The 121382-nt window shown below is 42.4% G+C and overlaps 1 protein-coding gene across 3 annotated transcripts; it reads left to right on the forward strand.

Annotated features, from left to right (window-relative positions):
* The first annotated feature begins 24553 nt into the window (after positions 1 to 24553).
* Positions 24554 to 115139, forward strand: ITPRID2 (ITPR interacting domain containing 2). 3 transcript variants are annotated; one of them, XM_056534701.1, is made up of 19 exons: positions 24554 to 25022; positions 25145 to 25362; positions 43433 to 43478; positions 56730 to 56785; positions 58691 to 58747; positions 61437 to 61479; positions 61576 to 61674; positions 62911 to 63119; positions 64062 to 64750; positions 86331 to 86403; positions 89801 to 89889; positions 92287 to 93483; positions 94497 to 94571; positions 94649 to 94776; positions 96145 to 96295; positions 97482 to 97550; positions 97907 to 98338; positions 102247 to 102361; positions 113393 to 115139. In XM_056534701.1, exons 2-18 carry the CDS (start codon positions 25188 to 25190, stop codon positions 102355 to 102357), a joined length of 3699 nt encoding a protein of 1232 aa, XP_056390676.1. In that variant the 5' UTR covers positions 24554 to 25022; positions 25145 to 25187; the 3' UTR covers positions 102358 to 102361; positions 113393 to 115139. The 3 variants fall into 3 exon arrangements, with proteins under 3 accessions (XP_056390676.1, XP_056390678.1, XP_056390677.1); XM_056534702.1 differs by lacking the exon at positions 24554 to 25022 and adding an exon at positions 43580 to 43653 and having other exon boundaries at positions 25271 to 25362; XM_056534703.1 differs by lacking the exons at positions 24554 to 25022; positions 43433 to 43478 and having other exon boundaries at positions 25244 to 25362.
* The last annotated feature ends 6243 nt before the right edge of the window (positions 115140 to 121382 follow it).

The raw sequence follows: 121382 nt of genomic DNA on the forward strand, positions 1-121382 counted from the left end.
GAGGGTTGTGGTCCTGAAGAGAGATCCTGGGAACCTGAGGACAACATCCTAGACAAAAGTCTGCTCCTCAGGTTCTCAGGCTCCAAGAAGAGGGGGAGACCCAAGGGGGGGGGTACTGTTACGCCGAGCGCTCCGGGTCCCCGCTCCTCCCCGGAGCGCTCGCTTCACTCTCCCCGCGGCAGCGCTCCGGTCACGTCCTCTGACCCGGGGCGCTGCGATTCCGCTGCCAGCCGGGATGCGATTCGCGATGCGGGTAGCGCCCGCTCGCGATGCGCACCCCGGCTCCCCTACCTGACTCGCTCTCCGTCTGTTCTGTCCCGGCGCGCGCGGCCCCGCTCCCTAGGGCGCGCGCGCGCCGGGTCTCTGCGATTTAAAGGGCCACTGCGCCGCTGATTGGCGCAGTGGTCCCAATTAGTGTGTTCACCTGTGCACTTCCCTATATCACCTCACTTCCCCTGCACTCCCTTGCCGGATCTTGTTGCCTTAGTGCCAGTGAAAGCGTTCCTTGTGTGTTCCTTGCCTGTGTTTCCAGACCTTCTGCCGTTGCCCCTGACTACGATCCTTGCTGCCTGCCCCGACCTTCTGCTACGTCCGACCTTGCTTTTGCCTACTCCCTTGTACCGCGCCTATCTTCAGCAGCCAGAGAGGTGAGCCGTTGCTAGTGGATACGACCTGGTCACTACCGCCGCAGCAAGACCATCCCGCTTTGCGGCGGGCTCTGGTGAAAACCAGTAGTGGCTTAGAACCGGTCCACTAGCACGGTCCACGCCAATCCCTCTCTGGCACAGAGGATCCACTACCTGCCAGCCGGCATCGTGACAATCCCCTTGTCGCTCCTTCCCTTCTGAGCCCTCTACTGCGCCCGCCGAACACTTTACATGGACATATGAGGCATGTGCTTACTTGAGAGAAATTGGGCTACAAATATAAGTATAAATTTTCTCCTTCTACCCCTTGTAAAAATAAAAAAATTGGGTCTACAAGAACATGCGAGTGTAAAAAATGAAGATTGTGAATTTTCTCCTTCACTTTGCTGCTATTCCTGTGAAACACCTAAAGGGTTAAAACGCTGACTGAATGTCATTTTGAATACTTTGGGGGGTGTTTTTATAATGGGGTCATTTGTGGGGTATTTCTAATATGAAGACCCTTCAAATCCACTTCAAACCTGAACTGGTCCCTGAAAAATAGTGAGTTTGAAAATGTTGTGAAAAATTGGAAAATTGCTGCTGAACTTTGAAGCCCTCTGATGTCTTCCAAAAGTAAAAACACGCCAATTTTATGATGCAAACATAAAGTGGACATATTGTATTTGTGAATAAAAATTTTTTTTATTTGGAATATCCATTTTCCTTACAAGCAGAGAGCTTCAAAGTTAGAAAAATGCAAAATTTTCAATTTTTTCATCAAATTTTGGAATTTTTCACTAAGAAACGATGCAAGTATCGACAAAATTTTACCAATAACATAAAGTAGAATATGTCACGAAAAAACAATCTCTGAATCAGAATGATAGGTAAAAGCATCCCAGAGTTATTAATGTTTAAAGTGACAGTGGTCAGATGTTCAAAAAACGCTCTGGTCCTAAGGTGTAAAATGGCCTGGTCCTTAAGGGGTTAAACCCCTGACACCTATCATTATTTAGATGCCGGACAATGGCATGTCTGCCATTGGCTGTGAAGTGTTGGCTGCTGATGGCAGCCGTCACTCACAAATGAGCAGTGTTCTGTGGGGGAGTGCATTAAATATAATTTTTTTTAAATAGAGCCTCCTGTGACTAGCTCCTCCTTCCAAATTTTCTAAATAATCAAAAAAGGCAAAATCTTGAAAAGTAATCCAAAAAGTGAAATGTTTTATCTTCTATGTTTTATCTTTTATAAAGTTAATGGTAAAGTGGCATGAACACAATTTGCTATGCTTGAGATCTACTTTACACCATTTAGGAGTTAACACTGCCCTTAGTTTTTGTTTGTGTGGTTAGAAATGTTAGGATCTGGCAAGGAATAAGCATAAACAGAATCTCAGACTGTGTTCCTCTGCTATAAACAGTGGCTCCAGGTGCTCGGGACATGTTTACTACATGAGAAACACAGAAAGATCGGCAAACCCAGAACAGTTACAGCCTGGAGACTATGCAGAGATGGTATGTCAGTCATGGGTCTTGCTATACAAAGGTTATTGTTTCATGAACTTGCTGCGGGATAAAAGGGATAGTAGCACATATAAAGTTGTGACCGACAGCTCCACTTGGTGACTAAAATATGGAGTTGTATTGTAGGAAACCACAACATCAAATAACGGCATCTGTGCAATATGCTGGCGACATTACAGAACAGGAAACACACAAAGCAGTTGGCCTAGGACTGATATACTGTCCAAAGTCATGAAGCCTGTATCTGACGTAAGCAGAAGTTCATCTGACACTCGGATAATGCAAGAAGTAAGGATATCCTGAAGTATAGAGCTCAGTATAAAGTTACTGTCATATTCAACAGTTTGATGTAAATAAAAATAATACACAAACCATGCACCAAAGACAGAAAAGGCTACAAAAACTGTAATAAAGTATACTGTATGTTTAGAAATTTGAAAACAACAAGAAAAAAATGCAAATAGTTTTTGCAAGTTAGGCTGGGTTCACACTACGTTTTGTCCCATACGGGACCGCATACGGCAGGGGGAGCTGAAAACTCGTATGCCTTTGAATGCGTCCCGTATGTAATTCATTTCAATGAGCTGACCGGAGTGAAACGCTGACTCCGGTCGGCTCATTTTTGCCCCGTATGCGGTTTTCGTGGTTGACTATGATTTTAGGTCCAGTGGAAAACCGCATGCGGGGCAAAAATGAGCCGACCGGAGTCAGCGATTCACTCCGGTCAGCTCATTGAAATGAATTACATACGGGACCGCATACGAAGGCATACGGGAGCGCAAGTTTTCAGCTCCCCCTGCCGTATGCGGTCCTGTATGGGACAAAACGTAGTGTGAACCCAGCCTAAGGTAGTCAATATGTTTCAACTGTAGGCCTAGAAAATCTAGTAACTTGCTAGGAAAATATATTACACCCTGTAGTTTCTTTCCCTTAGTGTTGCATACTTTTTTTTCCTTTCTTTTCTGTATTAGTTTACTTATACATGGGTCTGAAAACATGGCTTTGTATGTAAAAATACCATATTGTATCACAGTACCAATGATGTACCAATGGTGATCCAAACCGTGTTAAAATAACCTACTTAGTGACTGACAGTTATCTGTATATAGGTGTACATCTAAAGAGAGCTGTCAGTTACTGAGTAGGACCGTCCACATGACTACTAAGCCCAGAATAAGCAGAGATTTCCATGAATAAATGACCTGGAACAAACTTTTTCCACAAAACTATCAGTCTGCTCAGCTCCTTAGCTGCCCTATAACATGATGCCTACAGCTTGGATTGCATTTTAAGTCACATAAATGATGTATACCCATTGCTAAACTAATTTGGTGATGTTTGGGGCAACATCAAACATTTTGCTATGGAACCCCAAAATAGCTTGCTACAACACTGTAAAGAGACAATTAGAATAGTTATTATTGACAAGTATATAAGTCACCAGTGAGAAAAAGATGATCATCAGATGACTCCCACACATTAACTTCAAAGGGATACATACATGTGTTGTATAAAAATTTCCTAGAACTTCTACACCTACAGGATATTGGACCTGTGAATGGATGGTCAGTTTATCCAATATACAGTGATCCCTCAACTTACAATGGCCTCAACATACAATAGTTTCAACAAACAATGGTCTTTTCTGGACCATTGTAACTTGAAACCTGACTTAACATACAATTGTCATGACCGACTGGGGGGACAGGGAGAGTGAGCCCTAAACTGACCCTAAAAACACTCTCCCTGCCTGCTTGCCTAAACACCCTAACATGGAGACGGTCCCTCCCTGCACTACAGTGCAGTGACGTGAAAACCAATAATATACATAGTCGGTCACAGGCCAGAAACAGAACTGGAATACAAAAACCATAAGAGATAACCCAGACAGGATACAAATGCTAACAGGGCAGAATATAGTGTATTACCAAACAGTTCCCAAACCGGAATCCAGATAAATGGCAGACATGATAAAATGAACAAGACTAGGTATGGAACAGGAATACAGAATCCAGGAAATGCAGGGGATGGATGGAGGAACTAAGAGCTAAAACACTATACTGATCAGGTAACATCGGACACTGTTCACACTGGGACACAGAACAAACAAACTGGACACCCCACTCCATAAAAGGAGTAGCCATTATAATAAAGCCAAATAGACTACTGGCCAGCAGGCACACTCCACCGTGTGATGAATTGTTTGATGCATGTGTCTTTACAGAGGAAGAGGTTCTACGTTTGCTATCTAAAGTGAAGACAATTAAGTCACAGGGGCCTGATGGGATACACCCAAAATTATTGAAAAAGCTTAGCAAAACCGTTTGCTTTTTTTAACCAATCATTGGTAACAGGAGTCGTCCCGGAAGATTGAAAATTGGCCCATGTCGTGCCCATTCACAAAAAAGGTAGTAGTGAGGAATCGAGCAACTATAGGCCAGAAAGTCTGACATCAATAGTGGGGAAATTAATGGAAACCCTACTAAAGGATAGGATTGTGGAACATCTAAAATTCCATGGATTGCAAGATGAAAAACAACATGGGTTTACTTCAGGGAGATCATGTCAAACAAATCTTTTTGATTTTTTTTGACTGGGTGACAAAAATAATAGATGGTGGTTAAGAGGAATCGTAATAAAACCTTAGTGGCACTTGAAGCTAAGTTACATAGACTGACGATTGCCCATCAACAGTCCCCTTCCCTATACTTATATAAGGCACTGTGCGACACCCGGACGCAAATTGATGCTATACTCTCTTGTGCGGTTGGACGAACTCTACTTACTATCGCTTTGCGAATAAGCCGGACCGTCTGTTGGCATCTATGTTGCGTAACACGGCTTCTTTTTATAAAGTACATGCTCTACAGTTGCGCCCGGGTGTCCGTACATCAAACCCCGACAAAATCTATGAGGCTTTTCATGTATACTATTCTTTGCTTTACTCTGGCCCTGTTTCTTCTTCTTCTGATGTTCCTACTCTTGCATCCTTCCTCTCTGATGTTTCTCTTCCCTCTATAGAGCCCGACGCCCTGGAGACGCTCAATGCTCCATTCACGCTAGAAGAAGTTACTGATGCCATTTGCAGACTTAAGAATGGTAAGTCGCCGGGACCGGATGGTTTCACGGCTGCTTACTACAAAAAATTTTCCACCGTCCTGGCTCCCTATCTCACAGCTTTATTTAACTCCCTACGTAAAAATGATCCCATCTCCCATGATTTTTTAGAAGCCCATATCACGGTGCTCCCGAAGCCCCATAGAGATCACCTTCAGGTCTCTAACTATAGGCCGATCACATTATTGAATTTAGATACCAAATTGTTAACTTCCATATTGGCTCGGAGGGTGAACCGATTTCTTCCATCATTAGTACAAGCTGACCAGGTGGGCTTTGTCCCGGGCCGTCAAGCCCCGGACAATGTTCGCAAGATAGTGAACTTATTGCACTGGTCTCATACCACATCTACACCGCTAGTGGCCCTAGCACTGGACATAGAGAAGGCCTTCGACAGTGTAGCTTGGTCATATATGTTTATGGTATTGGGTAAGTTTGGTTTCCAGGGATCTTTCATCACTATACTCCGACACATATATTCCAATCCCATAGCCTATCTTAAATTGCCTTCCACCAGGCCTACCCCTATAAATATTTGTAGAGGCACTAGACAGGGGTGTCCTTTGTCGCCTGCCCTGTTCGCTCTAATGATGGAACCCTTGGCGGCACACATAAGGCAACTGGAGGATATTCGGGGGGTGAGGGTGGGGGGGGGGAATATAAATGCAGTCTGTTTGCTGATGATTTTTTGCTTACAGTCACTAATCCACTAGTGTCCTTGCCTAATTTGATGAGGATATTGGATATATTTGCCTCTGTATCGGGTCTGCGCATTAATGTGACCAAATCTGAAGCGTTGTATTGTAATGTCCCCACTCAAGTCAGACACCTCATCTCACTGAACTTTGGATTTAGAGACGCCGTTGGTGGCTTGCAGTATTTGGGGATAAAATTTACAGAAAAGTTTGCGTCGCTTTACGAGGCAAACTATGTTCCATTGTATAACTCACTTAAGGCTGACATGAAGAGATGGGATTATCCTTATATCTCCTGGGTGGGTAGGATAAATGTGGTCAGAATGGTGGTTTTGCCCAGGATACTGTATCTTTTTCGCGCACTGCCCATCCCTGTTCCCAAAACTGACCTAATGGCATTACAGAAGGAAATTATGACTTACGTTTGGTCCCATAAAAGACCTAGGATATGTAAACCTATAATGCATTACCATAAACGTTTAGGTGGCTTGTCAGTACCCAATTTAATTAAATATTACTACGCAGCACGCATAGCTCAGCTGGCTCAGGTTAATATAGTAACGGGCGCTCCACGGTGGGTGGAATTGGAGGGGGCCCTGGTGCTACCATACTCCCTGACTGCGCTTATGTGGCCAAGCCAGGCGATTTCAGTGTACTTACCTTCTTCAGCTCTTGTAACTCTACATGCATTGTCTCTTTGGCGTCGGGTTCGCTTTAAGTTTTTACTGCAATCTTCTCCCTCCCCTTTACTTCCATTTCTCTCGCACCCTCTCTTCCCTCCTGGCCTTTCACCAACTGCATTTCAATGGTGGACGGACAGGAACCTTACTCACCTTTCTAGATTTCTGATAGGTCGCACCTTCCCGACTTTGACACAGCTACACCAACAGTTCAGTGTGCCAGCCTCAGAACAATTTAGGGCACGACAAATAGTATCTTTCTACGGATCTCATAATGTATCTGGTAGATTAATTGATCCTACCTCATTTGAAAGACACATGCTGTACACTCCTGATAGAACTGGGCTTCTCTCCATATTATACGCACATTTTAATGCCCCACCGGCAGAAGCTAAGCTTAAATACATGGCGCAATGGGAGGAGGACTTAGGGATATCTCTTACCTTGTCACAGTGGAGGGAGTGTTGTACCGTGATTAGCAAAGGGAGCTGGCAGGTTTCCCTGTCCGAGACTTCCATCAAACTAATGCACCGGACGTACAGGGTTCCTACGGTACTTCACGCTATTTTCCCAGAGGTATCTCCATTGTGTTTTAGAGGATGCACTGTCAGGGGAACGCTATATCATACTTGGTGGAGCTGCCCTAAGGTAACAGATCTATGGTCAGAGGTCTTGGGCATTCTTTCCAATATCCTCCCTGATAGAGTCCCGAGGGACCCGGTATACTGTCTGCTGGGTCATAAACCCGCAAGGATGCCGTTTCGTACGTTTAAGTTGTTCCAATTCGTACTCTTGGCTACCCGTATTTACATAGCTTCCCAGTGGAGAAGGACGGACCTCTTGGTGGCAGGGGTAATTAACAGGATTAATACCATTATGCTTAATGAGAAACTGACAGCTATCAGGGAAGACTCGGTGGACCTGTTCACTAGAATGTGGGAGCCTTGGCTCTCTTCTACCTATTGCCCAGATATGACTCATACCTTCACGCTGTACTGATGCGGCATTGGGGGGGAATATCGGGTTTTATATTCTCTATTACCTGTAGTTGTGTTCGGGGCCAGCGGGAGAGTGTAGTGTCATATGCCTATATAACTTTCATTGTGTACTCCAATCTTCTATTGTAATTTTACCTTTTGTACCTGACTATTGTTATTTGTTTCCGGGTCTACGGACCTATTGTTATTTTTTTTCTTTTATTTCTTTTCACTGTATTTTAATATGTTCTTATGCATATCATCAATAAAGCTTCATTGTTTGATGGTTAAAAATAATAGATGGTGGAGGGGCAGTAGACATTGCATATCTAGATTTTAGTAAGGCTTTTGACACTTACCCACATAGAAGACTTATCAATAAACTACAGTCATTGAGCTTGGACTCCCATATTGTTGAGTGGATTAGACAGTGGCTGAATGACAGACAACAGAGGGTTGTAGTCAATGGAGAATATTCAGAGCAAGGTCTTGTTACCAGTGGGGTACCTCAGGGATCTCTACTGGGACCAATATTATTTAATATCTTCATTAGTGATATCGCAAAAGGTCTTGATGGTAAGGTATGTCTTTTTGCTGATGACACAAAGATATGTAACAGGGTTGATCTTCCTGGAGGTATATGCCAAATAAAAAAGAATTTAGGAAAACTAGAAGAATGGTCAGAACTCTGGCAACTTAAATTTAATGTGGACAAGTGCAAGATAATGCACCTAGGCCGTAAAAACCCTCAGGCAGAATATAGAATATTTGACACAGTCCTGACCTCAGTATCTAAGGATAGGGATTTAGGAGTAATTATTTTAGAAGACTTAAAGGGGTGTTTTCCAGGCAAAAACATCTTATCCCCTATCGAATGGATCGAAATGATAGGGGATAAGATGTCTGATCATGGGGGGCCCACCGCTGGGACCCCCCACGATCTCCCTGCAGCAGCCCGCATTCTATGCGTAGCTGCGTCTGAAGTTTCGGAAACCCCAGGGCTTCCTAGACGGGGACGTACAATAAACAAGACTATTTAACCATGGCTAAAACTCAGTTAATATCACAAGATAAATACAAGGTAATTGCTCAAGCAGACATAGTCAGAGTATTGAACAAACAGACATCATAGTAGCATTATTGCACAAACAGACATCATAGGAGCATTATTGCACAAAATAACCAGCAGCTAGAATGCAGGAGAACTCTGGTTAACACCTTCCCGCTATAGGACGTATGCATATGTCCAATCATCCGACATGTTCGCTCATTTGGATGTATGCATACGTCGGAGATTGGCGACGGGACCCGGCTGTTAAAAAAACTTTTTTTTATATACCGTATTTATCGGGGTATACCACGCACCAGCCTATAACATGCACCCTCATTTTACCAAGGATACTAAGGAAAGTTTTTTACCCAAATATCCTTGATAAAATGAGGGTGCGTGTGTGTGCATGCGTATACCCCGATACACCCCCAGGAAATGCAGGGGGAGAGAGGCCGTCGCTGCCCGCTTCTCTCCCCCTGCCTTTCCTGGGGTCTAGAGCCCTGCTGCCGCCGTTTCTCTCCCCCTGGCTATTGGTGCTGCTGCCCGTTCTCTCCCCCTGACTATCAGTGCCGGCACCCCATTGCCGGCACCGATAGCCAGGGGAGAGAAGCGGCGCCGGCAATGGGGCAGCGGCGCCGATAGCCAGGGGGAGAGAAGGGGCAGCGGCACCCATTGCCGGCACCGCTGTCCCGTTGCCTCCCCCATCCCCGGTTGTATAATTACCTGTTGCCGGGTTAGGGTCCGCGCTGCTTCAGGCCTCCGGTGTGCATCCCCTACGTCGTTGCTATGCGCTGCACGGCACGGCACATTGAACATCATTGAACTGCAGCGGCTTATCGGCATATAACACGCAGATAGACTTTAGGCAAAAAAATTTAGCCTAAAAAGTGCGTGTTATACGCCGATAAATACGGTATCAACTGGCTCCAGAAAGTTAAACAGATTTGTAAATTACTTCTATTAAAAAAATCTTAATCCTTTCAGTACTTATGAGCTTCTGAAGTTAAGGTTGTTCTTTTCTGTCTAAGTGCTCTCTGATGACACATGTCTCGGGAAGCGCCCAGTTTAGAAGCAAATCCCCATAGCAAACTTCTTCTAAACTGGGTGGTTCCCGAGACAGTGTCATCAGAGAGCACTTAGACAGAAAAGAACAACCTTAACTTCAGAAGCTCATAAGTACTGAAATGATTAAGATTTTTTAATAGAAGTAATTTACAAATCTGTTTAAAGGGCCCGTCGTGACGCCTGGCCCCTCGTGACGTCTCGTCCGCCCCCTCAACCAAAGTCTATGGGAAGGGGGTGCAACCGCTGTAATGCCCCCTTCCCATAGACTTTGGTAGAGGGGGGCGGGCGTGATGTCACGAGGGTGACGCCCGGTGGCCGTGAACACGGAAGCCCGCACACAGCGTTCGGAGTAATGACCTTCCGGATGCTGTGAGCGGAGCTCCGAAAGTCAGGGCAGCTCACAACCCCTTTAACTTTCTGGAGCCAGTTGATATATAAAAAAAAGTTTTTTTCCTGGATAACCCCTGTAACCTATGCCACAGTTAGCTGCTCCTTTGGACACCAAGTAAGGGCGGCTCCATTTAAATTTTTTACGACATTGCGTGTACTGTACAAGACCATGAAGAAGTTCCTGTCCTCCACATAGACAGTGATTTACAGCTCCCAGCAGCTTTTTTTTTTTACTTTTATATGTAAGGACTTACTTTACCTATATTAATTATCTACTTATTTTGGTTTAATTCTCGCTTTTTCCTATTTTTGGATAAAATTTTGTTGGCTTTAGAACCAATTACCAGGTCTCCATAAAGTTATGGTCTCAACATACAATGGTTTCAACATACAATGGTGGTCCTGGAACCAATTAATATTGTAACTTGAGGGACCACTGTATATATGATAGACCACCAATGTCGATACTATAACCAAAGATTTCCCATCCACTAGAAACTAATTAAACATAACTTTATTATACACCTTTTAAACATTTTTGTGTTTACACTGTATTCCAGCATGTCAATTCTGGCGCAAATTCTGGTGCAGACAGAATTTCTGGTGCAATGTGCCAGAATCTGGCGCACAACCTGACAAGACAGATGGGGTTTACAATAATTAATCAGGGCCAATGTAAATCTCGTCGCTTTATTTTAAAGGAGTACTCCGATGCACACTTTTTTCATGTTATCCCGTCCGGCTGCAAAATAAAAGAAAACGCACTTTATCTTACCTGCCAACGAGCCCCCAGAGCTCCGGTACAGGTGTTCGGTCCCCGGGCTGTATTCTTCTTACTTCCGGTTAGCCTGGCACACGGAGCTTCAGCCTATCACTGGCCGAGGCGGGACATCGCTGCGACCAGTGATAGGCTGAAGCTCCGTGTGACGTGCCGGGCTAACCGGAAGTAAGAAGAATACAGCCCGGGGACCGAACACCTGTACCGGAGCTCCGGGGGCTCGTTGGCAGGTAAGATAAAGTGCGTTTTCTTTTATTTTGCCGCCCGGACAGGATGACATGAAAAAAGTGTGCACCGGAGTACTCCTTTAATGGAAGACTCAGGTCCCTTTTTTAAAATATCAAGGGACCCCAGCAGTTGGACCACCTGTGATCAGACAACTCCTTCAAAAGGTCTCTCATAGATCTTGTCTTGTTTCTCTGTTGTCTTATGATTTTATATGGATATGTTTAACCTGTCTGAATTAGTATGATTCATACTAGGAAGCCATTTCACATACAAGCTCCATGCACGTGGTTCTACTGTGTGAATGAACATTTATTTATCCTAGCTGTGCGGTCAATTTTAAACATTAAAATACAGAAAAAATACATTGGTATGGGATTGGGGTAATAATGCATGTGAACCTTTATTGGACATTCTTATAGATCAGGTAACAAAGACCTTTATTTGGCATGCGCAGTGTACTTCCACAACAGGGACAATGCTGTACGCTGTATATAGAGGCTTACAGAAGAAAGACCCAGACATGCTGCTGCTGCAACTACTTACTCACTCAAAGTCAATTTGGCAGACTTAATGTGAACAGATCTTTAAGCTGGATCTGGAAATGTTAATTTTCCATTTAAGTACAAATTAAATTGACTTTATATTGTTTCCATATACTGTATGTTTTACTGTAGCAAAAAAATTCAAGAAATTCATTCTGTACGTCAAAACCCCATTTAGTATTTTAAAACCTTAGTTACAAATATTTGGTGCAAAAAGTTATTGCATTCCTCCACATTACACCAGGTTTCCATATGTTTATAGTGAATACACTGTTAATACCTTCAAGTGTATATTCTCTATACACTTAGTTTAACATACACTGTAAATCAGACTCTGACTTTGGTTTTGTTAAGGATTGTTTAAACTGATGGTTTAGTCTCTGGACACATAAGATAGTGAAATGTCCCAGTACTGGATGTGGCTCCGTACTGTACTTCTACCCTGTCAGGCAGAGTCCCTGCATGTTCTTGGGGCTCTCCTGCAGCAAATCCCATAATATCTACAAGTTATGTGTGTCTACAAGTTATGTGTAGATATACCTTTAAATCTTTGTGCCACAACTTTGTACCACATGATTGTATTGTTACCCAGAGAACCCCAGTGACCAGGTGACCTCCCAAGTGACCTATGGGCTCCTTGCACAGCCCCCCTATATAATCTCTCTCTTAGCCCTTCTGCTGTATGTTGAGGTCCAGTGCAGTCAAGTCATCTTAGTGTGTGTGTCCAGAGCATTGGAAGCCTCAAACCTAAAGTCTGCAGCCACCTGTGAATTGCAAGTAAGCCAAAGTCATCTAATTGTCAGTCATCAAGTCAGTCAAGACAAGTCTACTGTTTAGTCACCGTGGCCTGCACTAAAGTCTGTCTAGGTACTGCAAGTCCCAGTAAGCCTGTGAGGTCCCCCTGTGTCACTGGCCACCTCTCTGGGATATTGGCTGAATTGCATAGACTGTACCATCTGTCTTACCTCAGTAAAGCTATCGTTACCCTTAACCTGGCCTTGGACTCTTTATTGCCTCTGCCTAACCTAGGATTAGTGGTACTACCTTTGGGTGGTTATCAGGCCAAACCATGCCCTGGCATCACGACAAGAAGGGGTTAATACCATCTACTTCTTGGGCCATAACATCTGCCCCGCATCTACCTCACACTACACCCGTGGCACACCACAATAGCATAGACATATAGTTGAATAGGTAAAGGAAGCAGTCACATGTGGGGGGGGGGGGGCTTACGGACTGCTCTGCCTCATATAAAGGCAGAGTATAAGGCAGTTCTTTGCCTCATATAAATGGCACATGATAGGTAAGGGTATTGTGCTACAGCCCCCAAGCTTTAAGGAGTTATATCTTCCAGCCACCTGTCCCCCACTTCTTGTTAAAGGGTACCTTTCATCAAAAAAACTTTTGATATATTATAGATTAATGTATGCAGAATAACTTTCCAATTGCATGTTATTAAAAAATATGCTTCTTTCTATTTAATTTTCCACTTTGAAAAAATGACCATTAGAGGTCTCCCTACCAGTCCTTTTTTTTTTTATAGATTTCAGACTCATGCTGGAGTCCTAAATCTCAGACTGCAGCCAGGACACAGACAAGCTCAGCACTGCTCCCTGCCTGTCATTCAGACAGGCAGGAGCCAGCACTGTGTTCATAGCACAGCAGGGCATACTCCTGACTCTGACTTACTGCATGCCCTCATTCATTTTACTGAGCTCCGATCTTTCTTCTCTCTGCACATGCAGTTGTAAACAGAGAGGAGAAGATTCAGAGCTGCCAGCTGAGCTTGTCTGTGTCCCGGCTGCAGTGTGAGATTTAGGACTCCATTTTTTCAAAGTGGAAAATTAAAAAGAAAGAAGTATATTTTTTAATAACATGCAATTGGAAAGTTATTCTGCATACATTAATCTATAATATATCAAAAGTTTTTTTGATGAAAGGTACCCTTTAACATACTGTATATTTGGAAGTGAGTGAAAAGCAGGGGATCGATTAACAGGACATTGGTTTAGTTCCGCTGGACATTTTTTATGTACACATAACATATAATCATTTTATGGGAACTTCTACAGTCTTTGTTAGCGCTGCTAATCTTTTCTATCACATTTAAGCAAATAGTTTACTTCCTGGTATAAGTTCCCTTTTTACATAACAGATATTAAGATTATAACTTTTTCCCCTTTTCAATTTACAAGTTTTGGGCTTTTATTTTTTTTTTTTGTAGAAAAAAGGTAGGAAGCTAAGGAAATGTTCATACCCCATATCCTTGTGTTCTCAGGTGGTATAAGCCAAAAGGTGGCCAGCACTAGTCTCCATTTAACTATTTGATGGGCAGAATGATGCTTGATATGAGCATCGAATGTTAAAAGGAGCCTTTACCCATTTAAAGAGATTATCCAGGAATAGAAGATCAGAGGTATTTTTTTTCCCAAAAACAGCACCTCACCTGTCCTGAGGTTGTGTGTGGTATTACAACTTGGCTCCATTCACTTCAGTAGAATTAAGCTGCAATACCCCACACAACCTGAAAACAGGTGTGGTGCAGTTTAAAAAAAAAAAACAGATTAATGCTGTTTTTCTTTCCCTGGAAATCCCCTTTAATATCAATAATGGGATGTATGAATGATCACTGGATTATTTTCAGGGGATACGATGTCTGATCGCGGGGGTCGGGACAATGGTAACCTGCCCCCCACCCATCGTTATACAAATCTTAGACCTTCTTTATGAAAAAGGCATAGAGAAGGGCATTTCACATAGTGGACAGGAATCTTGCAAAAAGAGTTTCTGCGGGTGTATTGTAAAGGAGAACCAATTTAAAACATTTTCTAAAACAAATCAGCCCCGAGTGATTGTACCCTGACCCTGCAGCTTCAGGCACTCATCCACAAGTATAACTCAGCTACATGTCTTAATCTATTATCTTTTTATAAATGGACTTGTGGATACAATACAAAGTATCAGTTTTTGCTGATAACACAAAATTGTGCAATATTCTCAAAACTTAGCTTGGCTGTAAAATATTACAGTAAGCCTTAGATCAGTGTTTCCCAACCACGTTGCCTCCAGCTGTTGCAAAACTACAACTCCCAGCATGCCCGGACAGCCTTTGGCTGTCTGGGCATGCTGGGAGTTGTAGTTTTGCAACAGCTTGAGGCACACTGGTTGGAAATCACTGCCTTAGATATACAGGCAGCCTGGGCAGATACATGGCAGACTATATTTATTGGAGATATTTGCAGTGGAAAGGTTCAAATAGAGCAATGGAAGGACTTTGGGTATTGTAGTTACCAGTAAACTGAAAGGGTTTTCCAGGCTAGAATGATTGATGGCATATTGTTAGCTGATCAGTGGGGTACTGACACCCGGTACCCCCTCTGATCAGCTGTTCAGCACCCTCACTAGACAGTCAATGGGGCCAACTGCTTCCAGCCCTGTTTTTCATTACAAGGACTGCAGGGGGGAGGGAGGTCCAATTTTTCATGTGAAAAAAAAAATGGTTTCAAACACCAATATTGGAAAGGATTCTTTACAGTTAGAGTAGTCAGATTGTAGAATGCTTTATCAAAAGAGGAAATGAAAAGAAATACACTGACAAAAAAAAAGGCTAAACATAGGGAAAGAAGTCAATCCCATTCTATAGCATCTATACACTATTAGAAGGCAAATGGAAAGTAGGTTGCTGTGATGACCCATGGATTTATGGCGGGACATCGGGTGTAGCGGTGTGAGTGGTGGGATCAGATGGTATTAATCCCGGGGGCAATATGTTGTTAACCCCTAGTGTTCGTGATGCCAGTGTGGTTTTAGGGTTCCGGAACACCACACGCCCGGTTTCTCCGCTATCCCAGTTGCTAGTAGTGAAATGAGAGTCCAAAACCAGTTATGGTCAAACGGAGGCTTTACTGAGTATAAGACAGATGGAATTATCTTCACAGCTAAGGCCAGATTTCCCAGAGAGGTGGCCAGGACCCAGAAGGACCTCGCAGCTTGCTGGACCAATATACTTGTAATTAACTTGACTTGAGATTGGACTTGACTTGACTATATGCAGGACTTGACTAGTTTCAGTGACAGTAGACATAGGTTTGAGACTTACTGGGATGACTGTAGCTTTTGGGGTCTTCCAGATGCTGATCACTTGCACTGAGATCTCTGGTGGTTGCTGTGCTCAGTCAAATAGCAGGTGGTAAGAGCTAAGAGCGTGAATTGTCCTGGCCGCCCCTTAATATAGTGGGGGGCTGGACTAAAGCCCATTGGTCAAGCTGTGGGTCATAGGTTAAACTGGTGCTCTCCAGTTGTTTCAACACTACAACTCCCAGCATGCTTGGATAATCAAAGGCTGTTTTGGCATGCTGTGAGTTGTAGTTTTACACCTTCTGGTGGGACACAGTTTGGAGACCATTGATCTAGATGAAAGAGCTGGGTCTGGTAGAGGTTAAAGTTGATGGACATGTGTCTTTTTAAGTAGCTCTGAAGCTTTCCTAGCAAGGCCGCATACTCTCCGTATTTTAATAATGTGAAACATTAACTTTCATTAATACTAAATTGTAACACAGTAACATTAATTGACCGATTTATTTGAAAATCAATATTACCTGGAAGTGTTGTGGTATAGTGTATTTACATTGTACCTGGACTTGTACCATATGTACACATATAACAGTCTGTAAATGTATCTTCTATTGATTGTAAAGTAGAATTGTGAAGCCTTTATCTCTCCTGAACCAATTTCTGTAATCGTCATTTCTGTTTCTCCATTTCTCCAAAGAGAATCTGTATGACCTTCCTGAAAATGAACAATGATTCTAAAAAGTATTTCCATGTAGAATTAAAGGGGTACTCCAGTGAAAACCTTTTTTCTTTTAAATCAACTGGTGGGAGAAAGTTAAACATATTTGTAAATTACTTCTATTAAAAAATCTTAATCCTTTCAGTACTTATTAGCTGCTGAAAGCCACAGAGGAAATTCCTTTCTTTTTGGAACACTGATGACATCCCGAGCACAGTGCTCTCTGCTGACATCTCTGTCCATTTTAGCAACCGTGCATAGCAGATGTATGCTAAGGGCAGCATGGTGGCTCAGTGTTTAGCACTGCTGCCTTGCAGTGCTGGGGACTTGGGTTCTAATCCCACTAAGGACAGCAATAAATAAAGTGTTATTATTATTATAATAACGTCAGCAGGGAAAACTGTGCTCGTGATGTCATCAGAGAGCATTCCAAAAAGAAAATAATTTCCTCTGTAATATTCAGCAGCTAATAAGTACAGGAAGGATTAAGATTTTTTAATAGAAGTAATTTACAAATATGTTTAACTTTCTGCCACCAGTTGATTTAAAAGAAAAAAGGTTTTCACCGGAGTACCCCTTTAAGAAGTTGCAAGATAAGGCAAATAGACTGCCAGAATTAACATACGTATCACACATTATAGATGTCAACGGTAGAGGACCCAGCTTGACCCATTGATATTTGACTTTTAATGAGCATTTTGAAAGCCAAAAAAAAAATTGCAGCATTTTTAGGTTTTTATAAGACGCACCCAATTTTTAGGGGCAAAATCTAAAAAAATTAAGATTTTGAACCCAATAGTGATCTCCAACCTGCGGACCTCCAGATGTTGCAAAACTACAACTCCCAGCATGCCCGGACAGCCGTTGGCTGTCCGGGCATGCTGGGAGTTGTAGTTTTGCAACATCGGGAGGTCCGCAGATTGAAGACCACTGCATAGGAGGTAATACTCACGTGTCCCCGCCGCTCCGGACCCGTCACCGCTGCCCTGGATGTCGCTCCATCGCTGTCGCCGTGTCCCCGTCACTCCGGAACGTCTCTGCGGCCGGGTATCCTCGCTCTCCGTCGCCGTCATCACGTCGTTACGCACGCCGACGCACGTACGCGACAACGTGATGACGAGGAAGGAGAGCGCCGGCCATACAGGGGATCCCTGAACGGAGAAGACAACGAGGAGGCAGGTAAGGTCCCCCCCGGTGTCCTGTAAGCACTAACCCGGCTATTCAGTCGGGCTGTTCGGGACCGCCGCGGTGAAATCGCGGCGGTCCCGAACAGCCCGACTGAACAGCCGGGTCAGTGTCACTTTCCCTTCAGACGCGGCGGTCAGCTTTGATCGCCGCGTCTGAAGGGTTAATACAGGGCATCACCGCGATCGGTGATGTCCTGTATTAGCCGCGGGTCCCGGCCGTTGATGGCCGCAGAGACCGCCACGCTAGGGGTGTATTCGCCGTATAAGACGCACCGACTTTTCCCCCCCAGTTTTGGGGAAGAAAAAGTGCGTCTTATACGGCGAAAAATACGGTAAGTTTTCACTTGTTTTTTTTTTCTGGCAGTTTGTGGAAAACTGCCAGTACAGTTTTTGATCCAAACTCACAAAGTCAGAAGTGGATCCAAAAGGGAAGAGAAGTATAAGTCCTTCCTTTATATAGTCATGGCTGTAAATGTTGGCACCCCTGAAATTTTTCAAGAAAATAAAGTATTTCTCACGGAAAAGGATTGCAGTAACACATTTTTTGCTATACACATGTTTATTTCCTTTGTGTGTATTGGAACTAAATCAAAAAAGTGAGGAAAAAAAGCAAATTGGACATAATGTCACACCAAACTCCAAAAATGGTCTGGACAAAATTATTGGCACCCTTTCAAAATTGTGGAAAAATAAGATTGTTTCAAGCATGTGATGCTCCTTTAAACTCACATGGGGCAAGTAACAGGTGTGGGCAATATAAAAATCACACCTGAAAGCAGATAAAAATGAGAGAAGTTCACTTAGTCTTTGCATTGTGTGTCTGTGTGTGCCACACTAAGCATGGACAACAGAAAGAGGAGAAGAGAACTGTCTGAGGACTTGAGTACCAAAATTGTGGAAAAATATCAACAATCTCAAGGTTACAAGTCCATCTCCAGAGATCTAGATTTGCCTTTGTCCACAGTCCGCAACATTATCAAAAAGTTTGCAACCCATGGCACTGTAGCTAATCTCCCTGGGCGTGGATGGAAGAGAAAAATTGATGAAAGGTGTTAACGCAGGATAGTCCGGATGGTGGATAAGCAGCCCCAAACAAGTTCCAAAGATATTCAAGCTGTCCTGCAGGCTCAGGGAGCATCAGTGTCAGCGCAAACTATCTGTCGACATTAAAATGAAATGAAACGCTCGGGCATGAGACCCAGGAGGACCCCACTGCTGACACAGAGACATAAAATAGCAAGACTACATTTTGCCAAAATGAACTTGAGTAACCCAAAATCCTTCTGGGAAAACATCTTGTGGACAGATGAGACAAAGATAGAGCTTTTTGGTAAAGCACCTCATTCTACTATTTACTGAAAATGGAATGAGGCCTACAAAGAAAAGAACACAGTACCTACAGTGAAATATGGTGGAGGGTCAATGATGTTTTGGGGTTGTTTTGCTGCCTCTGGCACTGGGTGCCTTGAATGTGTGCAAGGCATCATGAAATCTGAGGATTACCAATGGATTTTGGGTCGCACTGTACAGCCCAGTGTCAGAAAGCTGGGTTTGTATCCGAGATCTTGGGTCTTAAAGCAGGACAAAAAGCACCCAGAAATGGATGGCAACAAAGCGCTGGAGAATCAGATTGAACACCTGTGGAGAGATCTTAAAATTGCTGTTGGGAAAAGGCGTCCTTCCAATAAGAGAGACCTGGAGCAGTTTGCAAAGGAAGAGTGGTTCAACATTCCGGCTGAGAGGTGTAAGAAGCTTATTGATGGTTATAGGAAGCAAATGATTTCAGTTATTTTTTCCAAAGAGTGTGCAACCAAATATTAAGTTAACGGTGCCAATAATTTTGTCCAGCCCATTTTTGGAGTTTGGTGTGACATTATGTCCAATTTGCTTTTTTCCTCCCTTTTTTGGTTTAGTTCCAATACACACAAAGGGAATAAACGTGTATAGCAAAACATGTGTTGCTAAAATCCTTTTCTGTGAGAAATACTTCATTTTCTTGAAAAATTACAGGGGTACCAACATTTACGGCCATGGCTGTATGTCGGATTCCTTTTGAAAACATTTCTGGCTTTGGCCCAAAAACTGCCAGAAAAAAACCCAATTGGAAACCTAGCCTAAGGGTAAAAAAAAGTTTGGGCCAAAGGTATGTGTGAGTCCCGGTACCGCATCCTATACGGTACCTGTTTATAGGTCCCCATAGCCAGAGTCCCTAGGACATCGGGGTCCTTTTTGTATAGTCCACCCCTAGTCACCTCTCAACCCTATAGTCATTGCTCTAGTCATATGCTCTTTATTTGTGGAAGTTTAACTGTATAAAATGTATATAAATAGTTAATTACCTGTGAGAAGCGTAGCAGGACCTTCGGGTCACGTGATCAGGTGAACTCTATGGTATTTCTGCTTGAGGACCTATGGAGGTCCTTGTGACATAATGCACTCATTCCCTTTGTGACGGTGAGTGACAGATGGCTGGACCAATCAAAACGGCCCCGCCCCTGCCCATGTAAGGGCGCGGTGGCCATTAATCTCTCTTGGTTCCTGGCTGTTGACGAGAAAGGATCTACGCTGCTGTCATCAGTGAGTCTAGGCCTTTGCCTTGTGGCGATGGCTGTTCTATTCCAAATTGTGAGTGTATCAATCCCTAAACACTCTGCAAGACCACCAGACCTTATCTATCCCCTAAATCCGGACGGATCTTCGCAATATACCCTGAATTCCGAGACTATTGTCTAAAGTCAAGGTCCGCAACATCTGTCAGTCATTGAAGTATATAGAGACTGTTTAATTGAGACTGTTACTACTCTGTGGATGTACCGCAAGCCGTTAAGTAAAGTTTATGCAAGTTCAAATTCAACTACCTTGTGGACCTTCAGTCTTTATTCTTATGCACCTGTCGTTACTGGGAAGGGCGGCGATAGGCTGGAGAGTCATCTCAGCATAATAGCCCTCAGCCTGGCGTCACGAACTATAGGGTTAACATTAACCCCTGATATACCAAAACGAATCCCTGACTGTACTACCCCTACCCCTGAGGCCTACCACATATATGTGTAGGAAACCTTATGCAATCACTTTGACAAGATGAAGGTGTGGCCTGTACTTGTGGGTGGGGTTAGAGAGGAACAACATGGGGCTGATTTCTGTGGCTTAGATTTATCAAATTACATTTTTAACAATTTTGGTTTTAATTGCACCAAGCAATTTGGTGTATCTTGGTTTGATAATTCTTTTATGTGTTTAAGACTTTGTGGGGGACATTTATCAATGTTGGTGTATGCACAGTTGCTCAAAATTTACGAAAAAGGCGCAGGGGACTTGATAAATTTTACTCCGTTATAGAAACCAGTGGGCTGCAGAGATAGGTCCTTTGTGCTCTAGCATCTGACACTTTTGTATGTGTCCTATCAGGTGGTGTGAGTTTGCGCAAAAAAAAGTCGGCTTTGCTAAATAATAAATACAGCTCGACTGCATAAAAATGGTGTATGGTGCACCAAACAGTAGACAACTGTGAAAGATGTTCTACCAAAAATTAGCAAAAAATGCAATTGCGCAAAATTTGCAGGGACATTTAGAACATTAAAGTGGTGTAAAGCCGATGATAAATGTCCCCCTGTGTGCTTCACTGGATACAAGGGCCTAGCCTCATAATGAGAGGGTGTGGTATTGCACGGTAGGGGACGCATCCTAAAATGTGACACACAGCACAAAGAGGCACAGATCTTTTTTCAACAGCTTCAAGTTGGCGTAAAAGTGCTTGTTGCCCATAGCAGCCAATCACAACACAGCTTTCAATTTACCATGGTAGTTTACAAAATGATTGGTTGCTAAGAGCAAATTTTCTTTTAGGTTTAGGGGATTTATTGAGTTGTCTTAGGCTGGGGCTACACGGCGACTTTGGTCATACGACAGCAAGTCGCATCTGTGACCGAATTAACTTCTTCCTGTCATGTAACTTTATTATAATTGCGATTTAGCTGTAAAAAAAAAAAAAAAAAAAAAAACGGTAAATCACAAGCAGATTGCAGTCATGTATGACTTGCTCTGAGGTCAATAGAGGCAAGACCGCATACGACTTGCGACTAAAAAGCCATCAAGGATAGACCTTTTTGCAGCTTTCACGTTACAGCTACATTATGTTGCAAGTTGAGTGGGACATTATTCCCTAACATTATGTGTGACCAAAGTTGGTGTGTAGTCCACGCCTTAGGCCCCATTCACAATATGGCAGTGTTTCCCAACCAGGGTTCCTCCTGCTGTAGCAAAACTGCAACTCCCAGCATACCCGTACATCCAAAGGCTGCTGGATACGACTAACGGGGGCACGTAGTGGCTGAAAGAAGTCACACAAAGAACCTGAGGGTAGGTTTATACATTTGTGCCCCGGTTAGTGGCGTATACTTTTATCGGGACGTATAGTGACGTATACTTTTATCTGGAGTAGTGGATTCCATTGATTTCTATGACCGACCAGGTACACATTAAAAGGGTATTCCAGGCAAAAACTTTTTTTTATACATCAACTGGCTTCAGAAAGTTAAAGTTGTAAATTACTTCTATTAAAAAATCTTAATCCTTCCAATAGTTATTAGCTTCTGAAGTTGAGTTGCTGTTTTGTGTCTAACTGCTTTCTGATGACTCACGTCCCGGGAGCTGTCCAGCTCCTTTGGGGATATTCTCCCATCATGCACAGCTCCCGTGACGTGACATCATCATTGAGCAGTTAGACAGAAAACTTCAGAAGCTAATAACTATTGGAAGGATTAAGATTTTTTTAATGGAAGTAATATACAAATCTGTTTAACTTTCCGGAGCCAGTTGATATATAAAAAAAAGTTTTTGCCTGGATAACCCCTTTAATCTGAGGGTAGGTTGCTACTATATTCCTATCCCCTATTTATATGGCCTAATGGAGTCACACAAAGAATATGAGGTAGGTTCATACCACAAGAAAGAAGTGCAGCTCACTAAGGCTATAGGGGGTGCCAAGGTTAACTGAATGGCACTGAATACCCGAAGTGCCTAGCGGATAGTGTAATAGTGTAACTACGGGGGTACAGTTCTCAAAGCACTCTCTAATGGGATACTATGGGGGGGGGGGGGGGTGGCAAGGGAAAAAGGAAGAAAAGGGGAGAGAGGAAAGGAATGATTGCTACAACACTGGATAAAATATATAAATGTGCATTATTATTATACTTGGTGCAAGGTGGTGGGTAGTTTACACTGCATGGCCCTTGCAGTTATCACTCCCAGCCTTAAATGCAGAGTTAATATATATGCGGCACTATAGATAAAATAGCTTTAGGTAGTAAAGCATGCAATGTAAAGTTCCTAAAAAAAACACTTTAGCAATATGAAATGATATGATGATGTGTCTGGCATCAGATCTCCCAGGTCAAACCCTGTTGGTCCGATTTGTTCATACCACGTTCGTGCCCCTGGTAGTCGTATCCATTGCCGTCCTGCCAAAAAACGTATAGACATATACTGTTATCAACAGCAGCAGACCCCATTGATTTTTATGGCCGAGCAAAGTCACAGAAAAATGTTAGGGCAGGATAATCCTACATTTATGCACCCATTAGCTGTATCTGTCGGCATGCCGCCGAAAATGGGACTCATTGATTTCTATGGCCAAACTGAGTCACCCAGTGGCTCTGTTTAGGACCTATGAACTAAATTTAGTGGACTTAAAAACACGGGCTTCTGCGTTTCAGGGTGCGTTCACACATTAGTAGCTAGCAGCGAGTTTTTCGCTGCAGGAAACCCGCTGCGAGTTACCTTACCAATGATTTAAATGGGTCTGCGGACAGTCCGCCAATCTGACACTATTGCAGACTGTCTGTGGACCCATTCAAATCAATGGTAGTGTAAGGCTGGGTTCACACCACGTTTTCTTAAATACGGTTCCCGTATACGGGTTGGAGGAGGGGGGCGGGGCTTAATCGCGGCGCCCGCACTCAGCCGTATTCGGGAACCGTATTTAATGCAAGTCTATGAACCGACCGGAGTGAACCGCAGGTTTCCCGACCGCAGGCAAAAACGTGGTCGACCACGTTTTTGCCTGCGGTCGGGAAACCGCATACGGCCGAAAACGAAGCCGACCGGAGGCTGCGGTTCACTCCGGTCGGCACATAGACTTGCATTAAATACGGTTCCCGAATACGGCTGAGTGCGGGCGCCGCTATTAAGCCCCGCCCCCCTCCTCCAAACCATATACGGGAACCGTATTTAAGAAAACGTGGTGTGAACCCAGCCTAACTCGCAGCAGGTTTCCCACAGCGTGAAACCCGCTGCTAGTAGTAGCGTACGTTTTAGGGTACGTTTCCACCTGGCGTATTTTGCTGCGTATTTTCCTACCCAATAACTTCAATGGGAAATAAAATACGCAGCAGCAAAATACGCCAGGTGGGAACATCCCCTTAAAAGTAGAGCAATAGGTTCTGAATGGAGTTACTAAGTGACTCCGTTCAGCCATAGAAATCAGTGGGGTCTGCTGTTCTGGTATTTGGTGGGATGCTGAAGGCTACTACTGACTGGGGCACAAATGTAGTGTGAACCTACTTGCAGATCCTTTGTTGCCCATAGCAACCAGTCAGAGCTCAGCTTTCAATTTCCAAGAGCGATATGAGAAAGCTGAGCTGTGATTGGTTGCTATGGACAACGAGCATCTCACTATTAGCTTGAAAAACAGCAACCACAGCAACCAATCAGCGCTCAGTTTACACTTCTCCGACTGCTCTGTGATCGGGGTAACAGTCAGTACTGATCCACGATGTACCGTGTGAGACAATATGTTACTGTCCTCTCACAACGCAAACACCCGACTACTCCTTAACCCAGTGTTTCCAACCAGAGTGCCTCCAGCTGTTGCAAAACTACAACTCCCAGCATGCCCGGACAGCCTTCGGCTGTCCGGGCATGCTGGGAGTTGTAGTTTTGCAACAGCTGGAGGCACCTTGGGTGGGAACCACTGCTTTAACCTAGTATTTGCTATTAGCGCCTGATAATTAGTCGTGTATTCAGATAAGCGTCAGTACAGTAACGCCCAACTTATTCTAATAGGCAGCCGAGGTGAAAACCGCACTGTACTGGCTGCAGAACCGCACATTCCTAGCCTGAGCCCTATTGTGACTGAACGCCCGGGGGGCGGGTCACTCCTCTGTCTCCTCCCCTTTCAGGTGTTGTTTTAATGTAATCCTGACACGCTGCGCCTGCGCAGTTCGCTCCTTTCTGTGATGGTGAAAAAAAAAAAGTTTAGAAGTTGCTTCAGTTTTAACAAGTGATAAAAAAGCGGAGTGGAAAAGGCGGGGGCGAGCGGAGAAGACGGCCGTGCGGGGACGACTGACTGCGGGATGGAGTGACTGACATGTAAGTGAGGGGGGCTCCGGGCTGGGGGCTCGGGGGGTGTTGGGGGCTCGGGGGGCTGGGGGTCTTATGTGTAGCGGTCACTTCCGCCGAGCAGAAGGTCATGACTCCGTCTCCCTCCGCAGGTTGCTGGAGAGCTGAGGACAAGGCGCCCTACAGATCGCAGCTATGGACGAGGCAGCCCTGGAGGAGGCTCAGAACCGGGCGATAGTGAGTGAGAAGAGGAAGGCCTGGGCGAAGAGCAGAGATTCCTGGCAGGCATCGGAGGCAGAGGATGTCTCGGCGGAAGCCGGACACATTTCCCAGGCTGTGCAGGGGAAGCTGCGGCTTGGAGACGGCTCTGGTCAGTAATCACACTTGTCCTCCACAACTTCGGAAGAAACTTTCCAGCTCGTGTAGATACAGCCCGCTGTATGATCAGGAAGACCCCCCATACTTCCTCATTCTGCTCCCGCACTGCCTGCTCTATACTAGTCATAAAGTGACAGCTTCTACATGTGCCAGTGTAGGTGCCCTGCAGAGTACTGTGCCAGTGTAGGTGCCCTGCAGAGTACTGTGCCAGTGTAGGTGCCCTGCAGAGTACTGTGCCAGTGTAGGTGCCCTGCAGAGTACTGTGCCAGTGTAGGTGCCCTGCAGAGTACTGTGCCAGTGTAGGTGCCCTGCAGAGTACTGTGCCAGTGTAGGTGCCCTGCAGAGTACTGTGCCAGTGTAGGTGCCCTGCAGAGTACTGTGCCAGTGTAGGTGCCCTGCAGAGTACTGTGCCAGTGTAGGTGCCCTGCAGAGTACTGTGCCAGTGTAGGTGCCCTGCAGAGTACTGTGCCAGTGTAGGTGCCCTGCAGAGTACTGTGCCAGTGTAGGTGCCCTGCAGAGTACTGTGCCAGTGTAGGTGCCCTGCAGAGTACTGTGCCAGTGTAGGTGCCCTGCAGAGTACTGTGCCAGTGTAGGTGCCCTGCAGAGTACTGTGCCAGTGTAGGTGCCCTGCAGAGTACTGTGCCAGTGTAGGTGCCCTGCAGAGTACTGTGCCAGTGTAGGTGCCCTGCAGAGTACTGTGCCAGTGTAGGTGCCCTGCAGAGTACTGTGCCAGTGTAGGTGCCCTGCAGAGTACTGTGCCAGTGTAGGTGCCCTGCAGAGTACTGTGCCAGTGTAGGTGCCCTGCAGAGTACTGTGCCAGTGTAGGTGCCCTGCAGAGTACTGTGCCAGTGTAGGTGCCCTGCAGAGTACTGTGCCAGTGTAGGTGCCCTGCAGAGTACTGTGCCAGTGTAGGTGCCCTGCAGAGTACTGTGCCAGTGTAGGTGCCCTGCAGAGTACTGTGCCAGTGTAGGTGCCCTGCAGAGTACTGTGCCAGTGTAGGTGCCCTGCAGAGTACTGTGCCAGTGTAGGTGCCCTGCAGAGTACTGTGCCTGCACTATGTGCCCTCATGGTGCCCTGCAGAGTACTGTGCCAGTGAAGGTGCCCTGCAGAGTACTGTACCTGTACTATGTGCCTTCTTGGTGCCCTGCATAGTACTGTGCCAGTGTAGGTGCCCTGCAGAGTATTGTGCCTGCACTATGTGCCCTCATGGTGCCCTGCATAGTACTGTGCCTGCACTATGTGCCCTCGTAGATCCCTGCATAGTACAGTGCCAGTGTAGGAGCCCGGCAGAGTACTGTGCTTGCACGATGTGCCTTCTTGGTGCCCTGCATAGTATTGTGCCTGCACGATGTGCCCTCGTGGTGCCCTGCATAGTACTGTGCCTGCACTATATGCCCTCATGGGGCCCTGCATAGTACTGTGCCTGCACTATGTGCCCTCATGGTGCCCTGCATAGTACTGTGCCTGCACTATATGCCCTCATGGTGCCCTGCATAGTACTGTGCCTGCACTATATGCCCTCATGGTGCCCTGCATAGTACTGTGCCTGCACTATATGCCCTCATGGGGCCCTGCATTATATGCCCTTGTGGTGCCCTGCATAGTACTGTGCCTGCACTATATGCCCTCGTGGTGCCCTGCATAGTACTGTGCCTGCACTATGTACCCTCGTGGTTCCCTGCAGAGTACTGTGCCGGCACTATATATCCTCATGGTGCCCTGCAGAGTACTGTGCCCTCATGGTGCCTATCCTGCCAGCTTTCCTTCTTGTTATTGAAGTGTGATGCAACTGCAAGAACTGATACCCATCATTTGCTCCAACATCAGAGGGCGCTTGTTCAGGTGTGGCTGTAGTCTGGGACATTGGAAGGGGTGAGTTTTTTTGCTTTGTGCAACAATAGTAATAATTACTAGATTTATTCACCTTTAATCTTTTGGGGTGCTCTGTAGGATTGCTACTGGAGGGCAAGGGGGGCGTTATTGCTCTCCAAGGTTATGCTTTGCTCCCTGTCGGATTCTGAACACTGTTCCTGTGTGCACCCTAAGAGATGGTAGTTCTGATTAGTGAAACAACAACTCCCAGCAAACCCTTACAACTGCTTAGGACAGTGTGTCTCCAGCTGTTGCAAATCTACAACTCCCAGCATGCCCAGACAGCCGAAGGCTGGGATTTGTAGTTTTTCAACACCTTACTTGCCAATAGGTATATTTCATTATTTTAGTCGAAATAATAAATCTGTGATGTGCTACAGCATGGGGGTCTATCACACCAAGTAGGGAACCTGTTAAAAAAAAAAATATTTATATATATAATTCCACCCCTTACACACTTTTGTCTTTGCTTCCAAAATATAAAAGCTGTAGACGCTACGGACTGTGTACAGCTTGTAAGAAAGTGTTCCCCACCTGTGCTACTTCAGCTTTTACAAAACTACAACTCCCAGCATACCTAAACACCCCACGTAGTTAACTGTGGGATAGTTTCAAGGTATTTTTGCCATGAGACGTTTACTCGCATGAAATCTGTTCCCCCACACTAGCCCAGATTTTTTTTTTACTGTTCTGTTTTTAGATTGCACCAAATGGTGGCGCATACGATGTTTTATTATTATTCTCACACACACTCGGAATCCACTGTGGATTTTACAAGGCAATTTTTATGTACTTTTGACTGCCTTGTAAAATCTGCAAATTTGGTTTTTACAACTGCGGATCCAGTGTGTGTGAATACACTCTTAGATGTTGTTTTGAGTGTCGTTTGAGAAGTGGGAGTGGCTTCGCAAAAGAGGGGGGCGGCATGTACAAAATTGCATATCACTGCGCTAATTTTTAAAGCCACCTCATGCTGATACTGGAACTAGACAGTCCAAGGTTGCACCAAACTTATCAAACCGCCCAAGTCACCATAAAAAGTTTGCCTCATCCCTAGACAGTCTAGTTCCTATTTACATTGTCTTTTATACCACGTTCATAAATCTGAGCCACTGTTCTCCAAACTGTCTTTCCAGCTGTTGCAAAACTACAACTCCCAGCATGCCCTAATGTGATTTTGCAACAGCCGTAGAGCCCAGGTTGGAGAACACTGCTGTATGACCTGCTCCGTGTCTTAAAAGTTGTTTTTTTTGTTTATCTTTTAATGCTGTTGTATTTATTAAAGGGGTACTCCAATGAAAAACTTTTTTTAAACTGGTGCCAAAAAGTTACAGATTTGTAAATTACTTCTATTTAAAAATCTTAATCCTTTCAGTACTTATCAGTTGCTGTATGCTTTAGAGGAAGTTGAGTAGTTCTTTTCTGTCTGACCACAGTGCTCTCTGCTGACACCTCTGTCTGTGCCAGGAACTGTCCAGAGCAGGAGAGGTTTGCTATGGGGATTTTCTCCTACTCTGGGCAGTTCCTGACACAGACAGAAGGGTCAGCAGAGAGCACTGTGGTCAGACAGAAAAGAACTATACAACTTCCACTGTAGTATACAGCAGCTGATAAGTACTGGAAGGATTAAGATTTTTTTTAAAAAAAAGTAATGTACCCCTTCTAATATATATCTCTTTTAATCATATATACACAGCATTCCTCCATCCCTTACATGTTCTGTTTGTTAACTTTTTCACAGCCAGACCAGTAGTGATAGCTCAGATTGTTTCATGTTAGATTTCTTCATTCAGAGATACATGAGCCGTATAGAACCACTTTATAAGGCATCTCTGTATAGATACCTGATTGTATTTCCTCAGAATGTTGTAGGATATAATGTCCGTAGTTTGACTTGATCAGTAAAATGTGGCCTGGACAGACTGCTTTTTTTTTTTTTTTTTTTTTTTCTTGACTTGGTTACATTGTTGAATCTATTTAGAGAATAAGAATGTATTCGGATGGGCACAGCATGTTCTAATCTGGATTAATGGAAGCTGGTGTGGTAGCATTCGTGTGTGTGACACAGCGCAGGTACGCCCGTGGTAAGGGCAGTGAGCAAAGTGTGCTGGAGGTGATGGCAGAGTGTTTGATAGGAATTTAGGGTGACTATATATTTACGTATATGGATTTTATTACTGAACTCTTAAGCCATTAGACCAATCAGATAATCCTTGGAAAGAGAACGTCCTCATATTTCTGTGATCTACAGGTTACAGCTTTATTTTTTAGAAAAATTCATCCCGCTGACTGCTGTACTTTGTTTCAGTATTCTTTAACATATTATCATATTACTCATGGACTGCTCTGGGTCCATACTTTGCCTCTGAGTCTTTTTGAGGTTGTGGTCTTCAAACTGGGTCTCCAGCGGTTGCGAAACTTCAATTCCCAGCATGCTCAGACAGCTGTTGCATGCTGGCATTTGTAGTGTTGTGTCAGCTGGAGAACCGCAAGTTAAAGACCACTGTACATTATGAAAGTAATTAAATAGGGGGGGGAACAGCTCACCCCATCCACACTCCAAAAACGCCTATACAAAGGATCTGATGGTTACGCCCCTGGCTTTCATGCACCATGGGGTAGATTTATCAAAACCTGTCCAGAGGAAAAGTTGCTGAGTTGCCCATAGCAACCAATCAGATCACTTCTTTAATTTTTAACAAGGCTTCTGCAAAATGAAAGAAGCGATCTGATTGGTTGCTATCGGCAACTGGGCAACTTTTCCTCTCCACTGGTTTTCATAAATCTCCCCCCATGTTTTTTAAAGATATTGGGAGAGATTTATCAAAACCTGTCCAGAGGAAAAGTTGCTGAGTTGCCCCTAGGCACCAATCAGATCGCTTCTTTCATTTTTAGCAAGGCCTCTGCAAAATGAAAGAAGGGATCTGATTGGTTGATATGTGCAACTTAGCAACTTTCCCTCTGGACAGGTTTTGATAAATCTCCCCCCAGGGTCACACAAAAGAAAACATTGTTAAAACTCAGGATGCCCATTAGTCTGTTGTACTGTGACCTATTTGATGCATCTTCTGCCTGTCTAATCAAGTATTCCTAAGGGTACGTTCACACTACATAATTCCCGCGGAATTCCGCAAACCGAATTCCGTGCTGTGAACATAAAACATCAGTGTGAATGGGTCTTCCGCGAGATCCGTTCACACTGCGGAATTTCAGAGGCGGACAATTCCGCCGCTGAAATTGTTCCGCGCAAAGAAAGAACATGTCCATTCTTTGCGTGGAAGTCCGCGAAGACTGCATATCCCTCAATGGTGGCGGCGCAGTGCCGCGCAGTCCTACCACCGAAGTACTGCAGAGGTGGCCTCCAGAATGGAATCTCCGCTCGCGGAATTCTGCGAACGGAGATTCCGTTCATAATCCTTACTGTGAACATACCTTAAGATGGTCAAGCACAAGATAGCTGGCGACATCAGCTTTCTCTCCTGATCTGAACAGGGATAGGGAGGAAGGTGCTGCCAGGCACTTCTAGAGGTGGCTTATCTTCCAGAAAAACAAAGGGATCGGGCAGTGAAAACCGCACACTCAATCCTTGTGTAAGTTGAGAGGCCACATACACATTACATAGTCGTCTGGTCTCTCCTAAATTGGTGAGTTTTGCGTAACGCTTGTGTAATTTGTATTGAGTGCTTAAATTAAAGACTGATAATATATCTGGAGTGCCCCCATCTTAGAGAAGGCCAACTGTAGAAAGTCCATGTTGCTACTTTATAGGCTTAGGTGGGAGCATGAGGCTATAGCCAATACAATTGGGAAAATAATTTGTCTCCTACTGTCCAGATACCAGAGAGTCTCCTCCTTGTGCCTAGCGAAGTGTTTTCCAACCAGGGTGCCTCCAGGTGTTGCAAAACTACAACTCCCAGCATGCCCGGACAGCCTTGGCTGTCCGGGCATGCTGGGAGTTGGGAGTTTTGCAACACTTGTAGGCTCCCTGGTTGGAAAACACTGCGCTAGCCGCTAGGTATCAAGTATATCCTTATTCACAAAAGAATGTAGAAATGGTTCTAAGTTTCACCATAGAGATAACATTTGAAATCATTATATAATACTTTAAAAACTAGAACTGCAGGAAAGCTGCTGAACACAAAATTATGGGGGGGGGGGGGGCATTTAGTAATTTTGTTTTGCTTAAAATCGTTGCAAAAAAAGTCGCATGTGCGACTACTCTATTTTTTTTTGTGCGGCTTTTAGATTGTGCAGTGCCCTAAGCAAAAAATAAATAAAAATCTTGCTTACCAAAGCAAAAAGTGATTTTTTTTTTTTTTTTTTTTTTTTTACTTACAGTGGTCAGAGATTTATCAAATGCGAAAGCTGCAAAAAAGTCGCATTGCATGTAAAAACTTACTAAATTTACTCCAGCTCAGACATGGAGCAGAAAAAGCAAAAAAGAAATTGCTTATGTGAAGGAAATTTATCAACAGCCTGAAACCAGCTGATAAATAAGTCGCACATAAGCAAAAAAAATTGTAAGAAAAAAATTACTAAAAAAAGGAATACACATGCAAACATTGATAAATGCACCCCATAGTCTGTATCATAGACTTCTGTCCCTTTTACTTTTGTGTCCAATGTGTCAGACTGTACGTGAATTAACATCTTCAGCTATACTGCTGACAATAGAAGCATTAAAGGGTAATTACCGTATTTTTTGTCCTATAGGACGCACCAGCGTATAAGACGCACCCAATTTATAGGTGCAAAATCTAAAAAAATAAAGATTTTGAACCCTATAGTGGTCTTCAATCTGCGGACCTCCAGATGTTGCAAAACTACAACTCCCAGCATGCCCGGACAGCCGTTGGCTGTCCGGGCATGCTGGGAGTTGTAGTTTTGCAACATCTGGAGGTCCGCAGATTGAAGACCACTGCATAGGAGGTAATACTCACGTGTCCCCACCGCTGCCCTGGATGTCGCTCCATCGCTGTCGCCGTGTCCCCGTCGCTCCGGAACGTCTCTGCTGCTGGGCGGGTATCCTCGCGCTCCGTCGCCGTCATCACGCACGTTGACGCATGTACGCGACGACGTGATGACGAGGAAGGAGAGCACCGGCCACACAGGGGATCCCTGAACGGAGAAGACACCGAGGAGGCAGGTAAGGTCCCTCCCGGTGTCCTGTAAGCACTAACCCGGCTATTCAGTCGGGCTGTTTGGGACCGCCGCGGTGAAATCACGGCGGTCCCGAAAAGCCCGACTGAACAGCCGGGTTAGTGTCACTTTCCCTTCAGATTCGGCGGTCAGCTTTGATCGCCGCGTCTAATGGGTTAATACACGGCATCACCGCGATCGGTGATGTCCTGTATTAGACGCGGGTCCCGGCCGTTGATGGCCGCAGGGACCGCCGCGATAGGGGTGTATTCACCGTATAAGACGCACCGACTTTTTCCCCCCAGTTTTGGGGAAGAAAAAGTGCGTCTTATACGGCGAAGAATACGGTATAATGTTATCCTTTCAGCAGCAACCTTAACTTGCCAGTGAGGTTTGATAGTGGTCAGCCATTCCCCCATTTTCCTGCCCTACACATACGCACGCCATACACATGCTCTCTGATGAGCTTATATGTCTCTGAGCACAATAGGGTAAGGCATGATGAAATCCAAAATTTACAACTGCTCCTAGGGTCAGCTTATCGCGCACAAATAGTCTGGTTCAATTTAAAGGGGTACTCCGGTGAAAACCTTTTTTCTTTTAAATCAACTGGCTCCGGAAAGTTAAAGAGATTTGTAAATTACTTCTATTAAAAAATCTTAATCCTTCCTGTTCTTATTAGCTGCTGAAGTAATTTACAAGTCTGTTTAACTTTCTGGCACCAGTTGATTAAAAACAGTGTTTTCCAATGGAGTATCCCTTTAAGATAGTCATCTGGTCCTGCCTATTTTGATGTGTTTGGCCATCTTTATCCTAATTTATCTGAGGCCTTTAAAATTTCTCATCTATTAACCCCTTAACCACGGACGTAAATGTACATCCTGGTTTGGGGGTACTTCACGCACCAGGACGTACATTTATGTCCTGTGTATGACCGCGAGCATCGGGACGGTGCTCACGTCATACACGGCAGGTTCCGGCTGCTAGCAGCAATCGGGGACCCGCCTGTAATGGCCGACATCCGCGATCGCGCGGATGTCTGCCATTAACCCCTCAGATGCTGTGATCAATACAGATCGCGATCCTATCATCCAGCATGGCTCTCGGGGTCTTCTGCTCTGGTCTGAGATCGAGCAAACTAGAGCATAAGATCACCGACTATACTGATGAGTGCTATGTCCTATGCATAGCACTGAACAGTATTAGCAATCAAATGATTGCTATAGATAGTCTGCCATGGGGACATAAATACTGTGTAAAAAAAATATATATATATAAAAAAAAATTATTTGAAAAATGTAAAAATAAAAAGTAAAAAAAAGTGAAAGATCCCCTCCCCCAATAAAAATTTAAATTGTCAGTTTTTCCCATTTTACCCCCAAAAAGTGTAAACATTTTTTTTAATAAACATATTTGGTATCGCTGTGTGCTTAAATGTCCGACCTATCAAAATATAATGTTAATGATCATGTAAAAGATAAAAAAAAAGTAAAAAAATGCTGCTTTTTTTTGTCACATTTTATTCAAAAAACTTATAAAAAATTATCTAAAAGTTTTATATATGCAAATGCGGTATCAATAAAAAGTACAGATGACTGCACAAAAAATTAGCCCTCATACCGCTCTATATATGGAAAAATGAAAAAGTTATAGGTAGTTAAAATAGGGCGATTTTAGATTACTGATTTTGTACAAAAAGTTTGATTTATATTTTTGTACCGCTTAAAAAAAAAAAGTATCTAGCCATGGTTATCATTTTAATCGTATTGACCCACGGAATAAAGAACATGTAATTTTTACCGTAAAGTGTATAGTGTGAAAACAAAACCCTCCAAAATGTGCAAAATTGTGGTTTTCATTTTAAATTTCCTCCCAAAAATCTTTTTTGGGGGGGGTTTGCCGTACATTTTTATGGTAAAATGAGAGGTTTCATTACAAAGTACAATTGGTTACGCAAAAAACAAGCCCTTATATGGGTCTTTAAATGGAAATATAAAAGAGTTATGGATTTTAGAAGGCGAGGAGGAAAAAAAGAAAACTCAAAAATAAAATTGTCCTGGTCCTTAAGGTGAAAATGGGCTTGGTCCTTAAGAGGTTAATAAACTTAATCATACGAGTCATGCCATAATGAATTGCTTTGTCATGATTGTTTGCATTGTTAACTTTAGGCTTATCTAGCCTTCTTGTCTTAAAGCCATTGTGCAGGGAAAAGTAACTTATACCCTATACTGTGGATAGGGGAGAAGTGTCTCATTATCTCCTGAAAGGGTCCCGGCTCTCTCAGAGGAGTGCGTGATGGGGACGGCACATGCTCCATTAATGCTCTGAGGGGCTGAAGACATCAGAGTTCAGGAGATTGCTAGGGGGTCCCAGCGGTCGGACCTGCATGCTATCAGACACTTATCCCATATCCTGTGGCTATGGGAGAAGTTACTTTTCTCTGCCCAACCCCTTTAAAAGGGTACTCCACTGGAAAACTTTTTTTTTAATGTTTATTAATCAACTGGTACCAGAAAGTTACTCAGATTTGTAAATGACTTCTATTACAAAATATTAATCCTTCCAGTACTTATCAGCTGCTGTATGATCCACAGGAAATTCTTTTCTTTTTTTAATTTCCTTTCTGTCTGACCACATTGCTCTCTGCGGACACCTCTGTCCATTTTAGGAACTGTCCAGAGTAGAAGCCAATCCCCATAGAAAACCTATCCTACTCTGGACAGTTCCTGAGACACAGACAGACAGGTGTCAGCGGAGAGCTCTGTGGTCAGGCAGAAAGGAAATTCAAAAAGAAAAGAACTTTGAAGCATACAGCAGCTCATAAGTACTGGAAAGATTAAGATTTTTTTAAATAAAAGTAATTTACAAATTTGTTTAACTTTCTGGAACCAGTTGATTAACCCCTTAACGACCAATGACGTATATTTACGTCCTTGGCTGGCTCCCGCGATATACTGCATGCAGTAATTTTTCCGCCACGATGTCCCATCACTGTATAACGCCCGTAATGAATTACGGGCATATACGGGTGCCAACGGGCAGTTACAAAACCCCATAGGCTGCAATGCAATTTAGTCACGGCCGTCAGGGGTTTTGTAACTGCAGGGTTTTGCAGCTGTAGTGATGAAACATGTGACGGAAGTTTGTAAACGGAAAAATTCATAGTGTGAAAGGAGCCTTAGTGGTCAGAAGATGACAATTTTAAACGTTTACATTTTCCTGCATGTATGGATTTTTTCCAGAAGTACGGCAAAATCAAACCTATATAAGTAGGGTATCATTTTAATCGTATGGACCTACAGAATAATAAGGTGTAATTTTTACTGAAAAATTTACTGCGTAGAAACGGAAGCCCCCAAAAGTTACAAAATGGCGTTTTTCTTTAATTATGTCGCACAATGATTTTTTTTTTCCGTTTTGCCATAGATTTTTGGCTAAAATGACTGATGTCATTACAAAGTTGGTGGCGCAAAAAATAAGCCATAATATGGATTTTTAGGTGCACAATTGAAAGGGTTATGATTTTTAAAAGGTGAGGAGGAAAAAACGAAAGTGCAAAAACGGAAAAACCCTCGGTCCTTAATGGGTTAAAAAAAAAAGTTTTCCAGTGGAGTACCCCTTTTTAAAGGGGTAATCCACTGCGGAAAATGTTCTTTTAAAATCAACTGGTGCCAGAAAGTTAAAAAGATTTGTAAATTACTTCTATTAAAAAAAATATATATATTAATACTTCCGGTACTTACCAGCTGCTGTATGCTTCACAGGAAGTTCTTTTCGAATTTCCTTTCTGTCTGACCACAGTGATCTCTGCTGACACCTCTGTCTGGTTTGCTATGGGGATTTCCTCCTACTCTGGACAGTTCCTGACATGGCGAGAGGTGTCAGCAGAGAGCACTGTGGTCAGACAGAAAGGAAATTCAAAAATGAAAGAACTTCCTCTGGGACATACAGCAGCTAAGTACTGGAAGGATTAAGATTTAATAGAAGTAATGTACAAATCTGTTTAACTTTCTGCCACCAGTTGATTTTAAAATATAAACATTCCAGTGGAGTACCCCTTTCTAACAAACTTTGCACAGATCACTAGTACAAAGAAATGTAGGAAACCTTGTAATATGTCTCATCAGAGAAAATTACTTCTTCCTTATCAAGCTTCTCCCCTGCAAAGATTTAATTCCTCCTGGATGGGGAAAGAAGTTATATTTTGCCCAAATAGCATCTCACTGAAAGTCTATGTAGAAGGGTGTGTGGGGGGAGGGAGTTCAGCGAGCAGAAAGACACATTTGCAAAATTGACTTTTTCTGTTGTTCCCATTCTTTGTTTTTAGGCTTTTCACTTGTTGGTTGGTATTCTGACTAGAGATGAGCGAACTTACAGTAAATTTGATTCGTCACAAACTTCTCGGCTCGGCAGTTGATGACTTATCCTGCATAAATTAGTTCAGCTTTCCGGTGCTCCCGTGGGCTGGAAAAGGTGGATACAGTCCTAGGAGACTCTTTCCTAGGAATGTATCCACCTTTTCCAGCCCACCGGAGCACCTGAAAGCTGAACTAATTTATGCAGGATAAGTCATCAACTGTCGAGCCGAGAAGTTCGTGACGAATCGAATTTACTGTAAGTTCGCTCATCTCTAATTCTGACCAATGCTTTACTGTTGAAGCGGATGGCAGGGCTGCTGACATAACTTCTGCTTGGTCAAGATCTTTGAATTGAATAGACTTTTTTTTTTTTTTTTTTTTTTATAATAAACTCTCTACTTTATATTAGTGGTCTCCAAGCTGCGGCTGTCTGGGCATGCTGGGAGTTATAGTTTGGCAACAGTTTGGAGACCACAGCTGTGCACAATCTGGATGTGGCACTATACTGTCCGATCTGTAGCCTCGGGGCACAGTGCATCTCTATGTAGTCACTTATATTATGTAGTAATTCCTTACCTGTTTGTTTTTATTTATTTATTTTTTCTATTTATCTTAAATTTTTTTTTTTACATGACCTGCAGGTACAGCAGTCAGCATTTCATAGTCTTGTTCACTTTAATGTGCGGTAATATACAGACCTGTACATAAATCTTACCCAGGGCTTTTACTGGTTTACTTTCTCAGCTTGCTAACCTGAGTTGCAAGAGGGGCAGGTTTTATTTCCTTGTCACTTTAATTGTCACTCATTTACTTTTCTCAGAAAGGGTAGACAAACCGGTGTAAGTCCTAATGTTACATAGAAGGCCTCATGTAAGCAATACCAGAAACCCATATTTCAGGATAGGCACTCTGTTATTTGTAATCTCCCTGGGGCAATTTTTCCCAACCAATGTGCCACCAGCTATTGCAAAACTACAACTTCCAGTATACCCGGACAGCCAAAGGCTGTCCGGGCATGCTGGAAGTTGTAGTTTTGCAACAGCTGGAGGCACACTGATTGGGAAACAGTGCCCTAGGGCATTGCTTCTACGGGAGTATACCGGTCATATGACATTTTCACATGCCTACATTCCTCTTCTCCCCCCCATTGATAAAGACAGAATATCAAGCGTTAGTCATCTTGTTACAAATTCATAAGTCTTGTGTGCATGAGGCCTTAAAGGGGCTATCCACCAAAAGGTGATTTTAGTATGTACCTGGCAGACAGTAATGGACATGCTTAGGAAGGATCTACACTTGTCTTGGGGCTAGCTTTTTATGAACTGGTATTTCCTTTTTTGAGTTTCGTTCTTTGACTACAAATCCCATAATTCCATTTTCCTCTCTCCCACACATCAGCCATCCCACCCATTGAAACGTAAATGAGCTGCATCCATTCAAAAGACCTGTGGTTTTCAATCAGGGTGCCTACAGCTGTTGCATTAGTTGCAGATTGATCTCTCCACCCATTGAAGCAGACAGGCTCCCTGTCATCAGCTGACTAGTGAGTCAGGTCTCGGCCGCATTGCAACCTGGGAAAAATCTGAGACAACAGTCATTTTGTATGCTGATAAAAATCACAGAAGAATTGTGAGAAAACCGTCACACACAGCTACAGACACTATATTATGAACTACACTAACTTTACAGCCCCTGTAGCATAATCAAATAAAAAAAAATCCTGGAATACCAATTTAAATTAGTTAAAATCTCAAGATTCCCCTATAATTGGCAAAGTTCTAAAAAAAACAAACAAAAAAAACCCCTGCAGTATCTAGACTCATATCTGATGACTAGACCGTTGTAGTCTCTGAAGCCTGCAATTCGTCTTCAGATTTATTTCAACTAGTCCTTACAGGGATCGCATGTACAGAACAAAAGGTATGGGAAAAAGTCATGATAGCATGTCTATTGTGTCAGCGCTTCGGCTCTGCTAACAACCCATTTAGAGCCCTCATATGTCAGAAGGGTCTCCTGACATATACCTGTGACTTAAAGGGGTACTCCAGTGGAAAACAACAATTTTAAAATCGACTAGTGCCAAAAAGCTAAACAAACTTGTAAATTACTTCTATTTAAAAATCTTAATCCTTCCAGTACTTATCAGCTGCTGAATGTTCCAGAGGAAGTTGCATAGTGTGACCACAGTGCTCTCTGCTGACACCTCTGTCCATGTCAGGAACTGTCCAGACCAGGAACAATTCCCCATAGCAAACCTCTCCTGCTTCGGACAGTTCCTGACATAGACAGAGGTGTCAGCAGAGAGCATTGTAACCAGACAAAAAAGAACTAGACAATGCCGTCTGGAGCATTCAGCAGCTAAGTACTTGAAGGATTAAGATTTGTATATAGAAGTAATTTATAATTCTGTTTATTTTTTTCTTATCAACTGGTGCCAGAAAGTTAGTTTTCCACTGGAGTCCAGTGGTGAAAAAGTTATCCCCTATCCTAAGGATAGGGGATAAGTTTGAGATTGCGGGGGTCCGACCGCTGGGGCCCCCTGCGATCTCTCTGTACGGGGACCAGGCTCTCCGGACAGATAGCGGGTGTCGACCCCTGCACGAAGCGGCGGCCAACACTCCCCCTCAATACATCTCTATGGCAGAGCCGGAGAGTTGTAATGAGGGGGCGTGTCGGCACGCCCCCTTCCCGCAGGCTGTCGGGGCTCCGTACAGGAGATCGCATGGGGCCCCAGCGGTCGGACCCCCGCGATCTCAAACTTATCCCCTATCCTTAGGATGGGGATAAGTTGGTCAACACTGGACTACTCCTTTAAGGCTGCCATGTGTCCCACAGTGTAGACATAAACTGGGATTTATTGCTAATAGACACTCATTGGGGGAGATTTATTAAAACTTGTCTAGAGGAAAAGTTGCCCATAGCAACCAATCAGATCGCTTCTTTTATTTTTAACAAGAACTCTGCAAAATGAAAGAAGCCATCTGATTGGTTGCTATGGGCAACTGGGCAACTTTTCCTCTGCACAGGTTTTGATAAATCTCCCCCATTGTGTTTAAATAAATAAAATGCAGTGCAAAATGTCTAAGTTTGGTGTGTAAGCTGGGAGATTTTTTTCAAGTTTTCATAGCTGGGGTCTGGGTGCTAAGACGTCAACCAATTGTTAGATGAAGCGGGGAGAAGCGATCATGCTGTTTCTTCCTGCTGTCTCCACACTGTACAGACTCTATAGAAAATAGGCATCACCCCTAAGGACGTCATGATGAGGTAAAAGGTCATAGCACGGAGGCAAATAAATGAATTGACTAGTTCCCACTTACACGTAACTCATCCTATCATCCCTGGGGCTAGCCTTTGTGTATAGCTGAAGGCAGATCCCAGAGCTGCTGTTCAGGTTTAGGCACATTCATGGTTGACATACACACAGTTTATAGTATCTAAGTGTACTGTACATATAAAGCGTCCACTACATGAGATTTCAGGATTCTTTTGGTCACTACAGTATACCTAGGAAAAGTCCAAAATATTTATTCTTGTAGATTGCTCTTTCCAATGGGATTCCGTTTGCATAGGGAATTCTTTAGAACCCCATTATGCCTCTGAACTAGATGAGTGGTTTGTGGATGAATGATCTCCGACCCATAGCCCAACAAGTTTGTGTTGCTTTGAGCCTCACCTAGTACCCTGGAAGACTGTTACTCAATGAGGATTGCTGTTTGGGAGATTAAGTAGTAAAACTTGTCAAACAAGGACAAAACAACAATTAAAAATCCTTAAGTGTCCTATCTGGAAGTAGGTAAATTTAATATATTTATTATATACACATACATGCAGTACGACCTGCGGACTTCACACACAGAAAAAATAGTGCAGTATATCCATACAAATTAATGCAAAATACTGGTTGGAAAATTGTTCCTTTTATTTTGGTGTACTCATACTTACAGCTGGTCCTATTAGGCAAAATCACCTTCTAAAACACATTCCTGCCGTACTGGTTTATCTACTGGTTGGCTGCTTCTTTTCCCATCCTCACATCCATTTATCTTGTAAACCTGCTATGTTGTTCTACCTGAAGAACCCAAATTCTTCTGCAGGTTCAGAAATCTGCTCTGTGATGGTACTGAGGGAAACTCGTATTCCTCACTGGGGTGTGTATCTAGGGAATCATTGGATTAAATGTATACAGCCACATGGCTAGGGTATTCTCATTTTAGAGGACTCACCTTAAATGGAATACTAAATGAAAACTTCTATTAACACTGCTGTAAAAAAAAAATAATAATAATAATAATAATAATAATAAAAAAAGGTAAAAATTGCCCCATATTTTGGAAGCAAGTGTTGCAAATTTGAGGAAACAAATCAGCAACATGCAGGGAATCGAACGTGGCTAAGGCTATGTTCAAACAGCAGAATTTCTGAACGGAATTCCCCTTAGAAATTCCACTGCAGTGTTTCCCATTGATTTCAGTGGGATTCTGCTGCACTGTGCACACCACGGAATATCTGCCTCAGATGTTCCTGACGTGGAAATCCCGATTCCAGCATACGCAGAAAGCATAGATGTCTATTCCGCTCAGAAATGCTGTCCTAGCGCTCGCCAGAACATTCAAATGTGCGGCGTGTCTGCATGTGTTTTCGGGCGGACATTCGGCACATTCGTTTGTATGGCCTCAGGCTATGTTCACACGGACAAAAATGTGCGGAATGTCCGCACGAAAAACAGCTGCGGTAATTCGACACATTTGACTAACTGGTGGGCTTGAAGACTACTCGGAAATGCATTTTCTTGCGGACTCTGCAAAAAGAATAGACATGATCATTCTTTTTGCAGATGCCGGATCTGAATTTCCGCCCTGTAAACAGTGCAGCAGAATCCCATTGGCATATTCAGTGTGCACATTCTGTACAAGTTCTGCCCACGTGAACCCGGTCTAACCATATTCTGTATTTCTCTCTCAAAAATTGGCATGATCGGTCCACAGAATGACTGCATCTCTATGTAAGGCTCCTTTCACACTATACTGCTGCTCCATTTTAAAGACCCGTTACAATGTTCCATTTAGAAAACCCTCAAAAAAACGGTTGTTTAGAAAAAAAAAATCCCATTCAAGTCTTTTGGATTTTTTGATTATCGGTCCTCACCCGTTATAGCCCGTTATGACTAACGGACGTTATTTGTGACGGGAGAAAAATAAGTACATGTGACGTTTTTCTCCCGTTATAAATATCATCCGTTATTTATAACTGATGAGAACGGATAATCAAAAAATCCCATAGACTTCAATGAGATTTTTTAACGGACGTTTTTAAGGGTTTTCTAAACGGGACATTGTAACGGGTCTTTAAAACGGAGCAACATATAGTGTGAAAGGAGCCTAAGATGTGAGCGGGATAGATGGCTGAGCTCATTGTGCCCATGGTAAGCCGGGGGGTTTCTTTTTTCCATAAATTTGTTTAGATAACATTGATGTGTATTGAAGCAGGTCGACCAGTTAGCAAAATATTGTAGAATTGAGGTTTTGTGGGGATGTACTGAAATCTCCTTTTTATGACCGTGTATGGTTCAAATTATTCACATTTGGTCATATTTGTCCACTTACCGTATTTTTCGCCCTATAGGACGCACCGGCGTATAAGACGCACCCTATTTTTAGGTGCAAAATCTAAAAAATTAAAGATTTTGAACCCAATAGTGGTCTTCAACCTGCGGACCTCCAGATGTTGCAAAACTCTAACTCCCAGCATGCCCGGACAGCCGTTGGCTGTCCGGGCATGCTGGGAGTTGTAGTTTTGCAACATCTGGAGGTCCGCAGATTGAAGACCACTGCATAGAATTTAATACTCACGTGTCCCCGCCGCTCCGGACCAGTCACCGCTGCCCTGGATGTCGCTCCATCGCTGTCACCGTGTCCCTGTCGCTCCGGAACGTCTCTGCTGCCGGCCGGGTATCCTCGCTTTCCGTCATCACGTCGTTACGCACGCCGACGCACGTACGCAACGACGTGATGACGAGGAAGGAGAGCGCCGGCCATACAGGGGATCCCAGAACGGAGAAGACACCGAGGAGGCAGGTAAGGTCCCTCCCGGTGTCCTGTAAGCACTAACCCGGCTATTAAGTCGGGCTGTTCGGGGCGGCCGCGGTGAAATCAGCTTTGATCGCCGCGTCTGAAGGGTTAATACAGGGCATCACCGCGATCGGTGATGTCCTGTATTAGCCGCGGGTCCCGGCCATTGATGACCGCAGGGACCGCCGCGATAGGGGTGTATTTGCCGTATAAGACGCACCGACTTTTTCCCCCCAGTTTTGGGGAAGAAAAAGTGCGTCTTATACGGCGAAAAATACGGTAAGTGTTCTTTCAGCTCTTCTGATGTATCTGTGTTTGTAAATACTGAAACATCCTTTCTTAGGACTCTGGATTGCCTATTCTTCCTCCTGAAAATGAGTAAATGAATTGGCAACAGGGTGTTGCTTAGGTCTGATACTGTTGCAGAATTATAAAGCGGACCATACACATTAGATCAGTCTCCAACTGTTTGAAAACTACAACTCCCAGCATGCCCGGACAGCCATCTTCCACTTGGCCAGTGTCCTAAACTCTGATATGGAGCTGACAGATTCCTTTTACTATTTATATAGAAGAAAAATGGTAATTTAGATGTTTTGTTAAAATGTATTTTGTTCTTTTGCAGGTAACATACCTAATGAAAAAATTGCTATTTGGTTAAATGACTGTAGGTAAGAAGGTTTTTTCTTTTTTTCCCTTTTTAATTTTATATATTTTTTTTTAAACAAACTTCCTACTTTCTATTCTCTTCTTACTTCTCTATCTGATTCAGACTCTTGTATGTCCTCTGACTTCCCTTCTGACCATCTGTTGGTGACTGTCATACTCTGAAATAGCTGCTTACAGGTAACCATACATTGCACTCAACTGCATGGCAAGTGTGGCGAATGAAAGTGTTTTTTTTTCTTAAAGGGGTACTCCACTGGAAAACGTATTACTTTTTTACTTATTTTTTTTATTTAACTGGTGCCAATAAGTTAAACAGATTTGTGAATTAGTTCTATTAAAAAATCTTAAACCTTACAGTATTGATCAGCTGCTGTATTATCCACAGGAAGTTCTTTTCTTTTTGAATTTGCTTTGTCTGACCACAGTGCTCTTTGCTGTTAAGTACTGGGAGGAATAATATTTTAATAGAAGTAATTTACATATCTGTTTAACTTTTGAGCACCAGTTGATAAAAAAAAATGTTTTCCAGTGGAGTACCCCTTTTAAGATCTACAGCTTGTGCCATTTGTTTTCTACAGTGTGTGTGTGTGTGTGGTGGTTTTTTGTCTTCTAGCAGGCGGAGTGTCATAATATGTAACTCAGCCGTATCACTGTCACTTGTTATTGAAAATCCTAAAAGTTGTATTCAGTATTAAAAATGTCAAAAAGTAATAATCAGTCTTTGTAAGAGAAGTGATTGTAAATTTATACCATATATTTAGATTATCACAGGTGGGCAGATGACTGTATATTTAAAGGGGTACTCCGGTGGAAAACAATTTATCTTAAATCAACTGGTGCCAGAAAGTTAAACAGATTTGTAAGTTACTTCTATTAAAATATGAATCCTCCCAGTACTTATCAGCTGCTGTATGATCCACAGGAAGTTCTTTTTTTTTATTTTTATTTTTTTATTTAATTTCCTTTCAGTCTGACCACAGTGCTCTCTGCTGACACCTCTGTCCATGTCAGGAACTGTTCAAAGCAGGAGATTGGGGATTTGTTCCTGACATGGACAGAGGTGTCAGCAGAGAGCACTGTGGTCAGACAGAAATGAAATTCAAAAAGAAAAGATCTTCCCCTGTAGTAAACAGCAGCTAAGTACTGGTAGGATTAAGATTTTTTTATAAGAAGTAATTTACAAATCTGTTTTTAACTTTCTGGCACAAGTTGATCTACCGGAGTACCCCTTTAAGGGTCTAACGCAGCTATTGTCCATTTTATTTTTTAAATAGATTTAACCTTCCATAAACCTTAATAGAAAATATCCAAGACAGCAGATTTCTTGGGACAGTATCCCATTGGGAAACTCTCTATTCTCAGATGGCTTTTGCTCAGGAAGTTATTTGGTAACAGAATCCTCCCCACAGATGGTTTTCTAAAAAGCTATTGATACACATTCTGCTTTACTTCAGTGTTCTGGTTTGTGATGTGGGTTTTTTTTTTTAATTGTTTTTTTTGTATTTTTTTGATGCCAAATTACTCAGATGGTACTTTATGGATTGTTCCATCAAATTTAATACTCTTGTATGGTTTGTGCCATTAAGACATACAGGATAAACAGCTTTGGTGAGGGTCCAACCGCCGGAACCCCAGCTGATCCTTAGAATGGAGAACAAAAGGTCCATTCTTGCTCTATGGGGCTTCCGACTATTGCATTAAAGGGGTACTCCGGTGAAATCAACTGGTGCCAGAAAGTTAAACAGATTTGTAAATTACTTCTATTAAAAAATCTTAATCCTTCCTGTACTTATTAGCTGCTGAATACTACAGCAGAATTTCTTTTCTTTTTGAAACACAGAGCTCTCTGCTGACATCATGAGCACAGTGCTCTCTGCTGACATCTCTGTCCATTTTAGGAACTGTCCAGAACAGCATATGTTTGCTATGGGGATTTCCTTTTACTCTGGACAGTTCCTAAAATGGACAGAGATGTCAGCAGAGAGCACTGTGCTCATGATGTCAGCAGACAGCTCTGTGTTTCAAACGGAAAAGAATTTCCACTGTAGTATTCAGCAGCTAATAAGTACAGGAAGGATTAAGATTTTTTAATAGAAGTAATTTAAAAATCTGTTTAAATTTCTGGCACCAGTTGATTTAAAAAAAATAAATAAAAATTTCACCGGAGTACCCCTTTAAGCTTAGTGCCTGGCAATGTTGGGAAGTCATACAGAGAATAAATGGCGCACTGTTTTGAAAAAAAAATCCATTCCCAGTCTTAGTGAGGGCCCAAGCAGTGGGGCCCGACTGATCAGCTAGTTATCTCCTCTCCTGTGGATGGGAATAACTTCATCATGGGATGACCTCCTTTTTAAGGGTAAGCCGACAGCTATGACAGAGGCTCCATTGCAGATTCCATTATATAGACAAGAGGACTAATGCAGCATTCAGCACTAGTTTTATAGACTCCTTAATGGAACCTGACACCGCATTGTTTCAGTTTAATAGCATGATGCAGGTGTGAACAGAGCTCAAGTCCTTTCATCTACTGTAATATTTGTAGGTTTAACCACCAGGTGGCGCTCTATTGTAAATGTACTATAGGGACTATTGCTGCCAGTGGAGCATAACATGTGTTCTAAAACCTTCCTGATTCCTGCATGGAATGTCTAAAGCTGTGTTTCCTAACCAGGGTTCCTCCAGCTGGGTCCAAACTACAACTCCCAGCATGCCCGGACAGCCGAAGGCTGTCCGGCCATGCTGGGAGTTGTAGTTTGGCCACAGCTGGAGGCACCTTGGTTGGGAAACACTGGTCTAAAGCCATGTTTACATGCTCCTTTTCCCCAATGTAGATTATACATGCCAGGGAACCAACAAGTTAGGATGGGAAAAAAATGACAAGCATTTTTCTGCCTTTTATGGCTTTTTGTGTTTGATTTCACTCAAGGGGTAAGAATTATCACAAAAATGCTTTTTAAATCCCCAATCTTTTTTTTATTTTTATTTTTTTCTTTCATCTTAGTCCTGTGATTTCTGTTTCATATTGAGACAACTCTCTGAACATTTTACGAAGGCTGAGTTCACACGGCCGTCTAGACCCGTCCCGTTTTTCTCCCGTAAAAAAAACTAAAACAAATGGACTTAAAAAAAAAAAAGGACAATAACGGATGCAAACGGATGTTATCAGTTTGGATCTGTTATGATCTGTTATTGTTCAGTTAAGAAACCCCAAAAAAAAATTTTTTTTAACCCCTTAAGGACTCAGCCCATTTTGGCCTTAAGGACTCAGACAATTTAATTTTTACATTTTCATTTTTTCCTCCTCTCCTTCTAAAAATCATAACTCTTTTATATTTTCATCCACAGACTAGTATGAGGGCTTGTTTTTTGCGCGACCAGTTGTCCTTTGTAATGACATCACTCATTATATCATAAAATGTATGGCGCAACCAAAAAACACAATTTTTGTGGGGAAATTAAAACGAAAAACGCAATTTTGCTAATTTTGGAAGGTTTTGTTTTCACGCCGTACAATTTATGGTAAAAGTGACATGTGTTGTTTATTCTGAGGATCAATATGATTAAAATGATACCCATTATTACATACTTTTATATTATTGTTGCGCTTAAAAAAAAATCACAAACTTTTTAACCAAATTAGTACGTTTATAATCCCTTTATTTTGATGACCTCTAACTTTTTTATTTTTCCGTATAAGTGGCGGTATGGGGGGCTAATTTTTTGCACCATGATCTGTACTTATTTTTGATACCACATTTGCATATAAAAAACTTTTAATACATTTTTTATAATTTTTTTTTTAATAAAATGTATTAAAGTAGGAATTTTGGACTTTTTTTTTTTTTTTCGTTCACGCCGTTCACCGTACGGGATCATTAACATTTCATTTTAATAGTTCGGACATTTACGCACGCGGCGATACCAAATATGTCTATAAAAAATGTTTTTTACGCTTTTTGGGGGTAAAATAGGAAAAAACGGACGTTTTACTTTTTTATTGGGGGAGGGGATTTTTCACTTTTTTTTTTTACTTTTACATTTTTTAACATTTTTTTTTACACTTTAATAGTCCCCATAGGGGACTATTTATAGCAATACCATGATTGCTAATACTGATCTGTTCTATCGGTCATCTCCTGCTCTGGTCTGCTCGATCTCAGACCAGAGCAGGAGATGCCGGGAGCCGCACGGAGGAAGGTAAGGGGACCTCCGTGCGGCGTTATGAATGATCGGATCCCCGCAGCAGCGCTGCGGGCGATCCGATCGTTCATTTAAATCGCGAACTGCCGCAGATGCCGGGATCTGTATTGATCCCAGCACCTGAGGGGTTAATGGCGGACGCCCGCGAGATCGCGGGCGTCGGCCATTGCCGGCAGGTCCCTGGCTGCGATCAGCAGCCGGGATCAGCCGCGCATGACACGGGCATCGCTCCGATGCCCGCGGTTATGCTTAGGACGTAAATGTACGTCCTGGTGCGTTAAGTACCACCTCACCAGGACGTACATTTACGTCCTGCGTCCTTAAGGGGTTAATATTCTGAGCATGATCAGAAGTAAAAACTGATGCAAAACTGATGCAAACGGCATTAAAGGAGATATCCCGTTATGAAAACGTATCCCCTATCCTAAGGATAGGGGATAAGTTTCAGATGACGGGTGGTCCGACCTCTGGGGGCCCCCCGCGATCTCCTTTACGGGGCCCCGGCAGCCTGCGGGAAGGGGGCGTGTTGATCACCGCATGAAGCGGCGGCTTATACGCCCCCTCAATACAACTCTATGGCAGAGCTGGAGCGCTGCCTTCGGCAAACTCTAGTTCTGCCATAGCGATGTATTGAGGGGGCGTGTCAGCCCCCGCTTCATTCGGTGGTCGACACCCGCTATCTGGCTGCGAGCTGGGGCCCCGTACAGGAGACCGTGGGGGGGGGGGGGGGGGGCAGCGGTCAGCTCCCACCCGCAATCTGAAACTTATCCCCTATCCTATCCATTTTTTATCCGTTTACAGCCTGCAAGAAGGGAACCGAAACAGGGATAAAAATACGGGGACAGACGGCCGTGTGAACGCACCCTAAAACAGTTTCTTAGTAAATAAAATAATAAACAAACAACAAAAATACAAAACCTTTTGCTAATACAGAATGTGAACACATGCGGCTTTTGCAGCGCAGCAGTGGCGTGGCTTTGTTACAAGAACAACATTAAGCAGGAAACATATTCATAAAGTCTAAATCCAGGGTCTGGAGTGATTTGGTGCTTGTGGTCGGAGTAAACAACTTGCCCGGCTTCAGATACTTCCAGCAGATCTGTATCACGTTCTGCTTATTGCGAACGTATGAGTGGAAATACTGGTGTATGGTCGGTGAAGGGACAAACAGACCTGTGTGTACACAGACCAAGAAAAGAAAGCTTCTTGGCGAGAGCTCAGCGTCGTGTGCGTGAAGAAGACCATTGTTGTGGTCAGTCTTAACGAGTTGAAGCCTGATCTAGCCCGAAGGATTTAATTCAAGGCAAATCTCCACAATCTGCTTCCACGGTTTAGTTACATGCAAGCACAGGACAGGGAAGTGAACAGCAATGAATTATCTCCATGCCCCTGTATTGTCAACTTGGTTCTCAGGCCATTTTTTTATTTTTATTTTTTCCCCTAAGGAAGTTACTTTTCTTCTAGCGTGTTATGTTTTTCCTGCAGCCGGTGGTCGTTGGCGTGGAAGGTGCCAGCAGCGTATTTAATACGTACAATAACAAAAAGTCTCCGTCGTGGGTCTTGGAGCCAGTAACAACATACTGTAGGGCCGGGTCTATACCACCAAGTGAGGAGCGAGCACATTTAAAGGAAAATGATGGTTTCTGCAAATATGCTATTTATTAGATCTGAGCGGAAGCTAGCGCCTTTTGCGCAAGAACAAAAAAGAATGCATAAATTAAATATTATCACAACTTTTGTTATGCAGACGTGGGTACGCTGTCCCTGGATATGACTCTATCATATTAACCTGTGCCCAAACATCAGTGTTTTCCAGTGTGTCTCCAGCTGTTGCAAAACTACAAAAGATCAGTGTTTTCCAGTGTGTCTCCAGCTGTTGCAAAACTACAAAAGATCAGTGTTTTCCAGTGTGTCTCCAGCTGTTGCAAAACTACAATTCCCAGCATGCCCGGACAGCCGTTGGCTGTCCGGGCATGCTGGGAGTTGTAGTTTTGAAACAGCTGGAGACGCGCTGTTTGGAAAACACTGTCATAGATGCATCAGCCCTTCCTTGAATCATTTCTTTTTAAGCCGGAATAGCTTAGAATAAATAGTCCTGCATTTAAAAATATCAGAAGACAAGGACCAAATAATCCCTTCACAACATGACCACGTATACTGACCAGTATGTGCCCCATACAGTGCCCATATAGCAGTAGATACTAGTATTACATAGGAGCCCTGCAGCCTGTATAAGTGATTTCAGTTATACCCAGTGACTTACAGGTGATGTCATCTCTGATCAGTCGTGGTCTTCTCCTTCAGACTGTCATGTTGTTTTTAACCCAATTGTAACTTGTCTCTGCAGAGTGTTCTGCCCCTGGTAATGTTCTGTACTATAACATTGTCCTCACTAGGATTGTTCCAACTGGGCCCTTTGCTCACTAACAATGTCCCAACTGTGATGATATTCACAAATCATTCCCCAACAGTACCCCCACTCATTAATAATGCTCTCCTGTGCTTTTATTTAATAAGGAGTCCCCAAGGCATTAAAGGGGCACTCTGCTGGAAAGCATTTTTTTTTATTTATTTATTTTTTTTTAAATCAACTGGTGCCAGAAAGTTAATCAGATTTCTAAATTACTTCTATTAAAAAAAATCTTAATCCTTCCAGTACTTATAAGCTGCCGTATGCTCCACAGGAAATTATTTTATTTTTGAATTTCATTTCTGTCTGACCACAGTGCTCTCTGATGACACCTCTGTCCATTTTAGGAACTGTCCAGAGCAGGAGCAAATCTGCAGAAAACCTATCCTGCTCTGGACAGTTCCTAAAATGGACAGAGGTGTCAGCAGAGAGCACTGTGGTCAGACAGAAAGGAAATTCAAAAAGAGAAGAACTTCTTGTGGAGCATACAGCATCTAAGTACTGGAAGGATTAAGATTTTTTTAATAGAAGTCTAAGTCTAAGTTTTAACTCTCTGGCATCAGTTGATTTTAAAAGAAAATGTTTTCCAGTGGAGTACCCCCTTAACGACAATTTACTTGTATACACGTCCATTTGCCATTAAGCAGGTATGGCGCGGGCTGCCGACTCGAGCACGTGTCATACCGGCCGACCCCCAGCTGATTCTTGTAGCTGAGGGCCAGCGTTAATAGCCGACATGCGGCGATCAACCCTTTTAGATTGCTTCTGACAGTACCTTTAACTGCTCCCTGGTGGTCCAGTGGGATGGATTTCCCCCCCCCACGCAGCGCGATCGTGGGGGCGCATCAACTGCTGAGGTAGCCGGAGGGCCTACCTCATGTCCTGTGCTGGCTGCGGCTCTGATCATGATAAAGCCTGGCAGGACCAGGCTTTATCAATCGAATGCAGAGCTCACAGATCCATGTGGTTCTATGGAACCACCTTGATCTGTGTGATGAATCGAACGATTCCTCCTACAAGTCTCCTAAGGGGACTAAAAGTGTGTGTGTAAAAAAAAAAAAAAAAAAACACACCTTATTAAAAGTTCAAATCACCCCCCTTTTCCCAAATTCCATATAAAAATATCTAAATATATAATAAAAATAAACGTGTGGTATTGCTGCGTGCGTAAATGTCCGAACTATAAAAATGTCAGGTTAATTAAACCGCACGGTCAATGGCGTACACGTTAAAAAATTCCAAAGTCCAAAATTGCATATTTTTGGTAATTTTGTATACCCTAAAAAAATGTATAAAAAGTGACCAAAAAGTCCAATCGAAACAATCATGGTACTAATAAAAACTTCAGATCACAGCACAAAAAAAGTAGCCCTCCTGCCACCCCGTATACCGAAAAATAAAAGTTATAGGGGTCAGAAGAGGACAATTTTAAACATAAAAATTTTGGTGCATGTAGTTATCATTTTTTTTTTTTTAAGTAGTAAAATAAAGAAAGCCTATATAAATTGGGTATCCCTGTAACCGTATGGACCTACAGAATAAATATATGGTGTCATTTTTACTGAAAAGTGCACTGCGTAGAATCAGAAGCCCCCAAAAGTTACAAAATGGCTTTTATTTATTTATTAAATTTTTTTTTATTTTGCCCCAAACATTTTTTCGCTGTAAATGTTGTGCTGAAATGATTGATGTCATTATAAATACAATTGATGGTGCAAAAAATAAACCCTCATTTGGGTCTGTAGGTGCAAAATTTAGGTGCAAAAACTCTCCTACTTACCTAGTGCTGGTTTCCACAATAAATGGAGCAGCATTCTCTTCAGGCCTGCAGCCTATGAGCTGTAAGTCTGGGATCCCCGGGTAGTCACACTGTCATGTCATCGTACCAGTCAGTGCAGAGATCGTGGGTCCATAGGTCGCAGGCCTGAAGTGCTTGTAGCCTATGACTGAATGGTGGAGCAGAGGGCTGACAGAGCTGGAACTAAGTTGCAATACCACACACAAACTTGGGACAGGGGTGGTGCTGTTTTTAGTAAGCTGCTGACAAACAAGAGAGTTCATCTGTATTGGGAGGTCGGGGAAATAGCTGTCTTGAGATTTCTTGCGTAATCATCTGACAGCTATAAGGTGTGTGGGCACCTTAGTTTTATTACAGCATACCTGTATGTCTTTCACCTGCATTGTTATATTTCTTTGGGCTTCTTACTTTTAATGCTACCCTAGAGCTCAAAGGTTTTTAAATATACTTTAACCCTTTGATAATTGTAGATGGTGTGCCTGTCAGAGAGCTTACATATAGAGCACAATGGGCAGAAAATGCATTTCCCATGACCTCACTCTAAACCATGTCATCTATGAGGAGATCATATAAAGGCTTACTGTCAGTGTAGAGGCTGGGTTACAGATAATTGTTATCCAATAAAATTATATAGGTGTAGTCAACATTATAGACTGAATCTGACTAGGTAGGCTTGTCCCCGTGCTGTCTGGTAGGATTTCACTTTCCTGTCTACTGGGAAATGTAACTGGTGTCAAAAAGATTGTCAATTATCCCATTTATTGCCAACTTACCAAATACATTTTTCAAAGGGTTGTCTGAGAGAAGTGAACCTATTAGCAGGAAATAGAAAAAAAATTGGATACATATTTCTTACCTACTAAATCCACATCTACTTTAGGGTGACATCCTACCAGCGTGTAGTGCTCTATGGTGTAGTGTATCTGCAAGGGAGGGAGCAACACAGCAATGAATTTATATAGCCAATTCATATAAAATGAATGGAATGGCTATATGAAGATGGAGGGGTGGGGCGACATGACATGGAGGGGATTTCACCATTTGTTTATTATATCCCAATCGCATATCAAAATTACAATGTTTACCTCCTTAATCGCAATTTATTATTTTCCCCAAATCTTACAGCCCTAGTCTACACAGGAGCAGTCAGGGATTAAACAGGTGACTAATAGTTATGAAACTATTACGGTTTTGTTTTTTGCAAACAACCACAATAGTAGTAAAATGATGCATTTTAGCCATTTGCAGCAAAAACATATGGGTTATTAGCTGTGGTACCGCTTTTTAGCTGCAGTGTGTGAACACAGCCTTATTTCTTAGTCTCACAAAGCCACCTTTTAATAATGGGCAGCTGCTCAAAGTGAATTGCAATTTAAAGGACAACTTGATTAAATTTTCTATTTAATGAACTGGTGCCAGAAAGTTAAACAGATTTGTAAATTACTTCTATTTAAATAAAAGCTTAATCCTTCCAGTACTTATCAGTTGCTGTATGCTCCACAGGAAGTTCTTTTCTTTTTGAATTTCTTTATTTTTCTGACCACAGTGCTCTCCGCTGACACCTCTGTCAGTTTCAGGAACTGTCCAGAGCAGGAGAGACTTTCTATGGGGATTTGCTCCTACTCTGGACAGTTCCTGACATGGACCGAGGTGTCAGCAGAGAGCAATGTGGTCAGACAGAAAAGAAATTCAAAATGAAAAGAACTTCCCCTGGAGCATACAGAGGCTGGTAAGTACTGGAAGGATTAAGATTTTATTTAATTAGAAGTAATTTGCAAATCTGTTAAACTTTCTGGCACCAGTTCATTTAAAAAAAAAAAAAGGACCCCTTTTAAAATGTTTCTTGCTGCTGATATAGCAGCATATTCTGCAGTGTTCAGAGATTGTAAGCCACAGTAGAATAGACATGTCTCAAACACACTAGAGCCAATGGATCTATTAGGGTTTGTTTACACTGAGTAAATGGAGTAAAATTTCTAAGGGAATTGACAAGAATTTTTTTTTACCAGTTTCCTCTCTAAAACCTTAAACAAAATTCCTCTTCAGTTCCTCGCCAAAACTAAGAACTGACATGTCAAATCTTTGACAAGGATTCCATGTGGAATGCTGTAAGACATCAAAGGAAAAGTAAATACTCATCAGATTTCTCATTTAAAATTAATGGGGCTTGGATTCCAAGAAGAATCTGGCTGATTACTCTGTTGGCACGTACCCTTATTGGGGATACGTTCACACGGGTGGTTTTGTGAGTTTTCCGTGGCGAAGACTCCGCAGCAGATTACGCTGAATTAATCGGAGTTTGCTACATAAATTAAGCAGAAACTCTTAGAAGATCCAGCCTGTGAATGTACTGTTACTGAGTATGGGAGCAAGAGTACCGGGGTACATGAACACCTAGCCAAATACACGGAGAAGATACAAGTTCCATGCAATTGCTGCCTTTGATCAGGACCCAGTGACAATGGGCAACAGTGCTAACCACAATGCCAAGGTTTTGGCCTAGTACACTTAGGAGCAATTAAATCCTCCTCTTGCCTGGGATTAGTCACATGAATGTTGCTATCTTCATCTATTTTACAGATGGAAATGCCCATTGAAGTAAGTCTATAGAGAAGGATTAAAATAGGATGCATTTGAATGTGTTTAGTATTTTATCTGTACAGTGGTCCCTCAGGTTACAATATTTTCAGAATTCAATGGTCTTTTCTGGACTATTGTAACTTGAAACCAGACTACATACGGACAGTCCAGATCTGCAAAACGAGTCAATGGCTGCATGAGCATTTCACTGGTAATACACCTGTATAAGGCTGGGTTCACACTATGATTTGACGATACGGGAAGCAGATCCGGATGGGGGGAGTGAAAACCGGGCGTTCCCGTATCCCAGCAGCCGCTCCATATTCTGACCGGACCTAAAACTGAGGTATACCGTGGTTTTAGGTCCGGTCACAAAACCGGATATGGAGTGAAAATGAGCCGACCGGAGTAACTGTATGACTCTGGTTGGCTCATAGAAATGAATGAGATATGGGCCGGGTTCCTGTATCTTCAAATCGTAGTGTGAACCCAGCCTTACTGAAGTGCATGCACTGACTGGCTGTCTGGTAGCGCCTCCCCACACTACAAGACCCAGAAAGACATTAAATCGGAACTACATCCATTCATTTTGTTTTACAGCCACATGACAATACACCTCTTTTCCATTTATCATCCAACACTACTCCTTGGGGGTGCAGCAATGTTTCAGCAGTCAAATACTTTAGGGTACGTTCCCACCTATAGGATCTGCTGCATATTTTCTGCAGCTGATTTTGCTACCCACTGATCCAGAAAGATAAACAGATTTGTAAATTACTTCTATTAAAAAATCTTAATCCTTTCAGTACTTATAAGCTTCTGAAGTTAAGGTTGTTCTTTTCTGTCTAAGTGCTCTCTGATGACACGTGTCTCGGGAACCGCCCAGTTTAGAAGAGGTTTGCTATGGGGATTTGCTTCTAAACTGGGCGTTTCCCGAGACACAGGTCATCAGAGAGCACTTAGACAGAAAAGAACAACCTTAACTTCAGAAGCTTATAAGTACTGAAAGGATTAAGATTTTTTTTTTATAGAAGTAATTTACAAATCTGTTTAACTTTCTGGAGCCAGTTGATATATAAAAAGTTTTTTCCTGGATAACCCCTTTAATGCAGCAAAATCAGCTGCACAAAATATGGAGCAAATATATGCAGCAGATCCTGTAAGTATGAACCTCTACCCTAAATGAGTAAAGATGGTGCTCGCCACGTAGTAATTTGAATTTCTTTTATTATTCAAACAGCATAAGTCGAAGATGCAGATGGCTGACGAGCCATTTCGCACCGTGCAGGGTGCTTACTCATGACCACTGACATCACATCCATTCCCTTTTATAGAACTAACTGTATTTAAACTTAACAAACTATCAAAATTACTACAAATGTTAAAACATTTAGCCATATATTATTTGAAAAACACATTTCTGAGGATCTATTGCACTTCTATTGATCTTTTCTTTTTTTTTTCTTTTCTTTTTGAGTATGAATTGCAGAGGTGAGAAAAAAAGCAAACACTTGAGAGAGAAAAAATATATAATTGAGCTCACACCAGTGTTCTCACTCTTCCGTCTAACTAAAAGGAAATGGACAATTTTGTGCTAGCAACACATTGGCCCTGATTTACTAAGAGTGGAGTGTAGGTTTCTTTGTGGGTTTTAATTCCCTACAATTTATTTTCCACGGTGTTTACTAAGGTTTCCCTACATTTTTGCTTATTTTTTTTATACACATGCTCTGATCTGTCTGGTTTTCCTCAGCTCAAATCCACTACATTTTCTGTGGAAACCTTAGTAAATTTGTTGTTTTTTTGTGAAAATGTCTGGAACACGCCCCTTTTGGTGACCACGCCCCCTTTCCCTGATTACTACGCCCCCTTTTCAGGTTTTCTTAGTAAAATGGAGTTAGTCGGGTTTTTTCAATTCTGGCGCACAATAGTAAATGAGGGCCATTGTGTGTATGTTTGTGTGTGTAGATCAGTGTTTCCCAACCAGTGTGCCTCCAGCTGTTGCAGAACTACAACTACCAGCATGCCCGGACAGCCAAAGGCTGTCCGGGCATGCTGGTAGTTGTAGTTTTGCAACAGCTGGAGTCACACTGATTGGGAAACACTGCTGTAGATTGCTTCTTCTCAATCCCCGGTTTGCTTGCTGTGAGAAGATGATTGCTCTCCCACCCTTTATCATATGTTTGCTGTGTGACAGAGGAAGGATATGAAACAATTATCAGGTCTATGAGAGAAACTAAGTTGGCTAATCTTGTGGTTTTTCAGAACACCACTGGGAGCGTCCCTAGATGAACAGAACGCCCCGCCAGGCTTTCCTAAGGGTAAGTGATCGCTCGGCACATTGCTCGCTATGTTTACTGACATGCCGGTTAATAGCAACTATTTGTTCTGTCGTCTACAAATGTCATTGGACTTGTGTTATTCCCTACAGCAGGTGTAGACTGTCACATCTGAAGTGTATAATGTCTTTATAGAGGCATCACGAAACGTGCATGTTGGAGTTGTTGGAAATGTATGTTCCTATAGTGTAGGGAGTAGAACATCTTGTATCTGAATATCCGTTGTCTTTTTAATATTTGATGTTTATCTATATTTCTGGTTTACATTTTATCACCTATCCAGTTACATCTTATCACAACACTTATCCCCTTTCCACAGAAAAATGTGTGATCACTGCTTTTTTGGTCACTGGGACCCCCAGAGGTCTTGAGAATGGGGGCCCCAAGTCTGTTTGAGAGGAGTAGCAGTCATACTTGTACACTGCGTATCCTTTTTACTGCCTTAGGCTACATTTACATCTAAAAAAAACAAAAAAAAAAACACCCTACACAACGTATCCCACAGTGTACCCCTTCCAAATCGATTGGTTTCTAGTGGGTTTAACATAGTCGAATAGTAACATTGTTCTGTACATCGTGTTCGAGCTTCACAAAAACGTGTACTTTGCGATTGTACCAATCGCGGTCACTATTTTGACTATTTTGTTCATTTGAAATCAATGGTTGTGGCAGACGTATGCTGGTGTATACTTGGGCATACTGGTCGGCCAATTTTCTGAAGCATTTGGTTGTCTTTAGATGTGAATGCAGCCTAAGGGTATGTTCACACTAAACGGAATCTCCGCTCGCTGAATTCATCGAGCGGAGATTCAGACTGGCAGCCGGTGGCGGTAGGACCGCGCGGCACTGCGCTGTCACCATTGATGGCTATACAGTGCTTGTGGACTTCCACTCAAAGAATGAACATGTTCTTTCTTTGCGCGGAACAATTTCAGCGGCGGAATTGTCCGCAGCTGAAATTCCGTAGTGTGAACGGGTCTCGCGGAAGACACATTCACCCTGATGGTAATGTTCACTGTGTGGACTTTTACTCGCGGAATTCCGCGGGGATTCTGCCTTGTGAATGTACCCTAAGAGAGTCTAGTATGGCGTTTCTTCCCCTCCATTCTATTGGGAGACATGTACTCCTGTTCGTGAGGTCAATGAGCGTCCCAGTGATAATACACTTCACCCCTGTCCTGTGGATAGTAGATGCTGTTGGTTCTTTCCCAGTATTAACATTTCCCTATTAAAATCCTGTTACCTACAGTAGAACACTACAACAAGAAATAAACACAATGTTATCACGAATGTAGCCCACGTGCCAATCAGCTGATATCAGGGCGTCTGTATTCTGTCTGCCCCCCGTGTGAGATCCATATGTGATAATGGGGTGTTGGACAGGGGATATCTTGAGTACAATTCTAGGAAACTATTGATGGTTTAGAATTTCAAATTTATATCCTAATAAATATATATGCTGACAGTTCATATGGCTTCAGCAAACATGCAATTTGTTGTCCCTTTGTAAAAAAAAAAAATCTAGTAAACCCTATAATGGTCCCATTTACACAAAGCCAGAACCTGTGTCCATAGCAATGCTGTTTGCAGGGCGTATCTTGTATCATCAGACCGTACCAAAAGAATAGAGTGCTGAAGAAGTAACTTGTCTAGATAAGCACTCTAGTTTTTTCTTTCTTCTCAGTCTTCCCTGAAGCTTTACCATACGGAAGTGAAACATGTTGCATTAGCATTTGTCTTTCTTTTTTTTTTTCCCTCCTGGTCTTGTTTGAGCTGTGCTTAGTTTAGCTGAACACTGACCTTCAGTACGCTGCAGGCATCTGATATGGTAACAAGAAAACATGTGGCACTGCTGACTGAGCGCTCATTTCTTATTTTTCTCCCTAGGAATGATTTTAAAAAATGGCAGCAGCTTTGAAGATGACTTGTCCCTTGGAGCAGAAGGTCAGTAAAGTACCCATGTACTTGGGTGGAACTAAAGTGGGCTACTGTCTGTGCCAGGCCGCTGTCCTTTTATTTATTTATTTATTTATTTATTTTTTTCTAGGAGTTTTGCAGTTTGCATTACATTTTATATTGGGTTTAGACACATAATAGTTGTAGGCATTTGTAAAAACTCCTAGAAGAGTTATGTCATAAGCAGATGGTAAGACATTGTTTACTTTTTAATACTTTTAGATCTAACAAGCTGTTTTATATACCAGCTGTTTTAGGTGTTAGGCCACTATGCACGTTGGCATACATTTATTGGATTTCTCTCCATTACTGTTATGGACCCCCTTGTTCCCAGCTGCTTTCCCCCATCCGATCTTACTTGTTGGAAGTATTAGTCAGACATGGCAGGTTGGCGTTTTGCTGTAGAGCTCCCTTTTATGTAGCAGGTTTTGTCTGTTTCCGAATAATCTTCTGGGGCGTCATAATACTACACTGTACAGAAACCTACAATGCGGTGTCAGGTAATAGACTTAATGAACCTTTTACAGTATAAAATCTTCCTGTATGGACATGCCAGCCTTGTTCACTGTCAAAATAATTCAGTCTTATGTAATCCGGATATAGAATTCAGCATTCAGTTTTCTCAGCTACAGACTGGATTGTTCTTATATTTGAACGAAAACGCCATTTATGGTAAACTCTGTGGTGTTATATACTTGTATTTTAGACACATTTATATTATGCTATAGTTGAGGCGACATGAAAATGGAAGTGCAGAGAGATATTATCTGTAACTATGTTTTATTTATTTATTTATTTTTAAATAAGCAGTGTGATTTTAGAAATTGGACTTGTCTTGTAAACCTGCCGGCGTGGCAAGTATATAAAGATGTCATACACTAATGTGTCACACGCTTTACAAGCTCTCCAGCAAAACCAGCAGTAACTTTCACACTAATGTACTCGTAAAGGCTGAATGTCTGCGGCTGCAAGTTGTGGCAAGCTCTGGTACAGCGTGGAGTTAGATGTGGAACTGGGAGGAAAGTCTTCCAGAGCTTCGATGTGTTGTAATGGTTGTTGTTTAGTTTGTGTATTAGCACAAGAACCAGATCTGTCAATTTGTTCCTTTTGTGTTCAGAATTAACTTCCTAGCAACCTCATGGGCGCCACACTATTTACTCTGATCCTGTGTGAGCGACAAAGATTTAAGGTTTCTCTTGTTATGGTCTCTGGTCATGTTGTTTTGCAGTTTTAAGAATAAAAACAGCTAATTTCTTACAAACTGAGCACATGTGGTGTTTTTGGATCTGTGTGTATCGGATTAAACTTCATTTAATTGAATTAAACTTACCTGCAATACCACACACAACCTGAGGCAGGTAATGGTGTGTTTTTTGTTCCTCAGCTCTTAGTTCTGGGAAAGCTAGGTTATGACCTGTAACCTGGTTGAAATGTTAAGATTATAACCAGGCTTGCCTCAGGGGGTTTATTCAAGCTATCTTTTTATAGTCTTCTTTTGGACAAAAAGGTTTTTATTTTTTTTAAAAGAAAACACTTTAATATTTTTCAGGTAGTTTTCATCCTAAGAAACTGCTGGTTTGCAAATTGTATAGTAGCACTTGTAGTTAAAACAAGGAAAATGTCTGAACAGACAGATTTCCAGAACAAGGCCTTCTCTACCTCTGAGCACTCCGGCCTCCGCCTTGCAAGATGGATGCCCACTCAATAATCTGCTTAGGTGGGACATCACGGAGGCCGCTGATTGGCGAACTGGATTGTCACTCCTGAGACCAGTTGGTCACAAAAGATGGGGGCCAGAGCGCTCAGAGGTAAGGGACGGGCCCCAATCTGGAGATCCCGAGATCCCCATTTCAGTTTGCATAACTGGAGTACCCCTTTTTAAAAGGATTATTCAGCAAAAATAAATTAAAGATGTGCACAGGCTGTCTTATATAATAGAAAAAAAACTTTCCTCTTTCGCTCTCCTGCATATTGTTACGTCACATTATGACAGCAATTGGCTGAGTGGCAGACTGGAGACCTCAGCCAGTGGAGAACAAGTGATTTCTCAAGTGCAATAAAGTCATAAATATGTTCTTATGAAAATCAACCCACGAATCCCTATAAATTTGGAAAGAACTGCATATGGTTGTTTTTTTTCTTGGTGAAAGTAATTCTTGCTAACATACAGGAAAAGCTTAGGGTTTTATAAAGGTGATATTTGCCACATTAGTAATTACATTTGTAAACTTATTTTTATTACCGGAAAACACAAGGAATAGCTCATCCTCTTTTAACTTTGTCTATAGTTTGTCCCAGAGATTTAGATATGCAGTGCCAGTGGAAAGCGCACTTGTATTGACATGTACCAGTCTTCCCCTGTGTAATGAAGTAGATGAATGCGTGTACGCTATGTATCATCCCATAAAAGGAATTTGCTTTTTGTTAAATCAATTACAGGATTTATTTCTGAAACAAAAAGTGACTTTTGGGAGTCTTAAGTATTGTCCAATGGATGAGACAGCTGCCGCTAATTGTTTAAAATCTGTAAAAGAATTTTAGAGGTGACATGTACCTGCAGATCTGACAGGTCTGGCATTAAGAAAGGATTCTATGATGGAGCCTCTGCCAGCAGAGATTTAACTTGCATATCTCTATAGTAACTAAAGCATGACTAACTTCTCTCTATTGTTTCTAGCTAATCATCTCCATCAAAGGTTCCTGCCGATGGAGCCCACCTTGTAAGTAACATTTCATGATGCTCCCACTTCATCCCTTTTTTTCCCAGAACTGATATCATTATCAATTGTTCACGCTCATGTCTCTCTGCTTTAAAGCAATGGCATGCTGGCAAAAGATCGACGACTCCAGTTTCACCAGAAAGGGAGAAGCATGAACTCCACTGGATCTGGAAAAAGCAGTGCAACAGTGTCAAGGTAGGTGTTGTCCATACTTATGCTTCAGCATAACGTCTGTAAGTTTATTTAGGGAGAGACTGGATTTTTTATTTTATTTTCTTGCTGATGTTATTTTAATGTCTACCTGTCATTATAAAAACTTTGACCGGTCTGATAGGTCAAAAGCTTTTAAAGTCATAGGAATGATTGGGGAAAGAACCAGGCTAGTGGGCTCTTCTCTTGCCCCTCTGTCCATGTGAGCAGGACAGTCCCATAGATTCGAATTTTCAGTAACAAAGCTGGGAGAAAATTCTCTATGCACGCTCTTCTTCCGGCTCAATCTACTAATTAGTCTAGGTCTGAAATCAAAGTTTTTCTACACACACATACACACATACAATCTTATACACTTTTTAAGGATTGATTGGAAACCTTTTTGAACCCAATACATCACAAAAAAAACTAATTGGGTACATTAAAATGTGTGAACTTTTCTTTTAACTTTGGTGGTTTCTATCCAAAATGCTTGCTTTTAATCTTCCATCTCGCCTACTGTTTCCTGCCACATATGGGTAGTGGATGCTCTCTCCTTTGTTGGCTCTTTAAACATTTTCAGGAGTTTTAAGTTTTTATGCAGGCCTCATTATTATTATTATTATTATTATATATATTTTTTTTTTCATATTGTCCAGCAAAGGGATGTGGCTTTGGTATAAATGGGTGCTCCCCACAAAACAAATAAAGTGCATTGAAAGCATTGAAAAAGTTACAAGTGATAAATTTTACCCCCCCTTTTTTTTTTTTTTTTTTTTAATGCATTTTTTATTTTATGGCTTTAGTAAACTCATCATGTTGCAAATGCCAACCTGCTCCCCAAGTGATGGGTGAAGAAGAAAATATAGCTGCAAAGTCCAATACAGATGCGTTCTTCTGTTAACCTTCTGTCACGCCCCCTCCCATAGGCTTGCATTGAGGGGGTGGGGCGTGACATCACACGGGGGGCGGGGCCGTAACGTCACAATGCTCCAGCCCCCGTGATCGCCAGTAATCAGACCCGGAGAAAACATGCGCCGGGGACTGATTGTAAACGGGGTGCTGCGTGCAAGATCACGGGGGTCCCCAGCGGCGGGACCCATGCGATCAGGCATCTTATCCCCTATCCTTTGGATAGGGGATAAGATGTCTTAGTGCCGGACTACCCCTTTAATAAAGTATATGTAAAAGGGTTTCCTACACCGGTCAACGTATTCTCATTATAAATTTTATGTTCTCTAGTGTTTCAGAACTTTTAGACCTTTATGAAGAAGATCCTGAAGAAATTCTTTACAATCTTGGGTTTGGAAGGGACGAACCAGACATTGCTTCAAAAATACCATCCAGGTTTTTCAACAATTCCTCTTTTGCCCATGGAATTGACATCAAAGTATTTTTGAATGCGCAAATGCAACGATTAGAGTTGGAGAATCCAAACTTTGCCTTAACAAGTAAGTGTCCTAAAACTGTTGGATGTCTGTACAGTGCTTCTACACTTTAGTTTTGTAATTAAAGCTCAGGTAAGCTTACAAGTCCTGTGTGCGCACAGATGATGCCTCTCGTCACTGAATAGACCATTGTTGTAACTTAAAATTCCTGGCCTTCTTGGCATCAGCCACATGCTGCTTGGAGTATAGTAGAATATTATACAGGAGTCTTTGCCAAAGCTCAGTCCCTTGTTAATTGAATTTTAAACATTTTGTTATTAATGCTGCGTGTTTTAGCCCCCTCCCCCCTTTCATACGGACTTCTTTTGTGTGTGTATTTTTGCTTGTGAGGAAAAATTAAAAAGAACATAAGTAGTAGGTAAATTACATTTATTTGGCCTTTTTTATTTTATCTTTATTTTTTTTATTGTGAGATAGAAAATCACTTGCCTCCTGGATCTTATATCCTGTGGACTGCAAATTGGTAATTTTTTATTTTGATTTCACTTATAAGATATTCCTTAGATCTTGGAGTGCATAAATGAAACTTCTGTATTGTACATTTTCAGCACAGATGACAGAACTTGTATTGCCAGGTTACCTTCCTCAACTGACTCTGCTAGAGGAAACAAAAATTCGATTTTAAATGTTTTTTATTTTATTATTATTGTGGTTGTTTTTAAGTTTGCATATAAAATATGGAAATGTTTTGTACTGAACTCTATCAATTTTATTTTTCACAAAAATGTCAATAAATAGTACTTTGCAAATGGAGAGATTTTTAGTATATTATGAAGGGTCACATAATATTAGTTAAGCATGTTTTTCCACAAACATTGGCACTTTTGTCAATGCACTTTTGTCTGTTGTTGCAAGGCTTTTTTATTTTTATTTTTTATATGCAAAATATTATTTTTACCTGAATTGATCTTAATGACTAATTTCTATTACTTTTTCTCCAATCAGGTCGTTTTCGTCAGATTAAAGTCCTCACCGATGTTGCAAATGCTTTTTCATCTTTATACTCTCAAGTTTCCGGAACTCCACTCCAACAGATTGGCAGCTCTAAATCTTTATCTTCTCCTACTACTGTTGAAAACAAACCAGCACCTCTTACCAGGTCTTCTAGCCAGACTGCAGCTCGTCTTATGGAGACTCTATCCAAACTTAATTTATGTGGGTCGCGGTCCTTAGGAGAAACAACCAATAATTCTCAGTCTGTGGAAGACAAAGGGCCAAATCAATATGGTCATGATGATGAATCGAACAAGAACGAACAGAAAGTACTGAAACCCTTCAAAAAGACCTCTCCCCCTCTTGCCACAGTTAAAGAGGAGGTGCACAATTCTTTGGTCACAGACACCAGTGTTCATGATGTCTCTGCCGTTCCAAAAGAAAATGGTGTTTTAGAGCTTTTACCTAATTCCAGCGTTAATGGACAGGAAAAAACGTCCGCAAACCTAAGTGAATGTGATACGTGTATTGTGACCTCTCCTATTAATAAGGATTTGAGTGTATCTACTGATCAGGATTGTGAACACTACCTACCAGGAACAAATCCTTCCACTTCTACTCCAGAGAGGGAACTTTATGTGGCAAACCCTTCCATATCAGGCCTAATGAAGCAAGATAAAGAGTCTTTTGAGCTGGAAGAGGTATGTATAAAAGCTTGACATACCTTACATAAGTGTTGGTCAAATACATACTTTTGGTGAGTTTGCATGCACTTTGTGTGTTTTGCTTTGTGCAAAGGGAGATTTTAGCTCCTTGAATATTTGACAGTGTTCTCTTTAAAAGCCAATCGGAATTGATCAGGAATGAGTTAATGAATGAACGAAAAATATGTTTACGTTGGCTCCGTTAAAACGGGCATTCCCATCTTAGACCTTTATTACATAGAATTTGCCAAGACATGAAGGTACATTGACCCCTGCCCTGATTTGATAAAGTGGCTGTTTCTTAAAGGGGTACTCTGCCCCTAGACATTTTATCCCCTATCCGAAGGATCGGGGATAAGATGTCTGATCGCGGGGGTCCCAGGATCCTGCGATCTTGGCTGCAACACCCCAGACATCTGGTGCACAGAGCGAACTTTGCTTGATGCCAGAAGACTGGCGATGCGGGGCGGAGGCTTGTGACATCACTGCCACGCCCCCTCAATGCAAGTCTATGGGAGGGGGTGTGGTGTCAGTCACGCCACCTCCCATAGACTTGCATTGAGGGGGTGTAGCTGTGATGTCATGAGCCTCTGGAGCTGTACCTGACGCTCCAAACGAATGCCGGGTGCAGTAGGGAGATCTTTTGGGTCCCCAGCGGTGGGACTCCTGCAATCAGACAGCTTATCCCCTATCCTTTGGATAGGGATAAGATGTCTAGGGGCGGAGTACCCCTTTTAATGACTGAATAAATGGAGAGTTGGCCACGCAGGTCCGTGGCTCTCTCCTCTCACTTTTATGGTAGTTATAGAAACATCTGAGCACACTTGCATATCAATGAATAGAAAAGGGAAGCGGATACATGCAGCCACCTATTCCATTCATTCCTTGCCTGGATATGGCAGTTTTACACCTGCATTCATTTCCATGTTGTAGACTCCGCTTTCTGGAGGTAGATGAAAGTCCCACCTCTGGAATCTGTATCAGACATTTATGGGATTTCTTGTAGCTATTCCATAAATGTCTAAGAGGGATTATGCTTTTGAATGGTTTCCCATGTTTTTGTAGTTATACTCTTATCGATGCCAGGAACAAAGGGGTCGTTATATGTCTAAAATAGTGCTGTGCCAGTTTTGCCATGCAGGCGCATTCAGTTGGCTCAGCATTCAGACACCCCCTGGGCTAAGGCTTTCATGTTCTCAGGACAGGATCTCTTCTATGTAGCAAAATATGACATACAGCTTACAGGCTGCTGCATGCCACTTAATCATTTTGTGCTTTATTGCGGTTTATACTGTATGTGAAATAATTTTGAAGAAATATACTATGTAAATACATTAGATCGTTTTACTTTACGCTCCTTTAGAACTATCTTTGACAGTATACGTATAATAATTCTAATACTGGATCTATCCTATGCCATGACATATTTTTTGGTATTTTTTCTGTGTAGTGGTTGGATAAAAACCTTTGCTGTGTGAACGATCCTTTGATCAAATTCTTCTAGAATCATTGTAGTGGCTAATGATTAACATGAGGATTGGTGATGGAAACTTGCAAGTCAATAAGGCAAAGGTAGAATGGCTGAGATGACACTTTAGTATCTTCTATGTAGATAAGGATATTGCTAAAACATTTGTCATAAAAGATTGAGTACATATTTTTTTTTATTAAGTTGTATCTTATCATTGATGTTATGACCTATGCACTTGATATGCCAGAAATGTTTGGCGCACCAGGTCCAGCCTTAAAGGGGTACTCCGGCACTAAGACATCTTATCCCCTATCCAAAGCGGGGCCGGAGTATTGTGACATCACGGCTCTGCCCAATGTGATGTCACACTCCGCCCCCCCCCCCCAATGCAAACCTATGGAAGGGGGATTGACAGCTATCACGCCCCCTCCCATAGGCTTGCATTCAGGGGTCGGAGCGTGACGTCACGCGGGGGCGGAGCCGTGACGTCACAACACTCCGGCCCCGTGATCGGCAGTCATCAGACCCGGAGCAAACATGCGTGAAAGATCACGGGGGTCCCCAGCAGCGTGACCCCCTCGATCAGTCATTGTATCCCCTATCCTCTGCAATGTATACAGTGTTTTTACTTTCATTTTTAAATCCCCCGCCGGGAGCCCTGAATGGCTGGTACCGAGGTGTCATTCAGGGCTCCCGACGGGGTTTTAAAAACTGCGCTGCGGGGGGGTGGTGCATATTATAAATGTGCGCTTTATATCCCTCCTGCAGCCTCCCACAGTGTTTTAATATAGATATGGCCTCCGCTGCCACTCACAATCTTCATTGGATCTCAGAAGTGAGACACTGTGTGATCAATCCCTATACTACTACCCCCAACATGGAACAGACTCTGTTCCATGATGGGAATAGCAGTACAAGCACTAATGTAGTCTCCCAGCCACCCGCAGACTCCTGCAGCTGGAAACATGACGGGAGTAGTAGTAGTAGTCCCACAACACTGCAGGAGTCAGCTGATTTCACCTCTCAGCATGCTCAGAAGTAACAACTGATATTATAAATCGGGTGCAAACGAATGATATCAAAGGCTCAATGCTCTTCAATGACTTCAATGCAAAATTTATAATATCCATTTCTTTTCCGTTATTTTTGACGGGAGAAAAAATACTGCGTGCACAGTCTTTTCCCCCCGTCAAAAAAATAAAAAAAGGAACAGGAAATAACGGGTGATATAGGATTGTGTTAAAAAAAATAATCCTATTGATGGGATTATTTTACAGCCGTTTGCAACCCGTTTGAAAAATTATCAAACGGATTGATAACGGGCATTTATTAATGGGGCAGACGGCTGTGTGAACAAGCCCTTAGTTAAAGCAATGTTTGCCAACCAGGGTGCCTCTAGCGGTTGCAAAACTACAGCTCCCAGCATGGCCAAACAGCCGATAGCTGCCTGGGCATGCTATGAGTTGTAGCTTTGCAACAGCTGGAGGCACTCTGGTTGGAGAACATTGAGTTTAAGGGATTAAAGGGGGAACTCTGGTACATAAGTACTTATCACCTATCTCCTGCCCGGCACCCTGGCTTTCCCTGTGTATGAAGCGACCTCTGCTCTGTGCAAGGATTACACACCCCTCTATGTATCTCTATGGCAAAGCTCGAGATACAGCGTTTGTGTATCTCCGGCTTTCCTATAGGGATAATGAAAGGGGCGTGTTGGCCACCGATTTGTGCCTTGGTTGACAGTAATCCAGTAATCCTTGCACTGAGCAGCGGTCGCACCGTGCATGAGTAGAGCCGCGGTGCCGGGCAGGAGACCATGAGGGGTTTCAGTGGTCGGACCCTAAATACTTATGTACCGTTGGTCCCCTTTTAAGCCAATGTATGGTGAAAGCAACACTATTGATAGATACCTTGTAACGCAAGGTGTATAGAAACCTTGTAACGCAATTTCTCCCGAGTACGGCGATACCCCATATGTGGCCCTAAACTGTTGACTTGAAATACGACAGGGCACCAAAGTGAAAGCGCCATGCGCATTTGAGGCCTAAATTAGGGACTTGCATAGGGGTGGACATAGGGGTATTCTACGGCAGCGATTCCCAAACAGGGTGCCTCCAGCTGTTGCTTAACTCCCAGCATGCGTGGACAGTCAATGGCTGTCCGGCAATACTGGGAGTTGCTGTTTTGCAACAGCTGGAAGCTCCGCTTTGGAAACAGTGGCGTTCCGGACGCTCTTATTTTGGGGGGGGAGGGGGTTCTGTGTAGGGGTATGTGTATATGCAATGTTTTTAACTTTTATTTTGTGGTGGTGTAGTGTAGTGTTTTTAGGGTACAGCCACACGGGCAGGGGATTACAGCGAGTTGCTGCGTCTCAAACTTGCAGAGAGAAACCCACTGTAAAACCCTCGCCCGTGTGAATGTACATTCACAGGGGGGGGGGGGGGGCACCAGCTGTTGCAAAGCCACATCGCCGGGTTAACTGCGTGTCATATATATATAAGCCATTATGCGAGAACTGCCTGCACATTGTTGCTTATATATAAGCCACTCTGCGGGAAGGGGTTAAAGGGGTACTCCCGTGGAAAACTTTATTTATTTATTTATTTTAAATCAACTGGTGCCAGAAAGTTAAACAGATTTGTAAATTACTTCTATTAAAATCTTAATCCTTCCAGCACTTTATAGGGGCTGTATACTACAGAGGAAATGTTTTTTCTTTTTGGATTTCTCTTGTCACAATCACTGTGCTCTCTGCTGACCTCTGCTGTCCATTTTAGGAACTGTCCAGATCAGCATATATTTGCTATGGGGAGTTTCTCCTGCTCTGGACAGTTTCTAAAATGGACAGCAGAGGTCAACAGAGAGCACTGTGTTTGTGACATCAGAGAAATCCAAAAAGAAAAATATTTCCTCTGTAGTATACAGTCCCTGAAAAGTACTGGAAGGATTAAGATTTTTTTAAAATAAAGTTTTCCACAGGAGTACCCCTTTAATAGTCTACTGCAGATGATTCTGATGTCATTCTCCAGGCACTACAATGCCCAGCACACCCTTTTTCCCCTCAAATGCTGAAGTGACAGATCACTTACTGCTGATCTACAACACAAACCTCAATAGTATTGTCTGAGTTATTGTTGCCTTGATCTTATGCAGGATTATCACAGAGATCACACAGTTTGATCCGGCTTGTTAGAGAAGGAACACAGTTAAACCCAGTGTGTGGGTGGAAATGACGACATCCTTGTTGGTATAAATTGCTTATCACTCGCTGCCACCCACTTGTCCCGTGTCCCCCTCCTCCTATTAATGGGCATTGTTTTCCCTCTGTCTCCGTTCTTATCTGTACTTGCTGTTACTCCGCCCTTCCTAAGAAAGTAGTGAGCCTGTTTTTTTTTTATAATTGTTGTAAGTTTAGCTTCTGTTTTTGGACCCTTATCTCTTACTAAATGTTAAACATGTTGTATGAAGTGTGAGCTGAGTGTATTACAGAATCACTGTATGAAGATTCAAGCCCTTAAGGGGTACTCCGGTAAAAAACATATTTATATATATTTTTTTTAAATCAACTGGTGCGAGAAAGTTAAACAGATTTGTAAATTCCTTCTATTTAAAAATCTTAATCCTTTCAGTACTTATGAGCTTCTGAAGTTAAGGTTGCTCTTTTCTGTCTAAGTGCTCTCTGATGACGTGTCTTGGGAACCGCCCAGTTTAGAAGCAAATCCCCCATAGCAAACCTCTTCTAAACTGGGCGGTTCCCGAGACACGTGTCATCAGAGACGACTTAGACAGAAAAGAACAACCTTAACTTCAGAAGCTCATAAGTACTGAAAGGATTTAGATTTTTTTTATAGAAGTAATTTACAAATCTGTTTAACTTTCTGGAGCCAGTTGATATATAAAAAAAAAGTTTTTTCCTGGAATACCCCTTTAAGCTTACTTGTAGCTTTGTTCCATTTACTTGAATGTGAATGAGCTACATGTGGTACCAGACACAGCTGCTACTATATGCTCCGCTTTGTGTCTAGTGATGAAGCTGAAGCTCTCACCCCATCAATCATCTGATCTGTGAATGCGCCATGAGTTGGACCCCCTCCTCTCCAGTCCATCCTTAATGCCGCAGCCAGACTATCTTCCTCTCCAGCTGCTACACCGACGCCTCCTCCCTGTGCCAGTCACTGGTTACCAATTCAGTCCAGAATACAGTACAAAATCCTCAGTCTCGCATACAGAGCTCTCCATAATGCTGCACCTCCCTACATCTCCTCTCTCATCTCCGTCTACCATCCTACACGTTCTCTCCGACCTGCTAATGATCTCACACTAACATCTTCTATAATCCGAACTTCACACTCCCGTCTCCAAGACTTCACTCGTGCTGCACCGGTTCTCTGGAATGCTATCCCTCAATCCCTCAGACTCAACAACAACATCCATAGTTTCAAACGTGGCCTAAAAACACATCTCTTCAGACAGGCCTATAACAGTCTCTAATTGGCCTCAACATATCCCCAACATATCCCCAACATATCCCCAACATATCCCCAACATATCCCCAACATATCCCCAACATATCCCCAACATATCCCCAACATATCCCCAACATATCCCCAACATATCCCCAACATATCCCCAACCCTCTTGTTTGAATAGTTATTGTGTAATATTATGTCTGATACTTGTCTTTGTTTGTACCCCATAATTGTAAGCGCTGCGGAATCTGTAGGCGCTATAAAAAAAAAAAATAATAATAAAATAATTATAATCTGATATTGATGGTCTAGGCCAGGGTTTCCCAACCAGTGTGCCTCCAGTTGTTTCAAAACTACAAGTCCCAGCTTGGCAGTTGTGATTTTTTTAACAGCTGGAGGCACACTGGTTGGCAAACACTGACTTAGTCTATGCATAGCCACAGAAAAATGTGGTGTGGATTTATTAAGGGTTTGTCTGGGAGTCTTAGGCCATGTTCAAATAGCTGAAAATGGGTGGGATTTCTGCCCACAAAATACTGACTGACATTCTGCACATTTGAATGTTCCAGTGGACGCTAGGACCTGCATGGTCTCACAAACTGCAATGCATTTCCAACCGCAATTCACAGAAAGATTAGACGTGTGTGAACATGACCTTACTGTACATGTTAGAAAAAAAACTTTTAACATGTCGCAGGGATAAGTAAAACGTTTAAATCGGTCGGGGTCCGACTTCTGTAGCTGAATATGTTGTAATAGTGGCCGTTCACACACTGACTGCTGACTACCTGCTGTGATAATTAAATTTGTTCTTTATCAAAATGTACAAGCCCACCCCCCCTCCCCCATGTCTAGGCCAAGTGATAAGAGAGTCCATAAACTAACACTGGCGTAGCGCCGGGGGACAACCACAGTCACTGTGACGCCAAGCCCACAAGGGAAATGGCCCAGTGACCGCGCGGCCCCACTGCTGCCAGACCAAGCCCCCGGCTCTGGGCTACACCACCTCACAGACAAAGCACCACAGCAACAATTAGGAAGACTTAACAAAAACCTGTCTAGAGGGAAAAGTTGCTGAGTTGTCCATAGCAACTAATCAGATTTATTTTTCAAAAATCAAAATAAAGCTAAGAAGGTTGATGTATGCAACTCAGCAATGTTTCCTCTGGACAGGTTTTGATAAATCTCGCCAAATGGCCACCGTATAGCAGCACACCAGGGTGAACACCTACCACGTGCTCCCTGCCAGAGGGTTGGGAGAATGCTAGGAGAAAACCCTTATGTAGGAAATCTGTCAAAGATTCTAATGTATACAAACAAAGATAGGCATAAAACCCCATAGGCTTTAACGGGCTGAACATAATAAGCTAGTGACTATATTTGGGTCCAACAGAATGTGAACCTAACCAAGACATGGATATACCCCATTGTATAGGGATGATCCACATCCAACACCGTTGTGAAATCTATAGAATTCGAGTGAAAATCCATGTCTGCTATTTGTACTGCAGAAGAGTCTTCTTGATTAGAGCAAAGTAAGAAGGGACTATAATTTCTGCTGCCAAAGGGGGTAGGAGACTGGTTGAAGGAGAACTCCAAGTGCTGGGACCCCCCAATGATTCCCTGCGCTCCCATAGAAATGTATGGAGCAGATGCCACCTGCAGCACGCACTCCACACTGAGCGCTGGGTCCCATCCTGATGATGGGGGGTTCCAGTGCTCTTACCCCGAACCCCCCCCCCCCCCCCCCCCCCCACGATCAGCTACTTATCTCCTATCCTGTGGATGGGGGTTAAAGGGGTTATCCAGGAAAAACCTTTTTTTTTATATATCAACTGGCTCGAGAAAGTTAAACAGATTTGAAATTACTTCTATTAAAAAATCTTAATCCTTTCAGTACTTATGAGCTTCTGAAGTTAAGGTTGTTCTTTTCTGTCTAAGTGCTCTCTGATGACACGTGTCTCGGGAACCGCCCAATATAGAAGAGGTTTGCTATGGGGATTTGCTTCTAAACTGGGTGGTTCCCGAGACACGTGTCATCAGAGAACACTTAGACAGAAAAGAACAACCTTAACTTCATAAGCTCATAAGTACTGAAAGGATTAAGATTTTTTAATAGAAGTATTTACAAATCTCTTTAACTTTCTGGAGCCCCTTAACGACCAAGGACGTATATAGTCCTTGGCCGGCTCCCGCGATACAACGCGGGATCACGCGGTGACCCCGTGTCATGTCGGGTCGGTCCCGGCATGTATCTGATGCCGGGACCCGGGGCTAATAGTGCGTGGCAGTGATCGCGGTGCCGCGTGCTATTAACCCTTTCAACTTTGAACGCCGTGTCTAAATCGAAAGTAAAACCTTCCCGGCTGCTCAGCGGGGCTGATCGGGACCACCGCAGTGAAAATGCGGTGTCCTGATCAGCTGGGACACGAGCGGAGGTCCTCTTACCTGCCTCCAGCGTGTCCCCTCGGCGATTGATTGCTCCAAGCCTGAGATTCAGGCTTGAGCAATCGACCGCCGATAACCCTGATCACTGCAAAGCTATGGCTTTGCAGGGATCAGTGTAAAAGATCAGTTTGTGCAGTGTTATAGGTCCCTATGGGAGCTATAACACTGCAAAAAAAAGTGTAAAAAAAGAAAAGTTAATAAATGGGATTTAACCCTTTCTTTAATAAAAGTTCAAATCACCCCCTTTTCCCATAAAAAAAACACCATGTAAATAAATATAAACATATATGGAATCGCCGTGTGCGTAAATGTCCAAACTATAAAAATATATAATTAATTAAACCGCACAATCAATGGCGTACGCGCAAAAAAATTCCAAAGTCCAAAATAACGTATTTTTGGTCGCTTTTCTAATATCATGAAAAAGGGAATAAAAAGTCCGATCAATACAAAAATGGTACCGCTAAAAACTTCAGATCACGGCGCAAAAAATTAGCCCTCATTCCGCCCCATATGTGGAAAAATAAAGGTTATAGGGGTCAGAAGATGACAATTTTAAACGTATGCATTTTTCTGCATGTAGTTATGGTTTTTTACGGAAAAATGTACTGCGTAGAAACTGAAGCCCCCAAAAGTTAGAAAATGGCGTTTTTTTTCTTCAATTTCGTCGCACAATGATTTTTTTTTTTTTAGTTTTGCTGTAGATTTTTGGGTTAAAGGACTGATGTCACTGCAAAGTAGAATTGGTGGCGCAAAAAATAAGCCATCATATGGATTTTTATGTGCAAAATTGAAAGGGTTATGATTTTTAAAAGGTGAGGAGGAAAAAATTAGTGCAAAAACTGAAAAACCTGTGGTCCTTAAGGGGTTAAGCCTAGAGCCCACCCCAGCAGAAAAGATGCAGGGTAGCAAAAAATAGTTATTCCATTCTTTCCCTATTCGTCTGTATTCCTTCCATTTTCCATATTTACAGTTTTGGATAAGTGCCCGAGGCTGTTAAACATGCTGAGAGTTGTAGTTTCCCTTATAATGGCTAATAGTCTAGACCTTTACTTGGATATGATGTAGCACTTCCTAATAACAGGAGTAAATGCTGACTCTCTAAATTCTGCTTCTTTTCTAACCTGCTGTGATGAAATACATTCAGCTTCCATGTGAACTAAACTTGATGAAACCAATGTCTGTAAAGTTGCTTAGTTTGCACAGTGTCCCCCAGCACGTCCAGCACGTGCTTTCCGGTTCTCTACCTAGGAATGGGGAAGTCTTGATATCTCTAGAGATTTCTCTGCATACTCTTATGCTTTTATTTTTTCCTTTTCAAATGAAATACCTTGTATTTTTTATCAGATTGCCCTATAACAGTTAAATATCTAATCTCTCCTGTTAAAACTTGTTCTATAAAAAGAGCCAGGTCGTTCACACAATGCACATTTTTAATGGGATTGTCCTAGTATGACATATTACATTACTCTTGGGGTCTGCAAAATGTGGCAATATTTTAATTGGAATTAAGAAAATGCTCCTATGTTTACATATTTATGGTGCCCCCTGGTGTTTTTCTGATTCATTTCTAGAACATTCACTAATAGATCTATTACTGGTAGTCACATATGTTCAGTAGCTCAGTCAGACTCTGCAAATCCTCTTGTACTTTGATATCTGAGTGATTCTTAGTATTGTACTGGATCGGCACAGAGGATAAAATTCTGTGCACTAGACGCAGCTGCTGCTCCCCAGCCCAGGACCGTAATGTGATTTGAGAGGGGATCAAACAGATAAACCCAGCCTACAAAACCTTTTTTAACTGCTTCAGGCTGCAGTGAAAGAAAAAATACTCACCTGCCCTAATTCCTTGCTGCTGCAGTTATCCTCCCCCCCCCCCCCCTCAATGCAAGCCTATGGGAGGAGATTACGGAGGTCTCAGGGGATAGGGGATAAGATGTCTTAGGCCCGGAGTCCCCCTTTTAATACAGCTTATTTTATGTTGCATATAAGAATTGTTGCGAATATTCAAACACATGTAAATGCTTCCGGCCTCTGACGTGAGCTGGCTGCATGTTTGATCACCGCTGGCTCTTCCATGATCATGTCTGTTTGGCTCGTATGTTATGTGATTAGGATGGGGATATGAGTGGCTACCAGACAGGCTGTCCGAGTACACGTTAGTGTGTGATTATATTTTTTAGTCGTAGTGGGATTCATCCAACAGAGTTTTGTGAAGTGTGAAATTAGTTTACAAGAACCGCAGTATCCCACCCACCTTAAAGGTTACCTCTCATCAAAAAAACTTTTGATATATTATAGATTAATGTATGCAGAATAACTTTACAATTGCATTTTATTAAAAAATATGCTTCTTTCTATTTAATTTTCCACTTTGAAGAAATGACCACTAGGGGTCTCCCTACCAGTCCTGTCAGCAAGCATTTCAGACTCATGCTGGAGTCCTAAACACTACGAGCTGCCAGTCTGCTTTGTTCACAAAGGAGAACACTCAGAGCAGCCAGCCTGCTTTGTTCACAGCCTGTTTGGCTGTGAACAAAGCAGGCTGGCAGCTCTGAGTGTTTAGGACTCCAGCATGAGTCAGAAATGCTTGGTGACAGGACTGATCGGGAAAAATACAATAGAAAGAAGCATATTTTTCATTAACATGCTATTGGAAAGTTATTCAACATTCATTAATCTAAAATATATCAAAAGTTTATTTGATGAGAGGTACCCTTTAAATTCATGGTGGTCCCAGAGGCAGCGAATTAAACTGAGATGTGGACAGGAGATGCTACAGATCAACGACCTTCCCACACGTCCCACGATGCACCAGGTTTTTTGTGCTTTAGTTAAAGACTTTTTGATGTAAACTTCTTGATAAATTTCTTGTGTAATCCATACCATTATTCGTGGCATTATTAAATTTGGGGTCACTCATGTGATCTCCATAACAACAATTTAACACCACCGGGGTTAACAAGACCTCTATATAATATGTGTCCAAACTAAAACGTATCTTTATTTAGATAAATCTAATTTAGTAAATTGTGAGAAACACACATTTTAAAAACACAACCCCCTATGTGTCTCTAAGGATTATAGGATTTAGAGTAACCACTGGTAGCTTCAATATAGTGTGTGTAAATATATATATATATATATATATATATATATATATATATATATATATAATATATTAGGGGTGTGAATCGCCAAGAATTTGGCGATACGATTCGAATCGCGATACCAGTGTGGCGATTCGATATATCCCGATATATCGCGATACCGTCTAGGTGACGATGCATCACGATATATCCCGATACATCGCCCACCTGGGAGCATTCATAGATCCCAATAGACGCCGCTGTCAGCTTTGACAGCGGCGATCTAGTAGTCCGGCGCACACTTTTCTCATTTTATCCCGTCCGGGCTGCAAAATAAAAGAAAATGCACTTTCTCTTACCTGCCAACGAGCCCCCGGAGCTCCGGTACAGGTGTTCGGTCCCCGGGCTGTATTCTTCTTACTTCCTGTTAGTCCGGCACGTCACACGGAGCTTCAGCCAATCACCAGCAGAGGCGGGACATCGCTGCGGCCAGTGATAGGCTGAAGCTCCGTGTGATGTGCCGGGAACAGGAAGGAAGAAGAATACAGCCCGGGGACCGAACACCTGTACCAGAGCTCCGGGGGCTCATTGGCAGGTAAGAGAGAGTGCATTTTCTTTTATTTTGCAGCCCGGACGGTATAAAATGAGAAAAGTGTGCACCGGAGTACTCCTTTAATAGCCAGCCGCGGCGATCGCCGCATGCTGGCTATTAGCGGCGGCCCCCGGCTACTGAAATCAGCCGGGGGTCGCATAATACAGAGCGGGCACGAGTTGGAGCCCGCTCCATACACCCAGAGCGCCACCGTGTCAGATCCGGCCTGCCCGGCTCCACAAATGTGGAACTTGTATCTCCTGATGCCCAGGACATGCTGTTCCGGGCGTCAGGAGATAAAAATTCCACATCCCTAAAAGAATCGATTCAAAAATATTTTGAATCGATTCAGTATCGGCAAATGAAAAAATCGCGATTATCGCGAGAATCGATTTTTCTCTTACATCCCTAATATATATAAATATATATATATATATATATATATATATATATATATATATATATAGTGTTTTTATATATTATATTATATTGTGTTTATATATACACCATTAGAACAGGTTTTGGAGACATTTCATGCCTTCCCTATATAGTGCTCTCATATGGGTTATAGATCTTATGCCATTCGCCTGCTGTGTACTTTCAGCCTATCATTTTGTGCATTATATAGGACACTTAGGGGGTTGCACATTAAAAAGTGATACTGTAACACCCCGACATGTTTCGCCACTATGTGGCTTTATCAAGGAGGACAACTGACAGCATTGAGTGTTAGTCAAAAATGGTCCCTTTTATATGGTATGCCAATGACATCACTGCCCCACTTCCAATCAGGGATTTCCTCTCTGGCAACCAATAATTATATTGAACTTGATGTGGTCAGCACCAATCAGAGACTTTAAAACATATAGTGCTGTAAATCTACCTATCACAGTCGGCATGTGATCTCCCACACACATCATGTGACCCCAGGCATTCGGTTAGCCGATGGATGTTGGGTATTCCTTTTGTTAGTAAAATAATTATTCTAATACCTTTTATGTTTGAATTTACCTATAGTCCTCTCAGTATACAAACAGTTTAGGGCAACAAGGCAGTGCTTACAAGCAGAGGCATGCTACAGATCGAAGGTAAACATAAGTTTTTGTTTGCCTATCGCTCTCTTGATTGGTGATACTTGAGTGCTTGCTCGGCTGTACACACAGCTGAACGTTGCAGACAGAATCAAGGAACTGCGCCACCTTGCAAAGCATTCGGCCTTGGCGCATATACCCTGCCCTTTTTGTCAGCACGGCGCAACTTTGCAGAAATAAAATGCTGCTATAGAATTAAAGGAGTATTCCGGACAAAAACATCCAAAGGATAGGGAATAAGATGTCTGATCCCGGGGGGCCCGCCGCTGGGACCCTAGCGATCTCCCTGCAGCACTCGCATTCTATGCGGGAGCTACTTCTCCAGTTTCGGAAACCTCAAGGTTTCTGGGACTGGGGACGTGACGTCACGCCCCCTCTATTCAGGTCTATGGGAGGGGTCGTGACGGCCCTTTTTTATGGATAGGGGATAAAATGTTTTTTGCCCAGAATACCCATTTAAATACTATAGGATAGATGCCTGGGTTAAAGGGGGTACTCCAGTGGAAAACTTTATTTATTAATTAAATCAACTGGTGCCAGAAAGTTAAATAGATTTTTAAATTACTTCTATAAAAAAAATTAAAAAATCTTCCAGTACTTAGTAGCAGCTGTATACTACAGAGGAAATTCTTTTCTGTTTCGAGGTCCTTTCTGTCACGACCACATTGCTCTCTGCCGACACCTCTGTCCACGTCAGGAACTGTCCAGAGCAGGAAAAAATCCCCCATAGCAAACATGGGCTGCTCTGGACAGTTCCTGACATGGACAGAGGTGTCAGCAGAGAGCACTGTGGTCGTGACAGAAATGAAAACCCAAAAGAAAAGAATTTCCTCTTTAGTATACAGTCGCAAATACCGTGTTTCTCCGAAAATAAGACCGGGTCTTATATTAACTTTAGTCACGCAAAAACACACTAGGGCTTATTTTCAGGGTAGGGCTTATTTATTTACGGCACGTACATAGAACAACATACCGTACATTGCTCCCCAACATCACCCCTCCCCCCGCCCGCTTGCCGGTCTATCAGCCCAGTGCTGCACCCCACATCGGAGGACTAATCGTACCGTATGTCACCTGCTTCTCTTCCCCCGCCCCCCCCCCCCCCGCCAAATAATTATCAGCCGCTGCGCTGTACTCTGTATTCCTGTGCCCGGGCTGCAAATATTGACAAACAAACTTTAACTTACCTTCGTCCTCCGTTCCCCTGTTGAAAAGGAACCGGCCTCATGGTCCCTCCGCTGTTCTTGCTGCTTCCTGGTGTTGGGTCATCTCCGAGCCTTCAGCCTATCACCGGCCGCAGTGAAGTCCCACCTCTGCCAATGATAGGCTGAGCCCACTGAAATGTAAGAAGCCGGACAGCTTCTTTAGCAACGGAGGACAAAGGTAAGTTAAAGTTTGTTTTTTAATATTTGCAGCCCGGGCATTGCTTAGGTCTTATTTTTTGGGGTAGGGTGTAGTTTCAGGGAAACAGGGTACTGAAGGATTAAGATTTTTTAATAGAAGTAATTTACAAATCTGTTTTAACTTTCTGGCATCAGTTGATTTAAAAAATAATAATAATAATAATAATTTTCCTCCGGAGCACCCCTTTAAGGGGGTAAAGAGTTGTAGCTTGGTATTTTTGATGGTTAACATCTCCCATTCTATATGTCAATGTTTCCCAACTGGGGGGCCTCCAGCTGTTGCAAAGCTACAACTCCCAGCATGCTGGGACAGCCGTTGACTGTCCGGGCATGCTGGGAGTTGTAGCTTTGCAACAGCAGGAGGCACACCGGTTTGGAAACACTGCTATTAGAGATGAGCCAACTTACAGTAAATTCGATTCGTCACGAACTTCTCGGCTCGGCAGTTGACTTTTCCTGCATAAATTAGTTCAGCTTTCAGGTGCTCCCGTGGGCTGGAAAAGGTGGATACAGTCCTAGGAGACTCTTTCCTAGGAATGTATCCACCTTTTCCAGCCCACCGGAGCACCGGAAAGCTGAACTAATTTATGCAGGAAAAGTCAGCAACCGCCGAGCCGAGAAGTTCGTGACGAATTGAATTTACTGTAAGTTCGCTCATCTCGAACGGCTATATGTAATAAAATGGACAACCCCATAGGGATTATAGACACCTGCACTACTGTAAAATGTTCCTGTCCAATCCAGGATTGTTGGCAGAAGGCAGCTGCAGTGTAAATGACACTACTATATTTCTCCTTGGGTTGAAGAGACTGTTTTATGTTTTGTTTTATTATTTGTTGTTGATCATTTTTCGTGCACTATTATGGAAAGCTATATAGTGTTGTCATTAATAGACTCCGAACATTACAAGGCGCTTGCTGACAGGAAACAGAAGTTTAGGTTGGTAGGCGACTTTTTAAACAAAGGAAACCTTCTCCCTTATTCTGTGTTTTTAATTTTTCCAGAAACTGTAAATGTCACTTGTTTTTTTCGTATGGGTTTGGTCACTCGGTGCCATGTGCCGCATTAGATAAGCAAGCATTTCCTTTTTAATATACCACTAAGAAATGTTGAAAACTTATCGATGTCATTAACTACACCAAGCACAATGAGTTCTACCAAGAATCATGTCCAAGTTTAGTGTTTTTTATTCCAAGAAAAAAAAATGAAATGTTTAGTAACCTGAATACTGTTCCTTCTCCGCTTCCCCTTCTGTCTGCAGTTTGCACATTGTGATCTTTGTAATCGGTGTAATACCCAGAACTGATGGGTTACTCTGAATAAAATACCCTTCTCTTCTTGGTAACTCCAGACCCTAGAAGTGGATTAATCTGCCCTGTGTTTGCTGTACATGGGTGTCACTTCTGATTAAAGGGGTACTCCACAGGAAAAAAAAAAAAATAATATATATATATATATATATATATATATATATATATATATATATATATATATATTATATAAATATATATATTTTTTTCTTTATCAACTGGTGCTAGAAAGTTCAACAGAATTGTAAATTACTTCTATTAAAAATTCTTAATCCTTCCAGTCCTTATCAGCTGCTGTATGCTCCACAGGAGTTTCCTTTCTGTCTGACCACTGTGTTCTCTGCTGACACCTCTGTCAATTTTAGAAACTGTCCGGAGCAGAAGAGGTTTGCTATGGGGATTTTCTCCTACTCTGGACAGTTCCTAAAATGGACAGAGGTGTCAGCAGAGAGCACTGTGGTCAGACAGAAAGGAAATTAAAAAGAGAAAAGAACTTCCTGTGGAGCATATAGCAGCTAATTACTGGAAGGATTAAAGGATTAAGGTTTTTTTTTTTAATAGAAGCAATTTACAAATCTATTTAACTTTCTGGCACCAATTGATGAGTTTTATTTTTTATTTTTTTGATTTCCAGTGGAGTACCCCTTTTTAATATTGGCACCTACAAATTTATTTTGGTTTATTACAGTCAAAGAGCTTACAGCTACCATTTAGCAGCTCAATGGAGAATGGTTAAAGGGACAGCAATTCCTTCTATATCCCAAGGAATAATGGGTTAAACCACCTACTGTGTCTCCTTCTGTTAAAACATTTATCCAGTAACATACAGGGCTTCTTACTTCCCACTGTAGGACTAGTGAGATCCTATAGGCATCCATGAGGTTGCATTGGTTAGAGGATGTCTACCTTATTATCCAGTATATACCAATATACGGTACTATATAGATCAGTGTTTCCCAACCAGTATGCCTCCAGCTATTGCAAAACTACAACTCCCAGCATGCTGGGAGTTGTAGTTTTGCAATAGCTGGAGGCACACTGGTTGGGAAACACTCATATAGATAATGTATTGTGACTTTAACAATGTATCTCCAATTAAACAGAAGACAAACTTTTCTTTTTTTCTTTTCAATCCTGCTCCTACTAAAGTTGTTTCCACATGGTGTTAAGGATATACATTGGCATATATATTATGATTATTATTTTTAAAGGGGTATTCCAGGAAAAAAACTTATAGATATATATATATATAATATATATCTATATCTATATCTATATCTCATCTGGCTCCAGAAAGTGAAACAGATTTGTAAATTACTTCTATTAAAAAAAAACTTAATCCATTCAGTACTTATGAGCTGCTGAAGTTGAGTTGTTGTTTTCTGTCTAAGTGCTCTCTGACACCTGTCTCAGTAACTATCCAGAGTAGAAGAAAAATCCCCATAGCAAATCTCTTCTACTCTGTGAAGTTCCCGAGACAGACAGAGGTGTCAGCAGAGAGCACTGTTGTCATACAGAGAAGAACAACTCAACTTCAGCAGCTGATAAGTATTGGAAGGATTAAGATTTTTTTTTTTTTAATAGAAGTAATTTACAAATCTGTTTAACTTTCTGAAGCCAGTTGATATATATCAAAAAAGATTCCTGCAATACCACTTTACGTTTTTGTTTTCAGTCGTGCAGTGAGTCTAGGAGCCCAACCAATCAAAACCTTTGAAATATTTGTGTAATGTCATTCATTTTGTTCTTAATTTATTCATTTTTAAGTACCAGGGATGATTAATTATCATTCAAGGAAAGCAGTAGGGGTATGAGGACTGTAGTCCTTAGGAACCTGTTTATTTCTTTCCTCTATCAAAGCAATGGAAAAGATCTCGCTGATACAAAATTATCCAAAAAGTTTGGCGTCGGCAGGAAATATCTTGGCATATTGCCTACAAAACGTCTAAGACTTGCCCAAAAGTCTTCTTTAACAAGACCAGTTCTTAAATGTTTTCCCTTCTTCCTAAAATCTGTCTTCCCTATTTTTTGCATGTGGTCACAGCTGAAAGTCCCCCTGCTGTTCTGCATGTACAAGTGTTTATTATGATGCATTAACATGTGAGAGTTCTCTTTTAGTTTGCATAGTGGCATCTACATAGATGGTAGATAAGTCATTGACTTCTATTTTATGCCAGGGCTGTAAACCTTTTTTCTATTTAAAACTTTATCATTTGGGATTTTTTTAATAGAACGGCTTCTCTACCCATGTTCTAAAGAAAGCCTTTACATTTTCAGGTTAACACTGCTATCTTGTGGTTGTCCTGTGGAAATTCCCTTTATTCTCTTTTGGCTATGTGAGCATTGAGTGAATAGATTTTCTGCTTTACTTAGTAGTGCATGTATATAAAATAATTACGTATTAAATAATTATATATTAAAAAAATATAAATAAATTAAATAAATATATTGGTGTGTGTGTGTATGTGTGTATATATAGATAGATAGATAGATAGATAGATTAGATATATAGATAGATATATAGAGATATATAGAGATATATAGAGATAGATAGATATAGATAGATATATATATAGATAGAGATAGAGAGATAGAGATATATAGAGAGAGAGAGAGAGAGACACACACACACGTGTGTGTATGTGTATATATGTATACTACGGTGTTCGGTCCGGTCAGGAAACCGCGTACGGGTCAAAACTGATCCAACTGGAGTCACCGTTTGACTCCGGTCGGCTTATTAAAGTAAATGGAGTAATGGGCTGATCCGGCTGGGGTACGGGAGTGCCCGGTTTTCTCCTCCCCCAGCCGTATGTAAAAAACAAAATGTGAATGCAGCCTAAGAAGCATTTTTTTAACTTTATTATTGTAAATGATATCATGTTTAGGTATATGTTCAGCTAAAATGTTATTACAGAATTGCACAAACAGCAGTTTTTAGTACACTGCCAGGTAAGCTGCAGAAACATCCCTAGTATCTACCATACATCCAACGGCTGTCCGGGCATGCTGGGAGTTGTAGTTTTGCAACATCTGAAGGTCCGCAGGTTGAAGACCACTATTGGGTTCAAAATCTTTAATTTTTTAAATTTTGCACCTAAAAATAGGGTGTATCTTATACGCTGGTGCGTCCTATAGGGCAAAAAATACGGTACCTGTACTCTTCTGCTAACAATAGAGATGGTTGGTGAATTGCTGGAAATGAATTTCCCTTTTCAAAGATATTTGTGTGCAGCAAACAAATGGCACCAAAGGAAAGTGCCTTGTGACAAGAGCAATAGCACTTTCCTACAAGTGAGACGTGTGCAATTTTCTATTCATATCAAGGCTATGACAGCCATGGTTAACCCCTTAAGGACTCAGCCCGTTTTGGCCTTAAGGGTCTCAGACAATTTTATTTTTACGTTTTCATTTTTTCCTCCTCGCCTTCAAAAAAATCATAACTCTTTTATATTTTCATCCACAGACTAGTATGAGTGATTGTTTTTTGCATGACCAGTTGTTCGTTGTAATGCCATCACTCAATTTACCAAAAAATGTATGGCGCAACCAAAAAAAATACTATTTGTGTGGGTAAATTTAAAAGAAAACAGCAATTTTGCTAATTTTGGAAGGTTTTCGTTTTCACACTGTACAATTTACAGCAAAAATGACGTGCTCTTCATTCTTTGAGTCAATGCGTTTAAAATGATGATCTTCTCCTCCTTTACCGTGTTGATTCCCTTTATGTATTTAAGACTAGGGATCGACCGATATCGTTTTTTTAGGGCCGATACGATAATCGGTGGAGGTTAGGGCCGATAGCCGATAACTTATACCAGAATATCGGTATAAGTTATCGGCTATTTATCCCCCCTCGACACTGCTGCAGATCATTGATTTAAAGTGGGCGCTTTAAATCAATGCACTGCAGTGGCTTTTGCAGGGCCATAGGCCGCCGCCGCCACCACCCGCTTCTCCCCTTTCCTGTCGGGGGGGTCCGGGCCATCCTTCCTTCCTGTAGTGTCCGGCGGCATTCCGGGTGGAGGGTGAACCGGTCCGGGCTGTCCTTCTTCTCCGGGGGTCATCTTCTCCACTCCGGGCAGGCTCCGGCCTAGTACGCTGCTTAGACGCCGCTGCGCAGTGACACCCGTGCGCAGCGACGCACCTGACGTCACGGTGTAGCGGCGTCTATGCAGCTTACTAGGCCGGAGCCTGTCCGGAGTGGAGAAGATGACCCCCGGAGAAGGACAGCCCGGACCGGTTCACCCTCCACCCGGAATGCCGCCGGACACTACAGGAAGGAAGGATGGATGGCCCGGACCACCCCATTACGGGTAAGTTTAATTTTTTTTTTTTTTAATTGACTCGGAGGGTGGGGGAGGGTCCCGACCGGTATAGCGGTATGGGCAAAAATCCATACCGGTATACCACCCAGCACTATGGTGGGGGGTGGGTCGGGGGGGGGGGGTGCGGTCGCGGTGCGGGAGGCGGGGCATTATCGGTTTATCGCCAAGGTAATTGCCGATACCGATAATGCCCAAAATCGTGATTATTGGCCGATAATATCGGCCATACCGATAATCGGTCGATCCCTATTTAAGACTCTATCATATCCCCTCTGTCTCGTCTTTCTTCCAAGCTATACATGTTAAGGTCCTTTAACCTTTCCTGGTCCACCAGGGGTTTCAGAAATGCCAGAACCTCCTGTGGAGATTAAATATTGATTGTGATGGCCAAATCTAACCTCTAGAGCAGTGATCTCAAAACTGTGGCCCTCCAGGTGTTGTAGTCTTTCGACATCTGGAGGACCACACTTCGGAGAGCCACTGCATAACAATAAGGACCCAGAAGACCTGACTCTTTTGGAGCTGGACATCTACTACCTCATACATCCATCCCATCAACAGGACCCATTATAATGAGATATTAAATGTGGTTTACTTTACCTGTCAGTAGTTTTAATCATATGGCTTATTGGTGTATGTCATTGCCATTGGTTAAGTTCATTTTCCTTACTGTTATGTGATTTCTATATTTACTTTCTGTATACCTGAGTAAACCTGGCTTATCTGTGTGCGGCACATTTTTCCATGTGTGCCTTGTGTAAAGTTCTCATGACTGGCTTAGCTGCTTCTTAAAGAGCTATAACATGTTAAGACTTTTGTACTGTTTATGCAGCTTCTGAGATGTCCCATTTTTGATGTTCACCTTGCTTTGATGTCAAGTGGATTCAGCCATTGAGATATAGATTAAGATTTCCGAAGTGCAATTATTTAAACACTACACGGGGCAGACTGGAAGCTTTTACTGCCCACAATGGATGTTTGCTGCCCAGATCTATTACAGCTGCCAAATGATTGTAAGACCTCTGTTTGCAGTACAGGAAACTAGTGCGTGATTCATATTTTCAGTAAATGCTTTTTACAATGGGATTTCTTTGTTTAAAACATGTCACAAGGTACTTCCTCTGTGCTTTGGAAAGTATTGTGCAGCATTTGTTTTTCGTTTTTTTTCATATTCATAGTAACACATTTGTCTCATATGTAGGTTGCTCAAAGTTTTGAGGTTTTATTTCAAGGAAGACATTCTCTTTTTGCAGATCCCTGATACTTTTTATCTTTGACAGCCACATTTTTGAGCATCTTAAAATAGACTAGTGCGCCTCCAGAACATTATCCTGTATGAACACGAGTATCGCTTCTAACAATTATATTCTTTTCAGTTGCAGAGTGCAGAGGAGGAACCACACCAAGTTCCACCCATATGTCATCTGGTGTTGGACAGATTAGGCAAAGGTAAGAGGTTAATGTTTCTACTTTTATAAAGGTAATGCTTGTGGTGTTTTTTCTTTTTTTTTTTCTGCCGAACACAAGTAAAGTATAAAGTACATTATTTTGCATCGGGGGCACAGTACTTAAATGTGCACTATCATTAAAGGATTATTCCAGCGCAAAATAGTTTATCCTCTATCCAAAGGATAGTGGATAAGTGATAGATCGCGGGGGGGGGGGGGGGGAGGGGGGGCGTACGAGCGCTGGTGCCTCCTGGGATCTCCTGGACGGGGCCGCGGCAGTCTGCAGGAAGTGAAGTTTCGTCCCCAGCAGAAAGCCACGGCAGACATGCCCCCTCCATGTATCTCTATGGGCACATGGAAGGGGCGTGTCGGCCGCCGCTTCATGCGGAGACGGAACACCCCCTTTCCAGCATACTGCTGTGGCCCCATCCAGGAGATCCCGGGGGGCATCAGCGCTCAGACCCCCCGCAATCAATAACTTATCCCCTATCTTTCGGATGGGGATAAGTTATATTGCAATACAGATCTCCTTTAAAACGATTTTTTTGCTATTGCACTATATTTGCTTATGGTAAATAAAAAATCTTTCTAATGTACTTTGTTTAAAAGAGAGCATGAAGTTTTCTATGTTTTTATTTGTGTTTTAAAAAAGCTGCCACTAGGTGTCTCCCTACTTGTCCAGAGCACATTTACCCCCATTTCTTGCACAGACTTTGGACTCCTGCTGGTCTGGCAGAAGTCCAAAAAAAGGAAATGCAGTCTGGAGTGCTGAGGGTGTGTGTGTGCAGCCATCAATCAATCATAGCTCATCTCACACTGAACTGCACTGGGCTGGGTGTAGCAGCGTGAGTTTTCCCCTGTATGGCTTCAGATGATGTCACGCCTGCTGGGTAACGCCCTTCCCACTCTGTGAATCTGAGACTGAGCAGAAAATACAGAGCAATATCAAGGTAGAAAACTAAAAAAAATTATAAAAATAAAGGCAGGGGGAGGTTTACAAGATCATGACAGGTACTCAATTTTTTTTTTTACTTTAAAAAAAAAATAAAAAAAATAAAAATTAATGGAATACCCCTTTTAACCTCTTAAAGGGGTACTCCGGTGCTTAAACATCTTATCCCCTATCCAAAGGATAGGGGATAAAATGCCTGATCGCGGTAGTCCCGCACGAGGCACCCCGTTTGTAATCAGTGCCCGGAGCGTGTTCACTCCGGGACTGATTACCGGCGACCACAGGGCCGGCGGCGTGTGACGTCACACCTCCACCCCCGTGTGACGTCACGCTCCGCCCCTCAGTGCAAGCTGACGGGAGGGGGCGTGATGGCTATCACGCTCCCTCCCGTAGGCTTGCATTGAGGGGCGGAGCGTGACGTCACACGGGGGCGGAGGCATGACGTCACGCCGCCCGCCCTTCGGTCGACCATAATCAGACCCGGAGCGAACACGTTCCAGGCACTGATTACAAACTGGGTGCCGTGTGCATGATCCTGGGGGTCCCCAGCAGCGGGACTCCTGCGATCAGGCATCTTATCCCCTATCCTTTGGATAGGGGATAAGATGTTTAAGCACCGGAGAACCCCTTTAAGGAAGCAGGGCGTACCTGTATGCTCTGCACCCGATCCCGTGCTATAATGCGGGGTCATGCGATGACCCCTTTCATAGCGTGTTGATCGGCTGTCAGAATCCTTTAATCAACTTGTCAATTGCTGGGACCCGTGGCTATTACCGGATATCACTGATCGCGGTGATGCCCAGTATTAAACCCTTAGATGCGGCGATCAACTTTGATGTGTCTGAAATGGAAAAAAAAAGCTTTACGGCAGCTCAGTCGAACTGATCAGGATCATTGAGGAGGGTCCCTACCTTCCGCCTCGGCATCCGATCGTCGCTCTCTAACTCCATGCCTGAGATCCAGGCTGGAGCAATAGAGCGCTGATAACACTGATCAATGCTATGCTATGGCATAGCATTGATCAGTATATGCAATCAGAAGCTTGCATGTAATATTCCCTTATGGGGGCTATAAATGTGTGTTAACAAAAATGTAACCCTTTCCCTAATAAAAGTTTGTCACCTCATCTTCCCATTTAAAAAATAAAATAAAAAATGGAGACAAAAATAAATATAAACATACTCGTTTAAACAAAGTGCCAAAATTCAAAATTGCGTATTTTGTCGCTTTGTATACCATAAAAAATAGGAGCGGTAAAAACTTCAGATCAAAGCACAAAAAATTAGCCCTCATACCGCCATGTATGCAGAAAAATAAAAAAGTTATAGGGGTCAGAAGAGAACCTTTTTAAACATACTAATATTCGTGCAATCCGTTATAATTTTCACCAGAAGTAAAACAAAATCAAACCTATAAGTTGGGTATCCTTTTAATCGTATGGACCTACAGAATGAATATGTGGTGTCATTTTTACCAAAAAGTGCACTGCGTAGAAACAAGCGTGTTTTTCTCTTTTTTTTTTTTGTGACTCATTACAAAGTACAATTGGTGGCACAAAAAATAAGCCATCATATGGGTCTGTAGGTGCAAAATTGAAAGGGTTATGATTTTTAAAAGGTGAGGAGGAAAAAACATAAGTCCAAATGCAGTGGTGTCCGCTCGCCTCCGGAGCCAAATCTCCGACACACCTGTGCTGTCACGGACCCGCCGGTCCCGCCCCGGCTTCAACAGCGTATGGAAAGGAAGGATTGTCCGGCACCAGGTATGCTCTAAAAGATTGCTTTTATTCATGCCATAGCAAGGAAACAGACATCACAGGACTGTGGTAATCTGACGCGTTTCTCTCTCTCTTGAGCTTAAACGTAGACCAAGGTCTACGTTTAAGCTCAAGAGAGAGCGAAACGCGTCAGATTACCACAGTCCTGTGATGTCTGTTTCCTTGCTATGGCATGAATAAAAGCAATCTTTTAGAGCATACCTGTTGCCGGACAATCCTTCCTTTCCGAAAAAACATAAGTGCATAAACGGAAAAACCCTGAGTCCTTAAGGGGTTAAGTCTGTTATGTATGGAGGCACCGCATGGAGGGAATATAACAACCAAGGTTTAGAAGGGTCCTTTAGATATAACCCACCCTATTTAAAATAATGCCATGCATTGTAAAGAGAACACACAAAAATGTGCCTGCTTTGTTTTGTTTACTATGCATGACATGAAATCCTACTACTTCACTGTTTTGTTTACTTGCCCTTTGCTTAGAAGAAATTTGAAATGTGCTTTAAATAGTTTTTTCTGTGGGAAAGCTCATACAATCTTCATGGATGTAAATCATAGAATGGTTCTTTGTAATCCACTATAAATGTTATCCTGGTTTAACTTCTGGTTGAGCTTCCAGATATTTTACAATGTTTTCTGAGGATTGAAAAGAGACCTAATTTCTCCTTACAGATAATCTGCTGAGGACGGCTAGCCAGCATTCCGATAGCAGTGGATTTGTTGAAGACACATCTGGTGACTGTCTGACAAATTCTCTTCCGGTAAGAATTCATAAACTTTTATTTAACTTTGAGCAGAAGCTTCCTTTAAAACACATTTCTAATGAATGGGAAAAAAAAAAAAATATAAATATATGTATATATATATATATATATAATGTATATGTATGTGTGTGTGAATCCTGGTAGAAAAAACAGACATGGCGCACATCCACAATTTTGCATTATGATATAATTGCTTCTCAGCATAATTGCAAAAACTAACAGGTTGTTAGTATATACGTTTTGATCAAAAAGTACAAAGCCCACTCGCCACGTCAAGGCCACCTATTGAGAGTGGGTCCATAACGTCCCTAGCATAAAACGGTGTAGCCCCGGGCGTCGACCACCACCGCCCCAACACCAGTGCCCACAGGGGGAACGACCCACTGGCAGAGCGGCCCCAGTGCCACCCAAACCAGTCACCGGGCTGCACCCCTCGCAGACACAGCGCCGCGGCAGTAACGGATGCCGCACAGCACCACACCATTGTGAACAAGGTGTAACTGCATATATATATATATATATATATATATATATATATATATATATATATATTAGGGATCAACAGATTATCGGTATCGGCAATTACCTTGCCGATAATGCACCGCCCCCACCCCACCGCACCGCGACCGCCCCCCCGACCCACCGCGTCGCACCCCCCACCGTAGTGCTGGGCGGTATACCAGTATGGATTTTTGCCCATACCGCTATACCGGTCGGGCCCATCCCCCACCCTCCGAGTCAATAAAAATAAAATAAACTTAGCCGTAATGGGGGTGGTCCAGGCCATCCATCGTTCCTGTAGTGTCCGGGGGCATTCCGGGTGGAGGGTGCACCGTTCCGGGCTGTCCTTCTTCTCCGGCGGTCATCTTCTCCACTCCGGGCAGGCTCCGGCCTAGTAACGCTGCATAAACGCTGCTACGCCGTGACGTCAGGTGCGTCGCTGCGCACGGGCGACACTGCGCAGCGGCGTCTATGCAGCATTACTAGGCCGGAGCCTGCCCGGAGTGGAGAAGATGACTGCCGGAGAAGGACAGCCCGGACCAGTGCACCCCCCACCCGAAATGCCGCCGGACACTACAGGAAGGAAGAATGGATGGGCCCGGACCACCCTGACAGGTAGGGGGAGAGAAGCGGGTGGCGGCGGCCTATGGCACTGCAAAAGCCACTGCAGTGCATTGATTTAAAGCGCCCGCTTTAAATCAATGACCTGCAGCGGTGTCGAGGGGGGATAAATAGCCGATAACTTATACCGGAATATCGGTATAAGTTATCGGCTATCGGCCCTAACCTCCACCGATTATCGGTATCGGCCCTAAAAAACTATATCGGTCGATCCCTAGTATATACACATATATACATACAGTGGTCCCTCAAGTTACAATATTAATTGGCTCCAGGACGGCCATTGTATGTTGAAACCAGAACTCTATGGAAACCTGGTAATTGGTTCTAAAGGCACCAAAATGTCATCCAAAAATAGGAAAAAGTGAGGATTAAAGAAAAATAAGTACATACCTAATATGAATAAAGCAAGTCCTTACATATAAAAGTAAGAAAGATCTGCTGGGAGCTGTAAATCACGGTCAGTGTTTCCCAAAGGATGTCCGGGCATGCTGGGAGTTGTAGTTTTGCAACTGCTGGGGGCACCATGCTTGGGAAACACTGGTCTATGTAGAGGACAGGAGTTTCTTCGGGGTCCTGTACAGTACACGCAATGTCCAAAAAAAAAAAAGGAACGTGGAGTCACACTCACCTGGTGTCCACCTGGTACAGGTAAAGTGTACAGAACATGTAAAACCTCCTGTACTGTAGAGGGCGCTACCAGACATCAGTCGGTGCATACGCTTCAGTAAGACAGGTGTTTTACCAGTTAATTGCACATTCTGATTGGTCAGTTCTTGCAGCCATTGACACGTTTCACAGATCTGGACTGTCTGTAGCATTGTATGTTGAGTCTGGTTTCAACTTACAATAGTCTTTTCTGGACCATTGTATGTTGAGGCCATTGTAAGTTGAGGGATCACTGTACCTACATACAACATGGAGTAGATGGGTTTAAACTACCCAAAGGCCCAAATGGCTCTCCTTTTGCTTATACACCTTTTTTAATTCTCAGCTGACTGCTTCTCCCTGTTCCTTGTAGCACTTGCCCCCTACCTATGAGGCGTGAAAAGTTTTTTGTTGTTTTTTCTTTTTTTAATGCACCTTTAATTATTAGAACCAAAACCAGTGTGCCACAGGATTTACAGTATTTTTTACTTTTAAAACTGGTTCATTTGTCCTTTTTAGACTAGATTTATACAAAAAGCACTAACTCTGTTAATTTGAGGTCTTAATACCTTGCTGTTAGACCTTCTTCATCTTTATTGATCTCCAATGCATTTTGTTTTTTAGGTTCAAGATTCTTTGCAGGCAATGGGAAGTAGTGCAGACAGCTATGACAGTGAGACTACTGTAACCTCTGTAGGAGAAGACCTAAAGACTCCACGAGCTTTTGATCAAACAGAATCCATTGACCTAGATGAGGATTTCCTCACACCGGTTGGTTTAGGAAGAACAGCTTTCTTTGCAGAAAAAGAACTTGATAAACAAAATGTAAATGTGGATGTCAAAAACCCCCAAAATGAGGAGCTCAAGTCTAGCGAAGATCTTAACGCTGCTGTAGATGGCATTCTTGGCCTGAGTGAAGAAGACCTTGATCTACAACAGGAATGTACGGCTGATAGTGAGCTGGAAACAAGCAGTGACTATGAATGTGTATCGTATACCACTCATCACATATCAGAAGCATTAGACAGTTTTCCGGAATATTCTAGGTTTCCTGGTTTGAGTAGTTCAGCTTCCCATTCTGTGGATCGTGTGAATGGGGCATTACAGCGTGCACAAAAGAAAACATTGGGTTCAGACACGACTGAATCCAGAACTGGTCGTAGCATGATCACTTCAAAGGATCTATTGAAGCGCAGGCACAAGTACACAAGCTCTGGGTACCCGCTGAGACGAACTCAATCCCTGCCCACTCCACTCTTGAGTCCTGTGAGAGTGGTTTCCAAAGTAAACATTGTGTTAAATTCTGGGAAGGCAACTGTATGTAGCCCCCCAACATTTTCTTACAGATATTCACCAGAGGAAGATGAATTATCTGAACATACAGAGGAGCTTAACACTACAAGTAAATCTACAGTTTTCAGGTCTCCTGTTTCTGACACAAGAGAGGCCCAGAAAAGTGGTATGGGACAAATGCCAGATGATCACATCCGCAGACCTCAGTCATGTACTGCCCATGCTTCCTCCCACAGGTCACATTCTTCATGTTCACTTCATTCTTTACAGTCCGAATGGCATGAAAGGCCACTATGTGAACATGCAAGAGCCTGGAGCACACACAGTGTCCCAAACTTTTCTGGTGCAGCCTGTGGCTCCATGATTCCCCCATTTTCCTGTCCATTTAACCAGAGGTTTGGCTGTGGATCTCTTCACAGATCTTGTTCTGGGTGTTCCTTACCTTTAAGTGCTCCACCATCCACTACTGAAATGCAACTTCGCAGAGTACTACATGATATAAGAAGCTCTCTGCAAAATCTTTCACAGGTATAAGAAACTTGCTGCTTAATCTTATTCTATTAATCCATGTAATGCAAGTGGTTACATTGTAGAACCAGTTCAAAGTAGTGAGACTTATGTTAGGCTTTTTTTTTCTTTTTCCTCTACATGGCCTTTAGTACAGTCTCTCTATATTGGGTCATTATAAGGATAGTTTATTTTTGCTCATAGGGTTCATGGTTTAAACTATCTATTTTTGACTTCCTGTTGTAGAATATTTTTGTGAACTTTGTATTCCTCATGTCCATTAATAAACACCCGTTTTTTTCTTGTTATAATATGGGAATGGAGACCACACAAATGGCTAAAAATAACAAAAAGCTTTTTATTTTAAGGGGTTATGCAGCACTTAAAATCTTATTTCTCAGGAAGAAGTATCTGATCGCAAGGGGTCCGAGTGCTGGGATCTTCAGAACAGGGCTCCAGCTCTCCCTGCTGCATAGAGTGGTAGACTGCACGCACTGGGGAGCACCGGAGGTGCCAGAGCTCAGGTGTCTCTGGCGCTTCCATAGGCATTGCATGAAGCGCCTGTACTCTACCGCTCCATGCAGTGGGGAAAACCCTGACCTCATTCTGGAGGGTCCCAGCAGTTGCCCCTACCTCGGCACCACCCCCACCTCACCACCAAATGATCAGACACTTATCCCCTACTTTGTGATTAGGGCGATGTGTTTTTTGTTTTTTCTCTTTTCCAAGTGCTGGATTACTCCTTTAAAGATATCCATCTGTGGTGTATTAGAGTTCATGTGATTATTTAGGTATCTTGTATTCTTTATAAAGGGGCATCTTACAAATTAGGAATTCTAATGTATATATTAGGTGGTTTTTTTTTGTTTTTTGTTTTTTAAACTGGTGACTGTAAAATATACACACTAAGTTCTGTTTCTTAGTGAAACCTCTGTTATTGTAAACGGCTTTCACCTCTGCGGCTGAATTGCATAGCAAATTATCACATTAAATGGTCATCAATATTTATCTAGTTTTTATATTTCCCTACTTAGCATCCTGTGATGCGTGGACATGACTTGACTGCTGGTGGTTATAGCCAGAAGCCATCTATCCAGTCTCTTTATGAAGTGAGTTTTTTTTCGCTATTTCTGTTTTAATAAGTTATCTATTTTTGGTCAGTGTGTAATTGTATATTTCGCTTCAGAATACATTCCAGGAGCTGCAAATCATGAAAAGAAGTTTAAATTTATTCCGTTCCCAAATGATGGACTTGGAGCTAAACATGCTTCGACAGCAGACGATGGTTTATCAGCATTTAACTGAAGAAGAGAGGTGAACTATGTTGAATAATCACAATCTCTAATCGTGAGGCTTGATATAATTGATGTACACTTTTGGGGGAGGTGAATACACATTCGTTTTTTAGTTTAGCCCTTTTTCGCAAAGGCCAACACCTTTATAAAGACTAGATTTCGTATGACTTATTCAGTTCACAGTACATTATGCGTAGTGTCTATTTTCTGTGAGAAGGCTGCATCCATAGAAGAGCAATTTTTTAAATTGACATTTTGGATGATCCTCTCAGAGATTTCACTGTATCATTTAAATTCAAAATGGAATCAACAAGACATGTTCATGGTGAAGCATTCTGTAATTTAACTGTTGATAGCCATCCAAAGTAGAAAAGCTTCAAGAGTAGAACAGCTCAGATATACAGAATCCAATGGAGTTTCCCACAACCTGCATTCTGTCAACTTTTATGGAAACACAGGAAAAAAAAAAAACTTTATTAAACCACAGGTTTAGCATATGCCCCATAGTGTTCTGTGGGTGTCATATACAGTGACCCCCCTGACCTACAATGGCCCCGACATATGATCAAATCGACATACGATGGCCTCTCAGAGGCCATCGCATGTCGATGTCAGCATCGACATACGATGCTTTCTCATGTCGGGGCCATCGCATTAAGTGCTATCCGGCAGTGCAAAATGCTTAAGCTGCTGCCGAATAGCAGCTTAATGTTCCCCGTGTGGTGCGGTGAGTATTACTTACCCCTCCACGATGCTCCGGGGTGCCCTCCGGGTCCAGCGCTTGTCTTCCGGTGTCTTCTCGGCCCTCTCCGGTGACAACAATACGCTGCTACGCACGTCATCCAATAGGAATGGTGTACCCAGCGACGTAATGACGTCGCTACGCAGGCCCAGTAAGGCCTTGCGGAAGACAGCAGAGGACCGGAGAAGACAGCGGAGGACCGGAGAAGACCAGGAGAGCCCAGCGGAGGCCCGGGGTCACCATCGGGAGCAGCGGGGACAGGTGAGTACAGCTTCCTATACTTTACATTGTCGAATCCATCGTATGTTGAGGGATTCGTGCAAACGATGGCTCGTTTGGAACGAATTACCATCGTATGTTGAGGGACCACTGTAATGGCTTTGTACAATTCAAAACCTGTAAGGAGCCATAATATGGCCCTTTGCACTGATCCTTAGGTTGTGCTGTAAGTAAATTGTCCAAGGTTTATTAATTTAATAATATTAATATTATTACTTCCAAAACTACAGAAGTATTTTTGTCTGCACATCCTTATGCCTGGTTAAAGCCGGCAAGTGTCTGACTGATAAGGATATCTATGAAATTTGTGTGAAAATAATGAAATGAATAAGGAGTAAGTTTGCTGAAAGCTATTTGGCCCTTTAGGTATGAAGCCGATCAATTGCAAGGTCTGAGGAACTCTGTCCGAATAGAGCTGCAGGAGCTGGAGCTACAGTTGGATGAACGGATTCTGACGCTTGAAGAACAGCTTAGAAGTTTTCATGTTTCCTCTCCATTTCAACGACAAGTAGCAATGGTGCGTACCTTTTTTCATCTTAACCCCTTAATGACCAAGGATGTGTATACACGTCCTTGTGCCATTAACAGAGTATGGCACGGGCTTCCGACTCTAGCCCCCGCCATACCAGCCGGCCCTCAGCTGATTCTTTTAGTTGAGGGCCTGCGTTAATAACCGACATGCGATCCATTGCTGAGGTAGCCGGAGGCTTACTTCTCCTTCAGAGCTGGCTGTGGTGCTGAGAATGATAAAGCCTGGTAGGACCAGGCTTTATCAATCGAGCGGAGAGCACTCAGATCAATGTGGTTCTATGGAACCACATTGATCTGTATGCAGAATCTAATGATTCCTCCTAAAAGTCCCCTAAGGGGACTAAAAGTGTGGTTAAAAAAAATTAAAATAACATTTTAAACACTCATTAACCCCTTCCTTTATTAAAAGTTTTAAATCACCTCCCTTTTCCCAAAGTCCATATAAAAACATAATAAAAATATATGGTATCGCTGCGTGCGTAAATGTCCAAACTATAAAAATATAATGTTAATTACAATGGCGTTTATGTAAAAAAAAAATATATATTTATTTTTTTGGTCACTTGGTATACTCTAAATTATTTTTTTTTTTATAAACTATCAAAAAGTCCCATCAAAACAAAAAAAATGGTACCAATAAAAACTTCAGATCACGGCGCAAAAAATGAGTCCTCATATCGCCCTGTATATGGAAAAAAAAAGTTACACGAGTTAGAAAAGGAAATTTTAAACCTACTAATTATCGTGCATACAGTTTTGATTTTACTTCTGTTAAAAAATTATCAAATCTGTATAAGTAGTGTATCGTTTTAATCTTATGTACCGACAGAATAAAGATAAGGTGTCATTTTTATCGAAAATTGCGCTGCGTTGAAACGAAAGCCCCCAAAAGTTACAAAATGCAGTTTTTTTTATTTTCTTTTTTTTTATTATTATTTTCAATTTAGCTCCACAAATATTTTTATCTTTGTTTCGCCATAGATTTTGTGGTAAAATTGGTGGCACAAAAAACAAGCCCTTATGAGTTTGTAGGTGGAAAATTGAAATAGTTATGATTTCTTAGGTGAGGAGTAAAAAATGAAAAAAACCTGTGGTCCTTAAGGGGTAAAATTTTTATCATAAACTGAAAATAAAGAAATGCATACCACTGTTTTATTCTGCTTTCTTTGTAGGGAATGTATGATGGAAGGGGAAGTACAGACAGTTTAGTGTTCTCCTCTCCGTTGAATGTCATTGAGCCAGTAAGTACGGTACATTTTATTTTCTGGTCTAAGATTTCTCAATTGAAAAGTAAAATAAATAAATAAATTGTGTGATTTAAGTGTGACTTACTTAAAGCATTGGACATCCCTGATTTGCACAATATTGAACATCAGCAAGGGTTTGCTAGTTATTAGTTTTCATTCAAAATTCATAGTCTGTCCTCTATAGTGTACACCGAATATTTTTAGGATTAATGGTTGTGTTTTGATGGGGCATTCTTCTGGAGTCATATCTGTATCCAGTTGTCCATGCTATCCTAAAATTATAAAATAAAATATTATGTCTTAGAATTAAATAAATATTTTCATTTTTTTATGTATTTGTTTTTGTTTAGGTGAATGAGCTAATTCGAGAGCAGAGTCATCTTAAATCAGAACTAGGCTTAGAAGACACAAGACTGGAACATGGGGTTGATCGTTGGGAATCTGTTTTATCCCAAGCACCTTCTGATTCTTCCTCAGTTTGCTCCAGTCCACTTAATAAATATAGGAAAGGCCCACTAAAGTCTTCAGACTCGGTTGATAAACCAAAAATACAAACACCGCCAGGAAAAGCTGTATATCGTGCTACTGTAGCCTTAACTCCAAGTCCTCCGACCAGAGCTGGTGGCACTCATAACTCTGCAGACGAGTCACCAGAAGAACATGAAAGATTGAAACTGGAGTCAACAGAAAAGAGAGACTCCGAATTTTACCCACCTGTTGCTGAAACAGCTTCGCGATGGAGTCCTGAAGAAAACCAAGAATTGCAACAAGTAATCCGGGAGGTAGGTTACTGCCTCTCATATAAAATAACTTAAAATAAATAGTGATTTTAAATAGATCAAATTTAGATTGATGCTATTGAGATATTAGGACAATCTATCTATAATGACCATGAGGGTCCGTTATCTGCCAAGTCATCAGGGACAATGCCTTATTCCACTGACATCAACTGCAGATGTGCATCCACTTTGATAAAGTTAAAGGGGTTATCCAGGAAAAAACTTTTTTTTATATATCAACTGGCTCCAGAAAGTTAGATTTGTAAATTACTTCTATTAAAAAATCTTAATCCTTTCAGTACTTATAAGCTTCTGAAGTTGAGTTGTTCTTTTCTGTCTAAGTGCTCGCTGATGACCCGTGTCTCGGGAACCGCCCAGTTTAAAAGAAAATCCCCATAGAAAACCTCTTCTAAACTTGGAGGTTCCCGAGACACGTGTCATCAGCGAGCACTTAGACAGAAAAGAACAACTCAATTTCAGAAGCTCATAAGTACTGAAAAGTTTAAGATTTTTTAATAGAAGTAATTTACAAATCTGTTTAACTTTCTGGAGCCAGTTGATATATCTAAAAAAAAAATCCTGGATAACCCCTTAAAATTGTCAGAATTAGAAAAACATTTTCTTTCTTCCAAAAACTTTGCCATACTTGTCCATAGGTTGTGTGTGTGGTATTATGGCTCAATAGCATTCAGCTGCAATAGCAAACCCAAGCCATGCAAGCCATAAACTGGTGTGGTGCTGTTACTAGAAGAAAGCAGTCAGTTTTCTAAAACTTTCACACACCTTTTTTTTACAAAACAAATGTGAATCAGAATTAGATAACAAAACTACTTCTTCCAGAAACATCACCACTCTTGTCCTCTGTTTGCATGTATTATTGCAGCTCAGTTTCATTGAAGTGAATGGAGCGGAGTTATAACAACACACAAAACTGGGTGGTCATTTTTTGTAAATTTAGTCTGTTTTCTGTCCTTTGTAGTCTGGCATAAATGCTAATAAAATTCTCACATAATAGGATAAAGTCAAATATTTGTTATGGGAATAAGGCATTTATGGCCTGTGGGATTAGTGTTTACGGTCTTGTAGTGATATTTTGCAAGAGAGTTATTCACGGGCAATATGCAAAACCAACTTTTGATGGTGGGAGGACGATCTGCATCATTCCAGAACAACATTGTGTAATACAGTCAACATTTTGTTCTCTGCTTCTTTGAGCCTAGATCCAGTTACATTAGTATGTGACAGAAGATATGTGTTGTATTTGTTATGAATACATGGCTCTCCTTGTTCCTGCTCTGGTTGAAACAGTGTCTTATTCATTTCCAGATCATGTATCTGTGTTTGGGTGGCATGCTGTCACGATGCCGGCTGGCGGGTGGTGGATCCTCTGTGCCAGAGAGGGATGGCGAGGACCGCGCTAGTGGACCGGTTCTAAGCCACTACAGGTTTTCACCAGAGCCCGCCGCAAAGCGGGATGGTCTTGCTGCGGCGGTAGTGACCAGGTCGTATCCACTAGCAACGGCTCACCTCTCTGGCTGCTGAAGATGCTGAAGATAGGCGCGGCACAAGGGAGTAGGCAGAAGCAAGGTCGGACGTAGCAGAAGGTCGGGGGCAGGCGGCAAGGATCGTAGTCAGGGGCAACGGCAGGAGGTCAGGAACACGGACTAGGAACAGACAAGGGAACGCTTTCACTAGGCACAAGTGCAACAAGATCCGGCAAGGGAGTGCAAGGGAGGAGACTAGATATAGCCAGGGAAACAGGTGGGAACCAATTAAGCTAATTGGGAAGATTGGGCCAGGCACCATCATTGGTGCACTGGCCCTTTAAATCGCAGAGACCCGGCGCGCGCGCGCCCTAGGGAGCGGGGCCGCGCGCGCCGGGACAGGACCGAGGGAGAGCGAGTCAGGTACGGGGGCCGGGGTGCGCATCGCGAGCGGGCGCTATCCGCATCGCGAATCGCATCCCGGCTGAAGGCGGGACCGCAGCGCACCCGGTCAGTGGATCTGACCGGGGCGCTGCAACAACGAAGATGAGGCGAGCGCTCCGGGGAGGAACGGGGACCCGGAGCGCTCGGCGTAACACATGCATGATTGTAATAAGTGACCTGGGCACTGCCCACTCTGTACGCACACACTGGAGCAGGGATAGATGATACACAATCATGATTAGAACACTTACTCATGACATGCCTACCCCATGATTTCACCCTCCAAATGGCACAACGTATCCAACAAACTAGATTGTAACCTACCGAATCCTTAGCTCTGGAGGTATAATAAGGCCTTGTTCACACGGTGGAATTTTCAGGTGGAAAAATTCCATCAGTGGCAGACAACAGCAGAATGTGCCAGTGCCAGACTGATGAATTTCGGAGAACACTTCACAGAAAGAAAATCAATTCTTTATGGACCTTCCACACAGAGGAATTTCCGTGGCAGAAACCTATCTGCTGTAATGGAATTCCAGAGCTGCAAGACTGTTACTAGAAGGAGTTTAAAGGGGTATTCCAGGAAAAAACTTATTTTTTATTTATCAACTGGCTCCATAAAGTTAAACAGATTTGTTAATTACTTCTATAAAAAAATCTTAATCCTTTCAGTACTTATGAGCTTCTGAAGTTAAGGTTGTTCTTTTCTGTGTAAGTGCTCTCTGATGACAAGTGTCTCAGGATCCGCCCAGTTTAGAAGCAAATCCCCATAGCAAACCTCTTCTAAACTGGGCGGTTCCCGGGACACGTGTCCTCTTAGAGCACTTAGACAGAAAAGAACAACCTTAACTTCAGAAGCTCATTAGTACTGAAAGGATTAAGATTTTTTTAATAGAAGTAATTTACAAATCTGTTTAGCTTCATGGAGCCAGTTGATATATAAAAAAAAGTTTTTTCCTGGATAACCCCTTTAAATAGAGCAGTGGTCAAGCAGCTACCCTGTGAGCTCCATTAGAAGTTTACAGCTCTGGTAAAAATAGCTGAGCATTGGACCCCCACAATTCTAACATGTGGTGTTTTATCCAGTTCTTGTAACCAGAATACCCTTTTAAAGCTGCCTATGAGTTAAAGTTCTCATATCCTTAAATAGAAAACAAAAGTAAAACATAGGCACCACTTTTTTTCAGTGCATTAGGTCCCATGAATTGGATTGAACCAATGAATTCAGGGGCATTTTCCAGTAAAAACAACCATTTTGTCTTAGCTGCCTTTACATAGATTTGTTTGAAGCAAGCGTTTGCGTGCGTGTATGTATATTGTTTGCACATACTGTAGCTATTTCTGTGGCATAACAGTTTGGCATTTTTGTTCAGCTAGATAACTCTGACTGAAGCTGTAAGAGACTTGATCCGTAAACTCAACAGTGTCCTGGAGACAAGGGTTCATTCACCTGTGAACTGTTTATTTTTCCAATGTTGTAAGATTAGCGCTTCCAAGTGACTGTCAATCTGCAATGTAATAATTTACAAAGATTTAAAGAATAACATGTATACCAGAGCAGTTTTGTGTCATTTATGTTTAGACACACACTTGACATGTCCAGACCTGTCAATCGTTTAGTTCACACTGGGTCTCAGTCCTGACACCTGCTCTAATTGTGAGATTATTGCTGGATGAAGCATGCACCAGTGCTCTCTACTTCCCAGCCTGCCGCCCGTTCAGACTACTGCATTCCGTATACTACAGTGGAGCGCATGAGTCGGAACGGGTAGTTGGCCAGGGAGTGAAGTACAATGGCGTGCCCTTCACTCAACTAGAACTACCTTAATTGTTCTGGGTCTCAGGACAAAAATCTACTGCTATGTAAACTTTTTACAGGTCTGGACAACATGTCAAAAGTTATGTATAAATAACAGGAACTCTTTTTTAAAACAAAAAAAAATATTATGTTCTTGCTCAAAATAAAAGGGGTCTTCTTTTCAGATTAAAGAAGCAATTGTCGGAGACATTCGACGAGAAATTGTAAGTGGACTGCTAGCAGCTGTAACTTCTCCAGTGCGATCAAAGGATGGAAAAAATGATGGGAGAATTTAAAGGGGTAAGATGTCAGGATGCCTTATCTCCTTACAAAATGTATTATTGAATGATCAGTTTTCTTAAAGGGGTACAAGGGGTTCTCCAGAGGAAAAATGTATTCTTTTTTTTATTGTGCCAGAAAGTTATACAGACTTGTAAATTACTTCTATTTAAAAATCTTAATCCTTCCAGTACTTATCAGCTGCGTTATGCTCCACAGAAAGTTTTTCTTTTTGAATTTATTTTCTGCCTGGCCACTGTGCGTTCTGCTGACACCTCTGTCCATGTCTGGAACTGTCCACTGTGCTCTGGACAGTTCCTGACATAGACAGAGGTGTCAGCAGAGAGCACTGTGGTCAGGCGGAAAATACATTTGAAAAGAACTTGCTGTGGAGCATATAGCAACTGATAAGTACTGCTGATAAGTACAGCTGATAATTTTTTTATATAGAAGTAATTTACAAATCTGTAACTAACTTTCTAGCACCAGCATTTTTCTTTTCTTAGTATGAACTTGGTATGATGCAAAAAAAAATAAAAACTCAGCACTAGATTTTATCAAACTGTGTGAGCTTGTGTGAGCTGCCCTCCAAGGTTCCTCTCCCATCTGTCAACTCTTTGAGCTGATGTGTAACCCCTTCCATGCTGCTTTATCAAACACTGAGAGCGGAAAGTCAGTCTGATGGATTTAGCTTTTCTTTTGAATAGCAGCTAAATGGTAGGATATTTGTAGTAAAGACTATTTAGAAAAGTGCTTAATTTTGCATTAAGGATACAAGTAAACAAACAATATTAATGCAAAGGTGACAATAGCCTTTACGTTTTGAGACAATATGACACATGTTAATGGAAATAATACTGGTTCTATCACTCTCTGGCCCCAACCATACATAAATATATATCTTTTATATTGTTTGTTAATGACTTTTTTGTTTTGTTTTTAAATAATCAGGGCTCAATGAACTCGACCAATGTGTGTGCTGTGTATGGTTTATATTTGACACAGCATTTGGTGGACCAAACTTGTCCTCAATTTCCTATGTTGATAATGTGTGGTACATCTTGGCCTCCTTTCTTTGCCATGCTAGAATAAAACATTGCCTACTACTACTCCTAAACCAAGGGCAACAGTAAAAAATGCTTTAAATATTTATATACATTTTTATTAATTATAAATAATGAGAAGAATAAGAATAATATATTATTCCTGAATATCTTCCGGGAGCTTTCCTGGCACACACAGAAGGTGGACACTGAAATGAAGTGTTAAAATAGCCTAACCCCAAGGGGTCTTTGAAATATACTTGGGGCATAAGCACAGCATTGGTCTATTAGACAGCACAGTGGTAATACAGTGCCTTGCAAAAGTATTGTTTTTTTATTTGACTATGCTACAGGGGCTGTAAAGTTAGTGTATTGCATAATATAGTGTCTGTACCTGTATGTGACGGTTTTCTCACAACTCTTCTGTGATTTTCACCCCAATATTTATTTTTAACAATATAAAAAATCACAGATTTTTCCCGGTTTGCAATGCGGCCGAGACCGGAGTCACTAGTCAGCTGATGACAGGGAGCCTGTCTGCTTCAATGGGTGGAGCGATCGTTTGGTGGCAGAGAGATCAGTCTGCAACTAATGCAACAGCTGTAGGCACCCTGATTGAAAACCACAGGTCTTTTGAATGGCGGCAGCTCATTTATGTTTCAATGTGTGGGGCAGCTGATGTGTGGGAGGGAGGACAATGGAATTATGGGATTTGTAGTCAAAGAAGAAAACTCAAAAAGGAAATACCAGTTCACAAAATGCTAGCCACAGTGTAATGGTAATCTCACAACATAGCCATTTAGCCACAGTGCAGATCCTTCCTAACCTTATTACTGTCTGGTAAGTACGTATTAAAATCACCTTATACTGGATAAACCCTTTAACATGGATTGTTTCAGGGTTTTGATCATTTAATTTACAGAACATACCCACAACTTTGAAGATTTTTATTGTGAAGCAAACAACATATAGGACAAAATAACAGAAAAAGTCAATGTGCATAACTACTAGGGATGTAAGAAAAAATCGATTTGCGCAATTATCGCGATTTTTCACTTGCCGATACTGAATAGATTCAAAATCTTTTTGAATCGATTCTTTTAGTGATGTGGAATTTGTATCTCCTGATGCCCGGAACAGCATGTCCCGGGCATCAGATACAAGTTCCACATTTTGTCAGCCGGATCTGACGAGGCGTCGCTCTGGGTGTATGGAGCGGGCTCCGACTCATGCCCGCTCCATACTCTGCGGCCCCCGGCTGATTTCAGTAGCCGGGGGCCGCTAATGCATCACCGCCACTAATATCCAGCATGCAGTGCTCTGCAGTCTGTATGGAGCGGGCTCCATACTCTGCAGCCCCCGGCTGTTCTCAGTAACCGGGGGCCGCCGCTAATAGCCAGCAGATCCACTGTGGAGGTAGCGGAGGGCTTACCTCTGCTTCCCTGCTCTCCGTGGCTCTGTCATTGATAGAGCCTGGCTGGACCAGGCTCTATCAATGGAGTTCAATAGAACTCTATTCATCTGTCTGAGGAATCTAATGATTCCTAAAAGACTAATAGTGTATAAAAAAATAAAATAAATTAAGTTTTAATAAAAGTGTAAAAAACATTGTTTTTTAGACAGAATCGGGATATATCGGGATATATGGAATCGCCACACTGGTATCGCGATTCGAATCGCCAAATTATTGGCGATTCACACCCCTAATAACTACCGTATTTATCGGGGTATACCACGCACCGGCCTATAACACACACCCTCATTTTACCAAGGATATTTGGGTGAAAAAAGTTTTTTACACAAATATCCTTGGTAAAATGAGGGTGCATGCGTATACCCCGATAAACTGTTTCTGACCCCGCAGAAGCCCCCAGGAAAGGCAGGGGGAGAGAGGCCGTCGCTGCCCGCTTTTCTCCCCCTGCCTTTCCTGGGGTCTAGAGCCCTGCTGCCGCCGCTTCTCTCCCGCTGGCTATCTGCGCCACTGCCCGTTCTCTCCCCCTATCGGTGCCGGCACCCCATTGCCGGCGCCGATAGCCAGGGGGAGAGAAGCGGCTCCGGCAATGGGACAGCGGCGCCGATAGCAAGGGGGAGAGAAGGGGCAGCGGCACCCATTGCCGGCCCCGCTGCACTGTTGCCTCCCCCATCCCCGGTTGTATAATTACCTGTTGCCGCGCTGCTTCAGACCTCCGGTGTGCGTCCCATGCATCGTTGCTATGCACTGCGCGGCACAATGACGAGTGACGTCATTGCGTCTCGCAGTGCATAGCAACGACACAGGGGATGCTCACCGGAGGCCTGAAGCAGCGCGAACCCGACTCCGGCAACAGGTAATTATACAACCGGGGATGGGGGAGGCAACGGGGCAGCGGCACCGGCAATGGGTGCCTGTGTCCCTTCTCTCCCCCTGTCTGTCGGCGCCGCTGCTCCGGCACCGATAGTCAGGGGGAGAGAACGGGCAGTGGCGCAGATAGCCAGCAGGAGAGAAAGGCCGGCAGCAAGGCTCTAGACCCCAGGACAGGCAGGGGCAGAGAAGCCGGCAGCGACGGCAGGTCTCTGCACCTGCAAAGCCGCTGCAGTTCATTGATTTAAAGCGCCCGCTTTAAATCATTGAACTGCAGCGGCTTATCGGCGTATAACACGCAGGTAGATTTTAGGCTAAAAATTGCGTGTTATACGCCGATAAATACTGTATTCACCCCCTAAAGAGAGCCACCTTTCCCCGGCAATCACAGCTCCAAGTGGCTTTAGATAAGTCTCTATGAGCTTTCCACATCTTACCACTGGGATTTTTGCCTATTTCTCCTTCAAGTTGGATGGTTTGCGCTTGTGAACAGCAATCTTTAACCCCTTAAGGACCAAGAACGTACTGGTACGTCCTGAGTCCTTTCCCTTTCTACATAGTCGTGGCCCCGCGTCATAGCAGGTCGGGCCCGGCCTCTAACAACGGCCGGGACCCGTGGCTAATAGCGCGCGCCAGTGATCGCGGTGCCGTGCGCTATTAACCCTTTAGACGCGGCGTTCAAAGTTGAACGCTGCGTCTAAAGTGAAAGTGGAACCATGCCGGTTAGCTCAGGGAGCTGTTCGGGATCGCTGCGGCGAAATCGCGGCGTCCCGAACAGATGTTAGACACGAGGAGGGTCTCCTACCTTGTCTCATGGTGGCCTGAGATCCAGGCATGAGCAGTCAAGTGGCAGAATCATTGATCACTGGTTTCCTATGAGAAACCAGTGATCAATGTTAAAGATCAGTGTGTGCAGTGTTATAGCCCCCTATGAGAGCTATAACACTGCAAAAAAAAGTGACTAAAGATCATTTAACACCTCCCCTTTTAAAAGTTTGAATCACCCCCCTTTTCCCATAAAAAAAAGTGTAAATAAAAATAAACATATGTGGTATCGTCGCGTGCGGAAATGTCCGAATTATAAAAATATATCGTTAATTAAACCGCACGGTCAATGGCGTACACGCAAAAAAATTCCAAAGCCCAAAATAGTGTATTTTTGATCAACAAGTCCGTTCAATACAAAAAAAGGTACCGCTAAAAACTTCAGATCACGGCGCAAAAAGTTAGCCCTCATACCGACCCACACGCGGTAAAATAAAAGTTATTGGGGTCAGAAGATGACAATTTTAAATGTATACATTTTCCTGCATGTAGTTATGATTTTTTCAGAAGTACGACAAAATCAAACCTATATAAGTAGGGTATCATTTTAATCGTATGGACCTAGAAAATAAAGAGTGTAATTTTTACCGAAAAATTTACTGCGTAGAAACAGAAGCCCCCCAAAGTTACAAAATGGCGTGTTTTTTTTTTTTTTTTTTTTCAATTTTGTCTCACAATGATTTTTTTTCGTTTCGCCGTAGATTTTTGGGTAAAATGACCGTTGTCACTGCAAAGTAGAATTGGTTGTGCAAAAAATAAGCCATAATATGGATTTTTAGGTGCAAAATTGAAAGGGTTATGACTTTTTAAAGGTAAGGAGGAAAAAACGAAAGTGCAAAAAAACGGAAAACCCCCTGGTCCTTAACCCCTTATCGGCGCACACTGCCCCCGCGTCATATCGGGTCTGTATCTGATGCCGGGACCCGGGGCTAATAGCGCGCAGCAGCGATCGCGGTGCCGCGTGCTATTAACCCTTTAGACGCAGCGTGTTCAAAGTTGAACGTCGCGTCTAAACCGAAAGTGAAAGCTGCCCTGCTACTCAGCGGGGCTGATCGGGACCACCGCAGTGAAAATGCGGTGTCCCGATCAGCTGGGACACGAGCGGAGGTCCTCTTACCTGCCTCCAGCGTGTCCCCTCGGCGATTGATTGCTCCAAGCCTGAGATGCAGGCTTGAGCAATCGACCACCGATAACGCTGATCATTGCAAAGCTATGGCTTTGAAGTGAACAGTGCTGGCAATCAGTGTGTGCAGTGTTATAGGTCCCTATGGGAGCTAGAACACAAAAAAAAAAAAAAAGGGTAAAAAAAAAAAGTAAAAAAAATGTGATTTAACCCTTTCCTTAATAAAAGTTCATATCACCCCCCTTTTTCCCATAAAAAAAAATGTAAATAAAAGTAAATATAAACATATGTGGTATTGCCGCGTGCGTAAATGTCCGAGCTATAAAAATATATCATTAAATAAACCGCACGGTCAATGGCGTACGCGCAAAAAAATTCCAAAGTCCCAAAAACAATTTTTGGTCGCTTTTTAGATCATGAAAAAAATTTATAAAAGCGATCAAAAAGTCCAATTAATAAAAAAATGGTACCGCTAAAAACTTCAGATCCCGGCGCAAAAAATGAGCCCTCATACCGCCCCATATGCGGAAAAATAAGGGTCAGAAGGTGACAATTTTAAACGATTTTTTTTACAGAAGTACAACAAAATCAAACCTATATAAGGAGGGTATCATTTCAACCGTATGGACCTACAGAATAAGGATCAGGTGTAATTTTTACCGAAAAATGTACTGCGTAGAAACGGAAGCCCCCAAAATTACAAAATGGCGTTTTCTTCAATTTCGGCGCACAATGTTTGATTTTTCCGTTTTTCGCCGTAGATTTTTGGGTAAAATGACTGATGTCACTGCAAAGTAGAATTGGTGGCGCAAAAAATAAGCCATCATATGGATTTTTAGGTGCAAAATTGAAAGGGTTATGATTTTTAAAAGGTGAGGAGGAAAAAACGAAAGTGGAAAAACCCGTGGTTCTTAAGGGGTTAAGGCTGATCACAGATTTTCGATTGGATTGAGAATCTGGGCTTTGACTAGGCCATTCCAACACATTCACATGTTTCCCCTTAAGGACTTAAGGCACATTTTGGCCTTAAGGACTCAGACAATTTAATTTTTAAGTTTTCATTTTTTCCTCCTCGCCTTCTAAAAATCATACCTCTTTTATATTTTCATCCACAGACTAGTATGAGGGCTTGTTTTTTGCGCGACCAGTTGTCCTTTGTAATGACATCACTCATTATATCATAAAATGTATGGCACAACCAAAAAACACTATTTTTGTGGGGAAATTAAAAAGAAAAACGCAATTTTGCTAATTTTGGAAGGTTTCGTTTTCACGCCGTACAATTTATGGTAAAAATGACATGTGTTCTTTATTCTGAGGGTCAATACGATTAAAATGATACCCATTATTACATACTTTTATATTATTGTTGTGCTTAAAAAAAAATCACAAACTTTTTAACCAAATTAGTACGCTTATAATCCCTTTATTTTGATGACCTCTAACTTTTTTTATTTTTCCGTATAAGCGGCGGTATGAGGGCTCATTTTTTGCGCCATGATCTGTACTTTTTTTTGATACCACAGTTGCATATAAAAAACTTGTAATAAATTTTTTATAATTATTTTTTATAAAATGTAATAAAGTAGCAATTTTGGATTATTTTTTTTTTCTTTCACGCCATTCACCGTATGGGATCATTAACATTTTATTTTAATAGTTTGGACATTTATGCATGCGTCGATACCAAATATGTCTATAAAATTTATTTTTTACGCTTTTTGGGGGTAAAATAGGAAAAAACGGACGTTTTACTTTTTTATTGGGGGAGGGGATTTTTCACTTTTTTTTTACTTTTAAATTTTTTTACATTTTTTTTTTACACTTGAATAGTCCCCATAGGGGACAATTCATAGCAATACCATGATTGCTAATACTGATCTGTTCTATGTATAGGACATAGAACAGATCAGGGTTATCGGCGATCTTCTGTTCTGGTCTGCTCGATCTCAGACGACGCAGAAGACGCCGGAAGGAGGAAGGTGAGGGGACCTCCGTGCGGCATTGTGAATGATCGGATCCCCGCTGCGGGCGATCCGATCGTTCATTTAAATCGCGCACTGCCGCAGATGCCGGGATCTGTATTGATCCTGGCACCTGAGGGGTTAATGGCGGACGCTCGCGGGCGTCGGCCATTACCGGCGGGTCCCTGGCTGCGATCAGCAGCCGGGATCAGCCGCGCATGACACGGGCATCGCTCCGTTGCCCGCGGTTATGCACAGGGCGTAAATGTACGTCCTGGTGCGTTAAGTACCACCGCACCAAGACGTACATTTACGTCCTGCGTCCTTAAGGGGTTAAACCACTCAAGTGTTGCTTCAGCAGGGTGTTTGGAGTCAGTGTCCTGCTAGAAGGTGAACCTCCACCCTAGCCTCAAATCAGAGTGGTACAGGTTTTGCTCAAGAATATCCCTGTATTTAGCACCATCCATCTTTCCCTCAACTCTGACCAGGTTCCCAGTCCTGCCTGCGGAAAAACATCCAGACAGCATCATTCTGCCACCACCATGTTTCACTCTGGGGATGGTGTTCTTTGGGTGATGTGATGTGTTGGGTTTGCGCCTAATTTTTGTCTCATCAGACAAGAGCACCTTCCTCCATACATTTTGGGAGTCTTCCACATGCCTTTTCACAAACTCAAAACGTGCCTTTTTGTTTTTAGCTGAAAGTAATGGCTTTCTTTTGGACACTCTGCCATAAAGCCCAACTCTATGGAGCTTACGGCTTATTGTCGTCCTATGTACAGATACGCCAGTCTCTGCTGTGGACTCTGCAGCTCCTCCAGGGTTACCTTAGGTCTCTGTGCTGCATCTCTGATTAATGCCCTCCTTGCCCGGTCCGTGAGTTTTGGTGGGCGGCCGTCTCTTGGCAGGTTTGCTGTTGTGCCATGTTTTTTCCATTTGGTTATGATGGATTTGATGGTGCTCGTGGTGATCCAAAGATTTGGATATTTTTTTTATAACCAACCCTTACTTGTACTTCTCAACAACATTGTCCCTTACTTGTTTGGAGAGTTCCTTGGTCTTCATGGCAGTGTTTGGTTACTGACCCCACTTGCTTAGGTGTTGCATCCTCTGGGGCCTTTCAAAAAAGGTGTGTATATGTAATGACAGATCATGTGACATTTCACTAATTATGTGACTTCTGAAGGTTTTTGGTTGTACCAGAGCTTTTTATTGGCTTCCTAACTAAGGGGGTGAATACAAACGCACATGCCTATTTTCTGTTTTCTATTTTTAAATAATAGTTTTTTTTAATATATTTTTTCTCATTTCTCTTCACCAACTTTAAACTATTGTGTTCTGATCCATCACATAAAATTCAGATTAACAAAACATTGAACTTAAGGCTGTAACGTACCAAAGTATGAAAAAAGTGAAGGGGGGGGGGGGGTGAATACTTTTGCAAGGCACTGTAGCTGGAGATGAGTGAATCTACAGACAGTGTCCCTGGTGAAGTCTAGTATGTCTCTTTCAGGGAATTAAAGCACTTGGAAGGTGGAACTTCTTTTACTTGACAGAACTAATCAACTGCCTTTGTTTCATCGTCTTATACTGTAGATTTTCTCCTCTCTGGTAGTGGTCTTAAAGCGCAACTGTCACAAATTTCTACTCTCAAAAACTAATCACAGGGTAACAAAGTTCTTTATAATTACTCTACAGGGATACCTTTTGCTGCTTTCTAGCAGCTTTGATCAGGCTAAAAGCTGCTTTATAAGACAGTCAGCAACAGTGGGATAGACGTGGCTATGGCATGCGGCTGCCTCGCCCTTCCCCTGTATGTCAGTGCTGGGACCGCTGTGTGATTGACACACAGGTCCCAGGGCATAGGACCCTTATTATCCTTAACCAGTGCCAGTTCTCTTTTTTTACAGTGCCGGCGTAGTGGGCTAGTTTTCATAGCAAGTGGCAGAGCATTACTGCACGCACTGGGGCCAGGAGCTAGCGCCTGCTATGAAAACTAGCTGCCGACAGCGCAGCACCGGTGGTGTGAAGAAAACGGTCTCCTGGCACTGCAGGCCACGAGCCCTCCCTCCTGATGGCCCAAGGCGTGATACCATCATCGGTGCTGCGCTGCTGGTGGCTAGTTTTCATACCAAGCTCTCGCTCTCTGCCCCAGTGTGTAGTGTAATGCGCTGCTGCTTGCTATGAAAGCCAGCCCGCTGTGCCGGCACTGTAAGCTGATAGAACGGGCACTGTTCTTTCTTATACATTTGAATCTTTGCCGCCACAGAAAGGGATAATAAGGGGCCTATGGGCTGGGACCTGTGTGTCAATCACACAGCGGTCCCAGCGCTGACATACAGGGGACAGGCGAGGCAGCCGCATGCCATAGCCACGTCTATCCCACTGTTGCTGACTGTCTTATAAAGCATTTTTTTTAGCATGATCAAAGCTGCTAGAAAGCAGCAAAAAGTATCTCTGTAGAGTAATTATAAAGAACTTTGTTACCCTGTGATTAGTTTATGGGGGTACAAATTCGTGACAGTTGCGCTTTAAAGGTGATTTGCTCAGAGTAGTATATCTAAGAAACAATGTATGGGTGAGGTTGTTGTTTTTACCAATAAGTTAAGACTTATCAAAACCTGTGTAAAGGAAAAGTTGACCAGTTGCCCATAGCAACCAATCAGGTTGCTTCTATTATTTTTGAAAAAGCCTCTGAGAAATTAAAGGAGCAATCTGATTGGTGGCTATTGATAACTGGTCAACTTTTCTTCTGCACAGGTCTTGCCATGTTTTTTTGCGTGATGGTCTAAATGCTTCTTCTGACAAGGTAGGCAAGACACGATTTGTTGCTATGTGTTACATTTGCACCCTGCAGGGGACTACCTACCTAGCTCTGACTGTAGGTCTTGTAATGTGTAAACAGGTTCTCAAAATGGAAAATCTGCCACATCACATTTAATTCTATGTACACAGTTATTTGCTGATTAAATTCAGATTTTATCCAAAAGCAGGACTTGAGATTCTCAGAGCCCCTGATCACATTCTTCCACAGCCATAGAGTTAAAGGAAACCTGTCATCACTTAATTGCGACTTGAAACGCAAGTCAACGTGACTGTCTTGGATATCCTGTTTGGATATAGGGAGAGTATTCTGTCATGTCTGATATGGGGAGAAGCTACCTGGGCCCCCATATGATGTGTTTTAGGCAGCATGAGGGTGCTGAAAGGTCCCATTTTTAAAGAGGTTTTAGACAGCCAACATTTTTACCTGTTTAAAGGGATATTGCCATATAAAAGAGTTATTCCCAAACAGGAGTAGCAATTGCAAGCTGATCTGCAGGGGTCCAAATACTGGGACTGTTACTGATCCCAAGAAGAGGGATAAAATTGTCCCCTCAATGAAAGTGCATACTGCGAGTGTGGAAAAGGAGTGCTGGCCACACACGTGCGTTGCACATCTTCAACCATTTGTCCCTGTTCTCGAGCTCATTGGGGGTTCCTGTGATCAGACACTCAGCTATCAACTGAGTTATCTCCTATCCCATGGATAGAGGATAACTTCTTCAGGTAAAAATACCTCTGCAATTGTTTTTATAAAGGTAAGCCAGGAATTGAGAAATCTAGAACAGACAACTAGGACTCCAACTGCTATAAAGATATATATTCTAAAACTAACTGGCACATAATCTAAAGTGAATACAATATTATTTAGTGGACATCCCCCTTTAAAGTTGTTAACTTTGTAAAATCTTAATTTTTTTCTATTTCTATGTAGATTGGAGGTCACTTGAGTTGGTTGAAGTTTTGACCACCTGTAAGAAGAATTTGGATGAAACTATTATGCCAAGTTGAGGACTATCTGCTGCTGAAATTATCTACTGTTTATCTTCTATCCTTTATTCCCCCCCCCCCCCATTCCCCCAATATTTGACCTTGTACCTTTTGTGTAGTTTGGGCACTTTTTTCTTAGCTTTCTATGGAGGACTGTGGAGGTTTCAAACAATATTTATTTTAAATTTTGCGTTTGAAGATAATTTTTATTTTAAACTTGAACATTTTTTTTTTTTTTTTTACCTACAGTAAGTTTTGCCTACTTCTAGGGAGGTATATAAATGTTGCAAGGTAATGCATTGTCGGGTAAAATAAAATTACTAATATTAAAGTGCCTATAGCTTTGTCACTGACCTCCATGAGGTATAGACTGTGCAATAAGTGATTCACTCTGAGCTTTTTTTTCTTTTTGTTTTGTTCTACTGCTGTGTAGTGCCACTTTAAAGTATACCAGTCACCCGCACATAGTGGAAAGAACTATTTTGGGGGCTGAAAATTTGCTATGGAGTCTTAAAAATTTCACTGTGGCATGAGGCACAAGTGTGTAGGTGACGTATAATGAAAGCAAGCCTTCCATTGAGCTGCCTTAGATGTATTTTGTTACCTGTGTGGTAGATTTCATACATTTACCTTTTTAAAACTACTTTTTTGAAGGGGTTGTACACTAGTTGTGATAAACAGTGTGAGCACATGGTGTTTATACTAAGAAGCAGTATATATTGCACACAGTACATGCGCTTCCCCAGCGGCCTTGTCAGTGCTTACAGCTAGAGTTGAGCGAACTTAAAGTAAATTCTCGTAGCGAACCTTGTGGCTTGGCCCTTGGTTACTTTTATTCTGCCTAAATTAGTTCAGCTTTCCAAGGGCTCTAGTTGCCTGGAAAGGTACGGGATGACAGTCTTAAGTCTACTAGGACTGTGTCCACCTTTTCCAGGCAACTGAAGCCCTTGGAAAGCTGAACTAGTTTATGCAGACTAAAGTAATCAACAGCAGAGCTGCAAGGTATGTTATGAGCCAAATTACTGTAAGTTCGCTCAACTCTACTTACAGCTTAAAGGGTGGAGCGACTTGGATTGACCACTGTTTAAGGAGCTCCGTCTGTAGTTCTTCAACCGTAAATGCAATCCACCTCCTTAGTAGACACTGTCAACGTAGCTTGTAAACTTTTTGCAATATATATTGTACATTGTGGCCTCTAATGTACTCTCAATGCTTAAAGCAGCTAGACTATGTTAAACCCCTCTTGAGTTTTTACACTGAAAAGTTGTTAAGCTTCAATCACAGGATTACTTAAACATTTGTCAGCTTCTCGTAGCTCGTAAACTTGTCAGGTGCCATATGTTAACACTAGAACTGTTTTCTGTTCCTATACTGTACTGTGTTTTCCATTGTAATTTACACATTTATCGAAAGGCGTTTTTCTCTTCTGTGAGCAGAGCCTTTTCTAGTTCTGGTCCCTTAACGCCATCTGTTAATAGATGTTAAAATATTTATGTGAAAATGATGTTAAGACCCGGCATGTCGTGGCACATTGATTGGAGCAGAAATGTGTCTCATTTTCGGTTTTTGTCCGTATGAGCTCTTATTGGAACAATATGTGAGAATATAACTGTTGTGGAAAGTCTAAAACTATATGCATTTGTTACTCTATACACAAGGGCTGATTTCTAAATATATTAATAAACTATTTATTTTGCATAAATTTATTTTTCTGAATTATTTGTTGTATACTTTACTTCTGTTTTATCTAGAAGAATTCAAAGAAAACTAAAAAAAATCTGGACCTGTGATTTAACTAAACTGAGAAAAGTTCTGGTAAATGGGTTGTGTAGTATTTCCCTCTTCCGCCTTCTCCGACATGTTGTGAGAGATACTGTTTGGGATGGGGCAATTGCGGAGGCAGCCATCAAATGCACAGCATGTATCTTCCACATGCTCTATTGGTGTTGGATGGTTCTGCAAAGCATGAAGCTGTGTCTAACTGCATATCCCTATAAAGATTCCAGAGTTGGCTATAGGCTTGAGATAAAAGGTGGTGGGATAAGTCAGTGGTGGCAGATGTCTGGGGTTGATCCTATTTAACTGTAAAGCTGGTTTCTTACAGAAATTGGTCCAAGGTATGTCAGAAATCTACACCAGATAGAAGTCTGGTGTATTGACGGTACAAGAGATGTGCCACATTTATACATACCATTGCACTTTAGTGTGATCATCTTAATAATAAATCTGCTGGAGTACCTTGCATGTGAACCAAATTTACATGAAATAATTGAAACTGAAAGGACTGGTAAGTGTCTGTCAGAATCAAAACTTTTTATATGCTGTACTTCTTGGCAAAACATAAAAATCATGTTTATATATATATATATATATATATATATATATATATATATATATATATATATATATATATATATATATATATATATATATATATATATATAAAAAAAAAAAAAAACACTAGGGGCCCCATACTGGTCCTGCCTGGCTGCTGCTTCGTCATAGCTGAAGCACAGGCAGTAACAAGGACCAGAAAGTGAGGACAGGACTAGCACTCCTTTGTGCTCACTCCTGTCCTGTCTATTAGACTCCTGTCTTAAAAAAGAGAGGATGGGGTTACAGAGAAGCCTGCAGTGATTGGATAAATAGACCCAGCACAGCAGACTCAGGGAGGAACTGACTGCATGGTGAGTGAGGGTGGGCTCAGTGCTTGCCTAAGACATGCCTCTTCCTAAGGAGTGCACTACAGAATGAGTGAGCAGCAGAGCAGACGGATTTGTGAGCCAAATACAAAACCTAGACACATAAAAAAAGACATGTAAAGCATCTTCATGGCCCCGTGAGTAACATATACATGTAGACCAAGGAAGATTTCAAAGTATCTGTATATGAAACTCAATGCACTATGCCTTGAAAATAGAACATACTTAGCAAAACAAAAATCAAATAGGTAAAAACAGGAAATTGAGGGGGAGATTTATCAACACCTGTGTAATGCAAGAGTGTTCAGTTGTCCATAGCACCAATCAGATCGCTTCTTTCATGTTCCAAAAGGATTTAAATGTCCATTTTTGAAGAAAGTAAAATCCTCATCAGGAACATCAATGAGGCTTTAATTCCAGGCAAAATTTCCACATGGGTTTTTGATTGAATCAGCTTTACATTACTTTTGCATAGAAAAAAAAATTACAAAATTTAGTGAGGAAATTCTGCAATGTGGACTCTATTCAGAACTGAAAAAGCCATTAAAGGATTTACACCTAGAAAAACCAGCTACCAGATACCACTGACACCTGAACAGTTACAGAGGGCTAAAGAAAAGCTATTGGGGGGATTGGATGAAGGTGATATTGAGTGTTGGATCGCCAACCTGCACTGGCCAAGAAGATAATGCTTAACTTTGTCTGTGCCGTTCTAATGAAACCTATATTAAGTTAACGACGGAAGAAAATAATGTCATTTGTCCACTAATTTACGATATGGGGGAGGGCTGCAGGTTGGGTAAAGGACGAGTGTTCTCTGCTCATATCCTGTCATTTCAACGGATTCTGAGAATGGAGTTCTGACACAGATGTGGCCCCGGCCTATTAAATGAACAAACTATACATCATGAAATTATCTAATTGTTGCTGAGCATCCGAAGGGCACATTGATCTTAGTCATAACCCAAAATAGCATTTTTGGAATCCAGTATGACCTACTGTAGGTGTGACAATGAATGTGTTACTATACGGGAGGTAAAAAAAAAAAAAAAGGGGATGTGACTATACTGTTGTTACAGATACCTTGTTTTATTATCATCATTATGTTCTAGTAATCAAGCAGAAGACCTATGGCACTTTGACATATGACTGAAGTGTGAGCTCCTCAGGCCACAGAACTTCAGCCATAATTTGCCAATAATGTTGTTTAACTAGATGAATATTGCTAGTGGCAGCTTCTCATTGTTGGATCATTGCATATTGCAAAATAAATTTTAGGTTTGGGATGTAGATGAAAAGCAAGAAAATCATTCTACTTAACCTCTTAAGGACCCAGGACGTATGGGTACGTCCTGGGTCCCGGTCCTGCGATATAACGCGGGGTCACACGGTGACCCTGCATCATATTGCGGCGGGCCCGGCGTCCTAGTGAAGCCGGGACCCGCCTCTAATAGCGCGCGGCACTGATCGCAGTGCCGCACGCTATTAACCCTTTAGCCGCGCGCTCAAAGCTGAGCTGCGCGGCTAAAAACGAAAGTAAAAGTGCCCGGCTAGCTCAGGGAGCAGTTCGGGATCGCCGCGGTATAATGGCGGCATCCCGAAAAGCTGTAGCACAGGAGGAGGTCTTCTTGCCTTCTCCTGCACTGTCCGATCGCCGAATGAATGATTCAAGCCTGAGATCCAGGTTTGAGCCTTCAATCGCCGAAAACACTGATCCATTCCTATCGAGATGGATCAATCAGTGTAAAAGATCAGTACATGCAATGTTATAGCCCCCCCTATAGGAGCTATAATATTCCATAAGAAAAGTGTAAACAAATCATTAACCCTTTCAATTATCCCTTCCCCTAATAAAAGTTTGAATCACCCGGCATTTCCAAGAATAAAAAAAACTGTTTAAATAGAAATAAACATATGTGGTATCGGCGCGTGTGGAAATATCGGAATTATAAAAATATACTGCTTTTTAAACCGCATGTTCAATGGCGTACGCGCAAAAAAATTCCAAAGTCCAAAATAGCGCATTTTTGATCACTTTTTATACCACAAAAAAGTGAATAAAAGGTGATCAAACAGTCTGATCAGAACAAATGGTACTGTTAAAAACTTCAGATCACGGCGCAAAACATGAGCCCTCATAGCGCCCTGAACAAAAAATAAAAAAATTTATAGGGGTCAGAAAATGACCATTTTAAACGTATACATTTTCCTGCATGTATTCATGATTTTTTCTGAAGTGATACAAAATCAAACCTATACAAGTAGGGTATCATTGTAACCATATGGACCTACAGAATAAAGATAAGGTGTCATTTTTCGCCGAAAAATGTACTGCGTAAAAACGGAAACCCCAAAACTTACAAAATAGTGTTTTTTCATAAATGTTGTCGCATATTGATTTTTTTTCCCGTTTCACCGTATATTTTTTGGTAAAATGACTGTCATTATAAAGTAGAATTAGTGACGCAAAAAAATAAGCCATAATATAGAATTTTAGGTGAAAATTTTAGAGTTATGATTTTTTTTAAATTAAGAAGGAAAAATTGAAAATGAAAAAATGGAAAAAGCCCGGGTCCTTAAGGGGTTAAAGGGGTAATCCAGGAAAACTTTGATTTTTTTTTTTTTCCAAATATCAACTGGCTCCAGAAAGAAACAGATTTCTAAATTACTTCTATTAAAAAATCTTAATCCTCCAATAATTATCAGCTGCTGAAGTTGAGTTGTTCTTTTCTTTCTGGCAACAGTGCTCTCTGTTGACATTTGTCTCGGGAATTGCACAGAGTAGAAGAGGTTTGCTATGGTGAGTTTCTTCTACTCTGGACAGTTCCTGAGACAGGTGTCTTCAGAGAGCACTTAGACAGAAAAGAACAACTCAACTTCAGCAGCTCCTAAGTACTGTAAGGATTAAGATTTTTATTAAATGGGCAATGTCACCAACTTTATTTTTTGATATGTTGTAGTACTTATGTACTACAACATATCTCTAATATACTTTTGTTATTTTTTTTTTTTCATTAAAAAGGTTTAATTTACATTTAAATACCGGCCACTGAAAAAAGACTGATTTTGGAGTGGTAATCAGTCCTTTTTCGGTTAGGCTGTCAATCAGACAGGCGGGAGCGAGCGCATTGGCTCCCCGGCCACTGGCTGGGAGGCCACTCCTCCCGCACATCGCCGCCGCCGCCTCATTGCTGCCGCTGTCCCTGCACGCCCGCTGCCGGACTCTGCAGTAACTGCAAGTGTAATGGAGCGGGGGGGGGGGGGGATGGGGGGGAGGAGTGAACGGGCTAGTGCCGTAGCTGGGGGGGAGAACGGGCTAGCAAAAAAAAATAAATAAATAAAAGGATGGTGGGAGCTACCCTTTAATAGAAGTAATTTACAAATCTGTAACTTGCACCAGTTGATTTTGAAAAAAATAAGTAAATAAATAAAATAGTTTTTCACCGGAGTACCCCTTTAAGGTGTAGGTCCACCTTGGATTAACACTGTCTATTGTGAATTTTTTTTTCCTCCCGAAACCTCTTAAGGACGCAGGGCGTACCTGTACGCCTTACGCCCAGTCCCGATGTTTAAAACGGGGTCACGCCGTGACCCCGCATCACACCGGGTCAGTCCCGGCTGCTATTCATAGCCGGGACCCTGGGCTAATGGCATGCGGCACCGATCGTTGTGCCTTGCGATATTAACCCTTCAAAGTTGATCGCCGCGCTGAAAACTAAAGTAAACGCTTCCCGGCAGCTCAGTCAGGCAGATCGGTAAAATCGCGATGTCCCGATCAGCTAGGACGAGAGCGGAGGCCCCCTTACCTTGCTCAGTCGTGTCCGATCTGGGTTTGATTGCTCCAAGCCTGAACTACAGGCTTGAGCAATTGAGCCCCTATCTCTCTGATCCATGCAAAGCTATGGCTTTGCAGGGATCAGTATAAGAGATCAGTGTGTGCAGTGTTCTAGCCCCCTATGGGAGCTAGAACACTGCAAAAAAAAAAAAAAAGTTAACAAAGGTCATTTAACCCCTTCCCTAATAAAAGTTTGAATCACCCCCCTTTTCCCATAAAAAAAAAAAAAACTGGGTAAATTATACATGTGGTATCGCCGCGTGCGTAAATGTCCAAACTATAAAAATATATAATTAAACCGCACGGTCAATGGCATACGTGCAAAAATTTAATTTTATGTACAAAATTGAAAGCGTTATGATTTTCTGAAGTTGATGAGGTAAAAATGAAAATGGAAAAACGCTGAGTCCTTAAAGGACATCTGCAGCGTGATGAACACTTATCCCCTATCCACAGGATAGGGGATCAGTGTTTGATCGCGGGGGGTCCGACCGCTGTGATCTCCTGTGGGGACCCCCTGTGATCTTCTGTATGGGGCCGCACCTGTCCCGTGCAGGGGGCGTGCCAGCCGTAGCATGACGTTGCAGCCGGCACGCCTCCTCCATACATCTCTATGGGAGAGGCGGGGAGGCAGCGTTCGTGCCTCCCCCAATAGAACTGTATTGGGACAGGGAGGAGGCAGGTCGTCACCGTCAACCTCTAGGTCGACGCTAGGCGTCTTAGTGCTCACTATGAGCGCTAATGGTGGCGCTCCGTTAGGGAGATCGTGGGGGGGGGTCCCAGCGGTCGGACCCCCGCGAGCAAATCCTTATCCCCTTTATGTAGATAGGGGATAAGTGTATATTGCGCTGCAGTTGTCCTTTAAGGGGCTAAATAGTAAGTCTTAGCATATGCTTTTGATTTTTGGCTTTTTTTTGTCACCTGCATTTTTATAAATCCTTTAGATGCTAAGTAAATTGTGAGGGGGTAAACACACACATTTAAACAAGTTTTTACTATGCTTTTTCTTCAACCTATAGAAGTTTATAGGAGGATAAACACCATAAGCTAAAGCATGCTGTGTTGTAAAAAAAAAAAAAAAAAAATTGGCACTTTTGTATTTCATTATTGTTTACCAGCTAACATATGGTTGTGGCAATTGTGTGCAAATAAACTCTTGAATGTGTGAACACAGCCTAGATAAAAGTGAAAACGCCCACTTATCTGCAAATCCCTCCCCTGAGGAACACAGGACAGTGTGGTTTGCAAAGCCTTGCCCTTTCTTCCTGGTCATGGCTGTCCATTCAACTGACATTGCTCTCATGACCTACCATCCTTGGTTGTGCAAATTGTTGAAACATGAATGAATTTATTTAGAATCTCCTAAAATAGAAACGTACAATGAAAAGGTATTGTCC

This window comes from Hyla sarda, chromosome 8 (genome assembly GCF_029499605.1).
Source record: "Hyla sarda isolate aHylSar1 chromosome 8, aHylSar1.hap1, whole genome shotgun sequence".
Lineage (NCBI taxonomy): Eukaryota > Metazoa > Chordata > Amphibia > Anura > Hylidae > Hyla > Hyla sarda.

Coding starts and splice junctions, on each gene's coding strand:
- ITPRID2 (XM_056534701.1), top strand. CDS start 25,188: ATGGACGAGGCAGCCCTGGAGGAGGCTCAGAACCGGGCGATAGTGAGT. Junction 56,786..58,690: donor CCCGCCAGGCTTTCCTAAGG/GTAAGTGATCGC, acceptor TTTTCTCCCTAG/GAATGATTTTAAAAAATGGC. Junction 94,777..96,144: donor CATTTAACTGAAGAAGAGAG/GTGAACTATGTT, acceptor TTGGCCCTTTAG/GTATGAAGCCGATCAATTGC.